Source organism: Ahaetulla prasina, chromosome 6, assembly GCF_028640845.1.
Source record: "Ahaetulla prasina isolate Xishuangbanna chromosome 6, ASM2864084v1, whole genome shotgun sequence".
In the NCBI taxonomy this organism is placed as follows: Eukaryota; Metazoa; Chordata; class Lepidosauria; order Squamata; family Colubridae; genus Ahaetulla; species Ahaetulla prasina.
In genome coordinates this window covers 11,537,175-11,660,190 of record NC_080544.1, presented here as the reverse complement: position 1 = coordinate 11,660,190, position 123,016 = coordinate 11,537,175, and the positions used below count along the sequence as shown (strand labels likewise).

At 42.5% G+C, this 123,016-nt stretch overlaps 2 protein-coding genes across 2 annotated transcripts; one reads left to right on the top strand and one right to left on the bottom strand.

Annotated features, from left to right (window-relative positions):
• Positions 1–25,670: 25,670 nt before the first annotated feature.
• OGDHL (oxoglutarate dehydrogenase L) lies at positions 25,671–99,453 on the top strand. The gene is made up of 22 exons (XM_058189215.1): positions 25,671–25,877; positions 33,416–33,607; positions 36,034–36,136; positions 37,229–37,344; positions 38,545–38,699; positions 39,549–39,695; positions 41,948–42,038; positions 50,175–50,354; positions 51,299–51,427; positions 52,246–52,425; positions 54,079–54,231; positions 58,413–58,515; positions 66,031–66,159; positions 68,071–68,221; positions 70,521–70,648; positions 91,308–91,486; positions 92,415–92,486; positions 93,670–93,795; positions 94,785–94,857; positions 96,484–96,647; positions 98,654–98,808; positions 99,252–99,453. Exons 1-22 carry the CDS (start codon positions 25,671–25,673, stop codon positions 99,373–99,375), a joined length of 3,057 nt encoding a protein of 1,018 aa, XP_058045198.1. The 3' UTR covers positions 99,376–99,453.
• A 4,289-nt stretch (positions 99,454–103,742) lies between these two features.
• Positions 103,743–116,135, bottom strand: C6H10orf53 (chromosome 6 C10orf53 homolog). The gene is made up of 3 exons (XM_058187157.1): positions 116,042–116,135; positions 103,958–104,077; positions 103,743–103,807 (listed from the first exon to the last, which is right to left on the bottom strand). The coding sequence occupies exons 1-3, from the start codon at positions 116,133–116,135 to the stop codon at positions 103,743–103,745; spliced, it is 279 nt and encodes a 92-aa protein (XP_058043140.1).
• Positions 116,136–123,016: the final 6,881 nt, after the last annotated feature.

Here is a 123,016-nt window from a genome sequence, read left to right as displayed (position 1 = left end):
TATATAAAGTGCAGATCGAGACTGATGCTGTTGTGTCTTGCCCGCCCTCAGAGCAGCCGGGGCCTTCTTATCTGCTCCCGAACACTGAGGAATGTATGCCTCCCAGCCCCAGTCCTGGCTCCATGCCCAGACAAACTGCAGAAGAAGGAGCACCTCCCTGCCCCAGCCCTGACTCCATGCCCAGGCAAACGGAGCAGCTAGACCCCTCCCCCTCCTCCACAGCATGTGAGCCTGAGGAGGGTTTACTCCCAACAACAGCTGATTGGAGTGACCCTCGCATCAGAAGATTGGATAGGCAGAGGCAACAGAAGGAAGGGAGGGGCAGGCCTTAATGAGTGCTGAGTCATGGAGCCACACCCCATGGCCTATATAAAGGATCTGCTTTCTGGCAGTCTCTGAGTCAGGCAAAAGTCGAACTTATCTTGCTGAAGTCACTTACTGGTCTCCTGCCTGCTCTGAGGACTTTGCTAGGACTTTGGGCAGAGCTGCAGAGGCAAGCCTGATTCGGATTTCCCTGACCCGGCCGTCAGCGGAGGAGTGGGACACGACAGATGCTCATAAATACCCTGATCGTAAAACACATGGAACCTGATTCCTATGTCACAACAATTAATCATCAGAATGTCTCTGTTATTTCTTTTTTACATGCCGCCCTTACTTCCTTTGCAATCTAGCTGCATAAATGAAATGAACTGTCAATTTCCTATAAAGGGTGAATTACAATGGGTGAATTGAAACCAGTTGATTTAGGCAGTAGATGTACTTTTGAATACCTTCAAGTCACTCTTGCCTCCTGGCCACTGCCTGGGCTAATCCCAGACTAACCCTGGGCAATATTTTTGGATATTTTGGATTGCCATTCCTCTCTTCCTGGGACTGAGAAGACATGGCTACTTAAAGTAAACCTGTTCGTTTCCATGTTTAAGCAAGATTGGAGCTCATGCTTTCTGGTTTCTGGCCCAGTGTGTCAAGCCTGAATCTGACTGGGGTGTGGGATTGTTTGCATCCTTGGGTATTGACATGAATTCAGTTTGGCACAGTTTGGACCTGAAGGAGACTTCAGCCAAAATATAGCTAGCCAATGAGTCAAGCACATTCCAACAGCTGGCTGACCGGAGGAGGAGGAGGAGGAGAGAAGTTGCCAAGCAACCATCTCCCATCTTGGTTGGACAAGTTTGTTTTGGAAACTTGAGAAAACTGAAACTTATATTGCGGTGAAAAGCCCAGAAACTTCAGTAATGGCTTTCCACCAGCTTTTTGAACTGTGGTGTTGGAGAAGACTCTTGAGAGTCCCTTGGACTGAAAGGGAGATCAGTCAATCCTAAAGGAAAGCAACCCTGTCCTTTGGAAGAACGGACATTGAAGCTGAAGCTTAAATACTCTGGCCACCGAATGAGAAGAGAGGACTCCTTGGAGAACACCCTGATGTTGGGGAAGTTGGAAGGCAAGAAGGGGGCAGCAGAGGATGAGATGGTAGGATAGTGTCATCAATGCAATGGACATGAATTTAGGAGACAGTGGAGGACATGGGGACTTGGCATGCTATGGTCCACGGGGTCACTAAGACTTAGGCACGATTTAGTGACTGAACAATAAAAACAACCATTGTCTCTAACCACTACAGCAGGGTGGCTCATATACATGCTCTACTTGAGCATAAATCCCAAGGAATATGAAGCTTGTATCTCAGGGAATATCTGTGAACTGGCAAACATAGAACATCCTTTGGAAGCATATAGGAAATCCTCCTACGATGGAACAATCATTTTTATGGTTCTATAAAAAATGGCTGCTTGGTTCCATCAGCCATGCCCGATTAAGAGTTTTAAAGGGTTGTGGTGAAGAAAACAATGACAAAGAGATGCCTGGCGTGTGACTATGAATGACCCCCTGCCTTCCCCTCAATCTGTCCTCTTTTAATGGAGTCAGTACCTGGGCGGGTGAGAGGTCTGAAGACCTCGAAGGGTTTGCATGAACAAAGAAGGGTGACGTGACGTGGGAGGAAGGTGTTAAAAAGGAATTGGAGGCCTCGCACCTGTGCAACAGGTTTGGGAAGCGACTTCAAAGACTTCCATTAAAAATAGATACGGTACAAAGAACAAAAGTAAACAGGAGAACCGGCTTCGTTCTGGCAGAATAGCTCGGCGGGGGCTTTCCTGCTAAAGAGGACTTCAGCTTTGAGGCTCAACATGATGTTGATTAGTGCAAATAAACCTTTAAGTGAGGCACCTTTTCAGAAATTGCAATCAAACTCTGAGACTGGGGCTTCAAAAGCTTCATTAGCTGCCCCCACACCAAATATAACCTCCCAACGTGAGCCCCACCAAAGGACTTGAGTGGATGGCAAACTCATTCTCTCTAAAGTTCTTAGCTGGTCCTAGTTGATTGTTTTTTGCAAATAGGAAGCAGCCTGAATAAAGAAACAGGCACATTAAAAGAAATATCAGGAAATGGCCTCCTGAATACTAAAGAAAATGCACCAGGAAAGGACTATGGCATGACATGAAATCTGTGTTAAAAGGATCATGCATGGCATGTTATAGATCAGCCAACTGGTAGAAAAGAAAACTCCTCCTATCTCTCCGACCGGTCGCAGACGGTGTTGACAGGGGGGCAGAGGTCGGCCGCGAGTGTTCTGTTTCCCTTCCCCCAATACTCCCAGCAAAGAGTCAGTCAGAGGCCTCCTTTTCTGATTTATTTACATATATATAAATGTCCTGGCCACGTCTACCCACGGGCCTGCCAAATTTCTGGAGATAACAAGGAAATTACAGATAAGGCCAGAATTACTCATGAATATATTCTTCCCTCCATTGATACAGTTTGCCCGCGCAAATTCATTGCTTTGTCCAAGACAAAAAAACAGGAAGTCCAGCCTCCTATTTATAGTCTCTACAGATGTCACTGCATGACAATTATGACTTGGCTTTATCCCAACGCTGCTTCTGCTGCGCGCGCCGGTCACGCCTGCGCAGTCTTGCATCACTCCAAAACTGTTCTTGGGGCGTTGCCAAATCAGAAGAAGGCTCCAGGGAATCAGGCCTTGCCGGCCCCTCCTCCTCCCTTTGAGTGGGTGCCAGGGAGGGAAAGGGCTCAAGAGAAGCAGGGCTTGCCAGGTCTTCTCCCTCACTTTCTGAATCATCCGAGTCCAGGAACCTGGGTCACAACAGCGAGGTGCCTCACTTGTGGGGTGCCACAGGGGTCGATTCTCTCGCCCCTTCTGTTCAACATCTATATGAAGCCGCTGGGTGAGATCATCAGTGGCTTTGGGGTGAGATACCAGCTGTACGCTGACGATACTCAGCTGTACTTTTCCACCCCAGGCCAACCCAACGAAGCTGTTGAAGTGCTTTCCCTGTGTTTGGAAGCCATACGGGTCTGGATGGGGAGGAACAGGCTCAAGCTTAATCCCTCCAAGACGGAGTGGCTGTGGATGCCGGCACCCCGATTCAGTCAGCTGCAGCTGCAGCTGACTGTTGGAGGTGAGTTATTGGCCCCAAAGGATAGGGTGCGCAACTTCGGTGTTCTCCTGGATGAACGGCTGTCGTTTGAAGATCACTTGACGGCCGTCTCCAGGAGGGCCTTTCACCAGGTTCGCCTGGTTCGTCAGTTGCGCCCCTTCCTTGATCGGGATGCCTTGTGCACAGTCACTCATGCGCTCGTTACCTCCCGCTTGGATTATTGTAACGCTCTCTACATGGGGCTCCCCTTGAGGTGCACCCGGAGGCTTCAGTTAGTCCAGAATGCAGCTGCACGGGTGATAGAGGGAGCTTCACGTAGCTCCCACGTAACACCACTCCTGCGCAGACTGCACTGGCTACCTGTGGTCTTTCGGGTGCACTTTAAGGTTTTGGTTACTACCTTTAAAGCGCTCCATGGCTTAGGGCCTGGGTACTTACGGGACCGCCTGCTGTTACCTCATGTCTCCCACCGACCCGTACGCTCACACAGAGAGGGACTTCTCAGGGTGCCATCCGCCAAGCAATGTCGGCTGGCGGCCCCCAGGGGAAGATCCTTCTCTGTGGGGGCTCCTACCCTCTGGAACGAGCTTCCCCCGGGCTTACGCCAAATACCTGACCTTCGGACCTTCCGCCGCGAATTGAAAACACATTTATTTATTCGCGCGGGGCTGGCTTAAATTTTATTGGTTTTAAATTTTTATTATTAATTTTAATGGGTTTTAGTTTTTATGTTCCAAAGTTTTAGGCCAATTATGTAATAAGTTTTTTAATTCGTATTTTAAATTGTATATTACATTGTTTGTTTTACCTTGGCTGTACACCACCCTGAGTCCTTCGGGAGAAGGGCGGTATAAAAATTGAATGAATAATAATAATAATAATAATAATAATAATAATAATAATAATAATAATAATAATAATAATAATAATAATAATAATAAAATGTATTTAGAGAAACGTTATGTAAGAAGAGCACATTTCTTTCCCATATGCTTATGTGCAGAAAGTTACTTGACTAAAAAGATTCTAACAACAACAGAAACAGCAACAACAACAAAGATTTCAGATTTCTTCCCTTGGACCAGAGAAATTTAACATGATATTTTATAAGAGCCAGAGGTCACATAACAGGGTGGCAAATAGAGAGGATTTCAGTGAGATTTCCTAGAAATTGCAGGAGGAAGAGCTGACAATGAATGAGGCGACAGGAGCAGATGCAGCACCCAGGCGGCATTTCTGCACGTGCGCGCTGCGAAATTGGGCTGACATAATGTGGGAAAGGGGCTTGCAGTGGGGAAGAAAAGGAAAGAGGGCACAGAAAGGGGGACAGGATAGCAGTCTTCCAATATTTGAGGGAGGGGGGATGCCACAAAGAAGAGGCGGGTCAACCTATTTCCCAAAGCACCTGAAGGCAGGAGAAGAAGCAATGAATGGAAACTAATGAGAGAGAGAACCAATCTCAAACAAAGGGGAAATTTCCTGACAGTGAGAACAATTAACTAGTGGAATCAGATTGCCTGCAGAAGTTGTGGCTGCTCCATCACGGGAGGCTTTTATGAAGAGATTGGACAAGCAGTTGTGACAAGAAGTGATGGCGAATCTTTGAGAGACTGAGTGCCCAAACAGCAACCCAAAACCCACTTATTTTGGTGGGTCTGCCTGCAGGCCTGGGGAACCCAGAGTGAGATAGAGCTCATTAAATGGCTCATGTGATCTGCTGTCACCGGGGCGGGGGTGGGAGGTGGGGGGAGTGATTTTGTTTTATTGTACTGTATTAATTTATTTGATTTTGTTTTGTTAGTTTTTATTGTTTTAAATGTGGTCTTTTATTCTGTAAGCTGCCTTGAGTCAGCATGGGCGAATAGGCAGCAATATAAATTCAACAAACAAACAAACAAACAAACAAACAAACAAACATTTACCACAAAGTGCCAACACGGCAATTTAACTTAAATAATGAGCCACCTCTGCAGGGCCAACCACCTGGCGCAAAACCTCTCGGTTTTCTCCTCCTCGGCGTCATCCTCCCTCTCAAGCCGCGGTGGGATCCAAGGGAATCATTCTTGAATGGCCCAACTAAAGTTATGCTTGCCAGTGAATGTTGATGCAGGGGACTCGGCTGCAGCGCTGCTCCAACCAGCCAGTCCAAGCCCAAGCTGGGCCGGCTGCTCCATCCCCACCGGCAGCTGGGCGATGCTGCGCACGGGGCATTGAGCGGCTGTTGGCCGTGTGGCTCTTTGCCAGTGGCCAGCCCAGAGAGGAAGCGCATGGCCTCGGCTCTGCGCTCAGGGAAGCGAGCGGGTGTGGCGAGACAGGAGTGTGTGCAGCTGCAGCTGACTGTTGGGGGCAAGTCATTGGCCCCAATGGAAAGAGTGCACAACTTGGGCATTCTCCTGGATGGGCGGTTGTCTTTTGAAGATCATTTGACTATTGTCTCCAGGAGGGCATTTTATCAGGTCTGCCTGATTCGCTAGTTGCGCCCCTTCCTAGACCGGGATGCCCTATGCACGGTCACTCATGCTGTGGTTACCTCTCGCTTGGATTACTGCAATGCTCTCTACATGGGGCTCCCCTTGAAGAGCACCCGGAGACTTCAGTTGGTTCAAAATGCAGCTGCACGGGTGATAGAGGGAGCCGGTTGTGGCTCCCATGTAACACCACTCCTGCGCAGACTGCACTGGCTACCTGTGGTCTTTTGGGTGCACTTCAAGGTTTTGGTTACTACCTTCAAAGCGCTCCATGGCTTAGGACCGGGTTACTTACGGGACCGCCTACTGCAACCGATTGCCTCCCACCGATCCGTGCGCTTTCACAGAGAGGGACTCCTCAGGGTGCTGTCCGCCAAACAATGTCGGCTGGCCGCCCCCAGGGGAAGGGCCTTCTCTGTGGGGGCTCCCACCCTCTGGAATGAACTTCCCCCAGGACTACGACAACTTCCTGACCTTCGGACCTTTTGCTGCGAGTTGAAGACCTACCTATTCATTCGCGCAGGACTGGCATAGAAATTTTAAAAATAAATTTTTAGCAGTTTTAAGAGTTTGATTTAATTTGGGGTTTTTTATGTTTTAATAGTTTTAATCTGGCCTGATGTTTAATAAGATTTTTATTATTGTTTTTATTGTATATATTGTGTTGTTTTTTACTTTGGCTGTGAACCGCCCTGAGTCCTTCGGGAGAAGGGCGGTATAAAAGTCTAAATAAACTAAACTAAACAGCGGCTTCCCTGAGCAGCCCCCTCAAGCGATGCATGAGAGAAGCAGAGAATAGAATAGAATAGAATAGAATAGAATAGAATAGAATAGAATAGAATAGAATTTTTTTATTGGTCAAGTGTGATTGGACACACAAGGAATTTGTCTTGGTGCATATGCTCCCATCGCTTGCAAGCAGACAAGCAGAAGTAGCGAGTGTAAGCCATGCCATGGGAAAAATGAGAGGCCCTGTTGTCCCGCACAGCCTGCCACTGCTTGACTGGGGTGGGTGGGTGGGCGAGGAGAACGGTGAGACTCAGGGAGTAGATCAAATGGTGCTGGCTGACTTAGGGCTGCTCAGAAGCCGCCCCCGCTGCGACATTTGAGTGCCTTGGTTTCAGATTGCTCCCCCACTCTCTATGGGCATTACGGAGACCTGGTTGGCCACGGAAGGGGTGGTCCCCCTTGTCGAAATGTGCCCACCAGGTTTCCAAGCATTCCATCAACCGAGGGCGCAAGGTAGGGGTGGGGGGGTGGGGGTTGTTATCAGGGAAAGTCTAGAACCGAGGAAGACCACTGTACCTCAGATAGCCGGTTGTGAATCCCTCTTTGTGAAGTGGGGTCATAGGGTTCAGATGGGCTTGTTGATCACATACCTGGCTCCTTGCTGCGTGACTACAGCCCTGCCCGAGCTGTTGGAGGTGCTTGCCGGGGTGGTGGTTGAGACCCCCAGACTTATGGTCATGGGGGACTTCAACTTGCCATCGACTGGCTTGTCATCGACGGTGGCCTGGGAGTTCATGGCCTCCATGATGGCCTTGGACCTGACACAAGTAGTTGATGGCCCTATTCACATTGGGAGAGGCAGACTGGATTTGATTTTTATCTCTTGACAGTGGTTAAATGATCTGGATTTAGGAGATTTAGTGACCGAGCCTTTGTCATGGTCAGATCATTTTTTCCTTCCCCTGGACTTTCGGACCGCCACTCAACACCGCAGGGAGATGGGACCAATACGTTGGTTCTGTCCCAGGCGCCTGATGGACCCGGAGAGGTTCCTGACAGAGCTTGGGCCGTTCCCTGAGGATCTGGCCCACGGCACGGCTGAAGAACTAGTTGCGGCCTGGGAACTGGCCGCGGCTGGGGCTTTAGACCGGGTCGTGCCTTTGCGGCCTCTGACCTGGCGTAGATCTCAACCAGCCCCTTGGTTCTCTGAGGAGCTGAGGGAAATGAAATGCCGGAGAAGACGCCTAGAGAGTGCCTGGAGATCCAGTCGTTCCGAAGCTGACTGGACACTAGTTAGGTCTTATAGTAGGACCTACCTAGTGGCATTGAGGGAAGCGAAGCGTTTTTACGTTTCCTCCCTCATTGCGTCAGCAGATAACTGCCCGGCCGCCCTGTTTCGGGTGACCTGCTCTCTCCTTCAACAGGAGGTGCGGGAGGACCCCTTACAGGGCCGTGCCGAGGAGTTTAGTGGTTATCTATACGATAAAATTGTTCAGCTTCGGGATGGACTGGATCAAAATTGGGTAGATCCAGGTGAGAGGTCGGAGACTCGTCTTGTTGAGACTGTTTGGGATGAATTTGACCCTGTGACTCCCAAGGACATGGACAGGTTGTTGGGGAGATTGAATGCCACCACATGTTTACTGGACCCGTGCCCCTCCTGGTTGGTGCTGGCCACGCAGGAGGTGACACAAGGCGGGCTCCGGGGGATTATCAATGCTTCTTTGCTGGAAGGGATTTTCCCTGCCGCCTTGAAAGAGGTGGTGGTGAGACCCCTCCTCAAGAAGCCTTCCCTGGACCCAGCTGTTTTGGGAAATTATCGTCCGGTCTCCAACCTTCGCTTTGTGGCGAAGGTTGTAGAGAGTGTGGTGGCATGTCAATTACCCCAATACCTGGATGAAATTGTCTATCTAGACCCGTTCCAGTCAGGCTTTCGGCCTGGATACAGTACGGAGACGGCTTTGGTCTCGTTGGTTGATGATCTCTGGAGGGCCAGGGCCAGGGGTTGTTCCTCTGCCCTGGTCCTATTAGACCACTCAACGGCTTTTGATACCATCGACCATGGTATCCTGCTGCACCGGCTGGGGAGTTTGGGAGTGGGAGGCACCGTTTATCGGTGGTTCTCCTCCTATCTCTCTGACCGATCGCAGACAGTGTTGGCAGGGGGGCAGAGATCGACCGCGAGGCGCCTCACGTTTGGGGTGCTGCAGGGGTCGATTCTCTCGCCTCTCCTGTTCAACATCTATATGAAGCCGCTGGGTGAGATCATCAATGGCTTTGGGGTGAGGTACCAACTGTACGCTGACGATACGCAGCTGTACTTTTCCACCCCAGGCCACCCCAACCAAGCTATCGAAGTACTATCCCGGTGCCTGGAAGCCGTACGGGTCTGGATGGGGAGAAACAGGCTCAAGATCAATCCCTCCAAGATGGAGTGGCTGTGGATGCCGGCACCCCAGTACAGTCAGCTGCAGCTGCAGCTGACTGTTGGGGGCGAATCATTGGCCCCAATGAAAAAGGTGCACAACTTGGGTGTTCTCCTGGATGGACGGCTGTCGTTTGAAGATCACTTGATGGCCGTCTCCAGGAGAGCTTTTTATCAGGTTCGCCTGATTCGCCAGTTGCGCCCCTTTCTTGACTGGGATGCCCTATGCACGGTCACTCATGCTCGTTACCTCTCACTTGGATTACTGTAATGCTCTCTACATGGGGCTCCCCTTGAAGAGCACCTGGAGGCTCAAGTTGGTTCAGAATGCAGCTGTGCGGGTGATAGAGAGAGCCGCACATGGCTCCCATGTAACACCACTCCTGCGCAGACTGCACTGGCTACCTGTGGTCTTTCAGGTGCACTTCAAGGTTTTGGTTACTACCTTTAAAGCGCTCCATGGCTTAGGGCCAGGGTACTTATGGGACCGCCTACTGCTACAGAATGCCTCCCACCGACCCGTATGCTCGCACAGAGAGGGTCTTCTCAGGGTGCCGTTCGCCAAGCAATGTCGGCTGGCGGCCCCCAGGGGAAGGGCCTTCTCTGTGGGGGCTCCCACCCTCTGGAATGAACTTCCCCCTGGACTTCGTCAACTGCCTGACCTTCGGACCTTCTGCCACGAGCTGAAGACTTATCTGTTTATTCACGCAGGACTGGCATAGGAATTTTAAATAGCGTTTAATATTTGATACAAATTTTATGGGATTTTTATGGTTTTAAATGTTTTAATCTGGCCTTATATCTAGTAAGTTTTTTAACTATGGTTTTATTTGTATATTATTGCTGTTTTATCTTGGCTGTGAACCGCCCTGAGTCCTTCGGGAGAATGGCGGTATAAAAATCCAATAAATAAAATAAAAATAAATCTCTCTCACACACAAAAACAGAGGTTGGAGAGCTCTCTTGCTCTCTCTCTCTCTCCATCTGAGGAGAGGGCATGCATGGCTGGGTGCGTTTGGCTGCAGGAAGAGGCGTGGCACAATACGGTTGTTTTGTTCGTTGTGGTGGTGCCTCAAGAGGGCAGGCGGACATCTGCAGCCACCTCCCAGGTGGGGAGGTAGGGTGGTGAGAGCGACAGCGTCCCCTTCCAAGCGCAGCACATGGAGGTGGCGGGCAAAGCGGCACCAGTGCGCCTCTTGAGCGGGTGACCGGGCAAACAGGGGCGGGGCCACCAGGGAGGATTGCTACTGGTTCACCAAACTGATGCCAATCATTCACTTGAACTGGTCTGAACCGGTAGGATTTCACCCCCGGAATGACATCTGAAGGCCGACGAACCCAGGAGCAGCATGCCCACGCTCAGCTAGCTGGCGGGGAGGCGGGGCATCCCAACACTGGCAGCTCTGCAGGAAAAGAAACTGCTTTTTTTTGGCGAGCCAACGCAGGGTTGCATTGTGGCTCCACATCATAATGGGCTTCAGGAGGAGGACGGAACCCTGCCTCCCCCATTGTGAAGCACGCGAGTGAAAAAGTTCACTCAATCAATTCTAATTTCGCGAGATCTTTTTCTTTGGGGAGAAGTTGGAATTGATTGAGTGAAATGCGATGGAGAAACGCAATTGGAGCTGGGCTGGGGTGACTGCGTGCATGCCCACAAAGGGCTCTGCGTGCCATAGATTCGCCATCACAGGTATAGAGTCTCCACCTTGAGTAGGAGGTTAGACTAGAAGGTCCCCCTGGTCCCCCCCACCAACTCTTTTATTCTGTTCTGTTAAATCAGTATCTTTTCCAACTAGCACATTTTATTAAATGACATCAGCTTTCATGATCTTGGTCTAAGCCCAAAGGAATGTAAATTCTACAGTTGATAGTCTCATCCGAATGGGCAGGATGAGGTTCGTAGCCACTGGACGACAGAATAAAGACGTTAATAGAAATGCGCTTGGGGAAAAAAGCTTTTCTATGAGTCTTGTTCCTACATTTTGAGGAAAAACAAAGAGCAGATCCTCTTTTATATTGGAATGATGAGCTGTAAATCATCCAAGGACAATCTGACAGTGATAGAAGAGCTCTTACTTTTCAATATTCTTTTTCCCTGGGTCTGAGAGTGACTGGCTCCGGATTGCCCCACTGGTTTTATGCCTAAAGTAGGGCCAGAACTCATAATCCCCCATAACTTCCTGGGCTTTAACTATGATGCCAAACTGGCTCTTTTAATAACAACTCAGATCTAAATCCGGAATCATTATGAACCGTGATCCAATCATCTTTTCTGAGGATGTTCTACCTGACTCTCTCCTAGTTTGCTTTTAATATTCCCTCTGGGATTTTTGGCATAAGAAAGCAAGAGTGGGCATCTCTCACTTTGGAAAAAGCATCTGCTACCTCCATTTGGCTTTGTAAAACAAACACAGTATTTGATAATTTAGAAATGGGAGTAGAGTTTTGGCATCACATCAGACCAACTTAAAACTGTTTGCTTTTTTCTGCACCCATGTTGCTGTTTGCATTTTAGTACTGGTAGGGAAGACAAAAGGTGTGCAAGGATATAGTGGCACTATCTTACTCAGGACCATCACAACAAGGAAGTGAAAAATAAAGGACTGATGCTATGGCCCTTTTCATTTCAGCAAACAAAAGCTGCTCCAGACACCAGTATTTGAATCTGAATCATGCTAAAGACTACCTGAGAGGGCCAGTGAGAGACCTCTGGAGAAGCAATTTCACACTTGTGGTCAGGGGTGAAATCTACTTACCTTCCTTACTGGCTCGGAAGCGCATGCGCACACCTTCTGCACATGCACAAAACCTTCTGTGCATGTGCGGAAGGTAAAAAACACATTACTTCCTTGTTAAAACCAGGACGTAATGACACACGGCTGGGTGGGCGGAGCTTTGCTCCACCATCGCTACTGGATCGCAGAACTACCAGCCATGATCGCTACAAGATCGCACGATCTGATCTGATCCGGTAGCATTTCACCCCTACTTGCAGTCCCAGCAGCTGTAATGAGAAATGGGAACACAACCTTGTCCTAAAGGGTTTTTCGGTCACTCCGGAGGCTTTCCAGACTCATATCAATGTTTGGAGTTCTGAAAATTCACAGGGATGTTTAAAGATCAAAATCCTCAAGAGGCAAAGATTAATTAATTGGATTTCAGCACCTTACTCATTGACACACACAAAACTGATAAGAGTTCTACTCAGTATATTTTCCCTAGTCTTCCAGGATGTTTTTCTTGGTCAACCTTTTACTTGTTGGAAGCCATCCGTAAGTTCCATGATGGTGGTTATTGTTCCAGAAAAGGAGAGTGCAAATGCCTCTTTCCGATGTTTACAAACACACGTTTCTTATTTCAGATCCTCTGCAACAGATTAATCCTTGTGAAGTAATATTGACAACCAGGGTTCTTCTCTTTCATACCCAATGCAACAATTCCCTGATGCCTCTTTTGGCATTCCTTCATTGCCGCCACTAGCGTGACTGTGGGAAAACCAATTTTTGCAGCTCAATTGGACGAATTGCAACCATTTTGTTTCCTTAGCATCTCCCGAGGCCACGGAAACGTTCTTCTTCCTCCTCGTTGCCTTCCAACCTCAGCCCAAATTGTGAAGCATGAGAGGAGGTGGCAATCTTCATCCGTTCCACAGAGGAGAGGACTTGGATGGGGTTATTGTGCTGCTCCATGCCTCACAGCCAAACAAGCACCAACATGATGTCCTCAGAAAATTGTGTTTCGGAGGAAGAAATCCAGGAAAAAAAGAATGACTTTAGGAGAAACCCTTCCATACTTCCACCTCTCACAATACTAGACAACACAGTATCAACAGTAGAAACCTTTAAATTTCTAGGTTCTATCATATCGCAAGATCTAAAATGGACAGCTAACATCAAAAACATCATCAAAAAAGGACAACAAAGACTGTTCTTTCTGCGCCAACTCAGGAAGCTCAAACTGCCCAAGGAGCTGCTGATCCAGTTCTACAGAGGAATTATTGAGTCTGTCATTTGCACCTCTATAACGGTCTGGTTCGGTTCTGCAACCCAACAAGAAAGACACAGACTTCAGAGGATGTAGAAAAAATAATTGCTACCAACCTGCCTTCCATTGAGGACCTGTATACTGCACGAATCAAGAAGAGGGCCGTGAAAATATTTACAGATCCCTCACATCCAGGACATAAACTGTTTCAACTCCTACCCTCAAAACGACGCTATAGAGCACTACACACCAGAACAACTAGACACAAGAACAGTTTTTTCCTGAAGGCCATCACTCTGCTAAACAAATAATTCCCTCAACACTGTCAAACTATTCACTAAATCTGCACTACTATTAATCTTCTCATCGTTCCTATCACCAATCTCTTTCCACTTATGACTGTATGACTGTAACTTTGTTGCTGGCAATCCTTATGATTTATATTGATATTGATTGTTCCTGATTGCTTATTTGTATCCTATGCTTATCATGAATTGTACCCTATGATCATCATTTGTGTTGTAAATGTTGTACTTTGAGGAAGGTATTTTTTCTTTTATGTACACTGAGAGCATATGCACCAAGACGAATTCCTTGTGTGTCCAATCACACTTGGCCAATAAAAAATTCTATTCTATTCTATTCTAATGACAGGAGCCAAATGTGCCTGGGTGACGCTCACTGGTGCTCTTTTTGCTGAATATTCAAACAGAGAAGAGGCAATGTTTTTTTTTCCTCCCTGGATGATCATGCAGATATTGGAAAATTCTTCCTTTGGGTTCAATTTCTGGGCCGGCATTAGATGGTGACCTGCCAAAGTCACCTTGAGAGGGAACCTCTTTCCTCTCTTTGCCCTGTTTTCCTTTCCTGTTGGGATCTCAGCAGCCAAGGTGATCTGCTCCTTATTATTCTGTAATGCAGGGAAGCCAGGAAGAGGCGTTTAATGGACTGGATTCTGGAAAGAAAGAAAGAAAAAAAAACAAACACCAAGATTTTTAGACTTCGGACTGAGGCGGCCCGCGGGCGCCCACTCGGCGGCCCACGAGCGGCTGCCTTTGAGCCAGGCGCGCATGCGCGGACGCTCCAGCACCGCTCGGACAGCGGACAGCGGCTCCCCGACCGGCAGACGGGTAGGTAGGCCTCTTCCCTAGGCCGTCCCGGCTTTGGGGACTCGGCGTTTCCGCGGCCTCGGCCCCGTAGGATGCGTGGAAAGGATCGGCCAGGCTCCCGCGGCACCTGAGCCCTTTGCGGCCGCGTTTGAGGGCGACCTAGGCCGCAAAGGAGGCAGGCGGCCTGCTTCCCTCCCACCGCGTTGCTACGGCAACTGAGCGCGGCTGTTTAGGCGACCCCGCCCTCTGCCCGCGCGGAGGCTCGTCTCCACGGCAACCGGCCCCCGCCTTCCCTCCCTCCCTCCCTCCTCTGGGAAGGGGATCGTTGCCCAGCACCCGGAGAAGCTTGGATTTCCATGGCAACCGAACCCCGCCTTCTCCTCCTCCTCCTCCTCCTCCTCCTCCTTCAGGAAGGATGCTCTCTCCTTGCAGGAGCTGCTGGATGGGCCGAAGGGGGATATTTGGGGCCTGAGCCGGGCTGGGAGGGGGCTTCTTTGCCTGGGAAGGGCGCCAGCCTTGCAAGAAGCACAGGAGCTGGGACGGTGGTTTCATCCAGGCAGCCTCCCAGCATCGCCCAGCTGTGGTCCTGGGCTTCAGATGGATGGTGGGTGGGGGGAGAGGGGCACGGGAGGTTCAGGGGCTGTTAGTCCAGGGGGTTTTAGGGGGCCAAGAGGGACAATGGCCCTATCCCATGGGGGCTCTGCTTCCAAGCACTGTGTGCAGGCAGAGGGATCACTCATGGCCTGGCATCTCTCTTTCCGGAATCATCTCTTGGTGGATGCACCAAAGGACATATAAAGGAAATATAGGAGGAAAGGACTGATAATGGCACCACCATCATCATCATCATCTGCCTTCAGGAAAAGAATCTGACAGAGCAGTTTGTAAGCATTATAGATACTGTCAACAGAAGCACAACAAATATGTATTCGATTAATGCATTCTTCAATTAAAGATGGTGAAAATAGATAAGAAATAGGTAGTTAGTTAGACAGATGATAGAGATAGATAGATAGATAGATAGATAGATAGATAGATAGATAGATAGATAGATAGAATAGAATAGAATAGAATAGAATAGAATAGAATAGAATTTTATTGGCCAAGTGTGATTGGACACACAAGGAATTTGTCTTGGTGCATATGCTCTCAGTGTACATAAAAGAAAAGATACGTTCATCAAGGTACAACATTTACAACACAATTGATGATCAATATATCAATATAAATCATAAGGATTGCCAGCAACAAGTTATAGTCATACAGTCATAAGTGGAAAGAGATTGGTGATGGGAACTATGAAACGATTAATAGTAGTGCAGATTCAGTAAATAGTCTGACAGTGTTGAGGGAATTATTTGTTTAGCAGAGTGATGGCCTTCGGGAAAAAACTGTTCTTGTGTCTAGTTGTTCTGGTGTGCAGTGCTCTATAGCGTCGTTTTGAGGGTAGGAGTTGAAACAGTTTATGTCCAGGATGCGAGGGATCTGCAAGTATTTTCACGGCTCTCTTCTTGATTCGTGCAGTATACAGGTCCTCAATGGAAGGCAAGTTGGTAGCAATTATTTTTTCTGCAGTTCTAATTATCCTCTGAAGTCTGTGTTTTTCTTGTTGGGTTGCAGAACCGAACCAGACAGTTATAGAGGTGCAAATGACAGACTCAATAATTCCTCTGTAGAACTGGATCAGCAGCTCCTTGGGCAGTTTGAGCTTACTGAGTTGGCGCAGAAAGAACATTCTTTGTTGTCCTTTTTTAATGATGTTTTTGATGTTAGCTGTCCATTTGAGATCTTGCGATATGATAGAACCCAGAAATTTGAAGGTTTCTACTGTTGATACTGTGTTGTCAAGTATTGTGAGAGGTGGAAGTATGGAAGGGTTTTTCCTAAAATCTACCACCATTTCTACGGTTTTGAGTGTGTTCAGTTCCAGATTGTTTTGGTTGCACCACAAGGCTAGTCGTTCGACCTCTCGCCTATATGCGGATTCGTCATTGTCTCGAATGAGACCAATCACTGTTGTGTCATCTGCGAACTTCAGTAGCTTAACAAATGGATCATTGGAGATGCAGTCATTGGTATACAGAGAGAAGAGAAGTGGGGAGAGCACACAGCCTTGGGGGGGCCCTGTGCTAATTGTACAGGTATTTGATGTGATCTTGCTTAGCTTCACCTGCTGCTTCCTGTTTGTTAGGAAGCTTGTGATCCACTTACAAGTCTGTTCCGGTACCTGTAGCTGGTTTAGCTTAGTTAGGAGAATGTCTGGAATGATGGTATTGAATGCTGAACTAAAGTCTACAAAGAGGACCCTTGCATAGGTCTTTGGAGACTCAAGATGTTGTAGGATGTAGTGCAGAGCCATATTAACAGCATCATCTGTTGATCTGTTTGCTCGGTATACAAATTGCAAGGGGTCTAACAGCGGATTCGTGATGGTTTTCAGGTAGGAAAGATAGATAGATAGATAGATAATAGGTAGTTAGTTAGACAGATGATAGAGATAGATAGAATAGAATAGAATAGAATAGAATAGAATAGAATAGAATAGAATAGAATAGAATAGAATAGAATAGAATAGAATAGAATAGAATAGAATAGAATTTTATTGGCCAAGTGTGATTGGACACACAAGGAATTTGTCTTGGTGCATATGCTCTCAGTGTACATAAAAGAAAAGATACGTTCATCAAGGTACAACATTTACAACACAATTGATGATCAATATATCAATATAAATCATAAGGATTGCCAGCAACAAGTTATAGTCATACAGTCATAAGTGGAAAGAGATTGGTGATGGGAACTATGAAACGATTAATAGTAGTGCAGATTCAGTAAATAGTCTGACAGTGTTGAGGGAATTATTTGTTTAGCAGAGTGATGGCCTTCGGGAAAAAACTGTTCTTGTGTCTAGTTGTTCTGGTGTGCAGTGCTCTATAGCGTCGTTTTGAGGGTAGGAGTTGAAACAGTTTATGTCCAGGATGCGAGGGATCTGCAAGTATTTTCACGGCTCTCTTCTTGATTCGTGCAGTATACAGGTCCTCAATGGAAGGCAAGTTGGTAGCAATTATTTTTTCTGCAGGTCTAATTAACCTCTGAAGTCTGTGTTTTCTTGTTGGGTTGCAGAACCGAACCAGACAGTTCTAGAGGTGCAAATGACAGACTCAATAATTCCTCTGTAGAACTGGATCAGCAGCTCCTTGGGCAGTTTGAGCTTACTGAGGTGGCCGAGAAAGAACATTCTTTGTTGTCCTTTTAATGATGTTTTTGATGTTAGCTGTCCATTTGAGATCTTGCGATATGATAGAACCCAGAAATTTGAAGGTTTCTACTGTTGATACTGTGTTGTCAAGTATTGTGAGAGGTGGAAGTATGGAAGGGTTTTTCCTAAAATCTACCACCATTTCTACGGTTTTGAGTGTGTTCAGTTCCAGATTGTTTTGGTTGCACCACAAGGCTAGTCGTTCGACCTCTCGCCTATATGCGGATTCGTCATTGTCTCGAATGAGACCAATCACTGTTGTGTCATCTGCGAACTTCAGTAGCTTAACAAATGGATCATTGGAGATGCAGTCATTGGTATACAGAGAGAAGAGAAGTGGGGAGAGCACACAGCCTTGGGGGGCACTGTGCTAATTGTACAGGTATTTGATGTGATCTTGCTTAGCTTCACCTGCTGCTTCCTGTTTGTTAGGAAGCTTGTGATCCACTTACAAGTCTGTTCCGGTACCTGTAGCTGGTTTAGCTTAGTTAGGAGAATGTCTGGAATGATGGTATTGAATGCTGAACTAAAGTCTACAAAGAGGACCCTTGCATAGGTCTTTGGAGACTCAAGATGTTGTAGGATGTAGTGCAGAGCCATATTAACAGCATCATCTGTTGATCTGTTTGCTCGGTATGCAAATTGCAAGGGGTCTAACAGCGGATTCGTGATGGTTTTCAGGTAGGAAAGATAGATAGATAGATAGATAATAGGTAGGTAGATAGATAGATAAATAAATATAAATGCACAGAGGGAGGGATGCATGGATAAATGGCGGTCTGCTGCATAATTCAATGTTTGGTGGGTGAGAGATGAATGGATGATGGGTGGGTGGATGGATGGATGGGTGGTTGGTTATTTGGTACATAGATATTTAGTAGATAGATGAGAAAGAAGAAGGAAGGAAGGAAAGAAGGAAGGAAGGAATTCTTGGGTATGGTCATTGATCAAGCAATGTAACCAAAAAGCACAAAGCAGCGATGTCAGCAGGATGAAGTAAAAAATGTCACTGGGATTTGTGACAATTGCTTTGCTTTCCATGGTTCCTGTCTTAACTTGTTGACCATATCTTTTGGATACCCTTTGGGATAACAGCATAGCAGTAAAAAGGACCAAACATTTGCTTGCTGAATTTACAGACTGTAAAGCCATATTTTTCAGTGTTTAAGGCAATGGATTACTTTGTCAGCGAGTCATTCAAGGTAAACCAATCTGAGGGCCCTGAAAATTTAGTTATTAATGGGGTTTGGAAGTGAACGTCTCCTATGCCTGTAAAAATGACTACATGAAAAACATGAGTTGTGATTTCAATTATGCCATTATCACAATGGCAAAATCAAACTACCTAAGGAAGTTTTTAAAAAAATGTTCAAGACTGTTACATGGAGTGTATTAAAATGATCTAAGAATAAGGCTCTTCTGAAATTTTAAATTGTAATTTTGTATAAATATAAGCTAATAACAATGGGTTGAACAACTGCCTTAGAACTGACAATGAATAAATCAAAATGATGGATAACTTCACCTTTTAAGATCAACCATCAACAGTAAAGGAACAGTAAAAAAAATACATAGACTAGCACTTACTATAGCAACTATGAAGGCCTTGAAAAAGATATTCAAATTATGTGATGTGCTTATGTCTACAAAAATCAGGATTGTGCAAACTGTGGTATTACCAATGACACTCCATGGAAGCAGAGGTTAGATCTCAAAGAAGCAGGATAGAAAGAGTATGCTTAGAACTTTAGTGTTGAAGAGTCCCGAGTACCATGGACAGCGACAAAAAGTATAAATGGATCATCAGCCCAGTGTTCTCACTGGAGGCACAAATGACAAGACTCAAATTATTCTACTTCATGTTATGCAAAGACCTCGGTCTCTGAAGAAAGCTCTAATGCTGGGAAAGAGTCAGAAGAGACCTTGGAAGGCTTCTAGTCCAACCCCCTGCTCAAGCAGGAGATCCTTTACCATTTCAGACAGATGGCTGTCCAGACTTTTCTTAAAAACCTCCAGTGATGGAGCACCCACAAGGCAAGACGTTCCACTGGTTGATTGCTCTCACTCTCAGGAAGTTTCTCCTTAATTCTAAGCTGCTTCTCTCCTTGGTTAGTTTCCATCCATTGCTTCTTGTCCTGCCTTCAGGTGCTTTGGAGAAGACGTTGACCCCCTCTTCTTTGCGGCAGCCCCTCAAATACTGGAATACCTGCTACCATGTCCTCTCTAGTCCTTTTTTTCTCTAGACTGGTCATACTTAGTTCCTGCAACCATTCTTAATATGTTTTTGTTTCCAGGCCTTTAATCATCCTGGTTGCTCTTCTCTGCATTTTTTCCAAAATCTCAACATCTTTTTTGAAATGTGGTGATCAAAACTGGATGCAGTATTCCAGATGTGATCTTACAAACATTTTATAAAGTGGTACTAATACTTCATGTGATCTTCATGTGATCTCAATGTCAGGAAAGAGAAGAAGACAACAGGGTGCCAAGTGCTTAGCTTCAGAGATGATGAGTGCACCGTTGGAAGACTGATAGGCCAATTTAGGGACTGATTGTTTTGGAGAAAGTCTATTTATATGGGCATTAATAGCAGTGTGAACCAATATGCTACTGGTTCACACTGGTTCGGGCAAACCGGTAGATAAAAGCTACCTGTTCATCTGAACCTGTATTTCCAACGATCAGCTGTGCTGCACAATTTATATTCGCTAGAAACAGGAAATCCTGCTTTTTAGTGAATCTGAATCACGTGGCACAGCTGTTCCTCCCACCCCCCCACTGTTCTACTTACCTTGTTAAGCCTCCTTTTTCCACACGAAGCATGCGTTTGGTGTGCACTGTGCATGCACATGTGCGCAGTGTGCATTTGGCACGCACTGTTCATGCATGCAGCGTGTTTGGCATTTGATGCGCACTGCACATGTGCGCACAGCATGCATTTGATGCGCACTGCACATGCACACACAGCATGCTTTTGGATTGTACTGCTCATGCGCATGCATAGCACGCATTTCGCATGCACTACACATTTGCGGGCAGTGAACTAGTGGCAATCCACGGAGGATTTCCGCCCTGATTAAAAGTTGATAACCATTGAGGGCACATAATCAGACAATACCATGTTTCCCCGAAAATAAGACCCTGTCTTGTATTTTTTTGAACCTGAAATAAGTGCTTGGCCTTATTGCCATGTGCTCAAAAGCCCAATTGGGCTTATTATCAGGGGATGTGTTATTTTGGGGGAAACAGGGTAAATAGGCTGAACTTAGGTCCATAGTCTGATGTTTGCAAAATAATTATTAAGGTTCAAGTTTCTTTGTAAATTTAAAATAAAGTACTCTCTTTGTGTGCTAGTGAATGTATTCATATGCTCACTTTTTTTTACATGTATTGCTGCATAACACAAATGGATATTATGGCTTCCTTTGCATCCCTAAGAAAATACTAAACATGGCTATACATCAGTTTTAGAGTTGTACATAGAGAAACTTTGTAGGGTCACTAAGTATGTGAATCCACTGTTCTCAAAAAAGAGTACATTTTCCTGTCCATGCCTAGAATTCTTTAGAATTCTTTATTGGCCAAGTGTGATTGGACACGCAAGGAATTTGTCTTGGTGCATATGCTCTCAGTGTACATAAAAGAAAAGATACATTTGTCAAGAATCATATGGTACAACACTTAATGATAGTCATAGGGAAACAGTTAATATAAATCTTAAGGATACCAGCAACAAGGTTACAGTCATATAGTCATAAGTGGGAGGATATGGGCAACAGGAATGATGAGAAGACCAATAGCAATAATAATGCAGCCTTAGTGAATAGTGTTGAGGGAATTATTTGTTTAGCAGAGTGATGGTGTTCGGCAAAAAACTGTCTTGTGCCTAGTTGTTCTGGTATGCAGTGCTCTGTAGTGTCATTTTGAGGATAAGAGTTGAAACAGTATGTCCAGGATGTGAGAGGTCTGTAAATATTTTCACAGCCCTCTTTTTGACTCATGCAGTATACAGGTCCTCAATGGAAGGCAGGTTGGTAGCAATTGTTTTTTCTACAGTTCTAATTATCATCCGAAGTCTGTGTTTGTCTTGTTGGCTTGTAGAACCAAACCAGACAGTTATAGAAGTGTAGATCAGCAGCTCCTTGGGCAGTTTGAGCTTTCTGAGTTGGCGCAGAAAGAACAGTCTTTGTTGTGCCTTTTTGATGACATTTTTGATGTTGGGTGTCCATTTTAGGTCGTGAAATATGGTAGAAGTAAATGAATAGGTTTACATCATGCGACTGTAAGTCATAGGGTAGTTAATTGTGATTTATTGAATAAACCATAGTTGGTGGGTGCTAAGATAGAAAGTGCACTTAATAGATGACTGCAGTGCATACCTAGTACTAAATCAAAACAAAAACAAAAGCAAGTCACACAGTAGTTTGGGGAGGGGGGACCAGAAGTGATTGTGCCTTGCAAATATGACTTTCAGACCTGGAAACATGTCATTGTGCAATGTCAGCCGTGCCATCACAATATTGTCCATGTGTGTCACCATTTCTTAGGGATGCCACTGCTACTATTCAAGATAGTAGTTTCCCCCCCCAACCAGATGCTTCACCATACATTTAATTACTGTAGTCAATTTTCAATTTATCACCAGTGCATTCAGTTGAGTTCGGCCTTTGGAAGCCTTGTTTTTGAAAACAATGAAACTGAGGAAGGATTAAGCGACCCCCATTCCTATCCCACATGAAGCGAATTTAGTGGTTGGATCAACTATATATCTTTATTTATTTATTTCTTTTACAAAAAATCAAAGTGGATGCAAAAATTGCTGAGGTATTGCCCCAAATTATTCTTAGCAGCTTGTGAATATCCATTCATTGTCCAACTGCTGTCTTTGTATTACCGGGTGATAGTTTTTATGTACTGGAGCACAATGCGATCAGTTTTTGTCCCATTGGGAATATCATTAAGGATTTTCTCCTTAAAACTTTGAATTTAATTTTGAGGAATGAGTTAGCATCAAACTTTTTTTTATATATTTTCTGTTTTATCTGTTGCACACCATTCAGAATCTCAGTATATAAATTTGATTAAGAAATGCATAAATAAAATAAAATGTTAGTTTGGGTGCAGAATTAAATAAAAATCATATTGTGCATAATTTTCCAGGGAATTAATTTCAGCAACTTTTATCCAAGGGTTATTTGTAAAGGTAGAAAGATATCATCACCCCACGCCATATTTTTGCTGATTTCCCAAAGGCTTAAAAATCACATTAAGTCACACTTAATATTATATACATTGTTTATTGACGAAGCCAAATCATGTATACATACAGTTCAACCATTGTCATTTATAAACTATAGTTTACCATTATTGTTTATAAACTGTAGTTTATGCCAGTTATGGAAACCTTGGGAATTCTGGTTTACTCAATGAATGAAAGAGAAGTAGATATGCTGGGTTGATACTATAACGATATGTTACAAGCTCGAATGACATTTGTATAATTGACAATGGCTACATTCCCATAGATTGCTAAACAAATCAGAAGCATTTGGAAGACCAGATTTGCTGCCATGCCTTTAGGCTTTTGAACTGCCTTTAGGATTTTTGGCATACCAGTGGCCAAATGTTTATAAAAATGTGGGCAGAAATACACAAAGCAGTGTCAGAAATGGGGAGCAGCAGTTGAAAATTAAAGACTACCGATCCTTTACTACGTCAATCAAGTCAATCAGAACACTGCTGGGAGGAACCTTGGAGGTCTTCTAGTCCAACTCCCTATTCAAGCAGGAGACCCTCTACCATTTCTGACACGTGGCTGTCCAGTCTCCAGTGATGAAGCAACCACAACATTTGATGGCAAGCCATTGAACTGGTTTATTGTTCTCACTGTTAGAAAGTTTCTCCTTAGTTCCAGGGTCTCCTTTTTTTTTTTAATTTGCATTTATATCCCGCCCTTCTCCGAAGACTCAGGGCGGCTTACACTATGTCAAGCAATAGTCTTCATCCATTTGTATATAATACACAAAGTCAACTTATTGCCCCCAACAATGTGGGTCCTCATTTTACCTACCTTATAAAGGATGGAAGGCTGAGTCAACCTTGGGCCTGGTGGGGCTTGAACCTGCAGTAATTGCAAGCAGCTGCTGTTAATAACAGACTGTCTTAGCAGTCTGAGCCACTCAAGGACCCTTGATTATTTTCCACCCATCGCTTCTTGTCTTGCCTCCAGGTGGTTTGGAGAATGACTTGACCCCCCCTCCTCTTTGTGGCAGCCCCTCAAATACTGGAACACTGCTTATATAATTATAATGTAGTTACAGCTTCACTATAAGTAGAAGTAATCAGGAAACCTAATCCTTTAAGATACATAGAAAGCAATTTTCACAGAGGCGTCCAACCTTGGGAACTATCTGACCTGTGAATTTCAACTCCTAGAATTCCCCAGCCAGCCATGCTGCGGGTTCAAGTCCGCAGGTCTTAAAGTTATCCATGTTGGAGACCCCTGACCTAGCCTTTATTGTCTGCCATTTTTGGAACACAGAATACATCCATCCTAAGAGAGGAATATTCTAAGAGTGGGAGGAGTTACTGAGGATGAAGGCTTATCTTGAACCACTAGCCCTTTGGATGATGGGCGATTCTTCCAGTACTTAAAGTGGAATCCTGGGAAAATTATTTGGGAGAGTGGATTCAGATACGCTATGGATTGGAGACATGACCGTCTCTGTGGGAAGGTGGATGGGGGACAAAAAACTAGCAAGAAGGTAAAATGTTACAATGCAGGGCTGTGTCATTTTGGGACCGGTTTCAGTGCATGCTCATTCTCAAGGTGTGGCCCTTGCATTGCGATGCTCTCTTTCTGGTGTTGACCACCATTGTTTGAGCATGTCTTATTTTTGGAAGGAACACTCAACAAATGGGCTGATTCACTTCACACTCGCTTTAATATCTATGGAGAAAAACCCAAGACATTTAACAGAATTAATGACAGCACCTCATTCTAAGAACACCAACAGAATTAGATTTCAAATACAGCTTTCCTTGCTTGTAAGAAACTTCACACATTTGCTTACCCCACGTCCTTCTAGCACGGATCATGTTACCTAGTTGGGTAATGAAATGTCTGCTAGAAAACCACCATGCTCAGACTCCGAGAGCAGCAGTTCTCCTTCTCTGCCTCAGCCTTCTCTCTACAAACCCCATTCTCTGCTAGCACCAATGAAGTTACCTAGTTGGGTAATGGAAACCACCAAGCTCAGAGAGCACCAAAGACTCTACAGTTCAACCCTGAGATATAAATATTCTATTGGTAACACAGTAAAATGTTTTATTGTAAGATAACCATCACGTGTTGTCTGTTTTTCCTTTTACATAGTTCCCCATCGATGAAATATGAGTCACTTGCGGTTGCTCGCTGATACTCTGAAATGTTGTGGCATTTCTTCCTTTATGAAGAAGAATGTAAACAGGACAGTATTTTGGCCAAGTCGGCCTTATGTTTCCCCTGGAGTCAAAGAACCATTTTTGAGTGGGAGCAATTCAACCTATGTTGGAGACATGACCGTCTCTGTGGGAAGGTGGATGGGGGACAAAAAACTAGCAAGAAGGTAAAATGTTACAATGCAGGGCTGTGTCATTTTGGGACCGGTTTCAGTGCATGCTCATTCTCAAGGTGTGGCCCTTGCATTGCGATGCTCTCTTTCTGGTGTTGACCACCATTGTTTGAGCATGTCTTATTTTTGGAAGGAACACTCAACAAATGGGCTGATTCACTTCACACTCGCTTTAATATCTATGGAGAAAAACCCAAGACATTTAACAGAATTAATGACAGCACCTCATTCTAAGAACACCAACAGAATCAGATTTCAAATACAGCTTTCCTTGCTTGTAAGAAACTTCACACATTTGCTTACCCCACGTCCTTCTAGCACGGATCATGTTACCTAGTTGGGTAATGAAATGTCTGCTAGAAAACCACCATGCTCAGACTCCGAGAGCAGCAGTTCTCCTTCTCTGCCTCAGCCTTCTCTCTACAAACCCCATTCTCTGCTAGCACCAATGAAGTTACCTAGTTGGGTAATGGAAACCACCAAGCTCAGAGAGCACCAAAGACTCTACAGTTCAACCCTGAGATATAAATATTCTATTGGTAACACAGTAAAATGTTTTATTGTAAGATAACCATCACGTGTTGTCTGTTTTTCCTTTTACATAGTTCCCCATCGATGAAATATGAGTCACTTGCGGTTGCTCGCTGATACTCTGAAATGTTGTGGCATTTCTTCCTTTATGAAGAAGAATGTAAACAGGACAGTATTTTGGCCAAGTCGGCCTTATGTTTCCCCTGGAGTCAAAGAACCATTTTTGAGTGGGAGCAATTCAACCTATGTTGAAGAAATGTATTATGCATGGCTTGAAGAACCAAATAGTGTGCATAAGGTAAGATTTATGGATCTTAGACTTGTTAGGACACTTTAAAATTGATGTTTGTGCTTCTGTTTCCTCTCAGTGCTGTGTGTGCACCTTGTTTATTCAGATGAGAAAGTGTTCAGAAATAAAACTTTAATTAATAGGGTAACACCAGAACACCAGAAAGTTTCTTCCACAGTTATTCAGCTTTTATGTTCTTCTTATAATATTATAATTATAGAAAAGGAAGTGCAGGACCTATTTCACAGACAAAAGCCAGGAAAAGCTCCAGGCCCAGACAAGATAACTCCTTCTTGCTTAAAAGTCTGTGCTGACCAATTGGCCCCCATCTTCACCCATATTTTCAATAAATCACTAGAGATGTGCTATGTTCCTTCTTGCTTCAAACGCTCTACCATCATCCCAGTGCCGAAGAAGCCCACCATCAAGGAACTGAATGACTACAGACCAGTTGCTCTAACATCTGTAGTCATGAAAACCTTTGAAAGGCTAGTGCTTTCCTACCTGAAAACCATCACGAATCCGCTCTTAGACCCCTTGCAATTTGCATACCGAGCAAATAGATCAACAGATGATGCTGTTAATATGGCTCTGCACTACATCCTACAACATCTTGAGTCTCCAAAGACCTATGCAAGGGTCCTTTTTGTAGACTTTAGTTCAGCATTCAATACCATCATTCCAGACATTCTTCTAACTAAGCTAAACCAGCTACAGGTACCGGAACAGACTTGTAAGTGGATCACAAGCTTCCTAACAAACAGGAAGCAGCAGGTGAAGCTAAGCAAGATCACATCAAATACCTGTACAATTAGCACAGGGGCCCCCAAGGCTGTGTGCTCTCCCACTTCTCTTCTCTCTGTATACCAATGACTGCATCTCCAATGATCCATCTGTTAAGCTACTGAAGTTCGCAGATGACACAACAGTGATCGGTCTCATTCGAGACAATGACGAATCCGCATATAGACGAGAGGTCGAACGACTAGCCTTGTGGTGCAACCAAAACAATCTGGAACTGAACACACTCAAAACCGTAGAAATGGTGGTAGACTTTAGGAAAAACCCTTCCATACTTCCACCTCTCACAATACTTGACAACACAGTATCAACAGTAGAAACCTTCAAATTTCTGGGTTCTATCATATCGCAAGATCTCAAATGGACAGCTAACATCAAAAACATCATTAAAAAAGGACAACAAAGAATGTTCTTTCTGTGCCAACTCAGTAAGCTCAAACTGCCCAAGGAGCTGCTGATCCAATTCTACAGAGGAATTATTGAGTCTGTCATTTGCACCTCTATAACTGTCTGGTTCGGTTCTGCAACCCAACAAGAAAAACACAGACTTCAGAGGATAATTAGAATGCAGAAAGAACAATGGCTACCAACTTGCCTTCCATTGAGGACCTGTATACTGCACGAGTCAAAAAGAGGGCTGTGAAAATATTTACAGACCCCTCGCATCCAGGACATAAGCTGTTTCAACTCCTACCCTCAAAACGACGCTATAGAGCACTGCACACCAGAACAACTATACACAAGAACAGTTTCTTCCCGAAGGCCATCACTCTGCTAAACAAATAATTCCCTCAACACTGTCAAACTATTTACTAAGTCTGCACTACTATTAATCTTCTCATCATTCCCGTCACCCATCTCTTTCCACTTATGACTGTATGACTGTAACTTTGTTGCTTGTATTCTTACGATTTATATTTATATTGATTGTTTCCTGATTGCTTATTTATAGCCTATGACTATTATTAAATCTTGTACCTTAGAATTCTTGAAGAATGTATCTTTTTCTTTTATGTACTCTGAGAGCATATGCACCAAGACAAATTCCTTGTGTATCCAATCACACTTGGCCAATAAAATTTTTTATTGTATTGTATTGTAAGCAAGGAGTTATCTTGTCTGGGCCTGGTGCTTTTCCTGGATTTTGTCTGTGAAATAGATCTTGCACTTCCTTTTCTGTGGTCACCAGGGGCTGTGAACCCAATGGGATGGGGTCAGTTGCAGGACATTTGGCTGTTATTGGTGTGCTGAGATGGGGTCAGTTGCAGGAGGCTTGGCTATTACTGGTGTGTCTGAGATGGGGGTTGTGGAGATAGGTGGCTGTAGTTTTATTTCAAACCTGCAGTAAAACGCGTTCAGGTCCTCTGCCAGTTGTTGATTTCCTTCAGCCTGGGAAGGAGGTTTGCCATAACCAGTGATATCTTTAAGAGTTTTCCATATGTTTTCTGGTTCATTCATTTGTTGAGAACTGATTTCTTAGCTTTTTAGAGTAGCTTCTTTTTGCTGCTCTGATTGTTAATACCTGATTGTAAGGCCTGATTGTACAGCATTCTATCATCTTTTCTGTAGGCTTCCTCTTTGGTTAGTGGACAGGATAACAATTCTATCTACAGCCTCATTTCATGCAGGATTATTCCACAATGAGACTTGCCTAAACATAAACCTTGGACCCTTTTTTCCTGAAAAGGACTAGATGTTAATGTAACTTTCCACATAATCCACAGTCTGTTTAAGATATTTTTTCAACGGGACATTGGGCACTAATGCATGCTGCGTTGCCATGGCTACGCTAAACTCTCAGGACATGTACTAAAAACTGACTTTAAACATGATGTTCCAAAGATAGTACCCAGAGTCAAAGGGGCCTTGGGTGCAATCCCAAAACATCTGGAGCACCACTGTAACATCTCCATCGGCATTGCCAAATTCCCCATCAGTCAATTGCAAAAGGCAGCTTTACTCAGAACAGCTTCCATCCTGCGATGATACCTCTATGTCCATCACACAACATATCTGCCTATCCCAGGTCCTTGGAAGGACTCTATAGGTGGACAAAGATGCCCAATCCAGTCTAAATATCTGGCTGACTGTGCAATGAACAATAATACAACCATAATATAACCTAGCTGTCTTTTGACACTTTTTAATACTGCAATGCTTAACATGAATAAGATCTGGAAAAGTAGAGATGTTGATATAAATACAAAAGGCAGACTAGTTAGAGCAATAGCCTTCCCTATAATGATGGATGGGTGTGAGAGTTGGACACTAAGAATGGCTGATGGAAGAAGAATTGGCACCTTTGAAGCGTGGTGCTGGCTGAAATAACTGCATAAACCATGGGCAGTCAGAGTAACTAGCAGAGAGGTGTTAAATCCTATAAAATCGGACAGATCACTATCACTAGAAGCTAAACTCATAACACTACGTCTGATTTACTTTGGCCATGTCATGCGTGCAAATTCATTGGAGAAGGCAAGGAGGCTAGGAATGGTTAGCGGAACAAGAAGAAGGGGCGAGCAAAGAACACCCTGGCTCGATAACATCCAACCTGATACAAAGCTGAACATTCAGCAACTGGAAGAAACTGTGTTTGACATGGTAGCATAGAGAGCCCTTGCCTATCAAGTCACCAAGAGTCGAGACACGACTGAATGGTTAAAACAACAATGCTGCAAATCCTAAACAGAAAGCAATGAAACAAAATGAAAATAATGTTTAGATTTCAACTGTATTTGCTTGAAAACTCTATTTTCCCCCCCTGTTAATCCATTGGGTCAGCTTTTAAGATCCCATGTGCTTTTTTCTCTCTCCCTTGTACCACTAATACAAACTAGCATCTGAAGCAGGTCTGGGAGTAAAATAACAGAAACCCTAAGGAAGGTATAATTTCTACTCATGGAATAATGTCAGGATTATATATCACTGGAAAGGGGGGGATTCAGTCACTGCTATCACAAGATTAATTGGGGGGGAAAAATGCTCGGATGTTTATGGAATTTCCAACTGCTGTGATTTTCTCAATCTGCAGCCAATCTCCCATGAAAGTGCTACGATTTTCTTGATTCTCCTTATCTGCTGTGGTGAAGGTTGTTTGGCTTAAATGCAATTATTACTCCCAACACAATCAACTTTAAAAATCCAGCTACTACAAATGCAAATCTTAGGGAGCACTAATATGTACTAAGAAAGAGCTTACCTGAAATCATGCAAATCTTTTTCTGGAGTCATATTTAGTCCTGGGTTTTATAATAAATTAAATTGAAGTCTTACAAATGTAGTGATCTACATTAATGATGGATGATCATTTTACTGCCTTAAAATAAATCTTCTATCTTCAGTTCTGATTACTCTATACAGGTAGTCCTTGACTTACGACCACAATTGAGCCCTACATTTCTGTTGCTAAACGAGACATTTGTTCAATGAATTTTGCCCCATTTCATGACCTTCCTTGCCAGAGTTGTTAAGCGAATCACTGCAGTTGTTAAATTAGTCACACTGTTGTTAAGTGAATCTGGCTTCCCCATTGACTTGGCCTGTCACAAGGTCGCAAAAGGGGATCATGTGTCCCCAGGACTCTGCAACCATCATAAATGTGAGTCAGCTGCCAAGCATCTGAATTTGGGCCATGTGACCAATGGTCAAAAGTATGAAAAATGGTCATAAGTCATTTTTTTCATGCTGTTGTAACTTCAAATGGTCATTAAATGAACTATTGTAAGCCGAGGACTACCTGTAACATAACTGTTTCACTCTTTAAGATATTCATAAAATGAAGTTTATTATAAGATTAGATTACACTGCTAACCAGAACATACAAAACATTTGCTAGACCAATTTTCGAATACAGCTCTTTTGTCTGGAACCCACACTGCATATTGGAAATTAATACAACTGAGCGCATCCAGAAATATTTCACAAGAACAGTCCTCTACTCCTCTGCTCGCAAGAAAATACCTTGTGCCACCAGACTTGAAATTCTGGTTTAGAAAATTTAGAACTACGCTGCTTTCGGTATGACCTGAGCATAGCTCATAAAATCATCTGCTACAGTGTCCTTCCTGTCAATGACTACTTCAACCACAATACACGAGCACACAATAGATTCAAACTTAATGTGAACCACTCCAATCTCGATTGCAGAGAATATGACTTCAGTAACAGAGTTTTTAATGCCTGGAATGCACTACCAGACTCCGTGGTCTCATCCCAAAATCCCCAAAACTTTTAACCTAAGACTGTCTATTGCTGACCTCACCCTATTCCTAAGAGATCTGTAAGGGGCATGCATAAGAGCACCAGTATGCCTATCATCCCTGTCCCAATGTTCCCTTTAGCTGTATTCATTTTATGTATTCAATTCATGCTTATATATATTATTTAATATGTATTTGACAAAATAAATAAATAAATGAAATAATAAAGTAAGGTGCTAAATCAAGAATGCTACTGGGATAATTGCTTTTCTACCTGGGTGTGATCTCTTTGGGGATAGGCAGTGAATGGTTCCTTGTTGGTTCAACAGAGGTTCAATCCTCACTCAGTTGAGGATTTGCAAGTCATGCAAATTGAATTACTCATTCTATTACAAGGCAGGGAATTGATTCGTCCTTCAGTTCATGGAGTGGAGTGGTTAAACTAAGGAAAGGCTTAGTTGTGTAAACATCTGTCTTTCTAAACAATTAGTAGCACTTGGTTGTCCTTGGCTATTTCAACTGACCCCAATTAATTCTTGAAAAGGGATAACCATGAAGCCTCAAGGCTGGTGGTAGACTCAGAAGAAGGAAAATGATCCAGGAGGAAGACAATACAAGCGGTTTCCATCATGCCGCCAAGGAGATTGCAATGATGCTGTTCCCAGATGACACTTATAATTCCAGGCTGTCTTGCCTCAGTTGATGTTGGTTGCACAGGAAAGCTAAGCTGGGGGACCTGGAAGGCTGTAGGAGTAGAAACTGCAAAACACCTCCCATGAAAGCACTGGCGAGAAAACAACAGGGAGCTCCCTCCATCCATGGAGTCACCAGGAGTTGACCTTCATTTGAAGAAGACTTTCACATTCAAACAAATGACACAAATAAATGTCAAGGCTCCGACTAATGAATCCAAGCAAAGCAGAACTCTTGAGACTTGGTTCCTTCTCAAAGGACTTCTTTATTGACTATATCATATTGGCACAGTTTCAAAGAAAAACCAATCCTAAATTTTTCCTGTGGTTTCAGTATAATTAAACTAGGAAATAATCCCATCCCCAAGTGTCACAGGTCACGTTGGCCAATTGGGTTAATTGGTGGTCTCTCCGGGCATTCCTTCCCTGACCTTATCGGTTGCCAGTAGAGATGATCTTGGTTCTCATGAGAAAGCTCTCTGTTGTTTCTAGTAATGCCTTCCAACCTCATTCCTCCCTTCCTCCTCTGTGTGTCAACTGAGAACAGAAAGATGGCTGCTGCTAGGTTTGGTTCAAAGCTGACATTTACAATAACTTTATTGTCACTTTAAACGTACACTAATCAGCACACATTAAAATGAAATTTTGTTACCGACAGCTCTCGAAGAGTCATCTCCTCCAATGTACACGACATAAACATGACAAAAATACAAATAAATAGAAGATTATGCATATACCCACATACCCACATATATTATATGGCACAGAGAAACAACACAAGTCTAGTAATGAAAATATACTATCATTGTCTAACAAGTCCATATATCATTTGTTTTCAGAAGATGGGGATTTTTATAGTAGATAAGCAGAAATATTCAATGACAAACTCCTCTAAGGAAATTTGATTCAACAGGCCATAGTTTATTCAACCAGTTGGACCATGTACTATCCGCATGACTTTGGTTCATTCAACATGCTAGGCTTCAGTGTGGTTGGCTAGCAGTGTGTGGCTCATGCAAACCTATTTATTAAGTTTTGGCTCAGCATTACGAGAGCTGTGTTGTGAATTATTCAGCAAACCATGGATCAGCCAGTCACAGCTTACTACATTTTGTATTGATATTGGCAGTGTAGGAAACCACCATAAAATGAAGGCAGGGTTCAAATGCATCACATTTCTGATTCTAATGTTGAATCCAAATTCAACATTTAATAGCATTTAATAATAATAATAATAATAATAATTTCTTAATACATTTGCAATGCCTGCCTTTGGTTTTTCAACAAGGATGATAATAGGATATGTGTGAAGACCTGAATGGGAGGTTTAGGATACGAAAGTAAGAAAAAGGATGTCAGAGCAAGGGTTTCTGTTTGGATCAGTATGTCAGAACAGCCACCTCACTGCCAGTCCGCCATGGGCCATGATGGGAGCTGGAAGGGAGGGTGAGAGTTTGGGGGAAAGTGAAATCGAATTGTGAGAAGGGTTCTCTGCGAGAACTGAGGAAGTCTTCAAGGTTGTTTCCTTGGAAGAAGAATGTTGACACGAGTGACTGTTTCCAAAGCATCTCTTTTAAATTTGATTGGAGAAGGAGAGACAAGCAATGGGAAGGGATTCAGGGAGGAAAGTTAACAGGGAAGATTTGCTGCGTGAACCCTTAGTTCTGGCTTTGCACTACTGTAATTCACTTGACTTTTAGTAAACTATACCTTTATCAACCAATGGAATTAAGGATCATTTTTACTTAGAAGACCAAGTTGAAGCAGGTCTGACACAATGTTATGTTGTTGAAATCTTGCCAGGTCTAAGCTAACCATTTCTCACTCCTCTCTTGCCCTCAACCATTTTCTTTAGTCTTGGGATTTATTTTTCCGTAATGCTACTGCTAAGGCTCTTCCTGGACAGCCCCTCCCCTCATCTTTGCCAGACCTTTCTGAAACGAAAACATCCCTCATCCAAAGCCATGGGCTGACTAAAGCACCTGGTAAGGCTGAGAAGCTGGTTGAAGACCATCTGGCAGTCCAGTCCTTGATCAGAGCCTACCAGGTAAGTGAACAAGAGGACTCTCCTCCATTTCCATTTGAAAACGTTCTTGGAAGTTTTTAATAAACTTCTGCCAAAGTTGTCCAGCTTTATATTAACCTGCTGAAGGAGACATTTGATTTTGTGAAGGTTCTTAATCTAATTTCTAAGGGGTTGGGTAAAAAGAGTACCCCTGGGGCATAATGATACCCTGTTGTTCTTGGGTGATTTTCACAGGGAACAATAATTTTCACTCTATACCATTTCTGTGCCATGTTTCCATAACTGTCAAATTCAATAGCGTCTATCAGATATATGAAGCCAAAGAAAGAGGAAGGAGGGACCACAGACTTAAACTGTTCACAAGCAACAATCTTAGAAATTGCACCGAATAATCTTAGAATCTTAGAAATTGTGCTGAATAAAACAGCATTGCAGGGTACCAGCAATGTATCAACAACAAGAATCTATTCGTTAATAAAATAGAGAGAGGGAAGGAGGGAGGGAAGGAAGGAAGGAAAGAAGGAAGGAAGGATATGGGACATCTTTTGCAAGTGGAAATCAAAGAAAGCTGCCAAGCCAAGGCCTTTGAAAATGAAGTGACCTTTGATACTGAAATATGTCTGTGGCTATACCCCCTAACAAATGTTTAGGGGAGACTCACGTCTATCTCAGTAAGATATCAAGTACAACAGAAGACCTACTGTACATTCTTCTGCTACATTTTCTGTTTCTTCTTCAGAACAGAAATTGGTTTACTGTAATATAAATACCAGCTGAGAGAATTGAAGAGAACTGTTTACAGTCTAGTCATTCTAAGTGGAATATGTTCAAAGCAACAGAAAGAGCTGCCGTCTCTCGCAAATTGACCAGAAGCAATATTTCATCCAATGCTGTATGTGCAAATAGGGCATTCAGAAGGAAAAATCCTGTTTCCTAATTCTCTGACTCTTCCATTATATTCAGTGTCCCAGGAGTACTTTTACCAGAACTGTGTGTGTTCCTGGTTAATATATTGACCAGATGAAATTTATTTCATAACATAAGAGAGCTGTATTGGTGCAATGTTGGGATGCAGCATTGCAGGCTGACTCTGCCCACTGCCAGGAATTTGATCCTGACCGGCTCAAGGTTGACTCAGCCTTCCAGCCTTCTGAGGGGGGGAGGTGGTAAAATGAGGACCCAGATGGTTGGGGAGCAATAGGCTGACTCTGTAAACCACTTTGACAGGGCTGTAAAGCACCATGAAGCGGTATATAAGTCTTCAATGCTATTGTGATACCTTACTTGTTTCTAAACACCTACATATGCACACCAGAATGGGACAAGCCACCACAACCAACTTGCCATGGCCAACTTACCAGGGGACAATTTCATGGGATTCATTTATTTCCTTTTATTTTTGTTGACTATGTTTTTCTCAAGGAATTATTTTATTTCCTTTTATCAAAGGAAATCATTCCTACAATTGCCAGCTTTTGTCAGAGTTTGCAAAAACCAAATCCAGAAGCACACACAGATAACTGAATCAGATGGATTCATTAACTTCTTTATATTCATAATAACACATAAAATATATTTACAATAGCAACAGTTGCTTCTTCAGCTTAGATCAGCAGACATGTTTACACACACAATACAGCCTAGAGACCTTAACACACACTGACTGAATAGTTTCAGTTTCAATTCTCTGCACAGCATCAGAAGCTGCAGACTGAGACATGCCCTGGCTCCAGTCTGTCTCAGCTCCCAATTGGCTGACTTCGTTACTATGTCCTATTCTGACAGTTTTTGTAATGCTTTGGTAAATAATAAAAAGATCTAATCCCACATGGATTGGCTAGTTGCCTGTGGTGAGTTGTCCTAGACCCCGTGCCCATCTCTTAGAGAATATTTAAGTGAATTAAAGCCTAAATTGAATTTATCAGAAGGATTCTATGCATACCGTATCATGCACAAACATAAGAATAACCACACAAGTACCAATTTGGGAATATTCACCACTGACATTTCCCAGTGCTATTTTGTGATGTCAGTGAATAGGGTTCTGTCTGTTTGCACCTTAGGAATGCACCTTAGAATTTTAATTTTGAAATTAATTTGAATTTTTTTTAAAAAAAAAAAACTAATTTAAAATTAGAATTTTAACGCTTGCCACTGGATGTAAAAATGTTTTTCATTGCTAAGTGGGCCAAATTTTGCAAACTAGGTAAGACAAGATTTCTTATAATTCCCATACCCATAAATGACAGGAATTCTTATCTTCAGTTTGTAGGGCACTACAAAGCCCAGCTTGATCCTCTGGGGATTCATGCCGTTTCTTTTGATGCTTCTATGAATCACTGTAATTCCACAAGTTTCGGTGAGCTTCAATTGACTCCATTTAGTGTGATGCTTGTTCTTCTCTTTGCCTTTCCTACTTCCCTTCTTTCCCACTCTGACCTCTTCAGATCCGGGGACACCACGTGGCTCAGTTGGATCCCTTAGGAATCCTGGATGCCGATTTGGATTCATTCATTCCGTCGGATTTAATCACTACTATAGATAAACTGGGTGAGAGTTTTAAACCGCCTTGGCGGTAGATTAATATCCATAGTCAGAGGAATGTCTCAGGGAAACAAAATGCAACTGGCAACTTAGTTAAGCATTGCAATTTTCTTTCCTACTAGAACGTAGCAGCCAAATTTTCTTTAGTGAGATTGTCCTCTAATTATGTGTATTAGTTTATCGTAAATAGATTAGCATTTTTTATATGTATGTGGATTTTTGCGTATGTTCACACACGCCTTGTATACTTAACTGAAGGGGGTCTCTCTGTGTCTGTCTGTCTGTCTGTCTGTATAGGCCTGATGAGAGAGGTTTTTGAGTAGCAGGAATCTGAGGTGAACTTTAAGAAATATTCAGAAGTCACTGCAAAGATGCTTTTTCAAGAGGCAACTGGACTTTCTTTGTTTTGCCTTGAAGATGTTTCGCTTCTTTTCCAAGAAGCTTCTTCGGAGTTTCTTTGAAAGATGAGAAGTGAAATGTCTTCAATGGGGAAAAAAAGTCCAGTTTCCTCCTGAAAAAACACCTTTGGGACAACCATGACCTACCTATATGATTAAAAATCTCCATAAACATGTTCAGAAGTCAGTTCCCTCTTCAAAAAATTAACTAAGAAATTAACACCAAAATAAGAAATCCTGAGAAAGAAAATATATATTTCAATAAATAAGGCATTAACTTGCATCGTAATGTCTTGAAAAAACTGCTCGCATGGTTACAGAAATCTCCAAGCAAGCACCAAAGGTGCGTTTGCTGTACATCCATCTTTGACTAAGCAGTATAACGGAGGCATTCACACCTCCCATTAGTCGTTCCATGTGTCAGCCATGCTTTACGGCATAGCTTGTTCAAATCTAGTCACGCAGGGCTCCCTTGGTAAATCATGGGTTAGCCAATGTTAGCCACTCAATGTGTTGCATGAATCCAGTCAGTATGCAACACTTCTTCTCCCCATGAGAAGGTGCAGATTTTCTTTGCAGAGAAAATCAGAAAGGGAAGAAGGTGAGCACGTGTCAGGTGGAAATCCTTGGGGTGTGGGACCCTTGTTTGATTTTGGCTTGCTGCCTTCCTGTCTCTTTGCTAATCATGTTCATGTCACAGAGTTTTATGGCTTGTATGAATCTGACTTGGACAAAGTCTTCCGATTGCCCACAACCACCTTCATCGGAGGAAATGAGACGATGCTTTCTCTACGAGAGATTATCAGGCGGCTGGAGGTCAGTGTGGTTGCTTCTTCTCCTGAATGGGGCGATTTTCAATCTTCCACCAAAACTGACAGGGCAAGCCACTGATATATAAAAAGAGAGCAAACCCCTCCCCCACCTCCCTTCTAGCCCTGATGATGTAATCTAGTTGGGTCATGAAACGTCCGCAAGAAAACCACCAAGCTGAGAGAGCACCAAGGACCCCAACAGTCTTCAGTCTTCTGGTGAGGAGTAAAAACTGATGACCCCCAAAGTGGCTGTATCATGTCTTGCTACAAATTTTATTTAACTAGTTGTTGGCAGTAAATTAATATCCATAGTCAGAAGAATGTCTCGGAAACAAAATGCAGTCAGAGTTCCTGGAGGTTTTGAAGAAGGTAATACTATGTGTAATTGTTCTGTCCCCCCTCGCCTCCGTCCGAGCGATGGCTTAATTAGCCAGCACTATCAGCTCTGGCAGCAAACTAGCGAGCGTCTGCCAAGTGACTCTATTATCTCCCTTGATGCCGATGAGTCACCCAGGAACAAAAGGTACTTCAGCTCTAGTTAAGCAATTGATTTGCCTGCTACGAAGAGGCATAGCAGCCCTTGCTGCTTTTATATGCTGTGGGGTGTGGCTCCAATACTCAGCACTTCCTAGGCCTGCCCCACCCCTGCTTCTGTTGTTCCCACCTCTCCTGTCTACGAAACCTAGGGTCCAGCCAGGCCTGATTGCCATCAGCTGGGTCTGGAGGTGTGGCCTGGGGGGGGAAGAGTCAGGAGACAGAGGCCTCGTTATCTCCTTCACCTGGCCTGCCTCTGGCTCCTGGAGCTGAGCCAGGGAAGCCGGTGCTCCGAGGTAAGTCCTGATGGCCCTTCCCCCTCACTTTCCAAGTCACTTTCTGGCAGGAGGCCCAGCTCGGGAGGCGCAGACACAACAGTATGAGAAACACAGTGTCAGCCTTTATGATGCTTGCTTGCTATCGACTGCTATAGTAATGGTGGGGGTGGGGGGAAGGGGAGAGATTGGCATTTGGGTGGGGGATGTGAGCTGGAGAGAGATGCCCTGTGTGAACGAAAAGGGAGGATTGTTCCCATGTTCTACTGTGCAGCTATATGGACTTATTTATGCCCTTTTATATAAGGTGTAGCAATAGACTGTAAAGGAAAACTTTGTTGACTTGTCTGTCATATCCCCCTTCTCATTTATACATCTATTGCCTTGCTGTCCAGAATACCTATTGTCAACACATAGGACTGGAATTTATGTTTATTAATGATGTGGAACAGTGTGATTGGATCCGGCAGAAGTTTGAGATGCCCGGCGTCATGAAATTTAACAACGAAGAAAAACGGACATTGTTGGCCAGACTGGTACGATCCACAAGGTATATTTGGAAGGATGTGATAAGCGTGTGCTGTTGAGATCTGCCTTAGAAGAACCTCTCTCAGCAAAGCTGTCTTAGCTGTTTAGTAAATGCTCAGGGTTTTCCCTCCCTCTGCATTCTTAGGGCAGGTTGAGGCAAAGAAACTGTAAAAACGCTGCTTTTTTGGGGGGGCCCTCATCACAGTTAATGAACCTACCCACAAATGCTTGTCCTCTCAAGAACGTTTAAATATTAATTTCACATTGTTCCTCAAATACAACATTTGCCTTCCCTGGGAGTATTTATTCAGCGAGACAGCTGTAGATCACTGTTGCCCAAGTTTAATTAAAATAAAAATGAATTCCAGCCAGATGCTTTTAATAATTGGGTTAACATGGCATTTGAGTGACAGGCTGTTAACCGCATGTCACACAGTCATTTATCTTTCTGGAAGTGAAGGAAAAAACCTTCAGCTATACAGTTCCTGCTGCTTGTGCTGATTAACATGAGACGGATCGGTTTAATAAAATGGGAAGGCATTTCTTAGTATCTAGTTTATATACAAGAAGAACAGACTCCTTAATAATGGCTATATGGAGGGATTTTAATCCTGTATGTCTCTCCTCCCCTCCCCTCCTCTCCTTTCCTCTGCCCTCCCCTCCCCTCCCTCCCTTTATTTTATTAAGAAATCAACTCCTGTTTACTTGTTGCTGATAAATAACTATGCAATACTCTTGTATTCAAGTGCAATTTCTAAGATTGCGATTGTCTGAGATTATTATACTTGCTACATCAATGGATGTTTGCTTTTTGTTTTAGCAAGAGACTTGAGTTTGCCCATAATAAACGGTTGCTTTTTCACTTCCTTAGGTTTGAGGATTTTCTGGCTAGGAAATGGTCATCAGAAAAGCGCTTTGGCTTGGAGGGATGCGAAGTCATGATTCCTGCTCTTAAAACGATCATAGATAAATCAAGTGAAATGGGAATTGAATATGTTATAATGGGCATGCCCCACAGGTAATTGCCTGGCTGGGTCATTTAATCCCTCAGCAAGGCATTGGCTTGCAGTTCCTGAATATTATCAGGGATTTGGGCCTCACTTTTGTTTTTATTTTTTTATTTTTTGAAAAAAAAATTTCTTTAAACAAACGTACATAAAAACATAACACCATCTTCAATTACAAATACGAGCAGTGTGTCGGTTGGTTACAAGTTTTTGTGCTTTTTCACTATATTCATAGCTTATAGTTTACCTAATTTCTCATTTTATCAACCTAATATGTATCTAAATATTATTGTCTTCATTAATCATTTATTTAACAATGGCTGTTTCTTCCCTCACTTCATACAAAATATTCTAAAATTTAGATTAATTTATATTGTACCATTCATTTCATCATCCTAAATCAATCCAATAATAATACATCTTTATGTATTATATTTTGTATAATTCTACAATTCTTGTATTATAAAGGGCCTCACTTTTGTTTTTAGACATTGGTGTAGAATGCTAATAAGAGCCGCAGTGGTGCAGGACTGCAGGCTACTTCTGCTGGCTGCTGGCTGCTGGCAATTCGATCCTGACCAACGCAGGGTCAACTCAGCCTTCCATCCTTCCGAGGGTGGTAAAATGAGGAGCCAGTTTGTTGGGGGGCAATTGGCTGACTTCGTAAACCACTCAGAGAGGGTTGGAAAGTGCTATTGCTACTAGCATCAAGACTCACTTCTAGAACAAATCACAGTTTTGTATTGCAATGAATGACTCTCTTAGCAATAGCAATAGCACTTATATATCTCTTCATGGTGCTTTACAGCCCTCTCTAAACGGTTTACAGAGTCAGCGTCTTGCCCCCAACAATCTGGGTTCTCATTTTATCCACCTTGGAAGGACGGAAGGGTGAGTCAGTCTTGAGCCTGGTGAGATTCGAACTGCTGGCAGTGGAATGCAGAGTCAGCCTCCAATACTACCTTCTAACCCCTGTGCCTTATTGCGTCAGTCTTTTTTGACGCAGGACTACTGAGAGCTCAGGGTAAGGAGCAGAAGGGAATTCTGTCAGTTGTGGTTCACCAACTGCCTTGAGAACGAGACCGGGACTGGATGTGGAAACACAGTTCACTGGAACTATGACTAACATTTGCCAGAGATCTTGGCAGAAGAGGCTGAGTTTGAATTAGAAGCCGGTTTGACTGCATTGAAGTCTAAGCTATCTCAGGCTTCCTCAGTAACCAACCACATTCACATTCTATGAACAAGAGTTTGTTTTCTCAGCAGAGTGACATATTTCCGAACAAGAAGATTGCATTGTATATCGGAAGAATTAATTTATCTTATAGAGGCAGGGAATTTTGCTTTTCATAAATGAGTGCATAATCTACTGTCCTAAATATCTATGAAGATTCTCAAGCTTCCAGGTCAGGGTTTTCCCAGAGGTGTTCCCCCCCACTCCCAGAAGCAACTGGATTTTCTTGCTTTTTTTCTTTGAAAACATTTTGCTTCTCATCCAAGAAGCTTCTTCAGTTCTTCTTCAGAACTTAAGAAACTTCTTGGATGAAAAGCAAATTGTTTTGGAAAAAGCATCTTTGGCTGGTAACAGCTAATAGCTAACAAATTCCAGATTTACATGGAATATTATTCCTGATTTTTAAGGGTGTTCTTTTTAATTTAGTGTGTTTGCAGTAATCCATTCTGTTACCAAGAATATTCCTCTTCACTTGGGGGAGGGGGGCACCTCAAATCTTTTTTTCTTAAGATCTCCCTTTCCTATTCTTTTTTAAAAAATTCCTTGCTTTGTTTGTCAGTGTAAATTAAAGTTCAAAGTACTAAACCTTCATCATACGAATTTTAACATTTACTCAGTGGTGGGATTCTCTGCCCTAATGATTTCTTCCAACAACCAGTTCACCAAACTGCTCAGAAAGTTAACAACCAGTTCTCCTGAAGTGGTGCGAACTGGCTGAATCCCACCACTGCATTTAATGCTGTTGTTGCGTGCTGCTTTTTCCCAATTCTCTTGTCCATTGTTCCCAGCTTATTGTCTGTTTATTAGCTGTCTGCTAATTTCAGCAATTTATCTTATCTTTTAAAACACTTCTGCTCACATTTAGGTGAGGTATAAATACACTGATAATAATATTAGGGAGAGAAATAGTAACATTTTAAACCACGATGTATGACACTGATCACTGATCTTAGCCATCAGTTATATGGGTATAGATTTGTTGATTTCTAACTCTTGTGATTTATTTTGGATGCTTTTTTCTTCTCCCAGAGGAAGACTGAATGTGTTGGCAAATGTTATTCGAAAAGAACTTGAACAAATCTTTTGTCAATTTGACCCAAAGCTTGAAGCAGCTGATGAGGTGGGGAAATATCCTTTCAACTTTTCCAAATATTGTCGGCTTCAATTGCTTGTCTTGATCACACTGCTGTGTGGGTATTTTGGGTTTTGGCAACTTGATCAACTTTCCATAAAAGCTAGAGTGACCATTTGTTAATTAATTTTGATGCTCTGCCATATCACTAAACAATAATTGTTTACATTGTATATTAAATATAAATTTTAAAAAAGCAAGCATTTCACTCTTGGCCTATCAGGGTGTAGTTGTCTGTGGAGGTTCTCAGTCATCCAGGTCATGGTTGTCCCTTCATGGGGCTTTTTCAAGAGGCAACTGGACTTTCTTGTTGTTGTTTTCCTTTGAAGATGCTTTGCTACTCATCCAAGAAGCTTTTGCTTCTTGCTCTCTAATGGTTTTTTATTTTTTTATTTTTTTAAATTATTCTCTGTGACTCACTATGGATTTCATACTCACGAGACCATCTGCTAAAAATTAAGCAACCTCACCCCCTTACCCCCCACCCCGTCTTTACAAACAGAGGAGATTCTAACACAGGAAAAAGCAAATTCCCCAGAGCTATGGATCATCAAAAGCAAATGCAAAAGATGCGGTAAAAGAGCGGGAATTTTGAATAGACTACGGAAGAGGGAAAATAAAAAAAAACCCCGCTTCCGTCAATTTTCTAACTAATTTACGTTCACTTGCTAATAAGATGAATGAAATACTCCTTTTAAACAGATGCAATTCTGATTTTTACAACGCAGCAACCCTATGTTTCATTGAATCCTGGTTAAATGAGGAAGTTGATGACAACAGCATGCATATACTAGGGCTTAGATAATAAGAGCAGTCAGAATTGCAGAATCATCAGGTAAAAAGGGAGGAGGCTTATGTATATATATATCAATAACAGCTGGTCTCAGGATATAACTATAATACATAAATTCTGTGATGAAAACTTAGAGTTTTTACTTAACAACTGTAAACCATTTTATCTCTATGTGAGTTTTCCTCATTTCTCCTAATTGCTGTGTATATTCCACCACAAGCCTGTGTAAACAAGGCATTATGAACTCTTGCTGACCAGATTATGGAGGCTGATGCCAAATACCCAGATTCACTAGCCATTATATTAGGTGATTTCAACAAAGGTAACTTAAGGAAAGAACTTCCAAAATATTTTCAGCATGTCAATTGTCCCACTAGAGGAAAGAATAATTTAGATCATTGCTAAAGGTAAAGGTAAAGGTTCCCCTCGCACATATGTGCTAGTTGTTGCTGACTCTATGGGGCAGTGCTCATCTCCGTTTCAAAGCCGAAGAGCCAGCGCTGTCCAAAGACGTCTCCATGGTCATGTGGCCGGCATGACTCAATGCCGAAGGCGCACGGAACGCTGTTACCTTCCCACCAAAGGTGGTCCCTATTTTTTCTACTTGCATTTTTTACGTGTTTTCGAAACTGCTAGGTTGGCAAAAGCTGGGGCAAGTAACAGGAGCTCACCCCGTTACACAGCAGCACTAGGGATTCGAACCGCTGAGCTGCCGACCTTTCGATCGACAAGCTCAACGTCCTAGCCCCTGAGCCACCGCTCAGTATTTGTGTAGATCATTGCTACACAACACTAAAAGATGCTTATCGGTCCTCACCACGAACAGTTGTGGGACACTGGTCATTGCATGATTCACCTTGTATCTGCCTACAGACAAAGACTTAAAACCATGAAACCAGCAACTAAATCAGTAAGGACCTGGACTGAGGAAGCAAAGCTACAGGAATGTTTTTGAAAGTACCTCTGCAGACTTAGATGAACTCAGAGACACTGTAACATCATATGTCAGCTTCTGTGGAGACCTATGTGTACCAACCAGGAACTTGCAAATATACAGTAATAATAAACCTTGGATCACAGCTAAACTTAAGCAGCTACGTCGTACCAAAGAGGAAGCCTACAGAAAAGGTGATAAAATGTATTAACAAGGGATATCAGAGCAGCAAAAAGAAGCTATTCTGAAAAGCTAAGAAATCAGTTCTCAACAAAGGAACCAGCAAACATGTGGAAAACTCTTAAAAATATTACTCTTCCTTCCCAGGCTGAAGGAAATCAACAACTGGCAGAGGACCTGAACGTGTTTTACTGCAGGTTTGAAATAAAACTACAGCCACCTATCTCCACAACCCCCATCCCAGACACACCAATAACAGCCAAGCCTCCTTCAACTCACCCCATCTCAGACACACCAAAAACAGCCAAACATCCTGCAACTGACCCCATCCCATTGGGTTCACAACCCCTAGTGATCACAGAAAAGGAAGTGCAGGACCTATTACACAGACAAAAGCCAGGAAAAGCTCCAGGCCCGGACAAGATAACTCCTTCTTGCTTAAAAGTCTGTGCTGACCAATTGGCCCCCATCTTCACCCGAATCTTTAATAAGAGATATGTCATGTTCCTTCTTGCTTCAAATACTCCATTATCATCTGGCACTGGCTGAAGAAGCCCTCCATCAAGGAACTGAACCACTTGCTCTAACATCTGTTATGAAAATCTTTGAAAGGCTAACAATGTCCCACCTGAAAACCATCATGGATCCGCTGTTAGACCCCCTGCAATTTGCATATCGAGCAAATAGATTGACAAATGATGCTGTTAATATGGTTCTGCACTATATCCTACAACATCTTGAATCCCCAAAGACCTGTGCAAGGGTCCTCTTTGTAGACTTTAGTTCAGCATTCAATACCATCATACCGGACATTCGTCTAACTAAACTAAATCAGCTAGCGGTACCTGAACACATTTGTAAGTGGATCATAAGCTTCCTAACAAACAGGAAGCAGCAGGTGAAGCTAAGCAAAATCACATCAGATACCTGTACAATTAGCAAAGCCCCCACACCAAGGATGTGTGCTTTCTCCACTTCTCTTCTCTCTATATACCAATGATTGCATCTCAAATGATCCATCTGTTAAAATACTGAAGTTTGCAGATGATACAACATTGATTGGTCTCATTGAGACAATGATAAATCCACATACAGATGGGAGATTGAACGATTAGCCTCGTGGTGCAACTGGAACAATCTGGAACTGAACACACTCAAAAACGTAGAAATGGTGGTAGACTTTAGGAGAAATCCTCCCATACTTCGACCTCTTACAATACTAGACAACACAGTATCAATAATAGATACTTTCAAATTTCTAGTTTCTATCATATCTCAAGACCTAAAATGGACACCTAATTTCAAAAACATCATCAAAAAAGCACAACAAAGAATGATCTTTCTGCACCAATTCAGGAAGCACAAAGTGCCCAAGGAGCTGCTGATCCAATTTTACAGGGGAATTATTGAGTCTGTCATTTGCACCTCAATAACTGTCTGGTTCAGTTCTGCAACCCAACAAGACACATAGACTTCAGAGGATAATTAGAACTGCAGAAAAAATAATAGCTACCAACCTGCCTTCCATTGAGGCACGAATCAAGAAGAAGGCCGTGAAAATATTTACAGATCCCTCACATCCTGGACATAAACAGTTTCAACTCCTACCCTCAAAACAACGCTATAGAGCACTGCACAACAGAACAACTAGACACAAGAACATTTTTTTTCCGAAGGCCATCACTCTGCTAAACAATTAATTCCCTCAACACTGTCAAACTATTTACTAAATCTGCACTACTATTAATCTTCTCATCGTTCCCATCACCAATCTCTTTCCACTTATGACTGTATGACTGTAACATTGTTGCTGGCAATCCTTATGATTTATATTGATATATTGACCGTCAATTGTGTTGTAAATGTTGTACCTTGATGAACGTATCTTTTCTTTTATGTACACTGAGAGAATATGCACCAAGACAAATTCCTTGTGTGTCCAATCACACTTGGCCAATAAAAAAATTCTATTCTATTCTATTCTATTCTATTATGCCTTGTGATTCTTGACAAGTGTATCTTGTATTTTTTATGTACACTGAGAGCATATGCACCAAAGACAAATTCCTTGTGTGTCAAATTACACTTGGCTAATAAAGAATTCTAGTGTATTCAGTTCTTCAGTTCTGAAATGAAGAAGCTTCTTGGATGAGAAGCAAAATATCTTAAAGGAAAAACAATGTCCAACTGCCTCTTGGAAAAGCACCTTTGGGATAAGGACATAGTATTTAATTTTTTTAAAAGTAGCTTTGAAGTCTTCTTCTGCTACCTCTGTGAATATTCAACTGTCATACTGAATGGTGGAATGATCAGTGAATAAAAAAAGAAGGGCTACCAGAAATTTAGATGACTATCAACAAAGAGACACAGAAAACTCTGTAGTTCTCCCTAACCTCTACTGGTTATCTGGAGTTTTGCACACCCTATTCTGGAAGCCATAGGTAGAATAGAATAGAATAGAATAGAATAGAATAGAATTTTATTGGCCAAGTGTGATTGGACACACAAGGAATTTGTCTTGGTGCATATGCTCTCAGTGTACATAAAAGAAAAGATACGTTCATCAAGGTACAACATTTACAACACAATTGATGATCAATATATCAATATAAATCATAAGGATTGCCAGCAACAAGTTATAGTCATACAGTCATAAGTGGAAAGAGATTGGTGATGGGAACTATGAAACGATTAATAGTAGTGCAGATTCAGTAAATAGTCTGACAGTGTTGAGGGAATTATTTGTTTAGCAGAGTGATGGCCTTCGGGGAAAAACTGTTCTTGTGTCTAGTTGTTCTGGTGTGCAGTGCTCTATAGCGTCGTTTGAGGGTAGGAGTTGAAACAGTTTATGTCCAGGATGCGAGGGATCTGCAAATATTTTCACGGCCTCTTCTTGATTCGTGCAGTATACAGGTCCTCAATGGAAGGCAAGTTGGTAGCAATTATTTTTCTGCAGTTCTAATTATCCTCTGAAGTCTGTGTTTTTCTTGTTGGGTTGCAGAACCGAACCAGACAGTTATAGAGGTGCAAATGACAGACTCAATAATTCCTCTGTAGAACTGGATCAGCAGCTCCTTGGGCAGTTTGAGCTTACTGAGTTGGCGAGAAAGAACATTCTTTGTTGTCCTTTTTAATGATGTTTTGATGTTAGCTGTCCATTTGAGATCTTGCGATATGATAGAATCCAGAAATTTGAAGGTTTCTACTGTTGATACTGTGTTGTCAAGTATTGTGAGAGGTGGAAGTATGGAAGGGTTTTTCCTAAAGTCTACCACCATTTCTACGGTTTTGAGTGTGTTCAGTTCCAGATTGTTTTGGTTGCACCACAAGGCTAGTCGTTCGACCTCTCGTCTATATGGATTCGTCATTGTCTCGAATGAGACCAATCACTGTTGTGTCATCTGCGAACTTCAGTAGCTTAACAAATGGATCATTGGAGATGCAGTCATTGGTATACAGAGAGAAGAGAAGTGGGAGAGCACACAGCCTTGGGGGCCCTGTGCTAATTGTACAGGTATTTGATGTGATCTTGCTTAGCTTCACCTGCTGCTTCCTGTTTGTTAGGAAGCTTGTGATCCACTTACAAGTCTGTTCCGGTACCTGTAGCTGGTTTAGCTTAGTTAGAAGAATGTCTGGAATGATGGTATTGAATGCTGAACTAAAGTCTACAAAAGGACCCTTGCATAGGTCTTTGGAGACTCAAGATGTTGTAGGATGTAGTGCAGAGCCATATTAACAGCATCATCTGTTGATCTATTTGCTCGGTATGCAAATTGCAAGGGTCTAAAAGCGGATTCGTGATGGTTTTCAGGTAGGAAAGCACTAGCCTTTCAAAGGTTTTCATGACTACAGATGTTAGAGCAACTGGTCTGTAGTCATTCAGTTCCTTGATGGTGGGCTTCTTGGCACTGGGATGATGGTAGAGCGTTTGAAGCAAGAAGGAACATAGCACATCTCTAGTGATTTATTGAAAATATGGGTGAAGATGGGGCCAATTGGTCAGCACAGACTTTTAAGCAAGAAGGAGTTATCTTGTCTGGGCCTGGAGCTTTTCCTGGCTTTTGTCTGTGAAATAGGTCCTGCACTTCCTTTTCTGTGATCACTAGGGGTTGTGAACCCAATGAAATGGGGTCAGTTGTAGGAGGCTTGGCTGTTGTTGGTGTGTCTGAGATGGGGTTGTGGAGATAGGTGGCTGTAGTTTCCTTTCAAACCTGCAGTAAAACTCATTCAGGTCATCTGCCAGTTGTTGATTACCTTCAGCCTGGGAAGGAGGTTTGCCATAGCCGGTGATATTTTTAAGAGTTTTCCACATGTTTGCTGGTTCATTTGCTGAAAATTGATTCTTTAGCTTTTCAGAGTAGCTTCTTTTGCTGCTCTTATCTCCCTTGTTAGTGCATTTCTGGCCTGATTGTACAGCATTTTATCACCTTTTCTGTAGGCTTCCTCTTTGGAATGTCGAGCTGCTTAAGTTTAGGTGTAAACCAAGGTTTGTTATTACTGTGTATTCGCAAGTTCCTTGTAGGTACACATAGGTCTTCACAGAAGCTGACATATGATGTTACAGTATCTGTGAGTTCATCCAGGTCTGCAGAGGTATCTTTAAAATATTCCAATCAGTGCAGTCAAAACATGCCTGTAGCTTTAATTCTGATTCCTCCGTCCAGGTTTTCACTGATTTAATTATTGGTTTTATGGCTTTAAGTCTTTGCCTGTAAGCAGGTACAAGGTGAATCATGCAATGATCAGAGTGTCCTACAGCTGCACGTGGTAAAGACCGATAGGCATCTTTTAGTGTTGTGTAGCAGTGGTCTAGAGTATTCTTGCCTCTGGTGGGACAATTGACATGCTGAAAGTATTTTGGTAGTTCTTTCCTTAAGTTTGCCTTGTTTAGATCTCCCAAAACAATGGCCAGTGAATCAGGGTGTTTGGCTTCAGCCTCCATGATTTGGTCAGCTAGAGTTCGTAATGCCTCGTTTACACAGGCTTGTGGTGGGACATAAACAGCAATTAGAAGAAATGAGGAAAATTCACGAGGCGAATAGTAAGGTTTGCAGTTGATAATTAGAGTCTCTAAATTGTTGTCACAGAATTTGTAAATTATGTTAAAATCTTGACACCAGGTTGAATTAATATATAGGCATAAGCCTCCTCCTTTCTTTTTACCAGATGTTTCTGGAATCCTGTCTGATCGTTCAATTTGAAATCCTGGAATGTTCAGGCTGCTATTTTCAATTGATTCATTTAACCAGGTTTCAGAGAAGCATAGGACTGCTGAATTGCGAAAATCAGAATAGTATTTGTTTAAGAGGAGTATTTCATCCATCTTATTTGCAAGTGAGCGTATATTTGTTAGGAAAATTGAAGGCAGAGGAGTTTTAGTGCGAGTTCTTAGCTTGATTAAGATCCCAGATCTTTACCTCGTTTCCTTCGTTTCCGTCGTTTGGTTTTTAGTAATCCATGGCTCCATTAAATTGCCTCCTCCTGTGTTAGAATCTCCTCCGTGTTTGTAAAGACAGGCGGGGGTGAGATTAAAGAAAGCTGCTCCTTAAAGAAATGTTCCTTAATTTTTAGCAGATGGTCTCGTGAGTAGGAAATCCGTAGTGAGTCACAGAGAACAATTAGAAATAAAGAAACAATTAGAGAGCATTTCACCGAGGCAGCCTTCGTCGGCGCCATCTTAGGTGGAAAATAATAGGTGTATTATCAATTATTTTGCTGTTGGGCAATTCACAAACATAACGGATAACAAACACTATCCTGCTGGATTCAACTAAGTTATGAAATGAAGAACAAAACACAGTTCAAGGAAGCACAAATTTACAAGAGTCAGCTGCAAACTTTGAATTCTTGGTATACTTGTCCCAAAGGTGCTTTTTTTTAAAGAGGCAACTAAACTTTCTGGTTTTCCTTTGAAAATATTTTGCTTCTGATCCAAGAAGCTACTTCAGCTCTGAAAAAGCTTCTTGGATGAGAAGTGAAACGTCTTCAAAGAAAAACCCAAAAGTCAAGTTGTCTCTTGAAAAAAAGCACCTTTGAGACAACCATGACCTGGATGACTGAAAATCTCCATAAACTCTTGGTATATTTTATTTTGCTGATTCGTAAAGACATACAAATAAATCAGAGTTTAGATAAAGAAATCATTGTTTAACATTCTGTCAATTGATCGTGGGAGCATATGCTTAAGATTAATTTTCCTAATTTCTGATTGCCTAAGGGATCTGGAGATGTAAAATATCATTTGGGTATGTATCACGAGAGAATCAACCGAGTAACGAACAAAAAGATCACCCTGTCCCTTGTGGCCAACCCATCTCATTTGGAAGCGGTAGATCCTGTTGTCCAAGGCAAAACCAAAGCTGAACAGTTTTACCGAGGGGATACCGAAGGAAGAAAGGTAACATTGTCTTAACAGCTTTGGTCAAGTGTCATACAGGTTCCATTTTCAAAGCTTATTCTGGCTCCAGTTGAATTTACAGAAGGTAAGTGGGAAATCACCATGGATGTTCAGTACAAGCTGTGTTGGCACCCAAATTATGTCTGGCATGTCATGTCATCACTGTGCAACCTAGAAGGGTTTAGGACAACTTGCCACGGCCAACTCACCGTGGGAAAATGCACTGTGGGACAATTCTATGCAGGATAACTCAAGGGACAAGAGAATTGCAGCGGGCCTTGTCTTGCTTTAGATTTGAACCTTCTCAAGTTTGGAAGTCTCCAGGCTGGGGTGAACTGCAGTTCTCTACTTGTCCCTCTCTTGAGTTAACCTGTGTTGAATTGTTCCACGGCAAGTGGTCCCACAGCAAGTTGGCCACCATGAGTCACCAGGGTGAGTCTGCCATTGTGAGACAGCCAGGGCTAGTCAACCATGGCGATTTGTCCCATTTCGACTAGGAGAGAAGCTGGAGAATTCATTTATGGGCTCTAGAAACTCTTTTAGGGAATCTGGCCCCAAGACATTGAGGGCACTAAAGTCCATAACCAGTAGGTCTCTATATCTCCAGAGGAAATGCTTCAGGATCTGTGGAAATGCAAAGATCTTCTTTTCAAAATTGTTACAGCAGCTGTAGCTTTCCAGACCCACCTGGTAATTTTGAGAACTGCTCTTCGCTAAAGGCATGAAGTGGGTTCAGGGTGCAGCTTTTAAAGCATTGCACAAATCCTTAAAGAAACACCCACAACTGGTTCATGCAGCTGCTTCCCATTCACAGCTCCTCTTCCAACACACTTGCATCACCTTCATAATAATCTTTGGGAATTCCATCCAAAAACAGACATGCTTGATTGTAAGATGGTTGGTTGGTAACTACATGTATTATTTTTAAACCCATTACAACTTAGGTTATGTCTATACTTCTACATGGAGATGCGGCCTTTGCAGGTCAAGGAGTGGTTTATGAAACTTTCCATCTGAGTGATCTTCCATCATACACCACAAATGGCACTATTCATGTTGTGGTCAACAACCAGGTACAAAGCAGAGACTGTCCTTAAGAGTTTGAGTTGGATTAGCATCTTTCAACAACTCTTTTTGAAGCTACTGTAACAGATAACAGAACGTATGTGACATTTTGGTCCCACATGGAACCGAATTGTTCTATGGCAGGAAAATATGGATTAAGAATTAAAGCTCTCAGAAGATCCAGTTAACCAGAGTTGTAGCCCCAACACATTTGGCTGTGGGAATTCGGTTCCCCCCTCCCTCTCCCTCCCTCCCTCCCTCCCTCCCTCCCTCCCCCTCTTAAAGGCAAGTGTCACCAGACAAAGTAATATTATGTTGCATATGCAGGTTAACTCTGAATTTAAATCAAAGTCATGCTTATTCAAACCAATCTTGAATTGCCATGGACTGTGTAGATTTTGTTTTCCCTGTCTCTTCCGCTACCGAAAATGTTGTTAAATTGAAGAAGAAAGGAATAAAATAATACTTTTTCAAAGCAATTAAAGTTGTACACCAAACATACGATAGTGTCATAGAAGTCAGTACCAAAACCTAAATATCAGACACTTTAACGACTCCAATAGGAGAGAATCTTTTTAATTCAGGTTTGTACTGTGGAGTCCTCAGTGTTCTTTGAGCCCGGTGGTTTTCTTGTAGGCATTTCATGAGCCAACTAGGTGGGTGTTGTTTTTTTATTATTACCTCATTTGGAAATGAAATGTCTGCAGGCAAAACAACCCAGCTCAAAAAGCAACAACGAGTCCACTTGAATAACTTTCTGTAATAGAGAAGTGAAAGAAAAGGAGCACTGCAGTTACTCAGTTAACAGGTTTCTCTTGCGTTTTAGATTGGTTTTACTACGGACCCACGAATGGCTCGGTCCTCTCCGTATCCGACAGATGTGGCCCGGGTAGTCAATGCACCCATCTTCCATGTGAATGCTGATGATCCAGAAGCAGTGATGTATGTTTGCAGTGTTGCTGCCGAGTGGAGAAACACTTTCAACAAAGACGTGGTTATAGATCTGGTGAGGGTTCCAAACAGGTGAGCTGTATTCAAGAATAGGTCTGGCAAATGTTTTATATGCTCTGGTTAGTAGTGTGGTGTTTTGGAAAAGAAGCTACGCAAAATTAGGTTTACAACTCTTAGAGCTTTTTTGCTATGTAGTTGCAGTGGGCTTTGGCACTTAGATCATTTGACATGAAAACTCCAAGGTCTTTAACGGATGGGGTCGTCTGTAAGGTAATGTCCATCTAGTATGTACTTAGTTTTAGAGTTCTTTTTCCTATATGTAAGACTGAGCATTTGCTGGTTGAAATTTGGAGCTGCCAATTTTAGACCAAGCGGTTAGATGGTCAAGGTCGTTTTGAATGATAGAAGTGTTGTCTGTGGTGTTAAATAGTTTGACATCGTCAGCAAAGAGAACACAATTACTTGAGATATGGTCACAAAGATCATTAATGTATAGAATAAAGAGTGTTGGTCCAAGGACGCTGCCTTGAGGAACTCCACTCTTGACAGGAACAGGATTTGATAAAGCATTGCCAATTTTGACCACTTGTTGTCTGTTAGACAGAAAAGCAGATATCCATTTGTGGAGGGGTCCTGAGATGCCATAGGATGTTAGTTTAAGGAGAAGTTTATCGTGTACTACTGAGTCAAAAGCTTTGCAGCAGTTTTCTGCTGGTGCTGCTGCAAAACGTCTTCTGGGAATTTCTCAGGAGCAAAGCTGTTGTGAGAAGAGACCATCAGTACAATCTTGCCTTTAGACCCTTAGACTCTTGAAGGAAATGCGTGTACTTTTCGAATTTTGATCCTTAAGTTCTCCATACAGAGAGTCCTGAATGTGAGACAGCGTGAATAAGCTCTTAAATGTATGTAGAAGTCAATGAAAAATAGGATCTCGTGTTGCTGTGATTAGATGCTTCACTCTGCAGGAAACCAAATAAATTATTCTCCTCTTTAAAAATATGTCGCTTATGCTTGCCTATAGTTCATATTTTGCTTTTTAAAAAACTTGCAATTGGGTGGATAGCAACAAAGAACATGCAACGCTGGAGGTGATTGCTAGATAGATGGCATCCACCTCTCCCCCCTTTGCTCTCTGCTCTTCACCCACCCATAGATCTTTATGATGATCACACTGATATATTTATTCTTGACGTGTTCCTTTGTCATTATTTATTTTATTGTTTTACTTCTGTTCTGTTTACACATCTTTCATTTTTCTTCCTTTTTATGACTTTCCTTCAGCCTCCGATACTGGCTGGTAGCCCTACCATGAGATAGGCGGCAAATAAATTTAACAAATAAATAAATATATACATATCAACAATTCATAGTTTAGTAATTTTGAGCACCATTTTACATGGAAAATGGCACAAAGACATCAGAAAAGAAAGGAATAATTTCTCTGCTCTGTTTAGAGGGTGAATAGGGTCCAACTTCATCCTGATGAAGTCTATGGAGATTCTCGGTCATCCTGGTCATGGTTATCCTAAAGGTGCTTTTTCCAAGAGGCAACTGGACGGTGTTTTCCTTGGAGATGTTTTGCTTCTCAACCAAGCGGAAGCTGAATAGCTGAAGAAGCCTCTTGGATGACAACAAAGTTAGTCCAGCTGCCTCTTAAAAAAGCATCTTTGGGACTTCATCCTGGTGAAAAGCCAACCTTCCTCTGCAGGTTTGTTATCGAAGACGAGGCCATAACGAGATGGATGAGCCCATGTTCACTCAACCACTGATGTACAAGCAAATTTCAAAGCAGGTGCCGGTCTTGAAAAAGTATGCTGACCAGCTGATTGCCGACGGGGTGGTCACACTGCAAGAGTTTGAGGTAGACCGTGGTGATGGGGGGTGCTGGTTTTGTGACAAAGGAACGTTGCTGGAACCAATTGCTCCAGCTGGGGCATGTTTCCACTGATTGTTATTTTTTTATATGTAACTAATGGTGGAAACCAGGCTGTTACTTCTAAGTCTTTAATAATAAAGTAACATTTTAACATTTAGCAACCTTAAGCAAAACAATAACAAAGACCAGTGAATAATAACCAGAAAGATGAAAAGCAAATCAGGGATAAGGGATGGAAGATTTGATGGTTGCGCACAACACACGATTTCTAAAACTGGGCCTAAACCCAAAGATAACTTCTCAGAGTTTACCGGCATCCATTCTGTGTGTCTCAGGACTTCAGAGAGATGGGGCTCAGTGTAACTGGAAACAAGAACAGATCACAGAGACCCACCAAGGATTGTGGGTGCCTTGTTAAGCAAAGTTACTTCAGAAAGCTTGATTCTGACTCTTATAGAAGAGTAGCTGGGTGTCGTTTAAACTATGATTGCATTTCTCTTGCCTGAAATCAAAGAAACATTGCTACTATAGTGTTTTTTCCCCATTCTTCCCCAAATAATTGGCCTGATCTTGAATCCTACTCAGTGTGATTTGGAAGACAGGAAATCTCTTCTGTACTATGATGATAAAAACACACACAATGGGATATTATATTTATTAAATGATGGCCCTACACACATGGGAGGAGGCACGCTGGATCTAATTTATATCTCTGGACAGTGGTTAAATGATCTGGAATTAGATGATTTAGTAACAGAACTGTTGTCATGGACAGATCATTTTCTCCTTTGCCTAGACCTCCGAACCGCCACCCACCATCGCAGGGAGACGGAACCTACACGTTGGTTCCGTCCCAGGCGCCTGATGGACCCTGAGAGGTTCCTGATGGAGCTTGGGCCATTTCCTGAGGATCTGGCCCACGGCTCGACTGAGGAACTAGTTGCGGCCTGGGAACAGGCCGCGGCTGGGGCCTTGGACCGTGTCGTGCCTTTGCGGCCTCTGACCCGGCGCAGGTCTCGTCCGGCCCCTTGGTTCTCCGAGGGGCTGAGGGAGATGAAACGCCAGAGAAGACGCCTAGAGAGCACCTGGAGGTCCAGTCATTCCGAAGCTGATCGGACACTAGTTAGGTCCTATTCTAGGACCTACCTAGTGGCAATGAGGGAGGCGAGGCGCTCCTACGCCTCCACCCTCATTGCGTCGGCAGATAACCGCCCGGCCGCCCTGTTTCGGGTGACCCGCTCCCTCCTTCATCAGGAGGTGCGGGATGACCCTTTGCAGGGACGTGCCGAGGAGTTTAGTGGTTATCTATACGATAAAATCGCCAGCCCGGGATGGTCTGGACCGAAATTGGGATGATCCAAGCGAGGGAGAGGAGGCACGTCTTGTCGAGTCTGTTTGGGATGAGTTTGACCCTGTGGCTCCTGAGGACGTGGACAGGTTGTTGGGGAGGCTTCACGCCACTACATGTTTACTGGACCCGTGTCCTTCCTGGCTGGTACTGGCCACTCAGGAGGTGACACGAGGCTGGCTCCAGGGATTATCAACGCTTCTTTGTTGGAAGGGTTTTCCTGCCGCCTTGAAAGAGGCGGTGGTGAGACCCTCCTCAAGAAGCCCTCCTGGACCCAGCTATTTTGGGTAATTATCGTCGGTCTCCAACCTTCGCTTGCGAAGGTTGTAGAGAGTGCTGTGGCGACAGCTACCCCAATACCTGGATGAAGCCGTCTATCTAGACCCGTTCCAGTCCGGCTTCCAACCCGGATACAGCACTGAGACGTCTTTGGTCGCATTGGTGGGTGATCTCTGGGGGGCCCGGGACAGGGGTTACTCCTCTGCCCTGGTCCTATTAGACCTCTCAGCGGCTTTTGATACCATCGACCATGGTATCTTGCTGCGCCGGTTGGGGGGATTGGGAGTGGAAGGCACCGTGTATCGGTGGTTCTCCTCCTATCTCTCTGACCGGTCGCAGACGGTGTTGACAGGGGGGCAGAAGTCGACCGCGAGGTGCCTCACTTGTGGGGTGCCGCAGGGATCGATCCTCTCGCCCCTTCTGTTCAACATCTATATGAAGCCGTTGGGTGAGATCATCAGTGGCTTCGGGGTGAGATACCAGCTGTATGCTGATGACACTCAGCTGTACTTTTCCACCCCAGGCCACCCCAATGAAGCTGTTGAAGTGCTGTCCCGGTGTTTGGAAGCCGTACGGGTCTGGATGGGGAGAAACAGGCTCAAGCTTAATCCCTCCAAGACGGAGTGGCTGTGGATGCCGGCACCCCGATTCAGTCAGCTGCAGCCGCAGCTGACTGTTGAGCAGTTATTGGCCCCAAAGGATAGGGTGCGCAACTTAGGTGTCCTCCTGGATGAACGGCTGTCGTTTGAAGATCATTTGACGGCCGTCTCCAGGAGGGCCTTCCACAAGGTTCGCCTGGTTCAGCAGTTGCGCCCCTTCCTTGATCGGGATGCCTTGTGCACAGTCACTCATGCGCTTGTTACCTCTCGCTTGGATTATTGTAATGCTCTCTACATGGGGCTCCCCTTGAGGTGCACTCGGAGGCTTCAGTTAGTCCAGAATGCAGCTGCGCGGGTGATAGAGGGAGCTTCGCATAGCTCCCGCATAACACCGCTCCTGCGCAGACTGCACTGGCTACCTGTGGCCTTTCGGGTGCCCTTTAAGGTTTTGGTCACTACCTTTAAAGCGCTCCATGGCTTAGGGCCTGGGTACTTACGGGACCGCCTGCTGTTACCTCATGCCTCCCACCGACCCGTACGCTCTCACAGAGAGGGACTTCTCAGGGTGCCATCCGCCAAGCAATGTCGGCTGACGGCCCCCAGGGGAAGGTCCTTCTCTGTGGGGGCTCCCACACTCTGGAACGAACTTCCCCCGGGTTTACGCCAAATACCTGACCTTCGGACCTTCCGCCGCGAACTGAAGACACATCTTTTCATTCGCGGCGGAGCTGGCTTAAATTTTATTGGTTTTAAATTTTCTATTATTAATTTTAAGGGTTTTTTAGTTTTATATATTTTAAAGTTTTTAGGCCAATCATAAAATAAGTTTCTTAATTTGTATTTTAATTGTATATTGTATTCTCTGTTTTACCTTGGCTGTACACCGCCCTGAGTCCTTCGGGAGAAGGGCGGTATAAAAATCGAATTAATAATAATAATAATAATAATAATAATAATAATAATAATAATAATAATAATAATAATAATAATTGTTTTTGCTTGTCTACACTGTTGTTCCTCTGGAGAGCCTTGTTCATGGTGAGGAAGGGAGAAGGGGCTCTATTGTCCTCACAGTGGATGAAATATTAGTGGGTGGAGGTCTGAAGAAACATTGAGTGAGCTCATTGGTCAAGTGAGGACTTCAGTTTTAGAATATAACATGTAACCTCAGGGACTAAAGGCTGCTTCACTCATGGGGTCACCATGAAGGGAGAGTCCTTCCTAAGATGCTCTTCAAAGAATCAAGGCATCACCCAGCATGGCCATGGTTGAGGGCCTTCTAAAATCTGCACATGTTCTTCAAAAGTCCAAGAACTTCCACAGAGAACTGTGAACGTAGGTCTTTGATGGGACATGGCTATGACTGGCCTCCAAGGAATATCCTTCTAGGTGATTTATAAATCATAAATAAGCGAGACGTGGTTGATACACTTGATTGTACAGATAGTTCTGATAAGTGTTTGTGGGAAGATAGTCATGCAAATTTGGAAAATTGGAAGAATGTCAGGTAGATGAATGCTTGCAACAAAATAGTCTTTCTTCTCCTGTTGAAAACTGCAGTTTTCTGTTATATGTGAGCCTAGGACTATGGCTACTATCTTTTAGATATACCACATTTGGAAGTTAGTGTTGCATCTTTACAACCAAGGTGGATATCATTTAACTTAGTGTGTTAAATTAGTCTTGTTGCTTAGATTTGGAAATAATTTGATGGTTCCTTTCCCGTACTGATATTTGATCAGTGGATTGGCACTCATAGCAGATTTACTTGTGGACAAGATTTAAGCCACATCAAGAAGGCCATCAGCATTTTTCAAGACCAAAAAAGGGAAAATACAAAAGAGGAGACAAAGATTGATTCCGGGTAAGAGTTGGTTAAAATCTCACTCTCCGATCGTTCCAGTCTGTGATTTCTCCCTCCCCCTCCTTCTATTCTACAGGAAGAAATTGCAAAGTATGATAAGATCTGTGAAGAAGCTTACACCAGATCCAAAGATAATAAAATTCTCCATATTAAACACTGGCTGGATTCTCCTTGGCCAGGTAACAAGATTGTTGGCAATTGCATTGAGATGCTCGGCTTTTCAGTACCCTCCCCCACCACCCCAAGCATGGCTAATGGTGCACGTAATGTTTCCACACTTTAAAATAATGCATTTTGATTGGTTACATATTGTTATTGTTGGGGTGATCAAGGGTATCGGCATATTGGCACAATTATGGCTGCCTATTTGACTGTTTTCACGCACACACACACGCACACTCCCTAGCACCCTTTGTGATGGTGACAGCTTTCTTATTATTTTTCTTCTAATCATCCTACATCTGTCCCTTTGTGGGCATCTTCAAATATTAAATTTACAAAACAGAAGCTGTTGTCAGCATGTTTGAGAAACAAAAAGGAAGTGGTACCTTCAGCAAATCTCCCTTCCCACAAAAGAGGTTAAAAATATTTCACTTTCCATCTCCTATCCTAATTCTATCTTTCTGTTAAGGTCTCTGAAAACCACCAAGCCAGAAAGCCAGAACTGGTAGCATTTCACCCCTGAATATGTGTATTTTTGGTTTTTCTTGCCTAAGTGTAAGACTTTACTTTTCTCTACACTGAATTTCATTTTGTTAGATAGGGCCAGTGGTGGGATTCAGCCAGTTCGCACCACTTCGGGAGAACCGGTTGTTAACTTTCTGAGCAGTTTGGTGAACTGGTTGTTGGAAGAAATTATTAGGGCAGAGAACCGGTTGTTAAATTATTTGAATCCCACCACTGGATAGGGCCCAGTGTTCAAGTCTGTCAAGATCCATCTGGAACTTGACCCTATCTTCTAGGGTGTTAGCTATTCCTGCCAGCTTAGTATCATCTGCAAATTTGGTAAGTTCTCTTTCTATTCCCTCATCTAAGTCATTTATAAAGATATTGAAAAGTCCTGGGCCTAAGACGGAACCTTGTGGTACCCCACTGCTTACTTCCCTCCATGTAGACATAGACCCATTAAGGACTACTCGTTGGGTACTGTTTGTCATCCATCTGGTGGTGAAGCTATCTATCCCACTTTCTTCTAGCTTACCAAGAAGTAGGTTGTGGTCTACTTTGTTGAATGCCTTCCTGAAGTCTAAATATATTATGTCCACTATATTTTGCTGGTCTACTAATTTAGTCATTATGTTGAAGAATGAGATAAGATTGGTTTGGCATGATCTGTTTTTAACAAACCCGTGCTGACTGCAAGTTATTACTCATTTCTAGATGTTGGCAGATCTGTTTTTTTATTATCTTTTCCAGAATCTTCCCGGGTATTGATGTTAGGCTGATTGGCCTGTAGTTTCCATTTGTAGTAAAAGGTATAATTTTACTAAAAGCCAAGTGGTTACAGCATAAGGAAAGGCAGATCTGAGGATTCCCACATAAACACAGTAACTTTCTCTTCTCCCAGGCCTTCCCCCACCACCTTGGTCATCATTGTGTAATGTCCAATAAGGTTCAAACCAGTTGTTTTAATAACAGTTCTAAAGTTTGGTGTCTCTTTGGTGGACATTCTCACTCTGTTCCCATGCCTGTATCCTTGGATCGTTCAACCGTGGTCTCCGGTTGGCCCTTCTGGTTCTTGTCATCTCCCCTCCCTATATCCTCCCCTCCCCCCATACTTTATAACAGGCTGCCATCAAACGAAATCAGGGCTGCATGATGGGATGGCAGTTGGGATTCAGTGCTTTTCTTTTTCTTTTGGTCCTTTCCCCTCCACTTTTACCTCTTCCCCCTTTCCTTTCCTATTTTCCCCATTATTTTCGTTTCTCTTTTTATTTCTGCATTTGGATAAACTAATACAAATTTGAACCCCGGTGGACCTCTGGAGTCCACTGGCAGGTGAACCTCTGGAGGTGGACCTCTGGAGTCCAATGCTGGATTTACAGAGGAGTCAAGCAGTCCAAATGTACACATTCCTGCAGCCCCGTGACTTGATAATGAAATACCCAGACAGCCCTAAGCCAATAATAGCCAGTCTTTTACAAAGTATTCCCGTTTCACAGTGTGTGAAATCTGAAGTGGTGGGAATAGGAAAAGATGGAGATAGTGCTGCTATCAGGGAGATTTCAGGTATAGGGAAATGCCCCTCATGTCCATGTTTCTACCACTTCAGGTTTCACCCAATGTGGAGCAGCAATATTCTCCCTTCCAGCTCTATTCTGATTAAGGATTAAGTTGGATCAATGTTACATTAATATCTAATTTGGCCTGAAAGCAGAGATATAAACGGGAACTGAGAATTTAACATACTTACAACCTACAATCATTGAGAACAATGAAAGCATTACTCTAAGCGCATGCGCGAGAATGGCGTCTAACTAGATGCAGCGGGGGATGGCAAATCTCCCCTATCCAGTTTTTCTGGAGGGGGCTTTCTGACAACTTGGCCCCCCTTCCCAGTTGGGCGGAACATCATGCCAAGCCGACGAGGGGTTTTTTACCCCCCCTCGTGGAGTTTCGGCTGGCTGGTGAGGCGAGAATGTGACTGCCGGCTTATCCAGCATGTTTGGGGCAGCGGGCAGCGTTTTCCGTCGTTTACTTTTTTTGGCGGTAGCGGAGGTCGTAGGCAGGAATCATTCAGTGCCCGGAGCACCCGAAGAGGATTTTTCCCCTCCCAACTGGACGGAACACCGTGTCCAGTTGGGTGGAACATCGTGGGACATCGTGCCAAGCCAAAGAGGGGTTTTCGGCCCCCGGGAGGAGTTTTCGGCTGGCCGGTGGGACGAGGGCGTGGCCACCGGCTTGTCCTGCATGTTTGGGGCGGCGGTCAGCGTTTTCGTCCTTTTTCAGTTCGGTGATGGCAGAGGCGGCAACGTTCGACGCCTGGGGCACCAGAGGCGGTTTTTTCTCCTGGGGAGCATTTGATGAGACAGAGATCCAAGGAGATTGTGCTTTGGAGAGGGAGTGGAGGTGTGGAGGCATTCTCGGCCGGTTGGGGGATGCGGATGTAGGCCCCGCTAACTGGATTGGGGGCGGTGGCCAGTGCCTGGCCGTTTTTCGGCGGTTGGCAGTGGCAGCGCCTGAAGAGGGGTTTATCCCTCGAAAAAGATCACGGTTAGTTGGGGCGAGGCGTGGGTTTGGACTCCGGCCCCCACGGACTTGACGGGGGTGTTGGTCGCCATGTCTGCCACTTTCCGCCGGCGGCACTGACTGTGAATGGTGGCGGTGGCGGCGGTGGTGGAGGGGCAGGGGCGCCTTCCCCCCCCCCCATGGAGTCTTTGAAACCGGCTGATGCATGGGGAGGTGGCCCCCCCTGCCACTTTGGTGTCAGAGGTGGTGTGGTGTTGACGGCAGTGATAGTAACGCTGTCTCCCCCCCCCCATGGCCTTTTTAAGGCCTATTTTACTGTCATCTATGTCATCTTTGTCATCATGCACTTTTACTCTTCACCTTTTGGATTATTTCATCTCTTGAACATCTTTGGACCATCTCTTCTCACCCTCGGACCATTACACTCTTGTCTCCCGGTTTGAGACCTACCATGTAGTATTACATCTGCATTACCATCGTATTTAAAGACTGGTTTGGGACTGGATTCGGCCATCTCCATATATTTCCGAGATGTATCTAACGACGCAACTTCTCAGTCTGCGAGATTCCCCCCTCTCGCGGACATGGCCCTCTATATTATCGAAGGCCTACCTTGATGACGGATTTTGGAATCCCGAGTGGTGGCATGTGGCTAAAAAGAGGCTTAGGGGTTTTTTAAATTCGTGTTTTACTAAACTTTTAAATAAATCATCTACGGGGAGGGAAGGATTTTTAAAGGGTGGGTTGGGTGGGGGGGGACACCCACGGAGGGTTAGGCTGGTCCCTGCTAGGGTTCCTGATTTGGAGGTTCTTGATACGGAGATAGTTATGGAGGTTAAAACTCAACCTTTTATGGGTATGTCCATCGGCACGGTAAGAGGGAGGGGCAGATATGGCGGAAGCGGGGCTCATATCATGTTTGGGGAGTACGCTCTCGCTGTTTGCGAGCGATTGCGTGCTCCGGGCCCCCAAGCTTGCCTCGTTCCCCAAGTGGCTATGCCTCCAGGAACCTGGACCTTCGGTTGATGCTATGCAATGCCAGGTCCGTCGTGAATAAAGCCCCCCTCATAGCCGATCTTATTCAAGAGAGGGGGGCGGACCTGATGGGCATTTCGGAGACCTGGTTGCGCGCTGAAGGGGGGGTTCCCCTTATCGAGATGTGCCCACCAGGTTTCCAGGCATTCCATCAACCGAGGGCCCAGGGTAGGGGTGGGGGGGTAGCGGTTGTTATTCACGAGGGTCTAGAACCGAGGGAGGTCACTGTCCCGCAGATAGCCGGTTGTGAAACCCTTTTGGTAAAGTGGGGCCGTGGGGTACAGGTGGGCATGCTGGTTACGTACCTGGCTCCTTGCTGCGTGGCAGCAGCCCTGCCCGAGTTGTCGGAGATGATAGCCGGGACGGCGGTTGAGACCCCCAGACTTATGGTTATGGGGGATTTCAACTTGCCGTCGGTGGGCGAATCGTCGACGGCAGCTCGGGAGTTCATGGCTTCCATGGCGGCCTTGGACCTGACCCAGGTAGTTAATGGTCCCACCCACACTGGGGGTAACACTCTGGACCTGATTTTTGCCTCGGGACAGTGGCTAAATGATCTGGATTTAGGGGAATTAATTGTTAAGCCCTTGTCATGGTCAGATCATTTACTCCTTCAGCTAGACTTTCGAACCACTGCACCCCGCCGCAGGGAAATGGAGCCGGTTCGATGGTTCCGTCCCAGGCGCCTGATGGACCCGGAGAGGTTCCTGACGGAGCTTGGGCCATTTCCTGGGGAATTAGCCCACGACTCGGTCGAAAAACTGGTGGCTGCCTGGGAAGGGGCGGCTGCTGGGGCTTTGGACCGCGTCGTGCCTTTGCAGCCTCTGACCCGGCGCCGAACTCACCCAGCTCCTTGGTATAACGAGGAGTTGAGGGAGATGAAGTGCCGGAAAAGACGCCTAGAGAGTGCCTGGAGGTCCAGCCGTATCGAATCCGACCGAACACTAGTTAGGTCTTGTATTCAGACCTATCTAGTGGCGATAAAAGCGGCGAGATATACCTATTTCTCTGCTCTTATCGCATCGGCAGATAACCGCCCAGCCACCCTGTTTAGGGTGACCCGCTCCCTGCTCTCGCAGGAGGCTCGGGAGGACCCCTTGCAGGGGCGTGCTGAGGATTTTGTCCGATAAAATTGCTCGGATTCGGGATGGGCTGGACACTGATTGGATAGATCCGGGCGAGGGGATGGGGACAAGTCTTGTAGATATTACCTGGGCTGAGTTCGATCCTGTGACTCCTGACGACATGGACAGGTTGTTGGCTAGGCTGAATCCCACCACATGTTTATTGGACCCGTGTCCCTCCTGGTTGGTACTGGCCACATGGGAGGTGACACGAGGCTGGCTCCTGGGAATTATCAACACCTCCTTGTTGGAGGGCACCTTTCCCGCCGCCCTGAAAGAGGCGGTGGTGAGGCCCCTCCTCAAGAAGCCTTCCTTGGACCCAGCTGTATTGGCGAACTATCGTCCAGTCTCCAACCTTCGCTTTTTGGCGAAGGTTGTTGAGAGTGTGGTGGCGTATCAGCTTCCCCAATACCTGGAGGAAACTGTCTTTCTAGACCTGTTCCAGTCCGGCTTCAGACCTGGTTACAGCACCGAGATGGCTTTGGTCGCCTTGGTGGATGACCTCTGGAGGGCTCAGGACAGGGGATGTTCCTCTGTCCGGTCCTGTTAGATCTCTCAGCGGCTTTTGATACCATCGACCATGGTATCCTGCTGCGGCGGTTGGAGGGATTGGGAGTGGGAGGCACCGTTTATCGGTGGTTCTTGTCCTATCTCTCTGACCGTTTGCAGACGGTGTTGGCAGGGGGGCAGAGATCGACCTCTAGGTCCCTCACTTGTGGGGTGCCTCAGGGTCGGTTCTCTCGCCTCTCCTGTTCAACATCTATATGAAGCCACTGAGTGAGGTTATCCGTGGTTTCGGGGTGGATTATCATCTGTACGCTGATGATACTCAGCTGTACATTTCCACCCCGAACCACCCCAACGAAGCTGTCGAGGTGATGGACCGGTGTCTTGAGGCCGTGCGGGTCTGGATGCGGAGGAATAGGCTCCAACTCAACCCTACCAAGACAGAGTGGCTGTGGGTTCCGGCGTCCCGGTACAGTCAGCTTACGCCTTCGCTGACTGTGCGGGGTGAAGTTCTGACCCCCAGGGGAAGGGTGCGCAACTTGGGCGTTCTCCTGGACGATCGGCTGTCTTTAGAAGAACATTTGACGGCCGTCGCCAGGGGAGCATTTTATCAGGTTCACCTGATGTGCCAGTTGCGCCCCTTTCTTGACTGGGACTCCTTACGCACGGTCACTCACGCCCTCGTTACCTCTCGCCTGGACTATTGCAATGCTCTCTACATGGGGCTCCCCTTGAAGAGCACCGGGAGGCTCCAGCTAGTCCAGAATGCGGCTGCGCGGGTAATTGTGGGAGCATCACGTTGCTCTCATATAACACCTATCCTGCGCGGCCTGCACTGGCTGCCAGTAGCCTTCCGGGTGCAATTCAAGGTGTTAGTGCTCACCTCTAAAGCGCTCCATGGCTTAGGACCAGGCTATTTACGAGACCGCCTTCTGCCACCGATAGCCTCCCAACGACCTGTGCGCTCCCACAGAGCGGGCCTGCTCCAGGTGCCATTAGCCAAACAGTGCTGGCTGGTGACCCCCAGGGGGAGAGCCTTCTCTGTGGTAGCACCGACCCTATGGAATGAGTTACCTCCTGGGTTACGCCAACTTCCCGACCTCCGTACCTTCAAGCAGGAACTGAAGACTCTGCTATTCAATCGGGCGGGGCTAGCCTAAATATTATTTTAATTTGATATTTTAGTTTAACTTAGTTTTAATTGAATTTTAAACTGTATTAATCTATTTATAATTTTATAGTTTAGGGTTTTATATCGGTCGTTTGACCGTTTTTAGTTTTAAATTGGCTGGTTAAATATTTCATTTTAAATGTATTTTAAATTTATTGTGTACCTATGTGTTTTAATAAGGCTGTACACCGCCCTGAGTCCTTCGGGAGAAGGGCGGTCTAGAAATCTAATAAATAAATAAATAAATAAATAAATAAATAAATAAATAAATAAATAAATAAATAAATAAATAAATAAATAAATAAATAAATAAATAAATAAATAAATAAATAAAACCAGTGGAAGGGCTGGCCTTCAGAAGTCGTGGGTGCTCCAACACTTTTAAGAAGAGACTGGACAGCCACTTGTCTGGAATGGTAGAGGGCCTCTTGCTTGAGCAGGTGGTTGGACTAGAAGACTTCTGAGGTCCCTTCCAACTCTGTTCTTTTGTTCTTTGTATATGGCATCTTTTGCTGTGATTCCTCAATTGACTTTCAGAGAGAGGAGAGGGAGGGAGGGAGGGAGGGAGGGAGTGGGGGAGAGAGAGAGAGAGGGAGAGAGAGGACTCAGTGTTTTGAGTCAATGGTTTCACTCAATGGCATACTATTCCAAATGTCTCTATTTTCCAGGGTTTTTTAACTTGGATGGTGAACCAAAGAGTATGACCTGTCCTCCCACAGGCATCCCCGAGGAGCTATTGACCCATATTGGCCAAGTTGCCAGCTCTGTGCCCCTTGAAGGCTTCAAAATACACGGAGGTGAGAAACAGCTTCCTTCCTTCTGGGTTGGGAATATGAGCTTCTCTTCTCTTCCAGACAGCTGGGGCTTGGATCCCACAAAGATGCAACCTTTTGTTTTTTCCCTCGTTCCAATGAGGATTTTCCAAAGAAGAAGCATTTACGTAGCAGTGGGCATCATCACTATTTGAATCTGAATATCGGATTTGAATGTCCAGTTCATTAATTATGCTTTTCTAAGAAACCGAAGTGAAACCATCAGGAAGAAGTCATTAGCTTTAATGACCTAGGCAAATACCACGTTGGAATTAGTGCTAGCTCAATGGTAAATGAAGTAATCAGGTAATAAAGTAAATGCAGTAATAGCAGATGTTCTTATTGATTGTAAACACAAGCCTTGTGCCTTTTACAATGGAGCTCATTGTACCTGCACATTCTTCCAAGCGAACATGCAAAGTTAAAAGAAATTTTTTTTTTGCATGATGGACTATTAAAAAAAAGTAGAAAGAAGAAATAAGCCAGAAAGGCAGGGTTGTGAAGGAAAGCAAAAGTTGTGCCTACTTCGATCTTTCTCTATCTCTACATTTAAAAACCCTCTGCTTTAACAGGTTCTCCTAACCACTATCCAGCTTCTCTAAAGAGTCAACTTTCTCATGAACTAACAACATATTTTCACATCTTTGTATCTCTAGTCATGCTGTGTAGGTCTAATAACAAATTATTCAATCAGCTGGCTATATTTTATTTTTTTTCCTCTTCCTTTGAGACTGATCCACAGGAGGTTTGGGCAATTAAAATTCCCTAGAAGCCTTTATTTCAATGCTTTCAATTATAATTCTCTAATGTTTTGTGTCCAAGTGGCATACAATTAACAAAAATGTTCTTACTAAGTTACAATATCTTTACTCATTAGGAAGCATTTGAAGGAAGCCATGCGTATGAGGTGTGGCTAATAGCAGTTCTGTAGTTGCTAGAAAGTTTGAAAGATGAATATTTGGTTAAATCCAGATAGACATTTCTGGATCACTGAAAAGTAACCATCTGCTTGTTACTTTATGGGCATCTGTAAATATTTCTAATTTTGAAGAGACAATTGACAATTTTAGTTTATCAGACATACTAGAATTGAAACTGTCAGTTGCAACAAAGTGAAAACTTGCTTATTTTAGGAATATTAAGCCTTAATATAAGTATAAACAGAGCCTTTGCTTCTGTTTCAAAATGTCACAAATTCAGCAAATCATTCATTCTTCCATTAATGAAATACAGAATGTGCTTTATTTGTTAATAAGTATTTCTGCAGCATTTTGTTTCTTATTTCATGAATAACACAATTTAAAGTAAAAAGGTAGGCATTTAAATCAAATAGGCAGAGGTTAAAAATGGTAACAAAACTGAGAGGTGAATACTAAGTTGTTTGTGGAAGATAGATACCAGTCTAAGAATTCAGTTTTAAATGCAAATATGTTACTACTATGAGGTATAAGGAGGATTAAGGTATTAATTATTGCGAGGCTTTATATGTGTACTCAAAGTATTCTGTTATTTAATAACAACAAGGTAAATAATAAGGCAGGACTGGAACCTAGCAGGAACTTACAGTAATTGCGTGGAAGTTTTGTGAGTCTAACTGGAGTGTAGCAGCCAGCAGAAATGCAGAAGAGTCAAGAAGGAAAGTGAATTTAAGGTTTAGATGAGGCCACCATTAAATTCATGTATTATGTCTTTCAGCTCTTTGAGATAACTGATATGGATGGTTTATTTATGTATTTATTAGATTTTTATCCCCACCTTTATTATGTTATAAGTAACTCCAGGCGGAGAACAAGCCTAATATGAACTCCTTCCTCCTTCTGGTGTTGCTTTGTGACTGAGAAAAAGGTCCATTGGCCTCCAGTCATGACTCCTTTTTTCCTCCTCTGCCACCTTTAGGACTTTCTCGGATTTTGAAAAGCCGACTAGAAATGACCACAAACCGGGTTGTTGACTGGGCTCTGGGAGAATACATGGCTTTTGGGTCCTTACTGAAAGAGGGCATCCATGTCCGGTTAAGTGGCCAGGATGTGGAACGGGGGACTTTCAGGTGAGTTGTCAATCACCTGCCATGCACTGGGGAGAAAACATAAAAGGATTTATGGAGACAAATCTGTCACCCAGATTGTCCCAAAGGTGCTTTTTCCAAAAGGCAACTGGGCTTTCTTGGTTTTTTCCCCCTCAAAAACGTTTCGCTTCTCACCCAAGAAGCTTCTTCAGTTCTGATCGAATGTGGGGAATGGAAGGATTGCAAAGAACTGCAAAGTAAATAAATCCTTCCATTCCCCACCATTCAATAAGAACTGAAAATGCTTCTTGGGTGAGAAGTGAAACACTTTCAAGGGGAAAAAAAATCAAGAAAGCCCAGTTGCCTTTTGGAAAAAGCACCTTTGGGACAAACATGAATATTTTAGTAAGAATTGGTGCTCAGACTTGCCTACCTCAAAATTAGGGTGTGTTATTGGCATGCATTTTTTCTGTAATGCTTGCAGTGGTGGGTTTCTACTGGTTCACCCCAGTTTGGGTGAACCAGTAGTGGCGGCGGCAGGAGGCTCTGCCCACCCACCCGGATGTCATCATGGATGCTCTGCACATGCGCAGAAGCTTCTGTGCGTGCATAGAAATGCCATACATGAGCTCACAGTTCCAAACCGGTAACGAAGGTAAGTGAAAAGCACTACTGAACGCTTGGAACATTAGTTAAAAACAAGATACAATTATATGGGCAGCAAAATATGAATCTCCGAATTTCTTGCAGAAACTGACTGCAAGAATCCCTAGAAGTGTCAGGAGTGGATTTTTTTTTTTTGCGTAAATGTGGAGAATAGAAAGGAACTGCATGAAATTTGTGATGATATTTTCACTTCAGCTTTCAAAGAAATGTGGACACCATTCAGAAATTGCTATTACAATTATCATTTGCTTTCTAAATATGATTTAGAACTTTACAATTTCCAAAGGAATAGTAGTCTCTCTTTCTCTGTATGGTTTAGTAAAAATGACAAAGATTACCACCCCTTACAGAAAAAGTTATTTATTATGGGATAACTGGTCCCTGTTTTATTCTGAAACTAGAAGAAAGTTCGCCATTCAAGCTTGCTCTTTTGTTTTTAAATGAGGTGAGAAGTGAACTAAATTTGCTCTCTTAATTAGCTTTTCATAGTCATTTTCTCACCTTTGAGTCAAACTGGTCTCGGTTTTTTTTTTTAATCATCTTAATTTGTTTCGGAGTTACACTGTGCTAAGAGCTCATTGCTAGTTGCATCAGGAGATCAGAGCTCCTGCCTGCAGCTTGGGGGACCATATGTTCACAGAATAGCTTTTTTCAGGGTAATGGCCCCTTTTTTTTCTTTCGTGGTTCTAGAAGTTGAACATATTGGTGTGTTTCACTCAGTTAGCCTTGCTTTGGGAGTTAATGGATTACAGTAATTACTTCAGTCATCTCTGTTTTGAGAATGGTCCTGGGTGCCCCATTCTAATGCTGATTAATGGGGCTCGAGGGGCCTCTTAGCAGCGAATGAGTGGAGGGTGGGTAGCAAAGAATGCACTCTTTCAAGTCCCAGTCTTGAGGATTGCTTAAGGACCTGGAAACTAAAGAGGCACCATGCAAACCGTTCATGTCTAAAAGCAATGAGCAATGATAGAATTGGAGGGAAAGCAGCCGTGTTGTGTAATAGCTTCCACACTTCATATTTTATGGAGTATAACTGCTTAACTCGAAAAGCTTCATGTGTTGCATAACAACAGTGCCAAAGTTACCTTCAGCGGCTGAGAGGCAGCAGCATCCTGTTTAAGGGCTTTATCCCATTCCTCCAAATTATTATTTTTTAAAAAATTTTTTTGATATCAGTATATTGACATCAGTTGTGCATTCATGCGATCTTCAGGTTGGGAAAGCATGTGAGATGCCAGCCAGGACAGCCCCGATTTAAGTTGAATGTAAGGTTGGGAACTCCTTTGGTTAAAGGCAAAATACCATATTTTGGCCTGAATCCTGCAGCGGTCAGAGAGAGACTGCACAAGTAAAATTGCCTATGGAGATTCTCCATCATCCAGGTCATGGTTGCCCCAAAGGTGCTTTTCCAAAAAGCAACTGGACTTTTGTTTTTTCTTTGAAAACGTTTTGCTTCTGTTCCAAGAAGCTTCTTCAGTTCTTGGATGAAAAGCAAAACATTTTCAAAGCAAAAAAATAAAGTCCAGTTGCTTTTTGGAAAAGCACCTTTGGGACTCAATGAAAGTTCTTGCAAGTAATATATTTAAGGTGGCCAAATGTTCAGTGTTTCACACCTCTGTTGCATTCCCCCCCCCATCCCAATTCTTTTCAACTGGCTTGCTGAAAACCTTGGTAGCCATCGCCACCATGTGCTGCATGATCAAAATGTCGACAAAAGGACTTGTGTTCCTATGAACCACCTGTGGGAGCAACAGGCTCCATATACCGTGTGCAATAGCTCTCTTTCAGAATACGGAGTCTTGGGTAAGTTGGATGGTTTTCTTCGGAGTTATTTAGCTTAAATGTATGTGCATAGCTTTGATAATCAGATTGAACTGTATTTTGGTATCATGTCAATGTATTCATTAGATTTTTCTAAAAACAACTCATGACTTTTTAAAAAAAATAAATAAATCTGGACCTCTTTTATTGTGTTGCACCAGGAAATAAACCCTTTTCCATTAACATAATTTTTAGGTGGCTACCATTGGGAAGGAATTATAACATGCAGCAAATCATTCTTCATTGTGATAATAGTAATGTCAAGCGAAGGAAATAAGGAGTCCAGGCTATTCAGTGAATTTATAGGTTTATTCTTTGCTAAAGCTCTCTAGAAGAATCTGAACTACTAATGGTCAAAGCCAGTTGGTGGTAGGTAAGAACTAATGGAATTCAAGGAGAGCTGGACTTCGATCACTTGTGGATGCAAAGTGACTCGAGACGACTGGTGACACGTTTGACCCCTCCCTCGGGCTCCGCCTAACTGTATCCTACAGTAATGCCATTACAGTGGTTGAACTTGTAGTGGAAAATACATTCCAATTATCCTTCAGCATGATGTTCTCTGAATGAAATACCGCTTATTTATATATAGCATAAATGGAGTGAGTTGTAAAAATTCTAAAAGAGAGAAGCAAATAAAGAGGCTCATGGTATGAGTGCTATGATGGGTATAAAAGTAGAGGAATAATTGCTTTAACATTTTTAATAGCAAGTGATTTAAATTTTTTAAAAAACGAAATAATAATAATAATAATAATAATAATAATAATAATAATAATAATAATAATAATAATAATAATAATAATAATTTAATTTTTATAACGCCCTTCTCCCAAAGGACTCAGGGCGGTGAACAGGCAGATAAAATAATACAATATGTTACAATAAAAACACTATTTAAAAAACTTATTCAATAAAGTCTAAATTTAAAATACAATACAAAATATAAAATAAACCTCAATAAAATCCATGTTTAAAAACCCTATTAAGCCAGTCCTGCACGAAAGAATAACATCTGCTTCCTGAAACTTCTTGAAACAAGAGAGAAAAGATATAAAATTGCAGTAACAAATATTATAATTAGGCAAAAGACTGTTATGGTACTATTTGATGTTTCACAAATTCTTTTAATTGACTTTTAAATATATTGGTACAAAGATAATAACAATGGACTCCTCAGATAAAAATACTGCTTCCATAACCTTTGCTTTGATTGTTGGGGCCATAACAATGTTAAAATACCTAGTATCCTTTTCATAGGAAGATATATATATATATATATATATATATATATATATATATATATATATATATATATATATATATATATATATATATATATATATATATATATATATATATATATATATATATATATATATATATATATATATATATATATATATATATATATATATATATTTAATGATAATTGTGGCAAGAAGAAAGAATATTCTCACAAGCAGAAATGATTTTACTTATTTACTCAGACACCGGTTGTAGATGCTTTGCATTTGCATAGCACCAGGGGTTGCTGGGACGAGTGTCTCAACACAGGTTGGAGAGAACTGGGACTTTGTCCATTGGATCAAGCTAGCCATGTGGGAATTGAATTGGAATTGCATTTAAATAGAATAGAATAACAGAGTTGGAAGGGACCTTAGAGGTCTTCTAGTCCAACCCCCTGCTTAGGCAGGAAACCCTACACCACTTCAGACAAATGGCTATCCAACATCTTCTTAAAAACTTCCAGTGTTAGAGCATTTACAACGTCTAGAGGAAAGTTATTCTATTGATTAATTGTTCTGTCAGGAAATTTCTCCTTAGTTCTAAGTTGCTTCTCTCCTTGATTAGTTTCCACCCATTGCTTCTTGTTCTACCCTCAGGTGCTTTGGAGAATAGTTTGACTCCCTTTTCTTTGTGGCAGCCCCTGAGATATTGGAACACTGCTATTATGTCTCCCCTAGTCCTTCTTTTCATTAAACTAGGCATACCCAGTTCCTGCAACCGTTCTTCATATGTTTTAGCCTTCAGTCCCCTAATCATCTTTGTTGCTCTTCTCTGCACTCTTTCTAGAGTCTCAACATCTTTTTTACATCGTGGCAACCAAAACTGAATGCAGTATTCCAAGTGTGGCCTTACCAAGGCATTATAAAGTGGTATTAACACTTCACGTGATCTTGATTCTATCCCTCTGTTTATGCAGCCTAGGACTGTGTTGGGCTTTTTGGCAGCTGCTGCACACGGCTGGCTCATATCTAAATGGTTGTCCACTAGGACTCCAAGATCCCTCTCACAGTTACTACTATTGAGCAAGGTACTAGATATACTGTACCTGTGCATTTTGTTTTCTTGCCTAAATTTAGAACCTTACTTTTTTCACCATTGAATTTCATTTTGTTAGATTTTATTTATTTTTATTTATTTATTTATTTTTATTTGTCGTAACAATATATATAAGCACAAAAGATTATATAGTATATAAACATATATATGAGGAAATATAAGGTGGTATAAGCATATATATATATATATATATGAAGAAAAAAAGAAAAACAATAGGACAGGAACGGTAGGCACGTTTGTGCTCTTAGGAATGGGGTGAGGTCAATAGTAGAAAGTTTTTGGTTAAAGCTTTTGGGATTATGGGAAGAGACCACAGAGTCAGGTAAAGTGTTCCAAGCACTGATGATTCTGTTACAGAAGTCATATTTTCTGCAATCTAGGTTAAAGCGGTTAACATTAAGTTTAAATCTATTGGTTGCTCTTGTATTATTGCAACTAAAGCTGAAGTAGTCTTTAACAGGAAGGACATTACAGTAGATGATTCTATGAGTTAAACTTAGGTCTTATCGAAGGCGAAGGAGTTCTAAGTTTTCTAAGCCTAGGATTTCAAGTCTGGTGGCATAAGGTATTTTGTTCTTTTCAGAGGAATGGAGAACTCTTCTTGTAAAATATTTCTGGACACGTTCAATTGTTTTTGTTTTGTTTTGTTTACATTTATATCCCGCCCTTCTCCGAACACTCAGGGCGGCTTACAGTGTGTAAGGCAATAGTCTCATTCTATTTGTATATTTACAAAGTCAACTTATTGCCCCCCCAACAATCTGGGTCCTCATTTTACCTACCTTATAAAGGATGGAAGGCTGAGTCAACCTTGGACCTGGTGGGACTTGAACCTGCAGTAATTGCAGGCAGCTGTGTTTTAATAACAAGCTTCTTACAGTACATCAATACATCAATTGTATTGATGCCAGAAATGTGGTATGGGTTCCAGACAGGCGAGCTGTATTCAAGGATTGGCCTAGCAAATGTTTTATATGCTCTGGTTAGTAGTATAGTGTTTTTTTGGAAAAGAAGCTACTCAAGATTAGGTTTACAACTCTTAGAGCCTTTTTTGCTATGTAGTTGCAGTGGGCTTTGGCACTTAGATCATTTGACATGAAAACTCCAAGGTCTTTAACAGGGTGGGGGTCATCTGTAAGGTAATATCCATCAAGCATGTACTTAGTGTTTGGGTTCTTTTTTCCAATATGTAAGACTGAGCATTTGCTGATTGAGATTTGGAGTTGCCAAGTTTTAGACCAAGCGGTTAGATGATCAAGGTCTTTTTGAATGGTAGATGTATTGTCTGTGGTGTTAAATAGTTTGACATCGTTAGCAAAGAGAACACAATTACTTGAGATATGGTCACAAAGATCATTTATGTATAGTATGAAGAGTGTTGGTCCAAGAACGCTGGCTTGAGGAAGGCCACTCTTGACAGGAACAGGATTTGATAGAGCATTGCCAATTTTGGCCATTTGTTGTCTGTTGGACAGAAAAGCAGATATCCATTTGTGAATGGGTCCTGAAATGCCATAGGATTTTAGCTTTAGGAGAAGTTTATCGTGTGCTGCTGAGTCAAAAGCTTTGCAGAAGTCTATGTAGATTGCATCTATTGTTTTGCCTTGATCAAGATTTGTAGTCCATATGTTTTTACAGTGGAGAAGTTGTAAGTTACATTATAATTTTTTCCTGAAACCAGATTGTTTATTAGAGAGTAGGCTGTTTGTTTCTAAGTGGAAGGTAATGGATTGGTTGATGATTGATTCCATAACTTTGCAGGTGATGCAGTACAGAGAGATTGGTCTGTAATTTTCAACTAAGCTGGGGTCTCCTTTTTTGAAGATTGGGATGACTGTGACTAGTGACCAAAGTTTGGGAAGGGAACTGGTCGTGAAAGCTTTATCAAAGATTATGCTTAGGGGTTCTGCTATATTAGTGGAAAGTTTTTTTAAAAAGTATGCACATAGTTCATCGGATCCAATAGATAGGGATGGTTTCAAGTTATGAAGAGCTTTTCCAACATTATCTTCTGTGAAATCTATATGTGTTAAGTCGTCGTACTCATTGCTGGTACGATTTGGGAATGTCGGATATGTGTCATCGCTGTTAACAAAAACTGAGCCAAAGAATATGTTGAAGAGGTTTGCTTTAACTGTTTCGTCATTGCATTCTTTGCCGTTAGAATCTTTTAGTGGTGGGATGGATCTTGAGTCTTTAAGTTTATTGTTCACAAAATTATAAAAGGCACGAATGGAATTTGTGCACAAGTCCTCTTCTTGCTTGGTGTGGTAATTTGTGCATTCAGTTTTTATTTGGTTGCATATATTTCTGTAGCGGTTTTTGAAATTTGCTACATAGCCTTTTTTATTTCTTCTCCAGAGGGATTTTCTTTTTGATTGAAGCTTTTTTATTGATATGGGTAATTTGCTTTTCCTGATCTTGGTGGTCGTTTGTGGTATGTATAGTTTAATGACTCTATTGATTTCAAGTAGGAAAACTCTATAGTGGTCTTCAGCAGTTATACAGGTTGCAAACAGATTTTGCCAATCCAGAGATAAGAGATCGTTGTTTATAAGGTCATAGTTGGCTTTTTTGAAGTTGTAGTTAGGAATGCTATTGTTATGACGATTTATGTAAGGGCGTATATTGAGATGAAAGTCAATCGTGCAGTGGTTGCTCTTGGAAAAGGGTTCTTTAATTTGTAGTCCATAAATTGAGTTTGTGTTGTTGCAGAAGATGAGGTCAAGACAATTGTTGAGTCTTGTATTGTTAGTTACAAGTTGTTCAAGACCTAGGTTTGTAACAGCGTTGTATAGTGTAGTATGGATTGGATCAGTTGTACATTCATTAGTAATCCAATTAATAAGAGGTAGATTTAGGTCACCCAAGAAGATGAGAGGATATGGGCAAGAGGTAGCCCATGTTAGCAGTGAGGTTAACATATTTGCATGAGTAATGTCGTAGTCAGGGGCTCTGTAGCATAGTAAGAATCGAAGTGTGGTGTTAAGGGATAGGTCGCATACAATAGTTTCAGGAAGACAAAGTTTATGTGCAACTTGAATGTTTTTTAGATTCAGTGACTTTTTGTAAAAGATAGCCACTCCACCACCTCTTCGGTTTTCACGATCTGATCGATAAACTTGATATTCTTTGTTTGAAACAATGGAGTCAGGAAGGGATGAGTTCAGCCATGTTTCACAAACAAATGATATCAAATGAACCACTGTGTAACAAGAGGATAAATTCAGGTAATTTGTTAACAATGCTTCTTGCATTTATCAATCTGCATTTGAGATCTGTAGTGATTGGTGTTGAAGAGGTAAGGGGCGTGCATACCTAGTTTTGGATGTTAGTTGGTTGAGGGTTGTGTAGAACAGGTGGTTGTATAGGTGGTTGGAAGGGTGGATGGATGATTTGGGAGGTGAGTATTTGGATGTTGGGTACTTGACTGTTTGTTGAGATGGTTGGTTGGATAGCTGTTTGGATGGCTGTTTGGATGGTTGTCTGGATGGCTTTTTGGATGGCTGTTTGGATGGCTGTTTGGATGGCTGTTTGGATGGTTGGTTGGATGGCTGTTTGGATGGCTGGTTGGGTGATGGCTGTTTGGATGGCTGCTTGAATGGCTGTTTGGATGGCTGGCTCGTCATCAACAGTGGCTCGGGAGTTCATGGCCTCCATGACGGCCTTGGACCTGGCTCAAGTAGTGGATGGCCCCACTCACATCGGGGGAGGCACACTGGACTTGATTTTTATCTCTGGTCAGTGGTTGAAGGATCTGGACTTGAGAGATATAGTCACAGAACCTTTGTCATGGTCAGATCACTCTCTCCTTCGCCTAGACTTTCTGACCGCTACCCAACACCGCAGGGAGACGGAACCATTACGTTGGTACCGTCCCAGGCGCCTGATGGACCCGGAGAGGTTCCGGACGGAGCTTGGGCCATTTTCTGAGGGTCTGGCTCATGGCACAGTGGAGGAACTAGCCGCAGCCTGGGAACGGGCTGCGGCTGGGGCTTTAGACCGTGTCGTGCCTCTGCGGCCTCTGACCCGGCGCAGATCCCAACCGGCTCCTTGGTTCTCCGAGGAGCTGAGGGGGATGAAACGCCGGAGAAGACGCCTAGAGAGTTCCTGGAGGTCCAGCCGTTCAGAGGCTGATCGGACACTAGTTAGATCCTATACTAGGACCTACCTAGTGGCACTGAGGGAAGCGTTGCTCGCCTCTTCCCTCATTGCGTCGGCAGATAACCGCCCAGCCGCCCTGTTTCGGGTGACCCGCTCCCTCCTTCACCAGGGGGAGCGGGATGACCCGTTGCAGGGATGTGCTGAGGAGTTTAACGGTTATCTATACGATAAAATCGTTCAGCTTCGGGACGGTCTGGACCAAAATTGCGGTGATTCAGATGGGGCGTCTGAGGGCGGTCTTGGTGATATTGTCTGGGATGAGTTTGACCCTGTGGCTCCCGAGGACATGGACAGGTTGCTGGGTAGATTGAATGCCACCACGTGTTTACTGGACCCGTGCCCTCCTGGTTGGTGCTGGCCACTCAGGAGGTGACACGAGGCTGGCTCCAGGCGATTACGAGCGCTTCCTTGTTGGAGGGAGTCTTTCCGGCCGCCTTGAAAGAGGCGGTGGTGAGGCCCCTCCTCAAGAAGCCTTCCCTGGACCCGGCTGTTTTAGGTAATTATCGTCCGGTCTCCAACCCGCCAGCGGCGAAGGTTGTAGAGAGTATGGTGGCATATCAGTTTCCCCTGCACCTGGATGAAACTGTCTATCTAGACCCGTTCCAGTCCGGTTTCCGGCCGGTTACAGCACTGAGGCGGCTTTGGTTGCGTTGGTGGATGATCTCTGGAGGGCCAGGGACAGGGTTGTTCCTCTGCCCTGGTCCTATTAGACCTCTCAGCGGCTTTTGATACCATCGACCATGGTATCCTGCTGCGCCGGTTGGAGGATTGGGAGTGAGGCACCGTTTATCGGTGGTTCTCCTCCTATCTCTCCGACCGGTCGCAGACGGTGTTGACGGGGGCAGAGGTCGGCCCGAGGCGCCTCACTTGTGGGGTGCCGCGGGGTCGATTCTCTCGCCCTTCTGTTCAACATCTATGAAACCGCTGGGTGAGATCATCAGTGGCTTCGGTGTGAGGTACCAGCTGTACGCTGATGACACCCAGCTGTACTTTTCCACACCGGGCCACCCCAATGAAGCCATCGAAGTGCTGTCCCGGTGTTTGGAAGCCGTACGGGTCTGGATGGGGAGAAACAGGCTCAAGCTCAATCCCTCCAAGACAGAGTGGCTGTGGATGCCGGCATCCCGGTACAGTCAGCTGAGTCCTCGGCTGACTGTTGGGGGCGAGTCACTGGCCCCGATGGAGAGGGTGCGCAATCTGGGCGTTCTCCTGGATGAACGGCTGTCTTTTGAAGACCACCTGACGGCCGTCTCCAGGAGAGCTTTCCACCAGGTTCGCCTGGTGCGCCAGTTGCGCCCCTTTCTAGACCGGGATGCCTTGTGCACAGTCACTCACGCCCTCGTGACGTCTCGTCTGGATTACTGCAATGCTCTCTACATGGGGCTCCCCTTGAGGGGCATCCGGAGGCTTCAGTTAGTCCAGAATGCGGCTGCGCGGGTGATAGAGGGAGCCCCTCGTGGCTCCCGTATGACACCTATCCTGCGCAGACTGCACTGGCTACCTGTGGCTTTCTGGGTGCGCTTCAAGGTTCTGGTGAACGTCTTCAAAGCGCTCCATGGCATAGGGCCGGGCTATTTACGGGACCGCCTACTGCTACCGAATACCTCTCACCGACCCGTGCGCTCTCACAGAGAGGGACTCCTCAGGGTGCCGTCAGCGAGACAGTGTCGTCTGGCAACACCCAGAGGAAGGGCCTTCTCTGTGGGGGCTCCCGCCCTCTGGAACGAACTCCCCCCAGGACTTCGTCAATTTCCGGACCTCCGAACCTTCCGTCGCGAGCTTAAAACACACTTATTTATCTGCGCAGGACTGGATTAGTTTTTAAATTTGTGGGTTTTTAATGGGTTTTTTATCATTTATTCTAAATTTTAATTTCGGCCAATGGAATAAGTTTTTTAATTGTATTTTAATGGTATTTATATTGTAATATTATTGTCTATTTTATCTGGCTGTGAACCGGTCCTTCGGGAGAAGGGCGGTATACAAATTTAAATAATAAATAAATAAATAAAATAATTGATTGAATATTGGGATGGCTGGTTGATTGTTTTGGGTGATGGGGGGTTTGGAGGTGGTTTTTTGATTGTAGGTTTTATTTTTTATGTAATCAACACGGTAGTCAATGTATAGGTTGGATTCACCATTGTCTTGCCTTCTTTTAAGTTCTGTGCGGAGTTCACGAGAACGTATCCATTGCAGAAAAGATAGATCAGGACGTGATCTAAGTTTACTGTAGGCAGGGTTGGTTTTAGCTAACCCTAACCCTAACACCCAATGTTCAAGTCTGTCCAGATCCTTCTGTATCTTGAGCCTATCTTCTGGAGTGTTGGCTATTCCTGCCAGATTGGTGTCATCTGCAAATTTGATGAGTTCCCCATCTATCCCCTCGTCCAAGTCATTGATGAAGATGTTGAAGAGTACTGGGGCTAAAACAGAGCCTTGGGGTACTCTACTGCATACTTCCCTCCATGTGGATGTAGTTCCATTGAGGACTACACATTGAGCACGGTTGGTCAGGCAGTTACGAATCCATCTGGTGGTGATGCTGTCTAACCCACATTTTTCTACTTTATCTAGTAGTAGGTTATGGTCTATTTTATCAAATGCCTTACTGAAGTCCAAGTAAATTATATTGACAGTATTCCTCTGGTCCACTAATTTTGTCACTTTGTCAAAGAATGCAATAAGATTAGTCTGGTGTGATCTGTTTTTGACAAACTCATGTTGGCTTTTGGTTATTACTTTGTTTGCTTCTAGGTGTTCGGTGATTCGTTGCTTGATTATCTTTTCCAGAATCTTCCCTGGTATTGAGGTCAGGCTGATAGGTCTGTAGTTTCCTGGGTCTGTTTTTTTTCCTTTTTTGAAGATGGGAACCACATCAGCTCTTTTCCAGTCCTCTGGCAGCTCCCCTGTGCTCCAGGATCTTTGAAAGATATAGTTCAGTGGTTCTGAGATCACGTCTGCCAGTTTCTTCAGAACCTTGGGGTGTAATCCATCCGGTCCTGGTGATTTGAACTCATTTAGGGAAGACAGGTGTTCACTTACCATTTTCTTCCCTATTTTAATTTTAACATGTTCCTAATCTGTTTTTTGTGGTGCTATTTTTGATAGGTTGGACTGTTTTTTCCCTTTGTGTAAAGACAGATGCAAAAAAATGAGTTAAGTAGTTCTGCTTTCTCTGTTGCTTGTCACTTCTTGCCACTTTCTCCCAGCAATGGACCAATTGTTTCCTTGACCTTTTTCTTGTTTTTAACATGTTGGAAGAAGCTTTTTTGGGGGGTTATTTTTTCCTTTTGTCGTAAACCTTTGTTCATTGTGAGCCTTAGCTTTCCTCACTTCATCTTTACAGGCTCGGGCTATTTGCTGATATTCTGGATGGATGGATGGATGGATGGAGATAGATATAGATAGATAGATATAGACAGATAGATATAGACAGATAGATATAGATACTTGATAGAAACATAATAGATAAATAAAAGAGATGGATGGATGGAAGGAAGGAAGGAAGGAAGGAAGGAAGGAAGGAAGGAAGGAAGGAAGGAAGGAAGGAAGGATGGGCAGACAGATGGAGAGATAGATTAAAATACATATCAGATGAACTCTACCTATATATTACTGTTTTTTCAACTGTTGTGGAAGTAGCAAAGCAAACCAAGGAAAGGTCTGCCCAAGGTAGCCACTGTGGCTGCAATCACACATCCAAATCTGTCCCACAGGAACCACATTTACCAGATGCCATTGAATGCTTTGAAATGCTCCAATAAATAAATGCCTGTGAAGGGGCCTCTCTGATCAAGGTTGCTGCACCCGTGGTCACCTCTTGCTTCTCTTCGTCTTTGCCTCCGGCATTGTCCCCTGTGCTCTGGCTGGCTGCTCAGCCTATTAGTCACTCTGGTTGATACCTTGTTGCTGGTATCCTTAAGATTGATATTGACTGTTTCCCTATGACTATCATTAAGTGTTGTATCTTACGATTCTTGACGAATGTATCTTTTCTTTTATGTACACCAAGAGTGTGTGCACCAAGACAAATTCCTTGTGTGTTCAATCACACTTGGCCAGTAAAGAATTCTATTCTGTTCTATTCTATTCTTGGAAAAAAGAAGAACAAAGGCCATAGGTTGGCTCTTCCTAGCTGTTCTTTCACAGATAGGAAAAAAAGAGAATTTCAGACGACTCTTTGAGGAAGGCTTGGTTCCTCATCATTTTAAAGAGAAATCCATAAAGTTTAATTTTTTTTATTTTTATTTTTTTTTATTTGTCATAACAGCATGTATAAGCATAAGCATGAAGCAACTATACAACATATAAGCATATATATGAGTATAAGCATGTAATAATTATATAAATTGGATATAATGAAAGGAAACAGTAGGACAGGAACGGTAGGCATGTTTGTGCTCTTATGCTTTTTTATTTTTTATATTTCTTATAAAATAAAATATTTCTTTTTATATTTCTTTTTTATTTTTCTTATGTTTACCTAACAATAATATGGAAGCAGTTTAATATTATTAACTTCCAACATGTTTTTGGACTTTGAAATGCAGTTAACAGCCCCGGAATTTGTTGGCAGCCTCCAGTCCAACTTCTTATCAGAGCTGACCCTACTCTCTTCAATTCACTAAATTTATCATTGAGGATGGAACCAATTAATGTTCACCAGGTACCTGCAGAAATGAACTGGATTTCAAGAACACCAGAATGATTTTTCCATATTGTTCTTTTTTCCATATTTGCAAACTCAGGCTCTAGGTAAGGAAAATTGGATAACCATTTATCTGAGTGGTGTAGGGTTTCCTGCCTAAGCAGGGGGTTGGAATAGAAGACCTCCAAGGTCCCTTCCAACTCTCTTATTCTATTCTATCTGACTGTTGTGACTCCAGCCCCCGAACCTGGCCCCATGCCCGAAAGAGACTCCGAGAGTGAGGGGGAAGGGCCGGTAAGGCTTACCTTGGGAGCACCGATTCCTTTGGCCTGGCTCCAGGAGCCAGAACCAGACCAGTCGGAAAATGTAATGAGGCCGTCATCCCCTGATTCCTCCCTTCCCCAGGCTACGCCTTCAGACACAGCTGATAATAATAATAATCAAGCTTGGATTGACCCACGCTTCAGAAGATTAGAGAGGCAGCATCATCAAAGGGAAGGGTGGGGCTGGAGCCTCACCCCACAGGATATATAAGGAGCTTTGGGACTGCTCTCACTCCACGGGAAGCAAAAGTTTAGCTGAACTGCTTCAAAAAGAGCTGAAAGTCTTGCTACGTGAGTCATTTCCAAATCCAATAAATAAATAAAATTTGTTTGAACTTTGGCAGGCAGCTGCGATTTCTCTGCCAGGACTGATAAGAGCCGTGAATCCACTGGCTGAAGGCCAGCTCGTTGCTCCGAAGTGGGGAAGGAGACAGAACACTGTCACTTTCTTCTTTAATGTGCCCATACCATAGTCAATGATAAATATTCAATGTAGAGAAAAGTAAAGTCTTATACTTAGGCAAGAAAAACCAAAAGCACACATACAGACTGCTGAAACCAGTAACTGTAAGAGGGATCTTGGACTCTTAGTGGACAACCAGTTAAATATGAGCCAGAAACCGGGATGATTAGGGGACGGGAGGCTAAAATATACGATGAACAGTTGCAGAAACTGGACGTGGCTAGTCTAGTGAAAAGAAGGACCAGGAGGGACACGATTGCAGCATTCCAATATTGGAGGGGCTGCCACAGAGAGGAGGAAGGGGATCAAGCCATTTTCCAAGGCACCTTCAGGCCAGACAAGGAACAATGGATGGAAACTGAACAAAGAGAAATTCAACCTGGAAATAAAGAGAAATTTTCTGACAGTGAGAACAATCAACCGCTTGGAACAGAAGTTGCCTTCGGGAGTTGTGAGAGCTTTATCATTGGAGGCTTTCAAGAAGAGATTGGACTGCCATTTGTCAGAAATGGTGTAGGGTCTTCTGCTTGGGTGGGTGGGGGTGGACTAGATGACCTACAAGGTCCCTTCCAACTCTGTTAATCTATATTTACTTATTTAAGTAAAATGAATTCCACACTTAAAACTCTACTATTCCAGCTTATTTAATTATTCCCCATTGAATTTCCCCGTCAATCTAGTTTTACTCAAAAACTAGAAACTAAAAAGCTTAAATTTTTTTTATTAGTTTATCAAAGTATAAAATACAAAGAAAAAAAACACGGAAAAGTAAGAGGAGGGTTACAGTTTATTTATTTTTTGAAACATGTTTTGTTAATTTTTTCTTTTACATCATATTTTATGAACAGAGTATTGACTGGGTCACATTTTATACAACTTATAACATAGTTATATATTAATATTTATAATCTATTCCAATCTTCTTTTTTATTTTTTCCAAATGCAATTTACATATTTCAATTTCTGCCAAAATATTCTTTGTGCCTACTTTTTTATTTTATCTTAATATCTTCTTAATACATAAAATATAAACAATATCACCATCCACCCTTCAGATCCTAATTTCTTAGCATTAATTCAATTCATTATCTTATTTCTCCATTTACTAAGTATGTTTCTCAAAATCCCCCTCACTCTTTTTCACTATAAACAATGTAGTTCATCTTATTCTTACATTGAAACTCTTTAACTTAATTAACCTTCCACATCTTATCTTAATCTCTTCTTAGTACATAATAAATGATATCATTATCCGCCCTTAATTCCTAATTTCTTATTCTACCATCAATTAATTATTTTATTTCATCATTTACAACATATTTTTTTCAAAATCCCCATCACACTTTTTAACATTTCAATTTTGTCTCTTGATTTCAGTTGTTTTCCTAATTAAATCAAATTACCACTTCATATTTCCTCTGCTGGTCCATTTTACAATAAACAATATACATCATCATATTTGCTTCTTACAATCACAATTACTAATGTTAACACAGTTCCCTTAGATCTACTAATATATACCTTATTTCCCTTCTTCCTCTCCATTATTCTTCCCCTTTTAACCATTTTCTCTTGGTCTTCTCCGAAATTCCACTTCTTAATGATTTTCTCCCTTCATCTCATTCTCTTTTCTTCTTCTTCTTCTTTTATTTATTGTATTTTTTCTCCTGAATCCTTTCTCTAACTTTTGAGTCTACTACTCGCATAGTTCTCCCCAAGTTTTTACCTAAAAAGGGTACAGTTTAGCAGGAGAAAAAAAAGAAAGAAAAAGGCATTGACTTCCAACACTCTTTAGCACAGTAGAAGGTAACAACAATACAACCACAACTTTTTGCTTTTACACAATAGTATGTACAAGCCATTTCTATAACAATAAGCCTGTCTAGTTTACAAAAACAGAATCAAAGTTTTTTTTCTTTCGCATTGCAAACACAAAATCCTGAGGCAATTTCAAAATAGAGCCAAAATTAAATATCATCTCTTATTTGGATAAGAGAATCAGTTTAACCATCTCTGCTTCTCTTTGCTGTGGGGAATAATATATCATTCATTCTCATATTTTCAAATCTAGTCCATAATATTTTACCAACTTTGGAATATTATTCAGCATTTCTTAAAGAACCAGCAGACCTGCATATACATACATACTAATTTTATACATACAAAACTAAAGCTTTCTAACAGTACATATATCCATTTTTTTGAAGATCCATCCTAATTAATTTAAACATTATATTTAACTCACTCCCACCAGTTTGTCTTCATATAATAGAATCTTTTTCTTCTCAGGAGAATCTATTAAGTCTCCAATACTTCCTAATCTGTTTCAGGACCTTTACCTGAGAATCTTTTATTCAGAACAGGGTATTTATATAACAGAAATAACAGAATAACAGAGTTGGAAGGGATCTTGTAGGTCATCTAGTCTACCCCCCCACCCAAGCACACCCTACATCATTTCTGACAGACGGAAGTCCGGTCTCTTCTTGGAGGTTTCCAGTGATGAAGCTCCCACAACTTTTGTAGGGAAGCTGTTCTATGGGTTAAGTGTTCTCACTGTCAGAAAATTTCTCCTTATTTCTAGGCCTTGATAGGTTTCTATCCATTGTTCCCCTTCTGCCCTTCAGATGGTTTGGAAAATTGACCCCCTCCTCTCTGTGGCAGCCCCTCAAATATTGGAAGATTTCTATCATGTCTCCCCTGGTTCTTCTCTTCACTAGACTAGCCGTGCCCGGTTCCTGCAACCATTTATTTATTTATTTTATTTATTTATTTATTTTTGTTATAACAGTGTATATAAGCATTATCATGAAATAACTATATAATATATAAGCATATATATGAGCATAAGTATGTAATAACTGTATTAATTGGATATAATGAAGAGGAACAATAGGACAGGGAACGGTAGGCACGTTTGTGCTATTATGCACGCCTCTTATAGACCTCTTAGGAATGGGGTGAGGTCAATAGTAGATAGCTTTTGGTTAAAAATTTTGGGATTTTGAGAAAAGACCACAGAGTCAGGCAATGTGTTCCAAGCATTAACAACTCTGTTACAGAAGTCATATTTTCTGCAATCAAGATTGAAGCGGTTAACATTAAGTTTAAATCTATTCTTTGCTCTTCTATTGTTGTGATTGAAGCTGAAGAAGTTTTCAACAGGAAGAACATTGCAATAGATGATTCTATGAGTTAAACACAGGTCCTGTTGAAGGTGGCGGAGTTCTAAATTTTCTAAACCCAGGATTTCAAGTCTGGTGGCATAAGGTATTTTGTTGTATTCGGAGGAGTGGAGAATTCTTCTTGTAAAATATTTCTGGACACGTTCAATTGTGTTGATATCAGAAATGTGGTATGGGTTCCAAACAGGCAAGCTGTATTCAAGAATTGGTCTAGCAAATGTTTTATATGGTCTGGTTAGTAGTGTAATGTTTTTGGAAAAGAAGCTTAGTCGAAAACTACAGACCGATCTCCCTTTGCTGCGTCACCTGCAAAGTCATGGAATCTATCATCAATCAATCCATTACCTCACACTTAGAAACTAACAACCTACTCTCCAACAAACAATTTGGTTTCAGGAAAAAGTTATCATGTAACTTACAACTTCTCCACTGCAAAAACATATGGACTTCAAATCTAGATCAAGGCAAATCAATAGATGCAATCTACATAGACTTCTGCAAAGCTTTTGACTCAGTAGTACACGATAAACTTCTCCTTAAACTAACATCCTATGGCATCTCAGGACCCCTCCACAAATGGATATCTGCTTTTCTGTCTAACAGACAACAAGTGGTCAAAATTGGCAATGCTTTATCAAATCCTGTTCCTGTCAAGAGTGGCGTTCCTCAAGGCAGCGTCCTTGGACCAACACTCTTTATTCTATACATTAATGATCTTTGTGACCATATCTCAAGTAATTGTGTTCTCTTTGCTGACGATGTCAAACTATTTAACACCACAGACAACACTTCTATCATTCAAAACGACCTTGACCATCTAACCGCTTGGTCTAAAATTGGCAGCTCAAATTTCAACCAGCAAATGCTCAGTCTTACATATAGGAAAAAAGAACTCTAAAACTAAGTACATACTAGATGGACATTACCTTACAGACGACCCCCATCCCGTTAAAGACCTTGGAGTTTTCATGTCAAATGATCTAAGTGCCAAAGCCCACTGCAACTACATAGCAAAAAAAGCTCTAAGTGTTGTAAACCTAATTTTGCGTAGCTTCTTTTCCAAAAACACCACACTACTAACCAGAGCATATAAAACATTTGCTAGACCAATTCTAGAATACAGCTCACCTGTTTGGAACCCTCACCACATCTCTGACATCAATACAATTGAACGTGTCCAGAAATATTTTACAAGAAGAGTTCTCCATTCCTCTGAAAACAACAAAATACCTTATCCCACCAGACTTGAAATCCTAGGCTTAGAAAACTTGGAACTCCGTCGCCTTCGACAAGACCTAAGTTTAACTCACAGAATCATCTATTGTAATGTCCTTCCTGTCAAAGACTACTTCAGCTTTAATTGCAATAATACAAGGGCAACCAATAGATTTAAACTTAATGTAAACCGCTTTAATCTAGATTGCAGAAAATACGACTTCTGCAACAGAATCATCAGTGCTTGGAATACTTTACCTGACTCTGTGGTCTCTTCCCATAATCCTAACAGCTTTAACCAAAAACTTTCTACTATTGACCTCACCCCATTCCTAAGAGGACCATAAGGGGCGTGCATAAGCGCACAAACGTGCCTACCGTTCCTGTCCTATTGTTTTTCTTTTCTTCTTCCTATATATGTTTATATGTGTATATACTATATAATCTTTTTGTATGATGTTGTGACAAAATAAATAAATAAATAAAAAAAGCTACGTAAGATTAGGTTTACAACTCTTAGAGCCTTTTTTGTGATGTAGTTGCAGTGGGCTTTGGCACTTAGATCATTGGATATGAAAACTCCAAGGTCTTTAACAGGGTGGGGGTCATCTGTAAGGTAATATCCATCAAGCTTGTACTTAGTGTTTTGGTTCTTTTTTCCAATATGTAAGACTGAGCATTTGCTGATTGAGATTTGGAGTTGCCAAGTTTTAGACCGTTCGGATACAAAGTCAAGGTCTTTTTGAAGGGTAGTTGTGTTGTTGTTGATGTTAAATAGTTTGACATCGTTAGCAAAGAGAACACAATTACTTGTGATATGGTTGCAGAGATCGTTGATGTATAATATGAAGAGCGTTGGTCCAAGAACGCTTGTTGGAATATTATGCCATATGAACCCCTTTATGAAATTGTTTATAAAATTACTTATGTGCAAATATAAGCATGAACAAGTTTTGAGAAATTGCTTATGTGCAAAAATATCAGCATAGGTAAGTCTGGCAAATTATATCAAGTAAGCAGAAATCTGTTTGATACCAAGGTTGCAAAGATGTTTGCCTGTAAATGTATCAACACCTTTGAGATAGCCACAGAACATTCCTTCTCTGATAAGGCCCACTTCACAGAGCTTCAAAGGAAGTTGCTCCCACACACAATTATATGAGATTTGTTAACAAGCAGAGCCAGGATGTTTCATGAATAGTGTAACTGTAGAACGCCTTAGACACGTGTGGGAGTGATATCCTTGTAGTCTGTGTAGATTGCTATGCAACTGTACCACGTAGGCAATAAGCAGAGAACAAAGAGCCACCTCATGGTAAAACTCCTCCCAAGAATCATGAGCTTTCTCCCAAAATTATAGGCTTGTGGATGTGCTTGTAGTCACGTGTTCACATGTTGAATATATGCTAATATGTAACCTCCCCTGCTTACCTTCTGTAACCCACCCCTAACCCCTAATCTTAATAAAAGGGTTGTCTCGAGCTAGCTCACCCGAGGAGAATTGGACTCCGTGTCTTCGTTCTCACTCCGTTCGGCGCGGGGATTGCCCGGACGATCTCGTGGCGAGCCCGCTGGCCGCGAGAAAAGCCACAAACGCTGCCTTGGGGAACGCCACTTTTGACAGGAACAGGATTTGATATAGCATTGCCAATTTTGACCACTTGTTGTCTGTTTGATAGGAAAGCAGATACCCAATTGTGGAGGGGTCCTGAAATACCGTAGGATTTCAGTTTTAGGAGAAGTTTATCATGTACTACTGAGTCAAAAGCTTTACAGAAGTCTATGTAGATTGCATCAATTGCTTTGCCTTGATCAAAGATTTGTAGTCCATATGTTTTTGCAGTGAAGAAGTTGTAAGTTACATGATAATTTTTTTCTGAAACGAAATTGTTTATTAGAGAGTAGGTTATTTGTTTCTAGGTGGAGGGTAATGGATTGGTTGATGATTGATTCCATAACTTTGCAGGTGATGCAGCACAGAGAGATTGGTCTGTAATTTTCAACTAGGCTAGGGTCTCCTTTTTTGAAGACAGGGATGACTGTGTATATTCTTTGTACATTTTAGCCTCCAGTCCTGTAATCATCTTTGTTGCTCTTCTCTGAATTCTTTCTAGAGTCTGAACATCTTTTTTATAGTATGGTGATCAAAACTGGATACATAATTTCAGGTGTGGTCTTACTAAGGCTTTATTGGGCAGTATTAGTACCTTACTTGATCTTGATTGTATCCCTCTGTTAATGCAGTTTAGGATTGCATTGGCTTTTTTGGCTGCCACCGCATACTGCTGGCCCATATTTAACTGGTTGTCCACTAAGTCTATAAATGTACTTTTGGTTTTTCTTGCCTAAGTACTTTTCTCTTACTTTTCTCTACATTAATTTCATTTTGTTAGATAGGGCACAGGGTTCAAGTCTGACAAGATCATCTAGAGTGTTAGCTATTCCTCCCAGCTTAGTATCATTCGAAAATGTGGTAAGTCCCCCTTCTATTCCCTCATCTAAGCCATTTATGAAGATACACACACAGTCATCTATCAGCACATCACATGGGCAAGTATTTATATTCTTATCCCTCCCTTTGACTTAAGTTGAAGATGAAGTCTTAATGGGTAAGACACAATGCATTTGTACCCTTACCAATCTTGTGACCTATTTCAGCGCAAACATTTAAGAAAAGATGGCTTGAGGGCAGAAGACGAGAGAGGGGGGGGGAGGGGGGTATATTTTTATATGAAAGGCATTGTCCTCCATAGCAACACAGGAGTCATAAAGACAAATAGCTTTGCATTGTCATGGATTATTAAAAAATAAACTAGGTTAGTGTCATTTAATGTTTTCATGAAGTTTCCAGTTCTGCTTGAAATCTTGTACTGTGGCACAACACAACAGAATTGCAGAGAGATCACAGCTATTTTGACCATTTGCTATGGTGCTTGAACAATAGCTGTGCAAGTTCTATGCTGGTCAGTATAGTAATTTTTTATTCTGTTCTTTTAGTGATTTTCTAGCACCCAGTTCATCCTCACTGTCAGTATTTATTTATTTATTTATTATTCAAATTTTTATACCGCCCTTCTCCAAAGACTCAGGGCGGTGTACAGCAAATAAAATGACAATAATCCCAAAAACATTTTAAAATACAGTAACTAGTTTAAAAATCTAATTTAACCGCTGTATCTTACCGTAAATGTGTTAATCCTTTTGTAGAGAAGAGGGGGGAAAAGAGATTCATTTAACATTTGAAAGCATTCCAGCTAAATTTAGAATACGACCACTTTAAGGAACTGAAAGGGCAACAACTTTAGCCTGTAGCCACATATCATGTGTTAAGCATACTGCAATTTTTTTCTACATTACTTGAATTAATTTTCTATCTCCATAGATAATGTTTCAATAAGTATACTATATAACTAAACAGAGACTAGACTAGGGCTGTGAGATTTCTTAACTGATTTATAGTTTTTCTAAATCAGTTTAGTTTAGTTTAGTTTAAATACAAAGTTCTGAGAACTCAGGTTTCAGAAAGCATGATGATTTCCAAGCTGGAAATATAGAAGATGTAGAAGATTTTTTTGACATAGAAGCCATAAGGAAGGCTTTCTATTAATTAATAATGATTAAGAGATCTAATAAGACTTTACTTTAGCTTCTGATCCTGGCTGGTAACTCTGTTTCCAGTGTGTCTAAGCATGACAGGAAGTATTCAAAATGGACTGTAATTAATATACGATTTGATGTCATTTTTGTATAACTTGGCATCTTTAGTGCTGCTACTGTTATTATGTTGTTATTTTCATCCTTGGGAGGGTGACACTGTTTAGTGGGTGGCATCAGAATTTCATTTTAATGTGTGCCATTGTGTACATGGGTAAATGATAATAAAGGTTGTCTTATCTTAATTGTGTTTCTTTGGGTTCTGGATGTTCTCTGATCTGGTTTCCCATCCTCCAGATGTTTAGCACATTTCTGGCTACACATCAAGTGCTCAATAATTCAATCCTGAACTATAGACACAGGTAATCCTTGTTCACTGACTGTTTGTAGTTGCAAAAATGATGAAAAACTAGTATTATGACCAGTATCCACATTTTTACAGCCTTTGCAGATCCGTCAAGTAAAGGAAAGCCGAAGTCTAATTCTAAGCACAGTCACAATTTTACGATGCTTCGCTTCACGCCTGATTTGCCAGTCTCACTTGGGGGGTGGCACTAAAGAAGGACTCCCTGTATTTTCCACTATGGCAACAGTTGGATTTAATCGCACCTTTTCCTTTCTTGCTTTCTTGCTTGCTTAGGTTTTGAACTTGGTTTTGCGATGTCGAGTCCCAATGCTCTTGTGTGCTGGGAAGCTCAGTTTGGTGATTTTCACAACACTGCCCAGTGCATCATTGACCAGTTCATCAGTTCTGGGCAAGCCAAGTGGGTCCGACACAATGGAATTGTCCTCCTTTTGCCCCATGGAATGGAAGGAATGGTAGGCCTTTCGCCAATCGCCATAATACTTCTGGGTCAGCAAAAAGCAATTCACCTCCTTACTGAAGCTTTGAAATGATGCTACGTATTTTGCCTTTCCTGTTTAAATAGGCTTTTAAAATATAGGACAGGATAGCCCCTTATGTGAAATGGTATATAGATCTCCTGCTTGGGTGGGGTGAGGGGTTTGGACTGGAGGACCTCCAAGGTCCCTTCCAACTCTGTTACTCTGTTTTTCTCTTATTCTTTCTGTGGTCATGTGTATCCACCTCATGAAGCTCAGAGAAAGTCCAGAATAGGTATAGGATCTCCTGCCTTGGGCAATGGGTTGGTTTAGAAGACCTCCAAGGTCCCTTCCAACCCTATTATTCTATGTTCCACCTGCATGAAATAAGTTCACAGAACAGAAGCATTAGAAGAGGACTTTGAGGTCTTCTGGTCCAGCTCCCCTGCCTGGTTCAGGAATCCTCACACCTTCAACAGTTCTTCTGTAATTGTGAAGAATAAAAGTATTAGTTAAGAAGATGGCAAATGTTTTTAGGTGATTTAACACACACCTGAGAATAAGCCCCTCTAATTCTAGTAAGTCTCGATGCTGAGAGATTTTATAGAGTTATAACGTGTTCCACACTTACAATATACACACATAGTAATGAGCCACTAAATCTGTGCGGCAGCCATTGGTGGTAAAGGCTACAGCTTCTACTCAACTGTTTGAATCAGGTGATATAAATTCATGACATGCTTCAAGCAGGATTTCTACTGTTAAAATATCTTGCTGGACCAGCTTGTATATCATGCGGTCCTTTGTAGCTGTTGATTTTGTATTGCACTGTTGCCGGAGCAATTCTGCCCGAAATGGCAATTTTATTTGGATTTAGAGGGTAGATAATTAAACTTGTTTTCCTTCAAATGCTGTAACTTATCAGGGTCCGGAGCATTCGTCAGCCAGGCCAGAGAGGTTCCTTCAGATGAGTAATGATGATCCCGATGCATTCCCTGTAAGTAGGTTTATTGATTGATCGTCTATCTCTTCCCCTGCCGTTTCATCCTTGTTAATAATGTTTCCTGTCAATCACTGGTTTTAGATCATCAATGATATTACTTGAGCAGACTTCCCCCCCCCCAAAAAAAGCCAATGTACTGGTGGATTTAGCATACCATCTTTTGAGAGTGGAAAGAAAGCCCCTCTGCATGTAGTCATTATAAGCTTCCTTTGCTAGGAAATCAATAAAATCACACCTAGGATCACCAGATATTAGTAAAATATAAAATGTGCATGGACAGATAGTGGGCCAATTAATACATATTATTTACCTGATGCAGGAATATAAAATACAGCAAAGAAGACCTCATAACCACCACTCAAATTATCTGATCTTAGCAGATTTGCCACACAATTTACAATAGGTTGCACAAAGCACATAATTTTAGTATTTTCAGTCATTACATTTATCCACAGAAACTTTGATTGAAATATTCAGTTTTTAAAATATATATCAGGGAAATTAACTATGGGTTTACTCACCTTCCTAACAACTGGCACTTCAGAGGCAGAGAACCCCAAATATTGGAAATACATTTATTTATTTATTACATTTATATTGCCGCCTATTCGCCCATGACGACTCAAGGTGGCTTACAGAGTATAAAAAACCACATTTAAAAAACTCATAAAGCTCATTAAAAAATCGAATAAATTAATGTAATGATATATATAGTTTCATGGCTGGTTGCTTAGAGTAGATTGGTCTTCCTTGGTAGGAACAGAGGACCGGGATTTAATCCTGGATCTCAACTACAGACCCTATTTGTAGGGTCCCACTGTTTGTACACAAAATTGCTCCTAACTGGAAAAATGTCAGTCTATTTTCCTAACAGCCTCTAAATTATTACATTGACATTAATCACAACGGAGCACAACCTCAGATAAAGGCACAAATGAAAGGAGGAATCTTTGTGGGCCGTCACCAGGAGCTGCGTTTCACTGCAACTGACAAATTCTGCTCTCTGGGTGCCTTTGTGACGGTCCAAGGAGCATCTGAGGTTCCTCCGACTGAGGCGAGCCTTGAAGGAACGGCTGCATTTCACCTGAAGAACCACCCGTCTCTAAGCCCTTAGGGAAATCAAACGGTCGGTCGTAGCAGATGGCCGGCTTCCTAATCCTGTCCTGTCCCTCTCCAGCAATTCGAAGATGACTTTGAGGTTTCTCAGCTCTATGACTGCAATTGGATCGTGGTGAACTGCTCAACACCAGCCAGCTATTTCCACGTCCTCCGAAGGCAGATATTGTTGCCCTTCAGGAAACCGGTAAGTCGTGAAATGGTTGTGTTTGTCATTTACGCATCTCCTGTAATACACTGGCAATAGCACTGAGACTTATATATTGCTACACAGTGCTTTAAAGCCCTCTCAAAGCGGTTATACAGAGCCAGCTGTATATCTTGCCCCCAACAATCTGGGTCCTCATTTTACCCACCTTGGAAGGATGGAAGGCTGAGTCAATCTTGAGCCGGTCAGGATCGAACTGCCGAACTGCTGGCAGTCAGCAGAATTAACTGCACAACCGCATCCTAACCACTGCACCGCCACAGCACCACGATAGCATGCAAATGACTGATTGCAAGAGGTTGCATGAGAGAAGACCAGACTGATATCCCAGAAGTGACCTAAAGAATGGAAACAAGGAGGACATTGTACAAGTAGTCCTCAACTTACAACAGTTCATTTAGTGACCGTTCAAAGTTACAATGGCACTGAAAAAGTCACTTATGACCATTTTTCACACTTATGACCGTTGCAGTGTCCTCTTGGTCACGTGCTAAAAATTCAGATGCTTGGCAAGTGACTCATATTTATAACGGTTGCAGTGTCTCGTAGTCACACGATCCCCTTTTGCGACCTTCTGACATGCAAAGTCACTGGGAGAAACCAGATTCACTTAACAACCGTGTCACTAACTTAACAACTGCAGGGATTCACTTAAAAACCGTGGCAAGAAAAGTCGTAAAATGGGGCAAAACTCATTTAACAAATCATCAAACGCACTTTGGGAGGTTACTCTGAGCTACCTTTAAAAATAATTGAGCGGGCTAGAGTTGCAGAACTTTATTTAAGAGCAGGGCCCAACTTCATCTAACTTATTAGTAGAGGAACATTTTCAATAAGCTATTTCTGTTAAGGCCTTACCCAGGACTTCACTGATGATTTGGTTGTAAACAATTCAGCCTTTGATTCAATGCTTGTTTGAAACTGTGTACTGACTCTGGAGACGAATTCACATTTTAATGATTTTACAGCTAATTATCTTCACCCCTAAGTCACTGCTGAGACATCCTGAAGCAAAATCCAACTTTGATGAAATGGTGCCAGGTAGATTTGCATGTTTTGGAAATGTTTTGCTTGCTGTGACTTGCTCATCTTCTTGCAGATGCCCCTTATACGTATAACAGGGGAGACAGTCAGAACTTCTAACTGTTCAGGCTTTCAGGCTGACCCTGCAGGATTTCCTGAGCCCTGCTCAAATCTGGTGCATCTGCAGCCACGGGGAGAGCAGCGGGAGGAAAATAGAGACCCACCAAGATGCCTGAAGATAGGGCTCAGTTTTGCTGAAGCTGCTAGGAGGAATCCTGCCTGAATTCACTTGGGAGTCAGGTTCTCCTTCAATACATTCTCTCTGACTGGACCATCCTATCCTGCCATGACCCATTAGCTAAGAGGGAAATCCTGCTCCTTCTCTGAATGCCTCTTCGTCAGTGTTCTGGCTTACGTTGGTTTTGGGGCTATAAAAAATAAAAGGTGATCTCATGTAGGTCTGTAGGGTTAAACATACATATCAGTATATCTGTAAGATTAAACAAACATACATACAAGCAAGCTTATAGGTGTGTTTAATCTTACACATATACATACATGGGGGAAATTTAAGATGTGTGGACTTCAAATCTCAGAATTCCCCATTTCGGCTTACGTTGGCTTTTGGTCCATAAAAAATAAAAGGTGATCTCATGTATGTGTGTAAGATTAAATGGACATATCAGTATGTCCGTAAAATTAAACATACATATAAGCAAGCTTATATGTATGCTTAATCTTACACATATACTTGCAGGTGGGAAATTTAAGATGTGTGGAATTCAACTCTCAGAATTCCCTAACCACTAAAAATACTGGTCAACCAGGCACATACATGTGGGCCGTGATCTCGTAGAAACTGATTCCTGGCAATCTGAACCAGCAGGATCTAACTTCATCCCTATTCTAGCCTGATCCTCTGGGAAGGCTGCAGCTTCCTGCATTGTCCATTCCAGGGGTTCACTACCAGTTCACAAATGTGAGCGCTTTCTTGCTTCACTCAAACACTTCGCCACCTCCGTGCATGCACAGGACCTTCTGTACATGCGCAGAGCATCAAAAACAGGATGTGATGACATCTGGGTGGGTGGGCAGAGCTTCCAACAGCTGCCGCTACTGGTTCACCCGAACCAGATAGAACCGGCTGAATACCACCCCCACCACTGGTCCATTCCCTAGAACAAGGGTGTCAAACTCAAGGCCCGGGGGCTGGATCCGGCCCATGGGGTGCTTAGATCTGACCTGTGGGGCTGCCCTGGAAACAGCAAAGGACCGGCCCGCGGTGCCTCTGCCAGTGAATATGGGGAGCTCCATTCGCTGGCAGAAGGCTGCAGGAGGCTGTCGCAGCCGAAAACGGAACTGGAGACAGTGGATCCCCCAGCCCCGTCTGGGCCACCACAGGTGCCCCTGACACAAGTGATGTCCAGCTGGTCATGCCCACCCCAGCTACGCCCAGCCAGCCAGCCCCTGAGGTCAGACACAATCCTGATGCGGCCCTCAATGAAATGGACCTAGAACATCTCTGCAGAAAATCATGAATGTGGAATCAGAAGAATAAGATATACTATTATTCCTCTTATTCTACTAATCGTGTTAATGTCTCATTTTTGATTTTTACAGTCCGACATTGTGTGTTGTTCCTAGGTACCAAGTTTAAGCGTGTGATTGCAGAAGAAGGAGTTGCCGCTGAAGCTCCTGGGGATGTGAATCGGGTGATTTTCTGTACTGGGAAGGTATATTATGATCTTGTTAAAGAAAGGAAAAATCAAGATCTGGAAAAAGCAGTGGCTATAATCAGATTGGAGCAGGTAAAACTTGGGCCAGAGAAAACTCTAGAACATTTGTTTTAGAAGCAATTTGACATTTATATGGCAATTAGAGTCAAACGTTGATTCTTTGATTAGTCAGACTCCAAACTGGTGGGATTTTTTTTAGGAGTCCTTGGTGCTCTCTGAGCTTGGTTGTTTTCTTGTAGGTAACATCATCAATGCTACCTACTTTGGATCATGAAATGTCTGCAAGAAAACAACCAAGCTCAAAGAGCACCACGGATCCCACTCTTCCTCCTCCCCCCCCTCCTCCCCCCCTCCTCCTCTTCTTTCTAGCACTGATGAAATGAAACATTTGCAAGAAAAAAAACAAGTTCAGAGAGCAGCAAGGACTCCTCATTTCAACCCTGAGCTACAAATATTTTTCTTGATTTGATTTTTTTGTTTTTTGCAGGAAAAATATCAGAAAAAAAAGAATAGTAGTATTCTGTATTTAGATTCCATCAGGTAATATTTTAATCTTGGCATCCATTATCACAATCAGAAGGGTTTTTATTTCAATGCACCACTATTCTGTACTGAAATAAAAGCTGTTCTGATTGTGACGGTGGATGCCAAGGTTAAAATAGTACCTGATGGAACCTAGCTTATCATGTAAATTAGAAAGCCATCATTCCTCCACCAAGTTTTAATAATATTATCAATCATTTTCATCTTAATTGTGACTCTGCTTGTCACTGCGATGTTTTGCTCCATTTCTTTCATTTGCAAGTTAAAAGTCCTGGTGTCTCCAATGGAAGTTTGAATGAAAATGTTTTTCTTCTGCTTTATTTTGGATTCATGATGTTAGCCAGTAATGTATGGCACAGTAAAGGGTTCTCTCTGAAGGTTCTCGTATTTATTTACCTGAAAGTATTGCATGCTGTAGATTTTTTTTAAAAAGTAATTGAGACGGGCTTTTGAATGGATGTGCCTGTGAATCCTCCTTGGCCTAAAGATAATAGTTGAAATTCTTCTGACAAATGTATGCATAGTTCATGAACCAAGAATTATGTACTGTTTTTTTAATTATTATTATTTTGATATTTATCAGACGAACCATTCAAATTTCATTCCATTAGGGAGCATTGGTTTTGAAAACAAATAATACCAGTCATCTTCCTCTTAGAATACTGAGACCCCAAGTAGTTTAATTTTGGGGATGTAATTTCATAATAGTGAAATTTAAGAAATATATACCAAATGAAAGTAGCTGCAAATACTTGCACTGATGCAAAGCCCACAAGAAAAAGATATACTTCAGCTATATAAAAGTAGTAAAACTGCTAACTGTAACCCCACGGTTGACTAATCTGATGCTGTTTGTGTGAGTGTGTGTGTGTGTGTGTGGGGGGGAAGTAATATTTCTCCTTGGATCGAGATGCAGAATCATTTCTTCACTCATCATTTGGAGTGCAAGGAACCTTCTTCAGGTGATCCAGCCTATTCTGTTTTGCACGTGGGCTGCTGTCAGGCATGAAGAATCAGATATTAAGTTTCAGTTAAGCTGATTTATTGCTCAAGCCTTTAGACAAGACTTTAGTCAACTAGCGTTTAACACTAAATTGGCACTAGATAAGAGTCAATGGAATTCAAGAGAGATTCAACTTAGACCATTTATGGGAATGTAATGACTCTAGGCTGATGACTCTCTTGACTCTGCCCCCAGACTCTGCCTTTGCTTCTCCCACAACTACCAAGTTTTTAAACAAAATCGTTGTTACCAACATTCCTATTTTAATTTACATTTTCATGCACTCACACTTACCATCCTAACAGGTGGAAGCTTGAAAGGATATAATGAATAACTGCACCATAATCCTCACATCTGTGCAAGAAATGCAGACTGTTTGGTTCGCTTTGATTCATAGATCGAATAAAACCTTTAAGCCTCCTTATTGGTGTTCATGGGAGACCCCGTTAGTGAAGCATTTGGGGAATAAGATGTGCAACTGCAGAACATGACATCTTTATATTTCAGAAGGTTCTTTGATGTTTTCCTCTAGATCTCACCATTTCCTTTTGATTTACTAAAAGAGGAAATTGAGAAGTATGCTAAAGCTGAACTTGTCTGGTGCCAAGAAGAGCACAAGAACATAGGCTACTATGACTATGTCAAACCTCGTTTCCGGACCATCATCAACCATACTCGACCTATATGGTAACAATGCTTGCACTGGATATCAGTGATCACCTGAAAATCATTTAGCACCAGGTGGTAAGCCTGGAATTTGGAGTGCATGGAGCATGTTCAGCCAGTAAGTTGCATTTCTTCTAAGCTGGATCAGTGGACCCCTGTGGAATCTAAATAGACCACATGGGGGAATCTGCTTGGAACACTGATCAACAGTAGAGATCTGAAAGCTTTTTGGAAAATAGAGTGAAGAAATGTGGACGACCACTTTGCTCATAGAGCTGGATAAATATTGGCTGAACTTATAGTTGCCCATGTAAGATGTGGATGCTGTAGCAGACAGCTATTCAGCCTTGCTAGTTATCTCCTGTATAATCAGCCATTCATCAGAAATTATAGCGTTCGTAGATATTTTTACATCCACACCTACTTCAGAGAAATCTCTAATTTATTTCCTCTTGTATCTTAAGGTACGTTGGTCGGGAACCAGCTGCTGCTCCGGCCACAGGTAATAAAAACACTCATCTCGTCTCGCTCCGAAGATTTTTGGATACGGCCTTCAACCTGGAGGCCTTTGAAGGGAAGACATTTTGACCCTTGTCCTGCGTTCCCTTGCTACATTATCTAGAATGTATGTATTTATGGAAGGAAGGCCGTCATCATAGAAAGGGAATGAAAGCTAGTTTGAGAGTTTCGGGTTTTTAGGCAGGGAAGTAGTCAGCTCCTTCTAAAGTATGTCAAACTAGTTGTATTATGCTGTAAATGATAGAAGTAACTTCTGATTCTGTTTGTGTGAGTGTGTGTGTGTGTGTGTGGGGGGGAAGTAATATTTCTCCTTGGATCGAGATGCAGAATCATTTCTTCACTCATCATTTGGAGTGCAAGGAACCTTCTTCAGGTGATCCAGCCTATTCTGTTTTGCACGTGGGCTGCTGTCAGGCATGAAGAATCAGATATTAAGTTTCAGTTAAGCTGATTTATTGCTCAAGCCTTTAGACAAGACTTTAGTCAACTAGCGTTTAACACTAAATTGGCACTAGATAAGAGTCAATGGAATTCAAGAGAGATTCAACTTAGACCATTTATGGGAATGTAATGACTCTAGGCTGATGACTCTCTTGACTCTGCCCCCAGACTCTGCCTTTGCTTCTCCCACAACTACCAAGTTTTTAAACAAAAATCGTTGTTACCAACATTCCTATTTTAATTTACATTTTCATGCATGCTCTCACACTTACCATCCTAACAGGTGGAAGCTTGAAAGGATATAATGAATAACTGCACCATAATCCTCACATCTGTGCAAGAAATGCAGACTGTTTGGTTCGCTTTGATTCATAGATCGAATAAAACCTTTAAGCCTCCTTATTGGTGTTCATGGGAGACCCCGTTAGTGAAGCATTTGGGGAATAAGATGTGCAACTGCAGAACATGACATCTTTATATTTCAGAAGGTTCTTTGATGTTTTCCTCTAGATCTCACCATTTCCTTTTGATTTACTAAAAGAGGAAATTGAGAAGTATGCTAAAGCTGAACTTGTCTGGTGCCAAGAAGAGCACAAGAACATAGGCTACTATGACTATGTCAAACCTCGTTTCCGGACCATCGTCAACCATACTCGACCTATATGGTAACAATGCTTGCACTGGATATCAGTGATCACCTGAAAATCATTTAGCACCAGGTGGTAAGCCTGGAATTTGGAGTGCATGGAGCATGTTCAGCCAGTAAGTTGCATTTCTTCTAAGCTGGATCAGTGGACCCCTGTGGAATCTAAATAGACCACACGGGGGAATCTGCTTGGAACACTGATCAACAGTAGAGATCTGAAAGCTTTTTGGAAAATAGAGTGAAGAAATTTGGACGACCACTTTGCTCATAGAGCTGGATAAATATTGGCTGAACTTATAGTTGCCCATGTAAGATGTGGATGCTGTAGCAGACAGCTATTCAGCCTTGCTAGTTAACTCCTGTATAATCAGCCATTCATCAGAAATTATAGTGTTCGTAGATATTTTTACATCCACACCTACTTCAGAGAAATCTCTAATTTATTTCCTCTTGTATCTTAAGGTACGTTGGTCGGGAACCAGCTGCTGCTCCGGCCACAGGTAATAAAAACACTCATCTCGTCTCGCTCCGAAGATTTTTGGATACGGCCTTCAACCTGGAGGCCTTTGAAGGGAAGACATTTTGACCCTTGTCCTGCGTTCCCTTGCTACATTATCTAGAATGTATGTATTTATGGAAGGAAGGCCGTCATCATAGAAAGGGAATGAAAGCTAGTTTGAGAGTTTCGGGTTTTTAGGCAGGGAAGTAGTCAGCTCCTTCTAAAGTATGTCAAACTAGTTGTATTATGCTGTAAATGTTAGAAGTAACTTCTGATTCTGTTAATTTGGCTTTAAGAATTACAGCGTGGCTACCTCTTAGTGGACAGACAGCCAGGTAGCCCAAGTCTTGTCCTTTAAGACTGGACCAATAGTTGCCAACGTTTCTAGTGATCTCTCCTCCTTCTTTGTTAACTTCCTGTAGGTATAAACAGGATATATAGATTCGGTTTTAGGTACCTAGATTACTCTTTAGGGTTGTGCTGAGAGAAAACCATGCACTTACTGTGTGTGCCATCATCAGAATCCACAATATTGGCAAAGGTTTTAAGCGAAAAAGATGCAGAGGTAAGACATATATTAAAAATATGGTTGCAGAGTAACTCTGATGTACTATATTGCTACTTCATCTTGCAACCTAGCTTGGAATTTTTGATAAAGAAGGGCCAAGAAATCTGGCCAATTATGTTGCCCTGTATATTGTAAAATGTAACCGCGGTGATAATCATAAGAATAATAAAATAGGATTCATCAGAAATATTCTACCGGTATTTGACTCTGTGACATCAAGTTGGCGTTGACTCTTCACAACCACATAGAAAGCTGAAATATAGCAAAACATTTAGAGTTTTCTTTAAGAAGCATTTCAAAAAGAATGATCGAATGCAGTGTAAATAACAGTGAGTCAATATATTTTACAAGAAAGATCCATCTCAATGGATCTTGAAATATTTTCTGTCTTCCTAAATGCTCTTGTAGCTGGGAACTGAGCAAAATTAACATGGAGATAAAAATTTGAAAGCATGGCTTTCCGCTGTTGCTGTTTGTGGGTCGGACCCTTCTGCTTTAAAAATTAACGAATCCAAGACATGAAAAGTAAATTATAACATGTACGGTCTGGCTTATTTGTGGTTTTATGACAGTCTCATCTTCACGGATTGATCCTAGCATTCTGCTCACCAAAATATTGACCTTCATCGTTGTTGCTGTCATTGTTATTATTCCATCTATATATAGTTTGATTTTATTCGATGTCTTTGCAGTTTAATCCTGGGAGAATTGCAAAACAGAGAACATCTTTTAAACAAACTTAGTTTTATTTTTTATACCAACATAACTACACTGAAGTTAAAAGGTTTGCCGGGTGTTACTTTTCTGAACCTTCAGGCCATTTTAAAGAAAACCTATGAATTGATAGAAAATTAGTGTTTTCTATGTTTGTGTTTTATTTTTAAAAAGTTTCCGAATTCTTCTTGATTCCTGTGATACTCAGCATCCTGAAGGAGAAATATCAACATTTTCTCAGTTGTCGACTCACAATCTTTTAAACAGCATCCCAAATGTCATCTTTCTAGGCAGCCTAGGAGCCCATTAATGTGCTTTTGGTAATTATGCACAGATTTTTTTTACCCAGTCATACAGGCACACAGTTTACGTTTTTATTCTGTGCATGAATGGAACTATGGTTCAGTTCTCTGTATCACTGGTTGGCCTTTCTTCTAAAATGAGACTAAAGCTGGGCCTCCTGACCTGTTGATAGAAATTCGGGGAAGAGACCAGATGGGTTTCTTCAAGGGTGAGTCCTTGTACCACAAATGACCCTGTCTTGTGCCTGGGTAAACTTTCCAGTGAGAAGAGTCAAACATTGCACCGGACTAGAGAATTTGAAGACTTTTCCTTGGGAGAGAGAGATACCGATCCTGCAGAGCCCCAAAGGGGCTTTTTCCAGAAGGCAACTGGACTTGCTGGGTTCAGAAATGAAGAAGCTTCTTTGATGAGAAGCGAAATGTTTTCAAAGGAAAAAAACCCAAGAAAGTCCATTTGCATTATGGGAAAAAGCACCTTTGAGATAACCGTGACCTGAATGATTGAGAAGCTCCGTAGATCATGAATAGCTTCACATTTAGCAGCACAGAAACATGCTGGAGATTCTTGGTGATCCTCTTCCACACAGGAAAGGAAAATCTTTTTCATAAATGGACAGGATATGAGTAGATTGTCATTAATACAAAGCATACCTTACAGTATCGGCAAAGTCCTAGTAGTAATGCAAGACGCTCGGTCAAGCTAATGACATGTCATGGTAGGAGATAAAACAAGTCATTTTATTGCCATATCCAGGAGAGATCGTTATGCTTGGAAGTCTCCCTTCCTGTACTATATGAATCTCTGCTGCCTAGAATAGAATCGTTCTGGATTGACATGAGAAATTGGTGACTTCGAATCTTTCAAGGACTTGAAGGAGGGAGCGGGATGCAACCGTCTTATTTTATTTACATGTTATTGAATTTATTTGCCATCCATCTCGTAGCAAACAGCTCTCTCTGTACTCCCTATATAGAGGAATGCAGTAGAAAGGTGGTTCTCAGGAAGCTTCAACACACAACTAAGCAACGCAGTACAGCTTGGATCATCTCTCTCCCCCCTGTGGGCACGGGAATGAATCAAGGAACACTTCAAAAGATCGAGACGAGCATAGAAAAGCACAAAAGGACAAAAAGGCTCAAAATAATTAGATATAAAACAGAGAAGTGATTAGTGAATTAGAGACCGTACTGTTTTGGCATCAAAATAGCAAAGGAGCCTTCCTTCATGAGAAACGAGTTTTCAAAAAAACAAAACACAACAAAACTTCAGTAGGCCTTTAAGACTGCCTCTCGAGCTTCTTGGCAAAGAGGATCCAACTTTCCATCTCCTCCTGAGAGAAAGAGAGCAAGAGGGGGTGGTAATTAATAGATCAAAATTCATAGCACATCAATGGATCTTGATTGGTTGCATTTCTTAGCCATGAGTATATGGAGCGAACCTCTGAGATACTTGAGCCCGTGTCAATGCCATTGGCACTTACCAAAATCTAAATCATTAATGTTGCACTGGAAGACGGTCTCTCCATTCACAATCAGCTGCACATCATTCCAATCGGGAATTTGCTCGAGAACAATTTGATGCCCGTCTTTTTTTAACACAGCTGCAGAAAATGTAGAGCAGGTAGAAAACGGTTTGTTCTGGGGTGAAATGTAAAATTTGTTACTACTGGTTCTGTGGGCATGGCTTGGTGGGGGGGAGTAATGTGACTGGGTGGGCATGGCCAACTGTTTTTTTTTTTCACTTTTAAAAGCATTTTTCTACAACCTCTTCAGCCAAAGAGGTTGTAAAAAATGCTTTTAAAAGCCTCTGATGATCAGGCAACTCAGCTGGGATCACAAGAGGAGCCTTTTAAAAGCATTTTTTCTACAACCTCTTCTGTCAAAGAGGTTGTAGAAAAAATGCTTTTAAAGGGTTCTGACGATCCCAGCTGAGCCACGCAATCATCACAGGCTTTTTTTTTTTTTTTTTACTTTTAAAAACATTTTTTCAGCTGAAGAAAAAATGCTTTTAAAGGTTTCTGGTGATCAGGCAACTCAGCTGGGGCAGGGATTTTTGCTACTGTTCTCCGAACCACCTGCCACCATCGCTACCGGATCAGGCGATCTGGTCCGAACTGGGAGCATTTCACCCCTGGTTCGTTCCCAAAGCTGTTGACATCCACAGTACATGAAGGGCCTCACAAGATTTAATTGCAAGATTAATAAGAATAACAATGATGATAGAGACCTGCAAACAGAAGCAGAACAACTGCAGCCAAAGAAAGCAAAGGCAGTACCCAGAGTCATAAGGGCCTTGGGCGCAATCCCAATAACATCTGGAGCATCACTGGAACACCTTCATCGGCATTGACAAATTCACTATCAGTCAATTGCAAAATAGCTTCCATCCTGCGATGATACCTCTAGCTCCATCACACAACCACATCTGCCTATCCCGGGTTCTTGGAAGGACTCGATAGATGGACAAAAATTCCCAATCCAATGTAGACATCTGACTGTGTGACAAAACAATGATAGAGCCTTATTTTTCCCACCCTGGGCCAACTCCTTTAAGTCTCCCCCATTAATTTGCTGTTTCTAAATTAAAGACTCAACAAAACGTGTCTTCATTGGAGAGTTGTGTGACTCTCAGAAAATCCTCGTTGCTTCCTATCTGAGCTGGAACAGAGAAAGTCTGCTCGTGGTTTCTCCCATGCCAAGTTAAACAGGCTTTAAATATGTCTGTCTTATTCATAGGTCATCTGTTACAGAGAACTATGGTTTGTGTACCTGCTTATTTATTTATTTTTCTGCCTAGTCAAATAATTTTAAAAACAGGTTCACACAGCAAAGACAAAACCAAACAAAGCAGATTTTAAAAAAAAAAAAAGCAGGCACCTTGAGAATCTCGCCCTGAAATAGACCTTTGTTTAGACATTGTCAGGAGTTAACTTGACTCCTCAGCCTTCCGCTAATATAAGGACTCTTAATTTTTACTCCAGCTATTGTAGATTTCTGTTCCTCTAGCAACTGGGCAAGAAACTGAATTAGAAGGCAAAGTTGCCAACACAATACAGATAAATAAATTGCCGGATATGGTATTTTCTCTTTAACTTTTTGGGATGTGAACATACAAGTTTGCTCTTTTGGAGAGGCAGACATAATGTTTTCCTCCTTTGGAGAATTTCACAATTGCGGGAACTTCTATCTGCTGGTGTGGGTCCACTTCAGCCTTCCTCTACAAGCCAGCTGTGACTTCCTTCTGCCCCCTAGTCCTGAGGCTGAATTTTAATTTAGCTTCTTGATGAATGACAGGAAGTTTCACCAGCAAGAAGTCCGGTTAATTAGGCTCTTGAAGTTTGGGCTAATGTTTCACTAGACCGGGAGAGATGTTGAAGATGTTCTTAGTGCTTTCTGGAGAGACTTAATGGGCTTGTGCAATTAGCAGAATGCAAAAAATAAACTCTTCCCCCTGCGCTGCCACTTCTCCCTGTCTTGTGACATTTTTCTATTCTGCTTTCCCCAAAATAATAACAACAAGAAGAAATATATATTTAATTATCTAGAGAGTACCAGTAGAGATAACACCACCACCCCCGCCCCGGCATTGATGACAATCGGGTCAAATTATAATTGAAGCCTATTACATTTCTAATGCGATTTGGGATTTGTGAAAAGTCTATTAGGGCTTCTGTGTGAACTAAGGACCAGCAACAAGGCAGTCATCAAAATCCTTTCTAAAAAAAATTAGGAATTGATCTATATGGCTCAAATCAAATTGTGGGTGTTTTAGCATCAATCAGAAAGTTCCAGCTAGTGGGTGGTTTAATTAAAAAAATAATCATAAAAATAATTAAATAAGGCCTGAGCAGATATTATGGCATTTGTCTTTGGGTGCCAGTAACAATTTTATATTATACTTTTCAATAAATTTATAATAAACATTTTGCATTTTAACCATATTTATGCTGTTAGAATGAATTTGAATTTTGGCCAGGAAGTTCTTGCAAAAATAAAGCCTAAACTTTAAGGCACATTCCTGATAAGCTTACTGTTGGGAAATTTAATGGAAATTTTCTTTAATCAGAAAATTCTTGGTTCTCCAGAGCTCATTAGATCTGCCAAAAAGTATAGTGGTCTTTCTTAATTTTCTCCCCAACTTGTAAAAGGGTATTTCTTAATAGGTGTCTTTGAAAATATGTATGGTATTTATTCTTCCCATCCCAGAGAAAACTATGCCAACTAATCTGGAGATCATGGCCTTCTATCGTTAATACTCATTTGTTTTGTAGTTGGATCCATTCTTTAAGCCATGTTAGTGCTGCAGCCTGATAGTAAAGTTCCCAATTTGGGAGGCTAAAGCCGCCTCTACTTCTACTATCTTGCAATATTTTGAGTTTTATACGGTTATCAACCATGGAAGCAATATTACATCCAAATACCATAGATTTGAGTAAAATGATAAGATATACAGAGCTACTCAATGAAAAAGGGGAATTAAAATCAATTCAAGATTTGAAACAACAAGGATTAAATATGGAATGGTGGCCACATTTACAAATAAAAACCAGATTTAAGAAAGATAGGTATACATAGAGAACAATTGGATATAGATAAAATTTTATTAGGTTCGGGGGAAAAATGATCACCAAAATTTATAATTTTCTCTTAAAATATAAAATGGAAAATGAAACAGTAAAAGAAATGATGATCTGTTGGGCAAAAAACTTTGGGCATAATATAGAATTAGAAAAATGGGACAGATTGTGGGATAGAAATTATAAATTAACAATAGCAGCAGCCTATAAAGAAAATTTGTACAAAATGTTCCACAGATGGCATCTGGCACCAGCAAGATTGGCCAAAATGTTCCCAAATTTACCACCAAACTGTTGGAGATGTGGGTATAAGCTAGGCACATACTACCATATGTGGTGGATGTGCCCCAAAATAAAAAATTTTTGGCAAAAAATTAAAAATTGGCTAGAGGAAATTGTCCAATTAAAAATGGAATTCAAACCTGAGTTTTATCTTTTGGGAATAATTAGTTTAAAAATGGATAAATCCTTGCAATATCTAGCACTTCATTTACTAATGGCAGCAAGGATCGCTGTAGCACAGGCATGGAAACAAAAGAATGTTCCAGCAGAGGAAGTAATTATCTAACAAATTTTACGATGTGCAGAAATGGACAGGATGACGTTAGAAATTAAAGAAAGGGAAGAGTCGGATTATAATAAAGTATGGAATAAATTGTATGATTGGTTGGAAAAAAGAAATCTAAATTATAAATAGGATTGTTAATCTCACTGAGCTGGAATTAGGAAAGGTAAACTATTGGATAAGTATGTATAGGTCTGATTAATATATATATATACTGCCGATATGACGAGCTGTACAATATGTAACGATACGTTTGTGATGTGTTTTTCAATGTGTTTTTGTTTTTGTTGATATTTTGTTGTCATATTTTTTTTAAGGGTGAAAAAACTTAATAAAAATTATTAAAAAAAAAAAAGATCTGCCAAAAAGTGTGACTGATCCAATGCTCTCCGAATTGCTTCAAAATCCATAGGATGATTCTTTTCTTGGCTTCCATTTAAAATATTGATTTTATTCCCTGGATTGCAGTTATTTAATATGCCTTCCTCCTCCTGTTTTGCCCACAACAACAATCCTGTGAAGTAAATTGGTTGAAAGAGAGTGACTTGCTTTTGGCTTTTACAGATAGGGCAAGACTCATGTGCTCTTGCTTTCTAGCAAGTGTTTATGTGTAGACATGCATATACATGCTTACACACACACACACACGCACACACACACATTGGTTTATATATATTGGTAAAATTTCAGGTTGGGCAGATGTAGAATCTTCCAATTCTACATCTGCCTTATAGGTCCATTTATGTATAAATCAAGCATTACAAAAAAATCCATAAATTTCCCCAATGTTTTATATAAAAAAGCCAAACCTTGACTTTACTCCCCAAAATAAAGAAGATAAAAAGTCTGTAAGATCCCTGGAGCTGAGCTTTTATCAGCTCCCTCATTATATTATCTTATAGTTGTATGTAAATCATATCATTTTGCACTTGGACATGTATATTAACATATGCAATTTCTATGCTGCTGCAGGGGATCTGATTTCACTATCCTGGTTACAGAAAATACTGTGGGCAATTCTGTCCCTAAAAATTATCTTACAAGCTGGGATACGTGAACATGCAGCCAACTAACATAACCATGAACTTTGGCCTCACTGCCAATTAAAGCTTTCTGTTATTACTAAAGGTCTAAATAGATCATCCAGTGGGAGCCATAATCGAATTTTCCATTTCCTTTGCAGGACAAATGAAGCTGTGTTAGGAGGAAGTAAGTATCCTTACTTTAACCAGGATACAGTAAGAACTACAGAAGTTGTGGGTGCCTTACAAATAACGAGGAAAGAACTGAGAAAGAATTGAACTCCTTCTGGTGTACCAGTTCCTCATCCTAACCGTTCATTTCCCAGAAGAGCAAAAAAGATGATTAGGAGGCTAAAACATATGAAGAACGGTTGCAGGAACTGGGCATGTCTAGTTTAATGAAGACAAGGACTAGGGGTGACATGATAGCCGTATTCCGATATCTCAGGGTTTGTCACAAAGAAGAGGGAGTCAAGCTATTCTCCAAAGCACCTGAGGGCAGGACAAGAAGCAGGTTACTGGGGAGGTTGAATGCCACCACATGTTTACTGGACCCGTGCCCCTCCTGGTTGGTACTGGCCACGCAGGAGGTGACACGAGGCTGGCTCCAGGGGATTACGAATGCTTCTTTGTTGGAGGGGATCTTTCCGGCTGCCTTGAAAGAGGCGGTGGTGAGACCTCTCCTCAAGAAGCCTTCCCTGGACCCAGCTGTATTAGGTAATTATCGTCCGGTCTCCAACCTTCGCTTTGTGGCGAAGAGACTGTGGTGGCATGTCAATTACCCTGGTACCTGGATGAAACTGTCTATCTAGACCCGTTCCAGTCCGGCTTTTGGCCCGGTTACAGCACTGAGACGGCTTTGGTCACGTTGGTTGATGATCTCTGGAGGGCCAGGAATAGGGGTTATTCCTCTGCCTTGGTCCTATTAGACCTCTCAGCGGCTTTTGATACCATCGACCATGATATCTTGCTGCACCGGTTGGAGGGATTGGGAGTGGGAGGCACCGTTTATCGGTGGTTCTCCTCCTATCTCTCTGATCGGTCGCAGACGGCGTTGACGGGAGGGCAGAGGTCGACCCTGAGGCGCCTCACTTGTGGGGTACTGCAGGGGTCGATTCTCTCGCCCCTCCTGTTCAACATCTATATGAAGCCGCTGGGTGAGATCATCAGTGGTTTTGGTGTGAGCTACCAACTGTACGCTGATGACATTCAGCTGTACTTTTCCACACCGGGCCACCCCAACGAAGCTATCGAAGTGCTGTCCCGGTGTCTGGAGGCCGTACGGGTCTGGATGGGGAGAAACAGGCTCAAGCTCAATCCCTCCAAGACAGAGTGGCTGTGGATGCCGGCACCCCGGTACAGTCAGCTGCAGCCGCAGCTGACTGTTGGGGGCGAGTCACTGGCCCCAATGGAGAGGGTGCGCAACTTGGGCGTTTTCCTGGATGGACGGCTGTCTTTTGAAGACCATTTGATGGCCGTCTCCAGGAGAGCTTTTTACCAGGTTCGCCTGGTTCTCCAGTTGCGCCCCTTTCTAGACCGGGATGCCCTATGCACAGTCACTCATGCTTTCGTGACATCTCGTCTGGATTACTGCAATGCTCTCTACATGGGGCTCCCTTTGAAGAGCACCCGGAGGCTCCAGTTGGTCCAGAATGCGGCTGCGTGGGTGATAGAGGGAGCCCCTCGTGGCTCCCATGTGACATCTCTCCTGCGCAGTCTGCACTGGCTACCTGTGTCCTTTTGGGTGCGCTTCAAGGTTTTGGTAACTATCTTCAAAGCGCTCCATGGCATAGGGCCAGGTTACTTACGGGACCGTCTGCTACCACCGATTGCCTCCCACCGACCCGTGCGGTCTCACAGGGAGGGAGTGCCGGCAGCCAGGCAGTGCCGGCTGGCGACACCCAGGGGAAGGGCCTTTTCTGTGGGGGCTCCCACCCTCTGGAACGAACTTCCCCCAGGACTTCGCCAACTTCCTGACCTTCGAACCTTTCGCCGCGAGCTTAAGACACATCTATTTATTTGCGCAGGACTGGACTAGAATTTTAAATTTTAAATTTGGTTTTAATGGGGTTTTATTATCTTATTGTAATTTTTTAATATTCAGCCTTATTTAATAAGTTTTTTAATTGGTGTTTTATTTTGTATTTATATGTATGTTTTTATTAGGCTGTAAACCGCCCTGAGTCCCTTGGGAGATAGGGCGGTATAAAAATGCGATTAAATAAATAAATAAAGCAATGGGTGGAAGCTAACCAAGGAGAGAAGCAACTTAGAACTAAAGAGGAATTTTCTGACAGTTAGAACAATTAATGAGTGGAACAACTTGCCTCCAGAAGTTGTGAATGCTCCAACACTGTAGGTTTTTAAGAAGAGACTGGACGACCATTTGTCTGAAAGGGTGTAGGGTTTCCTACCTAAGCAAGGGGTTGGACCAGAAGACCTTCAAGGTCCCTTCCAACTCTGTCCTATTCTATTCTATTCTATTCTATTCTATTCTATTCTATTCTATTCTATTCTATTCTATTCTATTCTATTCTATTCTACTCTACTCTACTCTACTCTACTCAATTCCAATTCCAATTCCAATTCCAATTCCTGTTCTGTTCCGTTCCGTTCCAGTCCAGTCATGCCCAGTCCAGTCCAGTCCAGTCCTGTCCTGTCCTGTCCTGTCCTGTCCTGTCCTGTCCTGTCCTATCCTATCCTATCCTATCCTATCCTATCCTATCCAATTTTATTTTATTTATTTATTTATTTATTTATTTGATTTTTATACCGCCCTTCTCCCGAAGGACTCAGGGCGGTGTACAGGCAGAATAAAATGAATAATACAAAATACAATTAAAATGCAATTTAAAAAACTTATTTAAATTAGCCTGAAAATTTAAAAATTTACCATACACTAAAAAACCCCATTTAAAATTAATAAAATTTGACATTTAAAATTCAATTTAAGCCAGCCCCGCGCGGATACAAAGGTGTGTCTTCAGTTCGCGGCGGAAAGTCCGAAGGTCAGGTATTTGGCGTAAACCTGGGGGAAGCTCGTTCCAGAGTGTGGGAGCCCCACAGAGAAGGCCCTTCCCCTGGGGGCCGCCAGCTGACATTGTTTGGCGGACGGCACCCTGAGAAGTCCCTCTCTGTGAGAGCGTACGGGTCGGTGGGAGGCATGTGGTAACAGCAGGCGGTCCCGTAAGTACCAGGCCCTAAGCCATGGAGCGCTTTAAAGGTCGTAACCAACACCTTAAAGTGCACTCGAAAGGCCACAGGTAGCCAGTGCAGTCTGCGCAGGAGCGGTGTTACATGGGAGCTACGCGTAGCTCCCTCTATCACCCGCGCAGCTGCATTCTGGACTAACTGAAGCCTCCAAGTGCACTTCAGGGGGAGCCCCATGTAGAGAGCATTACAATAATCCAAGCGAGAGGTAACGAGCGCATGAGTGACTGTGCACAAGGCATCCCGATCAAGGAAGGGGCGCAACTGCCGAACCAGGCGGACCTGGTGGAAGGCCCATCCCATCCCATCCCATCCCATCCCATCCCATCCCATCCCATCCCATATCCTATCCTATCCTATCCTATCCTATCCTATCCTATCCTATCCTATCCTATCCTATCCTATCCTATCCTATCCTATCCTATTCTATTGATGTTATGGGTTCCTTGGGAATAAAACAAAGCAGATACAAATTGTGTAAAAACTGTGGTTTTTATAGGAAAAGGCATGATTTTTCCTTATACGTAAAGTGAGGAAATGGGTAGTAAGTGTTGGCTTTGGCTTTGAGGGGTTATCATATAAAAAGGTGAACAAGATCCATGGTCTTCAGTATAATAAGCAATGTGTTTTCGATATGCATCAGCAAGAAGGATTAGAAAATGAAGGCTTCTTTGAAGCTGGCCACACAGGAGGTGACACGAGGCTGGCTCCGGGGGATTATTAATGCTTCCTTGTTGGAAGGGGTTTTCCCTGCCGCCTTGAAAGAGGCGGTAGTGAGACCCCTCCTCAAGAAGCCTTCCCTGGACCCAGCTATTTTGGGAAATTATCGTCCTGTCTCCAACCTTCGCTTTGTTGCGAAGGTTGTAGAGAGTGTGGTGGCATGGCAGCTACCCCAATACCTGGATGAAGCTGTCTATCTAGACCCATTCTAGTCCGGCTTCTGGCCCGGATATAGTACGGAGACAGCTTTGGTCGCGTTGGTGGATGATCTCTGGAGGGCCAGAGACAGGGGTTGTTCCTCTGCCCTGGTCCTATTAGATCTCTCAGCGGCTTTTGATACCATCGACCATGGTATCTTGCTGCACTGGTTGGAGAGTCTGGGAGTGGGAGGCACCATTTACCGGTGGTTCTCCTCCTATCTCTCTGACCGGTCGCAAACGGTGTTGACAGGGGGGCAGAGATCGACCGTGAGGCGCCTTACTTGTGGGGTGCCACAGGGGTTGATTCTCTCGCCTCTCCTGTTCAACATCTATATGAAGCCGCTGGGCGAGATCATCAGTGGCTTTGGGGTGAGATACCAACTGTACGCTGACAACACGCAGCTGTACTTCTCCACCCCGGGCCACCCCAACGAAGCTGTTGAAGTGCTGTCCCGGTGCTTGGAAGCCGTACGGGTCTGGATGGGGAGAAACAGGCTCAAGCTCAATCCCTCCAAGATGGAGTGGCTGTGGATGCCGGCACCCCGGTACAGTCAGCTGCAGCTACAGCTGACTGTTGGGGGCGAGTCACTGGCCCCAATGGAAAGGGTGCGCAACTTGGGTGTTCTCCTGGATGGATGGCTGTCGTTTGAAGATCATTTGACGGCCGTCTCCAGGAGAGCTTTTCACCAGGTTCGCCTGGTTCGCCAGTTGCGCCCCTTCCTTGACCGGGATGCCTTATGCACGGTCACTCATGCTCTTGTTACCTCTCGCTTGGATTATTGCAATGCTCTCTACATGGGGCTCCCCTTGAAGTGCACTCGGAGGCTTCAGTTAGTTCAGAATGCAGCTGCGCGGGTGATAGATAATACCACTCCTGCGCAGGCTGCACTGGCTGCCTGTGGTCTTTCGGGTGCACTTTAAGGTTTTGGTCACTACCTTTAAAGCGCTCCATGGCTTAGGGCCTGGGTACTTACGGGACCCCCTACTGTTACCTCATGCCTCCCACCGACCCGTACGCTCACACAGAGAGGGACTTCTCAGGGTGCTGTACGCCAAGCAATGTCGGCTGGCGGCCCCCAGGGGAAGATCCTTCTCTGTTAGGGCTCCTACCCTCTGGAACGAATTTCCCCCTGGCTTGTGTCAATTGCCTGACCTTTGTATCTTTCGCCGCGAGCTGAAGACGTATTTATTTACTCATGCGGGGCTGGCTTAAATTTTAAATTTTAATTTTTTAGATGAATTTTAAGGGTTTTTAGATTTTAAATGTTTTAAATCTCGGCCAATTATATAATAAGTTTTTTAATTCTTTGTTTTAATTGTATATTGTTATTGTTTTTTATTCTGGCTGTAAACCGCCTTGAGTCCTTCGGGAGAAGGGCGGTATAAAAATCTAATAAAAAAATAAATCAAGTCAAAAGTGACTTAGAACATAGAATCAGAGGGCTGAAAGGGACCTCAGAGGTCTTCTAGTCCAACTTCATGGACATGTCATCCATGTAGCTTCCTTGATAATGACATGGAAGCATTTATATCTTCTACATTAATTTCTAGAAAGTTTCCCAATCTCAGTCTACAATGTAGGTAATTTATGGTGATTTCCCTTCTATATTTTAACTAGTTTCAACCCTGCTTAGCTTTGTAAGTTCAGCCAAGTAGGTTGAAGTAAGTTGTATGAAAAGAACTGTTAAAATTAACTTTCCTCTCGTGATCCCACAGAGCAATTTGTTTTCTTTGCTAGCAACACCTTTGAGGTTAACTTCACCCACTCACCTAGACTAACTCTCGTTGAACCCAGTAAATAAGACCCTCTTGAACACGTTTGTTTGGGGATCTTCACCTAGGATACCCCATGCATTGTTTGACACAGGTGTTTTGTGGAAGATACAAATATATATTTGCATACCTTTGTGTTGATAACAACTGCCTTTTGTTCAGTATTAAAAGCATTCACAAAGCACATCAAAATGACATGTAAGATGCTCAGATGGTTTGTAATTCAGATAGAAAATAATTTTCTTGTTCACAGACAGCTAAAGTCGTAAGCTTTTCTGAAGTGTTCATCTTCTCATCAAACAGAACAGAGAGCAGAAAACAGTATAAAGTCTACCCCCAAAGTAAGCAAAAAATTAGTAACAATAATAAAACCCCTACCACAGTTGTCTTCCATCAGAAGAGAAAAGACTCCCATGCATGTTCCTTTCTTAATTTATTGGGTTTAGTACTTTGTTCAATTCAGGGGAAAGCATTTGTCTCAATAGGAAAAAAAAATTGTTGGAAGAACATAGAACATAACAGAAGTTAGAAGGGATCTTGGAGGTCTTCTAGTCCACTCCCCTGCTTGACCAGGAGACCCTATACTATTTCAGACAAGTGGCTGTCCAGTTTCTTCTTAAAACCCTCCAGTGATGGATCACCTACAGTTTCTGGAGGCAATCTGTTCCCACTGGTTAATTGTTCTCACTGTCAAGAAATTTCTCCTTAGTTCTAAGTTGGTTCTCTCCTTGGTTAGTTTCCATCCATTTTTTTTCCCATCCAGTGAAAGAAGCAAGCAAGTAAAGAACTAGAAGTCCTTTAACTTAAGTGAATTTTCATTCACTTATTACAAACAGAAACTGGCAATGCCAGCTTAGTGTAGAAGCCAAGATGTTCACCTGAGAATTCTCCCATAAGTTGACCATTTTCAGATGTCTGTGGAAAGGGTAGATTTATTAGTTGGATGATTTATTCAGCTTGGACTGGGCAATGCATGAAAGGTGCAGCCAACTCGTTATCTTCTGAAGGCCCACAGGAGGTCATCTGTGGTGGGAATGAGCTGAAATCTGTCAGCCCATTTTTGTTCTTTTTGGGGGGATGGCAGGATTGAAGGATGAGGTTCCAAAAGTACCTCAAAAATCACAAAATGGGCAGTTTTGTTACATTTCAGCAGTGGAACTCAAAATGATGATGGAGAACTGTAAATTGAAGGGTGGGGTTGGAGGCCACCTGTGGCCTGCCTCTGCCACCCACAAAGACAGCTTCCATGCAGAACTCTTCCCTCCAGTCATTGACTGGAGTCATTATTCTCCTTCTTCCAACCTGTCTAATTCTTCCATCCCCCCCCGCCCACCCCACCATCCTGCCATTATTGATGAAGCTTCTTGGATGAGAAGCTAAACGTCTGCAAGGAAAAACAAAGGAAGTCCAGACAGCTTTGGGACAACCATGAGCTGGATGACTGAGAATCTCCATACACCGTTCTTCTCTCAGCATGAAGCAAGTGGGTGTCACGCACCTTGCATGCCCTCCAGGCGAAAAGTTCTGTGCTCCACCACCCCGCAGCTTCGATAAGGCCCATATCTGAGGGTCACCAGAGCATTCTTTGGCATTGCTGGGCCAGCTATAAGAAGACTCTTGAGGAAGCAAATGGAGGGTGGAGCTGAAACACGCTCCTCTCTGCTGCCTAGGAAGCTGTGTTGGCTTTGACATCACCCACAGTAGCCATGGCAAAGCTTGTCGTTTCCTTAGGGACGCAGTGTCACAAAGGGAAATAAATGTTGGCGCTCAATTCTGTGGCGCTTCATTTGTAGTGTGAGAGAGAGAGACTGATTCTGCACAACTTCAAACTGGCACATTGATGGGATTTTGATGATCTGGTGAAGGTGTGTAGACTTTTGTCATGCGCTCCACTACAGTCATTTTCCTAATGATGTGGGTACCAAAAACACCTCTGTTTGATTCATAGTACCATAATCAGGACCACAGCTGAGACAAGCCTTGAAAGAGGCGGTGGTGAGACCCCTCCTCAAGAAGCCTTCCCTGGACCCAGCTATTTTAGGTAATTACCGTCCAGTCTGCAACCTTCACTTTGTGGCGAAGGTTGTAGAGAGTGTGGTGGCGTGGCAGTTTCCTCAGTACCTGGAGTATCTAGACCCGTTCCAGTCCGGCTTCCGGCCCGGGCATAGCACGGAGACAGCTTTGGTCGCATTGGTGGATTACCTCTGGAGGGCCAGGGCCAGGGGTTGCTCCTCTGCCTTGGTCCTGTTAGATCTCTCATCGGCTTTTGATACCATCGACCATGGTATCCTGCTGCGCTGGTTGGAGGGGTTGGGAGTGGGAGGCACCGTTTATCGGTGGTTCTCCTCCTACCTCTCCGACCGGTCGCAGACGGTGTTGACAGGGGGGCAGAGATCGACCGCGAGGCACCTCACTTGTGGGGTGCCGCAGGGGTCGATTCTCTCGCCTCTCCTGTTCAACATCTATATGAAGCCGTTGGGTGAGGTCATCATCTGTACGCTGATGATACCCAGCTGTACTTTTCCACCCCAGGCCACCCCAGCAAAGCTGTCGAAGTGCTGTCCCGTTGTCTGGAGGCCGTACGGGTCTGGATGGGGAGAAACAGACTCAGACTCAATCCATCCAAGACGGAGTGGCTGTGGATGCCGGCATCTCGGTACAGTCAGCTGCAACCGCAGCTGACTGTTGGGGGCGAGTCACTGGCCCCGACGGAAAGGGTGCGCAACTTGGGCGTTCTCCTGGATGGACGGCTGTTGTTTGAAGACCATGTGGCGGCCGTCTCCAGGAGAGCTTTTTACCAGGTTCGCCTGGTCCACCAGTTGCGCCCCTTTCTTGACCGGGATGCCTTATGCACGGTCACTCATGCTCTCGTCACTTCTCGCCTGGATTATTGCAATGCTCTCTACATGGGGCTACCCCTAAGGTGCACTCGGAGACTTCAGCTAGTCCAGAATGCAGCTGCGCGGGTGATTGAGGGAGCACCACGTTGCTCCCAGGTAACACCACTCCTGCGCAGTCTGCACTGGCTACCTGTGGTCTTCCGGGTGCGCTTCAAGGTTTTGGTTACCACCTTCAAAGCGCTCCATGGCTTAGGGCCCGGGTACTTACGGGACCGCCTGCTGTTACCACATGCCTCCCACCGACCCGTGCGCTCTCACAGAGAGGGTCTTCTCAGGGTGCCGTCCGCCAAGCAATGTCGGCTGGCGGCCCCCAGGGGAAGGGCCTTCTCTGTGGGAGCACCTACTTTCTGGAACGAACTTCCCCCCAGTTTACGCCAATTGCCTGACCTTCGGACCTTTCGCCGGGAACTGAAAACTTATTTATTTATCCAAGCGGGACTGGCCTGATTTTTAAACGCTAAATTTTTAAATTTTTAAATTTTAAATTTTAATTGTATTTTATTGGGTATTTTATATGGTCAATTGGACGGTTTTAATTTTGGCCTTTATGGAATAAGTTTTTTAATTGTTATTTTAGTGTGTATATAAATTGTTTTAATGCAGGCTGTACACCGCCCTGAGTCCTTCGGGAGAAGGGCGGTATAAAAGTTTAATTAAATAAATAAGATAAATAAATAACAGGAAAGAAGTGAGGTTGGAATTGGGGAGGAGAGGGGCAGTTTATTTGGTCTTCTACTCCAGCATTGTGAGACATCTGGAAGGAAGTAACTTGCATCTGTCACTGGCCCCAGAGCCAATATGAAATCTGGTGGCAAATTAACCAAATCTGAAGAATTTATTGAGGATGAAAAGGGAAGCATTGGTCTTGCAGAATCTCTTTGCTTCCCATTCATTTTTTTTAAAAAAAAGAAACCAATCACTGTTGTTGAACAACAATAAACTCTGGCAATCCAGTTCTGGTCTTTCCTCCCGTGGGTTCCGCCCTCTGGACGATCCTGCTCCCTCCAGGTGAGAGCTTCACCTGCCCCTTTGGCCTTCTGAAAGGCCTTGAAGACAGGGCTGTGCCAATTAGACTGGGACCCCAATGGGGGTGTGGCACTTTGGAGGTGGCTGATGGAGTAGAGAAACTTCCCCCTCACACACCTCCTCTCCTTATGCACTTGGCTCCTTCGCTTTCCACAGGGTCAGTTTTATTTTAATGGAATTATAAATTCCTATTTGAATTTTAAATTCCCTATTATTTCTATTTATCTAGGTGCATTCTAGAAGGCCTAAAATCACCTCCGGTGAGAAAGGTGACATACAAGTGCAATACATAAATAAACAAATGAAATATTAGCCCATATTAGATATTAATGAGGTACATAGAGAGCTAGTGTGCAGGTCATAGATTGCCCTCTTCGGTGGAAATGATTGATTATGTGCCATCTAGTTGGATGTTGACTCTTTGCAACCACATCAATAGATTCCCCTCCCCCCCCAAGATCGGTGTCCAGTTTGGCTTGAGACAAGCTTGAATAAGTGAGGCTAAAACACACACTTGGTTCAGAATAAAACCCACCATTGTTGGGTTTTTTTTTTATTTTGCTTTTTATTCACTACTCCTTTGCAATCAACAATCAATGGACTCTAAATTCTTAGTATATACAATGTGCCATGAACTTCAAAACTGACAATGGGAATGATTTGATACCTGGGAACTCACAATCTGTAGCGCATACTAACCACAGAGGCTATCAAAATACACATTTAGATTTGGCATCAATCAATACTACGTTACAAAAATAAAATATTACTAAAATATTGACTTTAATGCAGCACAGTATAAAAAGTATTGTCACCTTGTTACTACATCATAACTCTATCAGCTCACCTGAAAACAGTTCTTATAGTTAACCTGCCTAAATCCATGTAGTCATAAGAGGATCAAAAACAACTGTTTTCTTTCATCTAAAAGATCATCTTTTTTTAAAGCCCAGATACTCTCTTAAAAAAAGAAAAAAGCAACAGATCTCTTTCCTGTGTGCTGATTCATATACTTATCTGCCCAAAATGTTACTTTTGCATTGGATCAAACCAGGTGGGAAATTGACTCACAAATGCAGTTAACCCGTCTCCTTTTTTCAGCATAAAAAAATAGCTTTGGGATGCAAGACCTGGATTGCAAGGCAGGGGGGAAAAATAACCCTTTCTCATATACCTTACCATAAAAAATCTCCACTGGGAGGAAGAAAACAAAAATCAGAAACCTTATAGATGCCAATAAAGTGCTTGGTTTATGTGTGCATTCCATATATATTGCATAAATATGTAAACGTTTTTACAAATGAAAAAATCACAGCTGCGAAAACAGAGAAGAGTAAAATTAACTGATTGTTTTGATGCTTCTACAACCCAACCTACCAAGATACCCAACTTGGGCTTTGCTGGTGCATCCATCAAAGCTCCTTCAGAAGACTTTTTTTGGGGAGGCGTATTTTGTCCTTCTGCAAGGAGCTTTGGGCAAAACTCATGGGTTTTCTCCAATGGGACATGTTCAGTGGATTTAAAGACTAGCCCAAAATCACTTAGTTGGGTGGGTGGAATTTCGTTGATGGAAAGCTAAAATTGCTTACTGTGCTGTTGTTCTGTCTATATTGTGTCACCATCAACCTGCTAGGGATGAAGAATTTGGTAATTAGCTTCCTTTGGAAATGAAACCTTCAACTGTAAAGATCCAAGTTTTCCTTGGTTGGAACCTGCAGGCCAGATAAAGTAAGGTAAGAAGACCATGTTCCTTAGAGACCAAGGGATCTGATCGTTAACCTTTAATAAATCAATATTTTTACTTCATTATCTCCAACCAACCTTCAGGGCACGCATCCTGCAAGTCCACAACCAATCCCTTTTTTACATTTCCCATTAAATTAGCATAGATAGCCATGTTATATACTTTTCTAAGTTGCAAAGTAAAAATGCATTCTCTTCTTTGGCTACAACTCACTTTAACTGACATGGAAACTTCCCTGAAACTCAAGGAACCACAAAGCATGCACATAAGAGAAAAATAGTGTTATCACATAATAGGACAATTTGATGGAAGGGTGCCCAGAATATAAATTGGGTAAGTATTGCATAGCAATGCACGAACAAACATTTTGTCCAAGAGACATTGCTTTATCCAGTACACTGGACTGAAACTTTGTCAAATTTCTCAAAATATCTCTGAATCTGATCTTCTCGGTAACACCCAGTTTAATCTGAAAGCATGCTTGTTTCTGGAATCTATGAGAACAGAACATTTATCTGCTGCTTCATTTATTTCTAGGAATTAACATGAGTTGCTGGGAAAGGTTCAAGAAAAGGTCTTATATTATGCCGGGCAAAGATTGAATTATTTCACTGCATTAACCATTTCATGCAAACCAGATAATAGATCACCCATTTCTCAGAAGCATTTCTAGACAGATGGGTCTAATGGTGGAGAGAAGAAAGGAACAGCCATTCAGAAAAAAAACTAATATGTATATGTAAACAGATACAGCCAACATAAGTTATTCTTTTTTAACCTGGCATTTTTCAGGTATGTTGAGTTAGCTTTGGACAGATCCTACCACAAATTTTGTTTCCATTTATAGGCACTACATTTTAAGAAGACACGGAGAAAATAGATTTGGTTTAGACAGAGGCAGCTAGAAGAGGGAAGGGTCTAAAAACAGTCCTATGAACAAAGATGGTAAGAGATGAGCACCTTTAGTCTTGAGAAGGCTGAACGGTGAAATGATGGCCATCTCAAAATACTTGAAAAGGAGAGTCAAAAAGGTGCTCTCCGGACCACAAGTTTACTGGATAAAAATTGCAGGTAGGTAGATTCTGATTGGATGTTAGGGGTAAATAACCCTATCAGGAAAACAAGTTGACATTGTGGAACCAATGACCCAAGTGGGATATTGGATTCCTTTTGTGGGATATTTTCAAACGGAGGCTGTCAGTTTTAATTTGAGGAATGGACCAGTGTTACAGAACAAAGTCTAGAGTCACAGGAAAGAGGGGTTCCTTCTCAGCAGGCAAAGAAACAGCAGAGTTTGGAATGTCTGGTAGGCAGGAAGTGGGCTAAAATAGTTCCTCCCTACCAATATATATCGGTAGATATGCAGATAATTGCTTTAATCTGGCAAGATTCTGTCTGTAAATGAACAACAATAAACTACTCTTGACATAACTCTACATTTCCTTCTTGATTATCTGGGCCTCACAGTTACGATTGGATTTTGCCTCTAGAAATATGAATCTCTGATTCCATCATTCTATGACTGCAGTTCCAAGAGCTAGAAATTTGAAGACTAGTGAGTTGGGCAGTCTGCCTTACTAAAAGCCAGGACATTGATGTAATTAATAATATTGTAATTATTTCAGCATAGTTCACACTGACAGACTGGATTATCAGAAAGACATCTCCCTAGTCATTGCTGGAGGTGTCAAGTATTGAACTCCAGTTACAGACTGCATGCAAAGGAAGCCTTCAGCATCTGTTAAACTCTGATCCTTCCAAGAAATACCATTGTCCTAGCACATAAATTTCCCATCTGCCTAGCAGAATTTCCTTAGGCTATCTCAGAGGCCATTCTGGGACAGCCGATGATAACACTTGGATCTCTTACAGTGGCTGGAGTTGAAACCACAATCCTTGCGGGTTAGCTAAAGTTTCGACATCTTTTTCTTGTGCTCTTCCGTTGTGCCCTAATGATATTCCCTGTCCTGGTAATGAAGCATCTTGTAAGAAGACAAGCTCAACGAACACTAGGAATTCAACAATTCAACCCTGAGCCACATACATGTAACATCTTTTTTTCTAATGAAACAATTAAAACATGCAACACTTAATACAACTTACCTGAAGAGAATATGATACAGGTACAATAACAGGTAGAGCCTTTGAGCTGGTAATTGCAGAGGGCATCAGGAATGGGGTTGAAGGACGAGAGGAATAGCTACTACTAAGGCAATGGCCAGTGGGGCCTGAGCCCGGGCCAAAAGAATAATCTGAGAAAACATCTCAGATAAGCTCACTCAAGCTCACAGGAAGGTAAAGTGAGGGAGGAGAGAAGCCTTGCAATATGTTTTCTGTTATTATAGCCATTGCAATGAAGGCAGTCCTGACTGATATAGCATCAGCTTCTTAGTCTGTCTTACGTTTTAGGTACACAGTTATTAATTAGTTCAGGATTCAAAATGGCCTTTAGAAATTGAAGAGAAGGAAAATACCTTCCAATCATCATTGGCTTCTAACCTAATTTTCTCCCAAAGATTTGACTGTGCTCTTGTGAAAGATAATTCCTATAGTAGGTTTTTGGAAATATCTGACTGACCTTCAGCATCCTCCATGGTGCTCTTTGGTTTCTCTCGAGACCGAGGCCACATGGACCAATTGCTCAGGAGGACAAAAAGAGGGCAGAGTCTTTCCAGGCCAGCAGGTTCAATCAGAGCAAACTCTATCAAAACTGGGAGTCACATATCCATCCTAAAATGAGAGATAAGCATCTCTTTCTAGGAGCCTTGCTCTTAAAATTGGGAATATTTTTAATTAATATTGT

Excerpts from the sequence above, each read along its gene's own strand:
- OGDHL (XM_058189215.1), top strand. The coding sequence starts at position 25,671 with ATGAGTCACTTGCGGTTGCTCGCTGATACTCTGAAATGTTGTGGCATT. Across the intron at positions 36,137-37,228 it reads CACTACTATAGATAAACTGG|AGTTTTATGGCTTGTATGAA; the intron begins GTGAGAGTTTTA and ends TTCATGTCACAG. Across the intron at positions 93,796-94,784 it reads TGTTGCCCTTCAGGAAACCG|CTAATTATCTTCACCCCTAA; the intron begins GTAAGTCGTGAA and ends ATGATTTTACAG.
- C6H10orf53 (XM_058187157.1), bottom strand. The coding sequence starts at position 116,135 with ATGCCAAAGAATGCTCTGGTGACCCTCAGATATGGGCCTTATCGAAGC. Across the intron at positions 104,078-116,041 it reads TCGCCTGGAGGGCATGCAAG|CTGTGTTAAAAAAAGACGGG; the intron begins GTGCGTGACACC and ends CATTTTCTGCAG. Across the intron at positions 103,808-103,957 it reads CATTAATGATTTAGATTTTG|GAGGAGATGGAAAGTTGGAT; the intron begins GTAAGTGCCAAT and ends TCTTTCTCTCAG.